The sequence below is a fragment of the Gymnoscopelus braueri genome, assembly GCF_963280865.1.
Source record: "Gymnoscopelus braueri genome assembly, chromosome: 23".
In the NCBI taxonomy this organism is placed as follows: Eukaryota; Metazoa; Chordata; class Actinopteri; order Myctophiformes; family Myctophidae; genus Gymnoscopelus; species Gymnoscopelus braueri.
Genome location: NC_137625.1, coordinates 5,750,420 through 5,894,598, shown reverse-complemented (window position 1 = coordinate 5,894,598; position 144,179 = coordinate 5,750,420). Strand labels below are relative to the sequence as shown.

Here is a 144,179-nt window from a genome sequence, read left to right as displayed (position 1 = left end):
TGCAATGTCACTATTGTTGTTCATGATGTATGTGATGCTACATATAATACTGCAACACAACTGACAATAAAAAAAAAAGCCTGGACACACTGTGGAATCAACATTTGACCTCATCCATCCATTAGGGTCTGTTCTTCTCACACCCCACCAGTGGTGGAAAAAGTACTCAAATTCTTTACTTAAGTAAAAGTACCAATACTGCAATATAAAAATACTGTGTTACAAGTAAAAGTCCAGAATTCAAAATTTACTTGAGTAAAAGTGCAAAAGTATTGGCATCAAAATGAACTTAAAGTATCAAAAGTGAAAGTACTAAATATTTGAAAATAGCAGATCTACAAGCTCACATGCGACGCGTTGTGAGCTTGTAGATCGGCTATTTTCAAATAGCAATGGGTATAAAATAGTTAATTTTGTGGTTAATGTGTGTTTTATAATATAATAATGTATATCTGCAAAGTAACTAGTAACTAAAGTTTTCAAATAATTGTAGTGGAGTAAAAGTACAATATTTGCCTCTGAGATGTAGTGGAGTAGAAGTAAAAGTATAGACAATTGAAAATACCCCAGTAAAGTAAAAGTACCTCAAAATTGTACTTAAGTACAGTACTTGAGTACATATACTTAGTTACTTTACACCACTGCACCCCACCCAGACCCTCTCATTATCTGAAGTGTTTCAGAGAACAGACGAGAGGGAAGCGCTGACAGCAGGTCAGTGTGTTGGTGTAGAAAGGAACTGGAGAAGAAAAGCCACTGTTGTTGTACTGGTGTCTGTGTTCCGGCCAGTGTCGTATGGACACAGCTACGTCCTACAGATGGCTCACTCCATACATTAAATATTAACCACTTAAACCCTGTATGGGTTGAGCAGAGTCCCTCAGGGCTCTATACTAGTGTCCTTGTTTTCTGTTACTGTGGGGAAAGCTTTCGCTGAAAATAGTCGATCTGCTATTTTCTTCAAAAGCTTTCCCCACAATACGGGTGCTGCTGGGGTTTAAGTGGTTAACTGCACTGTTTGCACACCCAGGCTAATGTTACTATTTTATATGTTGATATAAACTTAACTGGGGTTTAGCTCTGCCCTGTTCATGTTCATTTGAGTCCCAGTTCAGATGAATTTGGTATACTTTACTTTTGATCAGTGCATTGGATGCATACCAATACCGATGTTAAAAATGATAAATTGGCCAATAGCCAATCGATCTCACTATGTTTTAATGAGCACAAATTCAATTAACTCATTCAGTGCCAAGTAAATAAATAAATAATTGCCAATAAGCGATTTTTCATTTTTCTTACCTTTTCAAGTAGTCACAGAATATTTATCTCCAGTATGATCGATCCCCCCAACGTTGCTAAACACGGAGGCTTTCACTGTGCTTCCGCGGGAAAAAAACGACCCCTCGTTCGCTTGCTATAGGCCGTTGAAAATAGCACGTCTCGTCAAAAATGCAGGGAGAAAAAAAAGGAACTCAAGATACAGCCGTTTTCCCCAAATACGCCAACCAGGAAGTGGATGGAGCATTAAATCTTGTGATCACGTGATCTCCTAGATCTCTCTGTGACTGAGCCTGAAATGGCACTCTGGGCCTTGGAAAAAACAAGTCAATGGCACCGAATTAGTGAAGTAGACTTATGACAACACAGAAGTGTGTGTGTGGGGTGGAATCAATTAGCATAACGACTAAATTGGGGAGAAAAATGCAAAAGAAAACTTGACAGAAGCCATCGCACATCTGCCCAAAGTGTCCCACCCATCTGGCACTTCAGGAAGGATAAAACAAGCGTCCTAAGTCACTCAAAGGACTTGAATTGCTGATAGAGGCGGGTCTGTGTGGTAAATATTTCACTGAGGACACTGCTTTGGTTTCTCACACACACACGCACGCACGCACGCACGCACGCACGCACGCACGCACACACACACACACACACACACACACACACACACACACACACACACACACACACACACACACACACACACACACACACACACACACACACACACACACACACACACACACACACACACACACACACACACACACACACACACAGCTCCTGTTACATTGGATTAGATTACGTTCACTGAACAATTGACAGCACTGGTTTTAATCCAATGCACCACTGTGAGATAGATACTGGGATATGGGCTGTCTGATTGCGAACGCAGCGGAAGGAGGCGCGCCTCCGCGCAAGTGGAGCTTACTATGAAACCGTGCTAGGGTTGTGTCTCTGTGTCTCTGTGTGCACTGCCTGTGTGCACTGCCTGTGTGCAGCTCCTCTGAGATAAGTAAATGTCCAATTTAGACGTACCATACATCAAATGAAAGGTCTTTGAAAACTGAACACACCTGTCAAGGTTGCGTTTAAGCCCGCCCCTTCCCCCGGAAGCCACGCCCCGGAGAAGGCTCCTAAAAACTCCCCATTGAAACCCCATGTTAAATGAAAAGTGCCCGAATCGCTCCCAAACTTTTTCTACGTGGGGGTCTACGAACAAATACTTCGGGCTCGGATTTTGGCTCCGCCCCCCGGAAGTGGGTGAAACAGGCACTTCAAACACTTTGTTGAATTGTTCAAAAACATTCAATTTTTTTTTTTTGTGAATTTGTATTTTTCTAAGATGCTCCTTTTAACGCAGACTTTTTTTTAAATATTTTTTTTCATTATTTTTTTTCTTTTTTTGCGTTCGCTTACCGCGTTCGCGCGTCTTACTTGTGTACTGTATGTTGGTGTGTGTGTGTGTGTGTGTGTGTGTGTGTGTGTGTGTGTGTGTGTGTGTGTGTGTGTGTGTGTGTGTGTGTGTGTGTGCGTGTGTGTGTGTGTGTGTGTGCGTGCGTGAGTGAGAGAGCGAGCAATGTACAGTGTGTCTCATGAGTGTCTGCTTGCATGTGTGTGTGTGTGTGTGTGTGTGTGTGTGTGTGTGTGTGTGTGTGTGTGTGTGTGTGTGTGTGTGTGTGTGTGTGTGTGTGTGTGTGTGTGTGTGTGTGTGTGTGTGTGTGTGTGTGTGTGTGCGTGCGTGCGTGTGTGTGTGTGTGCCTGCATGCATGCACATTTGAACGTGTGTTTTTATGCTCGTATGTGTCGGTGGCTGTGTGTAGTGAATGCCAACACATTTTCACTCCAGGCCATAACAATAGCAATCTGGGAACCCATCGTCAAATAAAAAGGAAAAACAGCGCCCCCAGCGTTTTTCACTTTTGCATTTGACTCTGGGGGGAGTGATTAAATAGACCGACGATGACTGGAAACCGGCGTTTGGTCTGCCCTCAGCCCTCCACTTCCGGTGGTGCGCCTATGTTTTCATTCCCACTAACAATATTTCTCCATGGAACACTAACACCATTTCTCCCAAAGAACATGGATCGTTTTGGTTATAAGCCCACTTGTTTCTATGATGAAAGTTAAAATGTTACTAACTTTCCGTGGTTTTGTCGGCTCCGAGGACGCTATTGTTAAATACGATAATACTTTATTGTCAGTTTGCACTGAAATTTGTCTTGCGACCCAACAGCCATGTATGCAACATATAACAGTACACACATTTGACATGACACAAGAAAACAACAAAATACATACATAAAGACATGCAAAGACAAGAGCAATGTCCACCACTCAGCCTACCCCTGGCTTATAACTCCTGATTAAGCCTCAATGTCGTCTGATGGACAAAGGACCTCTTCAGTTTGACCTTATTGTATGTAGGAACACCGTATCTCCTTCCTGAAGGCAGCAACCTATATTCTCCATACAAAGCATGGCTAGTGTTTGAAGTGATATTCCTTGCCAACCTTATCATACTGTTATTATACGTAGATGTATAGAGCCTCTGAAGTGGTTGTCCAACAATCTTTGAACAAATGTTCACTTGCTGCAGCAGTTGTGATTTTAAAGCTACAGACAGACATCCATACCAGGTGGTACTACAGTACTGCAGAACACTCATAATAATAGAAGTGAAAAACCAAAGAAGAATCTGTCTACTAGCACCAAAAGATCTCAGACGGCGAAGGAAATAGACTCTTTGTTTTGTCTTCTTACCCACTGATTCAATCTGGTCTTTCCATGACAAAAGGTGGTCTATTACTACTCCTAGGTATGTATACGAACATACCTGGTTGATCTGTTCACTATGAATAGTAATGGGGGATCTGTGTATCTCTAGTGGAGCACCAAAAACAATCTCTTCTGTCTTTTTTTAGTTAATGATAAGAGCGTTGTTATCACTCCACTCCACCACCTTATTTACTCTGTGTTGGTGCAGTCCAGGATCACTGGAACTATCCAAAAGAGAAATCAAGACTGTATCATCAGAATACTTTAGAATGTATTGGTCTGGTTTGTCAGTGCGACATTCAGACAGACATTCCTTAGTACGACAGCTGTCAGTATAAAGGGTGAAAAGTACAGCTGAGCTTACACAACCCTGGGGAGCACCAACATTAGTAGTTAATGCTGAGGAGAGGGTTTTGTTCACTTTCACCCTCTGTACTATGTTCGTAAGGAAGGAAGCATACCAGTGAATTAAGTATGGATTCAGTTCCAACTGTACCATCTTTGACACCAGAATATCAGACTGTATTGTATTGAAGGCTGAAGAGAAGTCTAAGAAAGGCACCCTTGCATGATTCTTATTAGACTTATCTAGGTGTTTTGTAATGAAGTGGACCAGTGTGACAACCGCTTCCTCTGTACCGCAACCTTTCTTAGCAGAAGCAAACTGACAGGGGTCAAATTTGTCTTTAGTTATACTCACAAGATGTTGCAACAGTATTCTTTCCAGTGATTTCATGGTCACTGAAGTGAGAGCTATGGGTCTATAATCCTTATGTTCTTTTGGACATTGGATTTTGGGTAGTGGTTTTATGTGCGAGGTTTTCCAACACAGAGGAATTATGTGTGTGTCTACTGAGGTTTGAAATATTGGTTGCCACACAGGAGCCAACTCAGATGCAAAGTTTTTGAGGAGAAAAGCACTGCACTCGTCCGGCCTATTAGCTTTCCTTGTGTTAGTACACCGAAACACTCTCCTGACATCCTCTTCAGTGATGACAATTCTGTCTGAGGGGGCAGGTGTTACAGCCTTCAGTATTTCAGTGCACTTAGAGGAATCACCTAATGATTCGAATCTGGCATAGAAAGTATTTAGGTCATTGGCAAAGCCAAGTTCATTGTCTGTCACAATAGGTTTGGTTGGGGATGACATTCCTGTCATGGATTTCATAGTATCCCACGCCTTTTTGTGATTTTTGGCATTAAACGCATCCTCTAGAAATTAGTTTGGGTTTGTTTCCAGTGGGAAGCGAACGCACAGGTGTAAATCCCGCCCACTACATTTGATTTGGTAAAGCGCCGCCTGCTTCCTGATCTGAAGGCACGCCCACTTGTAGGCCAACGCTCACACGTTCTGAACAGGGCTCCCGACAGATTCAGTAGCGCAGCTCTGAATCTGTTCTTGAGAGATTATAACAATAGTGACAAGCATGGAAACATCTGACCAAGAGTCAAACCTTTGACTCTTCAGGATCCCCTGTCACGTCGCATGTTGAGATGAACCACATTTAAGGTTCCAGAGTCTAACAACATGGACCTCGCACCGGTCGGCGCGGGGCACTCGCTCGGCTGGCGCCTCGCTCGGGGCTAGCCTTGCGGCCGCTCAAGTCTGCTTCTGACGCTGCGTCGACCAATTGCGAGTTGGGAGTGAGGACGCACGTCTGCATTCCGTCGTCAGGCAGGAAGCGGGACTTGGGGGGCCGTTGAAAAGCGATGCAAAAGGCGTACGTTCGGCGTCAAACGTCAAGTGTGTGTGTGTGTGTGTGTGTGTGTGTGGTGTGTGTGTGTGTGTGTGTGTGTGTGTGCGTGCGTGCGTGCGTGCGTGCGTGCGTGCGTGCGTGCGTGCGTGCGTGCGTGCGTGCGTGCGTGCGTGCGTGTGTGTGTGTGTGTACCTCTGGGGGATGTAGAACATGTGTCGAGGTGAAGGCTTGTGCAGTGATCCGCCGTAGACGGGCCACAGTCCGCTCAGGATCCTGAACAGAGAGCTCTTCCCACAGCCGTTGGGCCCTGTGATCAGCAGATGCATGCCCTCGTCTACCTGCAACGCACACACAGCAGGCCTGGGATCAGTTTCACTCGCGTTTTATTCAACATTTCGATAGAGATGGACGGAATGGACTCAGAACCCTGAGCACACTGTGTGATCATGATTTTAACCACTTAAGCCATGTTAACCCATTGAGACCTGAAGCCGATTCTACACGTCTCCTAAATCTCAACAGTTTTCTGAAAAAAACGTATGTTTCTATATCAGTGGTGCTCAATCTTTTTCATGTCAAGGACCCCCAAAATGATATGTATTTGGCCGCGGACCCCCATCAAAATATGTTGTTCCAGGGACCCCCCAGAAGCAAAGATTTGAGTTAAAAATGTTCGCTTTAAAAATATATATATTCAAAGATTTGCACACATTTTCACAAATTTTCAAAAATAGCAGATCTACAAGCTTTGTAGCGCGGCACTCGGTGCCGCGCTATGAGCTTGTATATCTGCTATTTTTAAATAGCCCTAAGTGTAAAATAATGCTTTTTAAAAATGACAGTTCCAGGTCTTAATGGGTTAAGATACTTCGTGGTACTATGGTGTTGCATGGTGAAAAGAGCAGATCTACACGCTTGCAAGCAACAGCTCGTTCCGTGAGCTTGTAGATCTGCTATTTTGGGAACTGTGTGCCTATAATGAGAGTTTAACAACAAAAGAAAATCAACTTTATTAGGAAAAAAAACACTAAGAAAAGGCTAACACTAAGGAATAAAACCAATAAAAACTGTGGAATACTGAGACGGGGGGGGTGTGCAGTTAGCTGGGGAAAGACATATTGAAGAGGTGGGGTTTGAAAGCGGGTTCTGAAGGTTTGGAGGTTCTTTGGAGGCTTCTCTGAGCGTATTGGGGAGTGCATTCTACAGGGCTGGGGCATCAAAAGCAAACGCCCCGTCGCCCCAGGTACGGTACTGTGTCTTGGGGATCTCAAGGAGGTTGGCGTCACCAGACCCGAGGTCTGATGATAATCAGACGATATCAGCTGGAGGCACAGGGGCTGGTTGACACACCCAGGAGATGTGTGTGTGTGTGTGTGTGTGTGTGTGTGTGTGTGTGTGTGTGTGTGTGTGTGTGTGTGTGTGTGTGTGTGTGTGTGTGTGTGTGTGCGCGTTCGCGTGCGTGCGTGTGTGTGTGTGTGTGTGTTTCCTAATGAGCCCACACAAGACTATAGGCCTAAACACTGACAAACAGCAAAGCCCGCAGGACTCTAATGGTGATGCATGGCTCAGGGAATAGTCTGTGCGTGTGTGTGTTCCCCTCAGTGTGTTAAAAAGGCTGTCCACACCAAGCACTATACTGTAACCAGAACTATAACTATAGTTGTTCACCACTGGCACCATTATTAGTTGTGGCGTGGACTCTGCCATCCACTTGAGTTAGAACGATTTTTAAGCCGATATCTTTGTAATGTTATAGTTACTCTTAGGATTTTTAAATAGCAGACGTACAAGCTCACAGCGTGGCACTGCTATTTTTGAACATTTTAGAAAAATCTTTGAAAAGATTTTGACAGATTTTGATTTTTTTAACACAAATCTTCTCTTCAGGGCCAAATGCATATTATGTCGGGGGTCCTTGGCACGAAAAGGTTTGCGAACTACTGACTTTAAAGGCATTAAGACCCGGGTCTTAATGGGTTAATAGTGCTTGGTGTGGACAACCCTTTAACCATCTCTAACCTAACACTGCCGGTGATAAGTTGCATCGCTTTTTGTTGTGGTTAGTTAGGCTCAATTTGCTCGGGGCATAAGGCTCAGTTTTACTTTAACTAATAGATTTTAGTTAACCACTTATACAGCAACCGTATTGTGGAGAGCTTTCGCAGGACAATAGCAGATCGACAAGCTTGCCAATCGGCTATTTTCAGCAAAAGCTTTCCCCACCATAACGGAAGAGACACTAGCATAGAGCCCTGAAACCATATGGGGTTTAAGTGGTTAACCCGTTCAATCAAGGGACGCATCTGTGTCATTTTAGATTTCTTTGGCTATTCAAAAATAGCAGACCTACAAGCTCATAGCACGGCACCAATGCCACGCTACGAGCTTGAAGATCTGCAATTTTTTAGAAAAATCTTGTTTTTGTGCAAATCTTTCTTTGAATACATATATTTTTGGAAAAAAACTTTTTTAACTCAAATCTTTGCTTCTGGGGGTCCCTGGAACAACATACTTCGAGATTGGGGTCCGCGGCCAAATACATATCATTTTGAGGGTCCTTGACATGAAAAAGTTTTAGAACCACTGACATAGCAACATACTTTTTTTTGCTCATAGATATACTATGGGCTTGTATATCTGCTATTTTATTAACACATGGGGTGCCAGAGGTTTATTAAAATATTATACGTTGAGTGCCGGGATTTTTTACAATTTTTGAACCTTTTTCAAGTAGTCACAAAATATTTTCAGTGATCACCGTCCTCACGGTGATCCCCTCATTACACACATAGAGGTCTCGTACAATCGGGGGAAAAAAATTTAAACATTCGGTAATCCGTTCCATAGTTGCAGCCAGTTGAAAATAGTCAAAAATACATTGTAAAAAAAAAAAGTACACAGGAGCCGAGATACAGGCTTTTGAAGTCATAAGTTAACCAGGAAGTGGATTGGAGTCTAAATCTTCGGGGGGAAAAAAAAAATCTTATTTTTCCAAAAACGTATATACGTTTTTGGCACTCAGAGGGTGTATTTGCAAAAACGTATATATACGTTTTTGGCACCCAATGTGTTTAGCCAAAGAAATGTTCAAATGGCACAGATCCCGGTCTCAATAGATTAAGGGCGCGGCTACTTTCCGAAGTTCGAGGCAGCACACCACAAATTGTTGACAGCGGACAAACAGCAGATAGAGCAGTGCAGGCTCACCTTGAGGTTGAGGCAGGAGACCACCACGTCTCCATTAGGTGTAATGATGGGGACATTCTCACATACTATACCCTTATCCACGTCTATCACCTGACCTACAGACACACACAGAGAGGGAGAGAGAGAGAAAGTAAACAAACAGTACAGTAAAGCAGTGTTTCTCAAACTTTTTCATGTCATGGACCCCCAAATTGATATGTATTTGGCTGCGGACCCCCAACTCAAAAATGTTTTTGCCAGGGACCTCCAGAAGCTTTGATATGAGTAAAAAAAAGAATCGCTTTAGATATATTCAAAGATGTACAAAGATGTAAGCTCATAGCACGCCACGTAGTAACGCACTATGAGCTTGTAAATCTGCTATTTTTGAATTAGCTAAAGTAAGTATAAAATATGGATAGAGTGGTTAAAATTGTGATACTATATTAACTCATTTACCCCCCCCCCCCCCCGCAGACCCCACTTTGAGAACCAGTGCAGTAAAGATAAAGAACCATCCTGGTTACAGAAACAGGATGACATATTGGATCCTGACCAGCAACAGAGATGGTAAACATGGAACTGCTGGTGATTAACATTACACAACAAGGTCAAGTTTACTAAGTATTGACAGTTTAAGTGGTTAAATGTGTTAACGTGAATCCAACATACACTGATGACAGTAGGGGTGGGACGATATGGGTACCTCACGATACGATATATATCACGATATTAGGCCCACGATAACAATATATATCACGATATTTGACGATATCACAATATTCAATATATATTGCAAGAAATTTCACCAACGATATATCACGATATCTGAAAATATCGATATATCACGATATATTGCATGAATTTTCACCAACGATATATCACGATAGTCCTTGTATTCAATTCATGAACACATAAAATAGCACCAAACAGTTCAAAATCATCATTACACAAATACAGAGTAGGAAAAACAACGTATCACAAACAAAGAAAATTTATATCGATATTTTTCGGTAGTATATCGATAGGTTATCGCGGGAGAAAGTATCGCGATATATCGCGATATCGATATATCGTCCCACCCCTAGATGACAGTGCTGTCAAACGAGTCTATGATGCTATCTATGAAATCTATGAAAAAGTTTAATCTGCAACACAATGTTATACAATATGTAGTGGGGGCTCCTGCTTCATCTCTCTCAGCAAAGGGGTCCTGGGGCTAAAAATGTTGAAGAACCCTGGTGGAGAACATTGGTTTCCAAAGTGGGGTCTGGGGACCACCAGGGGTCCTGGAGGAGGGTAAATTAATGACTTAATATAGCATCAAAATAAGTTGTGATGCTATATTAAGTATCATATTAATTAACTATTTAAAAATATCTTCCATTTTGAAATGTTTTAACACAAACCAAATCATATCAGATATGATACTGTACATATTGTTTGTTTGTTAGTTTTTTTTGGGGGGGGGGGGGGTCCTTGACATTAAAAAGAGAACCACTGTATTGGTAGGGTCCACTCTGGCATCGACCATCAACTGTGCTGGTGGTGAGTTGGTGACACAGCTCTACTGGCGCTACCAGTTTAAAGATGCTAGCTAAATGTGTGTGTGTGCATGCGTGCGTGCGCGCGCGTGCGTGCGTGTGAATTGACCCGTCGCTCAGTGGTCCTTCTGACCGATCTACCCGTCACATCTTTTTTTCTGTTCTGGCCCCACAGTGGTGGAATGAACTTCCCACTGATGTCAGGACAGCAGAGTCACTGCCCATCTTTCACCGCAGGCTGAAAACCCACCTCTTCAGGAAACACTACCCTGACCCCTCCTCTTCGCCTTGCCTACTTGTTGTCAATTACTTGTACGAGCTCTTGTTTTATTGGATCTTGTTTATTTGATACACTTATTTGTTTTAGCTCTTGCTCATTTGATTTTCCTATTTGTCTGATCTGTTTAAGAAAGTAGGTAGCTGATATATTGCACTTTACCTTAGCGCTAGGTATACTCTTAGTTGCTTGTTTTAGAAGAGAATGCACTTAAGACTTCTGGTGATTAGTAGTTTTCTTGCCTACCTATGTTGAATGCACTTATTGTAAGTGGCTTTGGATAAAAGCGTCTGCTAAATGACTGTAATGTAATGTAATGTAATGTGTGTGTGTGTGTGTACCTCTTATCTCCAGCGGTCCGTCTATGTGCATGTCCAGTCTGCTCTTCTTGTCCCCAGCAGGGGTCGCTGTCACGGAGGAGCGCTTGTACATGCCCTTCTGCACCTCCGCAAACACCAAAAACATGTTGTGCACCCGCGCCGTGTAGCCAGCCAGCTCTGTGATCTGAGCGCACACACACGCACACACACACACACACACACACACACACACACACACACACACACACACACACACACACACACACACACACACACACACACACACACACACACACACACACACACACACACACACACACACACACACACACACACACACACACACACACACACAGAGGGTTCATTTCTCTGGACTAATTGAAAGTCGTATGCCTGTGACTGTCACTTGCTGAAAATAGCCGAACCACAAGAGCACAGAGCGTACAGTAGATCGGCTGTCCCAGTCTGTCTGACAACGTCGTACAAGAAAGTATAAAAATTAAGCATTACATCTGCAACGTGTCAAGGAGGGGAGTCTGTTCAATGTGGGTCATCAGAGCAATTAAAAATGTAATGATCATTTCGTCTCCGTCGGGTGGAAACCTCACACCTCATACATAAATTCAAAAATATAAAAAGTAGCAGATGGACAAGCTCAAAACGTGTCGCTTTGCTGCGCGTTTCCAGCTTGCGGATCTGCTACTTTTGATGCTTTTGTGTGACGCTGTAGTATGATCCAAAGAAATACACACAAAGTTAAAATGTGGAGATAAGCGGAGATAAGCAGCAAATGTACTGTCCATATTCAGTCTGTGACAGCTGTTCATCATTGCTCTGTTGCTCGGTTGTAAATGTAATTCATTACTGTTTTGCATTATTGTTTGGTTGATTACTGTTTTAATTGTTCAAGCACTTTGTGACATTGTTTACAAAAGTGCTATGAAAATAAAGTTGTATTATCCTACACATGAAACTCATTTCGGACAGTAGCCTACACATGAAACTCATTTAGCACAGTAGCCTACACATGAAACTCATTTAGCACAGTAGCCTACACATGAAACTCATTTAGCACATTATCCTACACATGAAACTCATTTCGGACAGTAGCCTACACATGAAACTCATTTAGCACAGTAGCCTACACATGAAACTCATTTAGCACATTATCCTACACATGAAACCAGGGCCGGATTTATAGGAGTTGAGGCCCGTGGGCTAGAGTAATTTTCGAGGCCCCCCTGGCGCGCATGCACGCGCACGCAGCGCGCATGCATGCTTGCCCCCTTTGCGCGCGCGCAAAGGGGGCAATGAAAAATGAGTGAATGAGGCAATGAAAAATTAGTGAATGATCATGAACCATGGACTATGAGCAGTGAGAAACACCACAACATATTGTTTGAATTGGTAGTAATTGAGGTGAGAACATGTTTATGAGGCTTCTCGTTGTTTCTGACAACTTGTAGATGATTAAACATGATGCACCAGGTCATTATGACCCGGGAACATTCCAGAACGTTCCTGACAGTTGAACAAAAACAGTGAAGGTATCTCCCTTTAAGGCCCATTCTACAAATGCCTTTTAAATCAGTAGTTCTCAAACTTTTTCTTGCCAAGGACCCCCAAATTGATATGTATTCTGCCGCAGCCACCCATCTGAAAATGTTTTGTGCCAGGGACCCCCCAGAAGAGAACATTTGTGTTAAGAAGTAAAAGTATCAATACTGCAATGTAGAAATACTCTGTTACAAGTAAAAGGCCTGTGTAGGACACATATTACATTAGACCCTGGTGTCTGGTAGGACACATATTACATTAGACCCTGGTGTCTGGTAGGACACATATTACATTAGACCCTGGTGTCTGGTAGTACACATACTGGTGGACAGGGAGCTCATAATAAGCCCTATTATCTCCCCTGGTCAAGAGGGGATTGCCTCTTAGGTGAGCAGTAGATCTCAGTGGTTCTCAAAGTGTTGGTCCTTAAGGTTAACGATTGAGTTCCATTCCATACCGGTTCCATTTCTACACTCTCAGAGTTATGGGGGTCCATCCATGGCCTAATCATGCATACAAAAATGAGGGGGGGGGGGGTTGTTAAAATTTGTTAAAATTTGTTAAAAAAAGTTTGAGAATCACTGCAGTAGATGTCTCTCTCGCCCAAGAGACCGGGGGTTCGAATACCGGGCAGGAACATGATTGTCACAAATTGCAGCTTTGACAAAGATTCAGAGACATACTGCAGGACATGTTCTTCTAAGAGGTCGTTGTGTCCTTAGGTTCACAAGTGGATCATCATCAGAGGCTTATAATCATGTAAAGAGACAAACCTTTCCTTGTCTAACAGCATGACTGCACTGCGCTGCGTTGTGGTTAAACTCCTAACAGCCTGTTGTGTGGCGCGCGTGCGCGTGTGTGTGTGTGTGTGTGTGTGTGTGTGTGTGTGTGTGTGTGTGTGTGTGTGTGTGTGTGTGTGTGTGTGTGTGTGTGTGTGTGTGTGTGTGTGTGTGTGTGTGTGTGTGTGTGATAAAGAAGTGCTTGGCGAGAGGATCAACAGATGGAGGATTATTCACAGCTATGCTTAGCCCTGGATATGCACACACGCGCACACACCCCCACACACAAACACACACACACACACTCTGCACACGCACACACACACAAACAGCAGTATCAAAGTGTGTATTAGGAGTAATACATACAGACGGGTGACAAATTAAAGGAAAAATCTGAAGAACCGAGTGAAGAAACATAAAGGTGTCTGCTTCCACACAGGTTTTGATATCAAACAGATTTTGATATCAAATCTTGTTTATCTCTAAATGAGCCCGATTTGGCTAAAGGTCACAGATAACAGAAGATAACTGTGTGAATAATTGATTTTCAACGTCCAGGCATCGCATGCCGTCTGCCCTCGCAACGAGAGCTCATATCAGTCGATCATTCGGAAGCAAGATAAAGTATTTTCAAACAAAAAGCCGACAACGCCGATATCATGGATCAAAGCTAAATAAAATCTCACGACTGAACATGTTTGTATGACCATGTCATGATGTGCGATTTGTGCGAACAGTATGAAAGGATCCCCCCACACTAGCACTGATTCCTAAACAATTAAACAATTAACATTAATATGTAAAATTATGATGTTTTAGTAATATTGTTCTACATACTGCAGGTGGAAAGAAAAAAACACAGATTGAGGCCTAAAGGCGGTTACACACCGGCGAATGTGCGAATATACGCAAAATTCGGACTCGTTCCGAATAATTAAAAGACGCTTTTTCGCTTCGCTTTTCCGCTTTTTCGCGCCATGTACGCTTGCATTGACTTTATAAGGTTTTTTTAAAAAGCGTATTATTCGCACGAAAAAATCGCCCCGGTGTGTAAGGACCTTTAACCTTTGCTTTTATATGAAATATCAGAGACTATGATTTTATGGAAGATGCTTCTGAACATATTGCTTGTTTGACCACTTCAAATGTTATCATTTTAATCACCGAAAATAGCCTGTCACGCATTGAGAGCTTGTAGATCGGCTATTTTCGCTGCGCAACATGCTTCCATAGAAGACAGGCTGGCTTCTATGGAATCCAAATGACGTGGCGACTGAGAACTTTAATCCATTCCAATACAGCAGAATAGTTGCATACAGAGTCAGACACCTCACCAGACTAACACAAGCTGGGACATGTTATAAGGCCACCGGACCGTTCACACAAACACAGCACAGATATGCACACACATGCGCTATAATCACACGCCATGTGATATATCAGCAGGTTTTTGAGGTGTGAGAGCAGATCGTACCGGTTAAGGAATGCGTTGCATGTCTTTTTAAAGTTGCCACAAACGTGCACATTGCCGAGGCCCTGCAACAAGCAGAGGCTTGCTGAAGTGCTTTACATCTATCACACGTGCAACAGTAAACATCCTCATCGATTGATGTCACTAAAGCCGGGCTAAAAACACAAACATAGAGCCCTGTTTACCTGTGGAGAGATTACAGATGTGTATGTATGCACCAACAATGTTGTCACAGCCATTTAGTACATTGATTCTCAAAGTGGGGTCCAGGGACCCCCAGGGGTCCTTGGGGGGTTCCAGGGGGTCCCCAGCTAAAGTAGTTAATACAGCATCACAATCATTTTAACCACTTTATCCATTTATTACGTTGGCTATTCAAAAATAGCAGAGCTCACATCTGCAATTTTTTTTAAACATTTTTGAAAAATCTTGAAAGGGTTTGAAAAATGTTGAATGATTTAAAAAATGTTTACACAAATCTTCTCTTCTGGGGGTCCCTGGCACGAAACATTTTCAGATGGGGGTCCGGCCAAATATATATATATATCAATGTGGGGGTCCTTGACACGAAAAAGTTTGAGAACTGCTGACATAGTATGTCTGTAACATTCAGCCCCAATGACCACACCATGTGGCACACATTGATATTACTCTCTAAAACCAGTGGTTTTTATTATAAATAAATAATAATAAATATAATAATAATAACAATAACAATAATCATAATAATTATTATTAATATTATTATTAATATTATTATTAATATTATTATTATTATTATTTTTCGCTTGCAGAGGCATTGTTTTCTGTCACCATCTCATTGAAAAACAATGAATATCCTGTGTTGCCGTCACCTGCATGCTAGTGTTGCCATGTGAATGTCCCATTAGTGGCGGTGTTATAAGAAGAAACTTACAGCCCAGCAACAACACTGAGAAACAGCTGAACCAAATGGCCCTTTCCTGCAAAATCCTCTTACAGAATCAATCCTAAGAGTGAATGAATGCATGAACTGGGTTGCACCGTTTTTCTGGATTAAAAAAGCAAAGAGGGAGAGTGTAGGGCCTCAACGAACAAAGCCATTCATTCCCCTGATGTGTGTCTTCACGGTCAAAGGCAGATTGTTGTGAACGTAAAACTATGAGCCAATGGCAGATTGTTGTGAACGTGACACTATATACTATATGAGCCGATGCAGGACGCCTGTGTGTGTGTGTGTGTGTGTGTGTGTGTGTGTGTGTGTGAATACAGCCAGACTGATGGCAGATTTCTGGGTCTGATGCTGATCCCGTTGTGAGCTTGTACAGCTGCTATTTTTATTTTAGTTAACTAAAATGTTTTTCCAATTCTAGTTTTAGTTATTTTGTTAGTTTTGCGACTTTGGGCGACTTTGGGCTTGTTTTTCTGTAAAGTTGCTTGTAAATTTTGGTAGATGCGGGTTGCGTTTTTTTGGGCTTGTTTCTGAAGTGTAGTTGCTTATTTCGGCTTGCTGTCTAATGTTTTCTAAACATTTTCATGTCAAGGACCCCCAAATGAATATGTATGTGTCCACGGACCCCACATATGAGAATGTTTTGTGACCCCTGTACCAGATTTGTGTTGTTAAAATGTTTTAAAAAATATTCAAAATGTGTCACTTTTTTCACAATTTCTTTTGAAAATAGCAGATCGACAAGCTAACAACGCATCGCGACGTGTTGTGAGCTTGTAGATCGGGAATTTTCAAATAGTAGTATATAGGTTTAAAGTGCTCATGTGGCCTATATAGTCGCTTCTTTTGGGCTTGTTTTCATAGACCTGGTGGCTTATTTCTCTCGCAAAATCTGGCAACACAGCATGCGTGAACAGACAGGAAGGAGCCTTCACCTCTTTGTAGGAGGACATGATCCTCTCGATGGCGTCGGCTCCCGAGGCCAAGAGGTTGCGGGCCGTGGTGAACGCCTCCGTCCTCTCGCTCACCATCGAGACCTGACCGTCTGCCGATTCTAGAGAGAGAGAGAGAGAGAGACAGACAGAGAGAGAGAGAGAGAGAGAGAGAGAGAGAGAGAGGGAGAGAGGAGGCATGTGTTAGAGAAAAGCGCCATCTAGTGGATTTTTTTTTCTTTTTTTTTTTTTTTTTTCTTTTTTTTTTAAGGGCCAAAAATGTTTTTAATTGTTTTTTGGCCAAGTCTACACCTGCAACCACACGTAACTTCCACTTTATTCTTCTTATTCCTCGTCTTTGTATTGGTATTGTTTGTGTTGGAGCGCCTCAGTGCGGCTGCAGAGTTCATGTGCAACCTCTTCCAGAGAGAGATAGAGACACTAGAAACTCTGCTGGAGACAAAACAAACTGTGTAGACTTGGCCCTTTGAAATAATATGTATTTTGGCCCCAAAAAAAAATATATATATTATTTTTTTTATTAGTCGACTGCCAGTCGACTATTGGCAATTAGTCGCCAATTAGAGTCGACTAAACAAATCCTTAGTCGGGGACAGGCCTAGCAGATACCCTGAATACACTTATACTGTATGTTGGTTTGTTACCGTTGAGTGAGAAAACAACGTTGCACATTAAGCTAATCATCTGGGGCCCCCCAAAATCATTTGGGGACCCCCCCCCCACTTTGAGAACCACTGAACTAACCCTCCATTTTGCACTTGTGTCCCGAGCCTGAATGCCTGCTTTATATTATTTCCATTCCTTGGACTGGTGGTTGTCAGGTACTGAGGACAACTTTGCATACCTTTGTGTATGTGAGAGAGCAGGATAAGATCAAAGAGACATGTTGTTGTGAGGTCATTGGTAAAGACAGGATTCAAATGTGTCATCAGCATAGCAAAGACAAGCTTCTTTTTATCCAAGCCGGAAGGCTATGTCTAACACACTGCACACACACACACACACACACACACACACACACACACACACACACACACACACACACACACACACACACACACACACACACACACACACACACACACACACACACACACACACACACACACACACACACACACACACACACACACACACACACACACACACACACACACACACACACATGCATGTTTTATTGTGTACAGGCTGGTGACACATTAAAGGAAAAAACAACATAAAGTGTCTTAGTCAGGCGCTGGGACACCACGAGCCTTCAATGCATTTAACCCATTAAGACCTGAGGCTGATTCTACAAATGTCTTCTAAATCAGCGGTTCTCGAAACTTTTTCGCGCCAAGGACCCCCAAAATGATATGTATTTGGGCGCGGACCCCCCCCCATCTGAAAATGTTTTGTGCCAGGGAACCCCAAGAAGAGAAGATTTGTGTTCAATCAAAAATATTCAAAATGTTTCAATAACTTTTTTCAGATGTACAAGCTCGCAGGTGACGCGCTGTGAGCTTGTATATCTGCTATTTTTGAATAGCCAACGTAGAAAATATGGAAAAAAATTGTTAAAATGATTGTGACGCTATCTTAACAAATTTAGCTGGGGAAACCCCTCAAGGACCCCTGGATGGGGGTGGTGGAGAGTGCTGACTAACACAGTGGTTCTCAAACTTTTTCATGTCAAGGACCCCCAAATTGACACTTAAAAAGCCTGCGGAATCCAATTGGAAAAGATATGCCAGGGACCCCCATAAGAGAAGATTTTTACGGCTATAGCTGTGATTCTGAACCATTTTAATTTCAAAGACATGGTTTGACATGCATTAGGCTACAGACCCCCATGCATTTCTATCTCTGGGACCCCAATTTATATTGTAAAATCAATATTAATGTAACTCTGACAGTATGCAAACCATTTGTATACTGTCACAGAGTTACAGACCCATAAGGGTCCATCTGGGTCCTAACTATCTATCATTTAGCTGGGGACCCCCTGGAACTCACTCAAAGACCCCTGGGGGTCCCCGGATCACACTTTGAGAACCAATGGTCTAAAAAGCCCAGTGCACACCAAAGATTTGCAATGCATTGAGTTGCGACGTGTAACCACTTGCAATCACTTGCATGCAACCACAATGCAACAGAGTCCACCAGACTGCGCCGACATGCAATGGGGCAATTCAAGAACGATGCAATTTTCTCTCTGCAACAACGTATTGCAATAGTTTCGTTGCATCGTAAAACATTTGTGTGGAACTGGGCTTAAAGGAGTAGTTCACCCCAAAAATTATTACACACCTCATGAAGCATTGAATTCATTAAGATTGTTTTGTTTTTGTCGCATTCCTAGGCCATTAATTTGATGACTAGCTGAAAGATGCTAATGTATCCGGTAGGAGACTCAAAGAGTCTCCTACTCAAAGAGTCTCCTACCGGAGAGACATCAAATTATTGGCTCAGGATTGCAACAAAAACAAAACCTTCTCCATGAATTCAATGCTTCATGGGGTGTGTAATTGATAGAAAATAAGTAATTTTTTGGGGTGAACTACTCCTTTAAAGGTGCGTTTACACAGGAGGCAAAGATATTTTTTCCATGCAGCGCGATTACATGCAAAGAAGACACGATTTTCATCAAGAAATAGAACATGCAGTTGCTCAATTGTGAGCGACTGCATTTCACACCTACAGCCGCTAGTTTAAAACTATGTTATTACTGTTTCCATACTAAGTGCAATGACTGTACAGTGACTGACAGCATGCGAATAGGCAAACACGCAAATGAACACATTAAGTCTCAGTGACAAAAGAAATAGAAAAATATCTTTGCCTCCTGTGTGAACACACTTGAACATAATTGTCGGTTCCCGAAACATGTAAACGTCGTTTTGAGCGCCAGCTCTATGATCACAAACCACTGATTAGATTACATCTATGTTATATAGAGAGAATATTCCTTCTGTTGTAGTGTAACAATGTCCTTGTTTAGTTAGCTCCTATAATAACCACATTTCTCCTTAGAGATAAATAAAGTATTTTGGGGGAAGTTGTGGTATGTTAACCCTTTAAGACCGGGGGACGCATCTGTGTAACCACTTTATCCATATTTTATACTTTTGGCTATTAAAAAATAGCAGATATACAAGCTCATAGCGCGGCACCGAGTGCCGCGCTATGAGCTTGTAGATCTGCTATTTTTTTTTAAATCGTGTTTTTTTTTTGTGCAAATCTTTGAATATATATCTATAAAGCAATTGTTTTTTACTCAAATATTTGCTTCTGGGGGTCCCTGGATTTTTTTAGATGGGGGTCCGCAGCCAAATACATATCGTTGTGGGGCTCCTTGACACTGACATTAATATTATAGCAACATAAGTGTTTCAGAAAACTGTTTTAAACTGATTTAGAAGACATTTGTAGAATCCCCAGAAGCAATAACATTTTAGCTAGAAATGCTCGCTTTAAATATATATATATTCAAAGATTTGCACAACATTTTTTCACGATTTAAAAAAAAAATAGCAGATCTCCAAGCTCATAGCGCGGCACTCGGTGCCGCGCTATGAGCTTGTAGATCTGCTATTTTTGAATAGCCCAACGAAATCTAAAAATGACACACAGATGCGTTCTCAGGTCTTAAAGAGTTAACTGGTGGCGTGTCACCTTGAGCAAGGCACCGGGGCCCCTAGCGGCTCAGAATATGAACATCACCTTATACCTTAGACCAGGGGTTTTCAACTGATTTTGACCCAGGGACCACCATCCTGACTAAGATCCACCTGGGGACCACCACTATTGTGCGTGGTGGGTCCATCATAGACCCACCCCACACAATAGTGGTGGGGGGTTCATGTACCGCAGGGAGCTGGAGAAAATAGCTATAATATCCATATAATATCTAATAAGATACAGTGATTTTGTTTGAATATGATGGAATATGATTAAAGTTGTACAATGCAGAATCACAAATAACGATTTTTTAGCAACCTCTGCTGGTCACTACCGTGACTGCATACAATTTCCGTAGTCCTCGATTACCCAGAATTCCATTCGTTTTCACCGGAAGCCGGAAGCGTTTCAAAAAGCGATCTTTTAATTGTTTTATACTATCTACGGATCGTTTCTCTTAGCCAGTGGAGCATTAGTTACCATGAGCTGTGCTTTCTTTTTCTGTTCTTTTTCGATCTTCCAATCCTACATTCTCTTGAAATCAGCGTGAGGTTCCTTTTTGTTATTAGCGCGGTAGTTCCTGGCCAAACAGGAAACCGTTGCGGTAGTTCCTGGCCGACGTCATGACGTCGGCCAGGACGTCGGCCACGACGTCATGACGTTGGCCAGGAACGTCATGACGTTGGCCAGGAACGTCATTTTCCCGGGAAAGTCCCCCCCGTCCACGTTCAATAGAAAATATATAAATAAAAGGCTTCCGGGGGTGAAATTCATGGAGTGGGTGTTGTGAAACTTTTGCCACTCACAAAAGATACAAATTTAACTTTAGTTTTGTTGAAAACGTTACCTAGTATTACTTTAAGGATTACTGTGATTATGGTAAGCTCACATTTCATACCACACACACACACACCATACAGTAAGAACTCCTGTAAGTTATTAAAAGTAAAACATAAAAATAATAATATGATTTTTTTTTAATGCATGGCCAGGGACCACCTGCAATACCCCCGTGGACCCCTGCCTTATACAACAAGACAGGGTCTAATAACGGTTATAAAACTGATAGAAAAAAGCGCACTATAGTACTATTTCCTTTTTTGAGTTCTGTTTCCCAAACCTCACGTCAGTAATACAGTCCTGAGCAGAGGGTCCAAATTAGGTTCTGAGAACCTTATCTGAAACCGTGCCGGAGCGTAATGGAAACAAGACCAACATCATGTGAGACACACGGCACAGTTCACTTAGTTCTTACTTAGTAATAAGTCTTACATCCCATTACATCCGGGAAAAAGCATCTCTGTCAAAAAAGCTCGCAGCCGTGACAAGCGCTGCAAGCTTGTTCATTTTCTTTAAAAAAATTTAAAGCGTTTGAAAAATGTTGAATCATTTAGAATTTTTTTATCACTAATCTTCTCTTCTGGGGGTCCCTGGCACAAAACATTTTCAGATGGGAGGGTCCGCGGCCAAATATATATCATTTCGGGGGTCCTTGGCAACGAAAAGGTTTGTGCACTACTGATTTAGAAGACATTTGTAGAATCGGCCTCAGGACTTAATGGGTTAAAGGAGAGATCCGGACATTTTAAGTGTTATCTTTGATGTGTCGCTAATCACTCACCATCATTGAAATGGACGTTGAATTCCAGAGAGTCCCCTGTCGTCCAGTCTGGCGACCCCCTCCGTGGCATAATGGGAGCCCGTGTAAGAGTGAAAATGCAAATGCAAAGTTCGTTTTTTCTCTACTACTGCTCATCGTGGAGTCTCATGATACTCAAACATGCACTGAATGTCGCGAACGAGCTACCGTTCGTGCAGAACGAGATGACGCTGGTCGTTTATTTCTTCCACAGACGCCAGGTTCTGTGAGAGAAACAAGCAACCAACGTCATCTCGTTCTGCACGAACGATAGCTCGTTCGCGACATTCAGTGCATGTTTGAGTATCATGAGACTCCACGATGAGCAGTAGTAGAGAAAAAACTAACTTTGCATCCGTTATAATAGACGATTTTCACTCTTCCGCGGGCTCCCATTATGCCAACGGAGGGGGTCGCCAGACTGGACGACAGGGGACTCTCTGGAATAACTCAACGTCCCTTTCAATGTTGGTGAGTGATTAGCGACACATCAAAGATAACACTTAAAATGTCCGGATCTCTCCTTTAAATGTGCCACAAGAAGGAAGGCAGCAAGATTCTGATTCTGATTCAGTGATTCTAAAGGAAATGAAAAGAGGATATAATATATATACTGTACCGTTGTCAGCGAAGCCGGTGGCTGTGATGATGGGCACGGCCACCATGACCAGGCCACTGCCACTCCACACGTACTTCATGAGGAACTGCTCTATCATGATGTACCACAGACGCTTGGACAGGATGAGGTTCATCTGCTCCGCCAGGGCACTGTAGCACTTCTGCAGCTGACGCATCTCCACCTGGTAGAGCACACACACACACACGCACGCACACACACGCACACACGCGCACGCACGCGCACACGCACACACACACATTTGAATTATTGTATTTGGATCTGCACAAAATAGGGATGCCACAATCTGACCTTGAGCCAATTCGAAATTCGGACAGCCCTGGCGAATATTTTTCGATTATTCGACGGTTATATTATTATGTTATATTATATTAACTTTTTTTTTTTTTTTTCATCAGGTCAGGCAGGCCACTAGGAGGCAGGCCACCGGGAATAGTCCCGGTCCTTCCGACGGCCAATCCGGCCCTGAGTGTGTGGCTGCAGCAGCACTCTGAGTCTGCACAGACAGTGACACAGACAGCGCAGCTGGCTTCCTCCACTTTACAGTAAAACAAACTGTGGCCATTTACAATTATTAAGACTATAATATTACTATTATTAGTATTAGCATATATTTTGATTGAAACTAAGGCATACAAAAGTAAAAAAATAAATAAATAAAAAAAAATAAAAAAATATATATATAATTAAAATCGAAATTTAAAAATCATTTTCGATTATGGAGACTGTAACGAATATTCGAAAATTCGAATAATCGGTGGCATCCCTAGCACAAAACCGCAATACATAATAGCTCCAAACACCTTCAGAGGAAGGTTACTTTACGGTCAAACCAGATACAACTGCTGCACATGCTTATTAACAAAAGAAAGAACACATTGATGGCATACGTACTACATACAGAAAGTGACAGATTATTATTAATATTATAATTATAATTATTTATTTTCTCCCCCCTAAGCAACTCAAGGATATATAAACAGTATATAGAAGGGGTCTTCAACAGGAGGGTCTGGGACCCCTAGGGGGTCCTCAGAGTTACTACAGGGGGGGGAGCCAAATCTTATTTTTTTTTACATTAACCACTTCAGCCCGAGCATCCCTATTCTGAGGGGGACATTGGGCGAGAACAGCAGATCTACAGTACAAGCTCGTGAGCTTGTAGATCTGCTATTTTCGGCAAAGAGGTTTGATGTAGAGGGCAGAAGAGCAGACCAAGTACAGAGCCAACGGTCAACTGTACTAAGTATGGAGGGTTTACGTGGTTTAATGTCTGAAAACACACATTACCATGAATCCAACATATTAATAAAGAAAAAGATAATGTGTAAACAAATGAACAAACAAACGCAAACCTTTAATTGTCACAACACTGATGACAGGGCTGGCAGACCAAGCTATCAATGAAATCTATGAAAGAGTTTAACCCATTAAGACCTGGAACTGTGTCATTTTTAGATTTGAGTTACAAAGCTTTATTTTACACTTTGGGCTATTCAAAAATAGCAGATCTACAAGCTCATAGCGCGGCACCGAGTGCCGCGCTACGAGCTTGTAGATCTGCTATTTTAGAAAAATCGTGAAAATGTGTGCAAATCTTTGAATATATATGTTTTTAAAGCGAATATTTTTAACTCAAATCTTTGCTTCTGGGGGGGTCCCTGGAACAACATATTTTGATGGGGGTCCGCGGCCAAATACATATAATGTTGGGGGTCCTTGACATGAAAAAGTTTGAGCACCGCTGATATAGAAACATACGTTTTTCAGAAAACTGTTGGGATTTAGGAGACATGTGGAATCGGCTTCAGGTCTTAAAGGGTTAATCTGCGACACAATTTTATACAATTTGTAGTGGGGGGGGGGGGGGGGGTCCCTGCTTCATGTCTCTCAGCTAAGGGGTCCTTGCTTGGCCTGAAAAACGCTGAAGACCCCTGGTACAGTTTAGCAAAGCATGGTTACATAACGTCTCTGTACTTCCCATGACGTTCACAGTTCACAAATGGAAACTGTTGCACTTGGACAGCTTCCAGTTCCTCTGCAGTAGATTGCCTGTGTTTGCACAGCAGTCTCTCCTCTAATGACATTATTAGTATTAAAAAGATGAAGAAAAACACGGCCCTGTAATGGTTTTAGTTTGTAGGGTTGTGGTACACTGTGTTGTGTTGGACTATCACAGGATTTAAAGGACTATACCAACCTTTTTTGACGTGTGTTTTTTTTATGTTTCGTTGTACGATGGTTAGGGGCTGTCACAATTATTACATAATCGCCTAATTGCAATTATTTGAGATAATCACAATTATTTTGCATAATCGTATCAATCGTTTTCATGTTGAAAAATGTTCATACATTTTTTTTTTTATCCAAAGATTCTACACGCTTACAACGTGTCACTTTGTGATGCTTTGGAAAGTATACAATTATTAAATATGTCAGTAATTTCTTTGTATATTTAAGTTATTTTCACATCTCTGCCTTGTGCAATTTTTTATTACGAAGCCTAATGGGCCAAACAGAAATGTAACGTTTATTCAAATGTTCCAATGTTCAACAATGCCAAAAACACAATGAAATCATTAATCGCAATTATTTGTATGACAATTAATAGTCAAGCCCAACTCCTGGTCATCCTATAGGAAGAACAGAACAGAACAGAACAGAACAGAACAGAACAGAACAGAACAGAACAGAACAGAACAGAACAGAGCAGAGCAGAACAGAACAGAGCAGAACAGAACAGAACAGAACACAGAACAGAACAGAACAGAGCAGAACAGAACAGAACAGAACAGAACAGAACAGAACAGAACAGAACAGAACACAGAACAGAACAGAACAGAACAGAACAGAACAGAGCAGAGCAGAACAGAGCAGAACAGAACAGAACAGAACAGAACAGAGCAGAACAGAACAGAACACAGAACAGAACAGAACAGAACAGAAAACAGAACAGAACAGAACACAGAACAGAACACAGAACAGAACAGAACAGAACAGAGCAGAACAGAACAGAACAGAACAGAACAGAACAGAACAGAACAGAACACAGAACAGAGAACAGAACAGAACAGAACAGAACAGAACAGAACAGAACACAGAACAGAACAGAACACAGAACAGAACAGAACACAGAACAGAACAGAACAGAACAGAGAACACAGAACACAGAACAGAACAGAACAGAACAGAACAGAACAGAACACAGAACAGAACACAGAACAGAACACAGAACAGAACAGAACAGAACAGAACAGAACAGAACAGAACAGAACAGAACAGAACACAGAACAGAACAGAACAGAACAGAACAGAACAGAACAGAACACAGAACAGAACAGAACAGAGCAGAACAGAACAGAACAGAACAGAACAGAACAGAACAGAACAGAACAGAACACAGAACAGAACAGAACAGAACAGAACACAGAACAGAACAGAACAGAACAGAACAGAACAGAACAGAACAGAACAGAACAGAACAGAACACAGAACAGAACAGAACACAGAACACAGAACAGAGCAGAACAGAACAGAACAGAGAACAGAACAGAACAGAACAGAACAGAACAGAACAGAACAGAACAGAACACAGAACACAGAACACAGAACAGAACAGAACAGAACAGTGGTGTATTGTAACACCAGTGTATAAATACCTTGTGTCCTCTGTAGAAGGCTATCTCCTCGGCGTTGGCGATGATCCGGGAGTGCACGTAGCGCAGGTAGCCCTTCCGGTGCGCCTCCTCCGCCACCAGCTTGCCGAAGCGGGGCGAGCAGGCGCGCAGCACCTTGGCCGTGGCGAACACCACCGCGCCCGCCAGCAGCGTGGGGCCCGTGGCGTTGGCGCCGCGCGAGCGCGCCGTCTGGATCAGCGTGTAGGAGGTGAGCAGCACGTCCAGGATGGGCTTGGTGAGGTTGGAGTAGAGGTGCGCCACGGACTGGGAGAACATCGTCACGTCCTCCGTGAGCGACTGGTCCGGGTTGGCCAGGCGGCCGTCCATGTTACTGACCTTTTGTTATTATTACACGGGGGGAGGGAGGGGGGGGGAGGGGACAAGTATTCAGAGTCAGCCTCTTAACCCATTAAAGGTATCATGACATTCATTTTCACTTTTTTTATTTTCAATGTTTTATTTGGGGTTTTATGACCTCAATTACACCCAAAAAACCTGAACTTTGAACATTCAGTGGATTTTCTGTGGTCTGGGGTTTTCTGAATAATTAGGCTGAAAAGTAATCTGAGCTTGGCCCTTCGACAGTGAGGTCACAGTCGATTAATCCCGCCCACTCTCCTCCTCGCCCCTCCCCTCCCCTATCCTTTCCTTTGGGGGGGGGCGGAGCAGAGGCGATGATTGACAGGCAAAATCCCTCACCAGCGACACCCGCAGGCAAAGATTTCTTTTTTCATTGCAGTTGAAAAGGCTTTAGAAATGTGAGAGAAAAACACCTGCCATTGATCACTGGAATGGAATTTTCACTTAAAACTTTTTGTACACTTTTGAAGGACCAGGACAAAGACTTTGAATGTGGTGTAAAAGTGAATGTCCTTAAACCTTTAAGACCTGGAACTGTGTCATTTTTAGATTTGAGCTAAAAAAAGCATTATTTTACACTTTGGGCTATTCAAAAATAGCAGATATACAAGCTCATAGCGCGGCACCGAGTGCCGCGCTATGAGCTTGTATATCTGCTATTTTTGAAAAATCGTGAAAATGTGTGCAAATCTTGGAATATATATATTTTTAAAGCGAACATTTTTTAACTCAAATCGTTGCTTCTGGGGGGTCCCTGGAACAAAATATTTTGATGGGGGTCCGCGGCCAAATATATATAGTTTTGGGGGTCCTTGACATGAAAAAGATTGAGCACCACTGATATAGTTTATAACGTTTTTCAGAAAACTGTTGAGATTTAGGAGACGTGTAGAATCGGCTTCAGGTCTCATATGCTCTATGCACAGCAGCAGAGAAGAGAAATTCGGCCTCTTCTTACTCCCTTCACAGGTTTTTTACCAATGATACTGATGAAGGCTCTGTTCCATTCTGGTCAAACAGAGTCAGGGTGCTGATAGTGTGCATGTTGGCTCACTGGAAACACTCTGCTACACCAGTGGGTCTCAAAGTGAGGTCCAGGGACCCTCATGGTTCCTTGAGGGGGTTCCAAATGGCCCCTTAACCCATTAAGACCTGGAACTGTGTCATTTTTAGATTTGAGCTAAAAAGCTTTATTTTACACTTTGGCTATTCAAAAATAGCAGATATACAAGCTCATAGCGCGGCACCGAGTGCCGCGCTACGAGCTTGTAGATCTGCTATTTTTGAAAAATCGTGAAAATGTGTGCAAATCTTTGAATATATATATTTTTAAAGCGAATATTTTTTACTCAAATTTTTGCTTCTGGGGGGTCCCTGGAACAAAATATTTTGATGGGGGTCCGCGGCCAAATACATACCATTTTGGGGGTCCTTGACATGAAAAGGTTTGAGCACCACTGATATAGAAACATACGTTTTTCAGAAAACTGTTGAGATTTAGGAGACATGTAGAATCGGCTTCAGGTCTTAAGGGTTAAAAGTAAAAGGTGTGTACTGAGAGTGTACAAATGGAACCAAATGTAAGGGGTTCATTTGGTTCCATTTGTAAAGTTATGTTCCATTTGTAGAGTCTCAGAGTTATGGGGGTCCTTGAAATGAAAAGGTTTGAGAACCACTGTGCTACATGAAATGGAACAAAGCCTTCGTTAGTGTCATTGATAACACCTGTGAAGGTGTTGTGCATAGAGCATGTTAGGGCTGGCCAAATACAGTATAACGATACTATTATAACGTTGCTGTCGGGCAATAGCCTCCTATCTCCATATTCTAAATTAACGCACTGCACTACAGCGTCACACGAAAGCATCGAAAGTAGCATATCTGGGGGCGTCCGCTGGCCTAGCGGTCCGGGCGCATACCACATACGCTGGTAATCCAGCTTGGCAGTGTGTCGCAGGTTCGATTTCCGATCCTGACGACCTTTGCTGTGTGTCACCCCCCCCCCATCTCTCTCCCCATTTCCTGTCAGCCTACTTTCCTATCAATAAAGGCAGAAAAAGCCCCCAAAAAAAGAATCTTTACAGGGTCCCCACACATTTTTAGCAATGAATTTCCAAAACTTTTCCAAAACCTTTCCAGAATATTTAGCCCAATTTCCAGGCCTATAAAACAATCATTCAGCGCAATAATGTGTCTCTTACTCCTATGTACAATGCCCAAAGATAGGCAGTGTAGCAAAAATAAAGCATAGAATATAAAATAGTACAATTTCATTCAACATTTCGTGCAAAATTAGGGCATAGTGACCCTGCGAGCGAAAATAGGAGGGGTGGACGACGACGTTGCACGGTTCGTTGTCGCTCGCGGTAGGTCAGGACGGTCTCATTCAAAAACATGTATTTTAATGAGATTTCATCGCCCGCTCGCTTCGCGTCACGTCGCATCACGTCGCATCGCTGGCAGTGCGGATGGGGTGTTACACAGCCCGTTCGGCGAAAAACTACTTATGTTACATATTTTGTGTAATGTTATACATGTTTATGAAAATGTTTGTATTAAAAAAAATCAAAAGCCAAAAACAATGCATAGCCAAATATTTTTCCAGGACCCTTGATAAATTCCAGGACCTTTGATCAATTCCAAACCTTTTCCAGTACTGGATTTTTTAAATTTTTATTTCAAAATATTTCCAGGAATTTCATGACCGTGGGGACCCTGTCTTTAAAAAAAAAAAAATAGCAGCTCTGGCAAGCTCTGCTCTGAGCTTGTAGGTCTGCTACTTGTGCTATTTGAATACAGAAAAGTAACAGATTTGGACATGAGGTTTCCACACAACATAGATGATATCTTGGTATGAGATTAAATGTAGCGGAGTACAACATGAATATTGTACAATATATTACCCACCGAATTGTAAACATCAGAGTCACCGTTTTAAAGTTGCATCAATCTGACATACTCCGGTAAAGTACAAGTACTTCAAATGCCTACTTAAATACTTGAGTAAATGTACTTAGGTAGGTACATTCCATGACTTATAATATTATGGGAGACAAGTAGCTCAAATTTGTATTTGAGTACACAGTACCTGAGTAAATGCACTTAGATAACTATAATACAGCAGGTGAGGTTGGTGATGGACATACTCAAGTAGTAGAACCTCCGAATGTGTACCTGTAAGTACAGTACTCGAGTAAATGTACTGTAACTCAGTGGTCCCCAAATAATTGTTTCGGTTGGCGGGTCCCCAGATGATTAGTTTAATAAGCAACATTGTTTTCTCACTCAACAGTAAACAAACCAACATACAGTAGGCTATAAGTGTACCACCGCCTACAGGGTATCTGCACATTTCTAAAGTGACAATTTAATGACTTTAATGACTACTACCTTTTAAATACGAAACTGGCCAAATTGTCAAATATTACGTAAGAAAGAGGCGAACATTGTGAAAAAAGTCGATCTACAAATGTGAGCTTTTAGTTCGGCTCTTTTCACAATCTGTGGAATCGAGTCAAACTTTAAATGTATTGCATACAATTCCAAGCGCTTGTCAGGGTGGGTCCCCACTCCCCAGTTCAAATGTGATCATTTTGGGGGGTCCGGGGGTCCCCAGTTCAAATATGATTATTTTGGGGGTTTCCTAGTTCAAATATGATTATTTTGGGGGGTCCCCAGTTGAATTATGATTTTCAACTGGAACCCTTGCTGTAATAACGTAATAGTTCATACCTTATAGTACGTGAGGTCGGTGAAGTAGGTGCGGTAGGCGTGGTCGACCAGCCGGGTCCTGAAGGCCAGGGCCAGCTTGCCCTCCAGGTAGCGGATGGCGCTGTTGACGAAGGTGGCCGGGATGGCGATGAGGAGCCACTTGACCAGCTGCAGCACGAAGCGGCGGGGCTTCTTCTCCACGATGGTCTTCACGATCTTGCCGTCCAGGCTGGCGACGTAGATGGACAGGAAGGTCCGGGAGACCAGCGCCACAGAGTGCAGCGACAGCAGGGCCAGCTCCTTGGACACCAGCGTGGGGAAGAGGATCTTCAGGAGGTCCAGGATCTGGTGGAAGAACTCGGCGTTCACCTCAAGAGACGTGGATCTCTTCTGCTGCTGGAGGTGGGGTTTGACGACCACCGGACCCGCTCCGTTCTTCTCCGCCTCCTCCTCCTCCTCCTCCGGACCTCTGGTTTGATTGATTGATTGATTGATATTAGACAGCAAATGCAAAACAGCACGTGTGTACAGTCAAACACTTGGTCTAAAACGGAGGTCTTCAACGTTTTTCAGGCCAAGGACCCCTTAGATGAGAGAGAGATGAAGCAGGGACCCCCACTATATATTGTATTCATGTTAAATTTGTGTTTTCAGACATTTAACGACTTATAGCTTGGTACTTGGTCTGCTCTTTTTCCCAGTACACCAAACCTCTTAGTTGAAAATAGCCGATCTACAAGCTGGCGTTGTGGGCTAGTAGATCTGCTATTTTCCGGCTATGTTCCCCTTTTTTCATTTCATTCTTTTTTTTAAAGGAAATTGTCACTTCCCCCCCCCCCCAAAGAAAATCATGTGAGGACCCCCCATGGTGGTCCCCAGCCCACAGGTTGAGAACCACCGTTCTAAGGGAGAGGTGATCATGTAATTACCTCCTGGTTCTCCTCCTACGGTGGATGTATCTGCGGATGACCGGGTACAGGGCTCTGGCGCCGGCGGCGGCGGCGGCCAGGACCACGGCTCTCTTGACCACGGTGGCGGTCCGGTCCCATCTCACCCCCCTGGCGAGGATAATACTGGACATGTTTTAAGATTAGATCTATAGTCTAGTCCTCTATGAGACCAACCGGATCCATTCCGAACCGAACCGGTCCCCCAACCAGAACATGCGTGATGTTATTGTTATAACGGCATTATTTAGGAAGCAAAGGAGGGGAAAAAAGAGGAGTTCCTGTGTGATGGTTGTTGAATGTGATGTGAAAGAAACCTCCGCCGCCGCTACATCCTCCTGCTGCTGTTTCCGTTGTGTTACGCGCAAACATGTTGTCCTATCGAATTGTTGTAACACTCGCGTCGCCCAGGCTTTCTGCAGGACGTGTGGCCCGGGAATCCCGGCCGGGTTCTATTTGGTTTTGCCCTTCTATAGCCCGCCTACTGTATCCGGTGATTTACACGTACCAACACATCGCGCCCACAAACTGTTTCCTTGTCCGATCTAGACCGGATATGCACACTGCAGTGGTGGAAAAAGTACTACAATTCTTTACTTAAGTAAAAGTACCAATACTGCAATATAAAAATACTCTGTTACAAGTAAAAGTCCAGAATTCAAAATTTACTTGAGTAAAAGTACAAAAGTATTGGCATCAAAATGTACTTAAAGTATCAAAAGTAAAAGTACTAAATATTTGAAAATAGCAGATCTACAAGCTCACAACGCGTCGCATCGCGACGCGTTGTGAGCTTGTAGATCGGCTATTTTCAAATAGCCTATGTACAGTATAAAATAGGGCTAAAGTGGTTAATGTATGTTTTATAATGTAATCATTTATATCGGCAAAGTAACTAGTAACTAAAGTTTTCAAATAATTGTAGTGGAGTAAAAGTACAATATTTGCCTCTGAGATGTAGTGGAGTAGAAGTAAAAGTACTGAAATTTGGAAATACTCCAGTAAAGTAAAAATACCTCAAAATTGTACTTAAGTACAGTACTTGAGTAAATGTACTTAGTTACTTTCCACCACTGCCCAGGCTTTCTGCAGGACGTGTGGGGAATCCCGGCCGGGTTCTATTTGGTTTGCTATTCGATATCCCTTCTATAGCCCGCCTACTGTATCCGGTGATTTACACGTACCAACACATCGCGCCCACAAACTGTTTCCTTGTCCGATCTAGACCGGATATGCACACTGTAAAGCACAGTTGATCCCAGTCAAAGCTCTTATCGAATTCTGACCCCAGAAGCAGGTCGCTGTTTTCCACTGGGTTAATGTTTGGAATACCAAAACGCAGTCGTGTAAAGTAACTAAGTACATTTACTTAAGTACTGTACTTAAGTACACTTTTGAGGTATTTGTACTTTACTTGAGTATTTCCAATTTTCAGTACTTTTACTTCTACTCCACTACATCTCAGAGGCAAATATTGTACTTTTACTCCACTACAATTATTTGAAAACTTGAGTTACTAGTTACTTTTCAGATATAAATTATGATATTATGAAACATACATTAACCTAACCGCATTAGCCCTGTTTTATACCTAGGCTATTTGAAAATAGCGGATCTACAAGCTCACAACGCGTCGCATCGCGACGCGTTGTGAGCTTGTAGATCGGCTATTTTCAAACATTTTGTACTTTTACTTTTGGTACTTTAAGTACATTTTGATGCCAATACTTTTGTACTTTTACTCAAGTAATTTTTGAATTCTGGCCTTTTACTTGTAACAGAGTATTTTTATATTGCAGTATTGGTACTTTTACTTAAGTAAAGAATTTGAGTACTTTTCCCACCACTGCCAAAACGCTCTTATTCCTAAACGTAACCTCAGTAAACTATATGCCTGCCATAAACCTAACCTTACTCCTAAACGTAACCTCAGTAAAACCATGCCATAAACCTAACCTTATTCCTAAACGTAACCTCAGTAAAACTATGCCTAAACCCAACCTTATTCCTAAACGTAACCTTAGTAAAACTATGCTGCATTGCTGCCTAACCCTAAACTTATTTCTAACCTTTCTAACAAAGTGTTTGACTGTAGGCTATTCGTGCTGTTTTTACAATTCTGTCTAATAAAAAATATTCAATTATCCTCACTTCCTCAGTACAACAAATACAAAAATACAAGAACCGCCACTGGGTTTGCGGAAAAAATGGGGGCAGTGTGTTTAGGGGTGAGTCTTCCAGTTACTGTTGTTTGTTGTTGAAAATGTTAACCTACTATGGTTTCTGAAATGAGTGTAAGCCTAAATAATAAAGACAAGTCACCCTGTTTGAAGTTGTTTGTTATTACACTGCAATTACTACTACTATTGTTATAATTATTATTATTAGTATTATTTATTGTCAAACCATCTCAACCTACCTCTCTTGTCTTATCCCCAAACCTTCTAACCTGGGCTGAAACTCTAATGTAGTCATTTCTAATCTTGTCCTTGTCACTCCTAATCATAGCATCCTCAATTCTGCCACCTCCAGCTCCGCCACCTTTGTCTTTTCGTCAGTGCCACCTTTTCCAAGCCGTAGGCCTACAGCATGGCTGGTCTCACTACCATCTTACACATCTTCCCTCTCACTCTTGCTGCTACCCTTCTGTCACAAATCACTCCAGACACTTTCTTCCATGAGACACAATTCAATTCAATTCAATTCAATTCAATTCAAAGGAGCTTTATTGGCATGAAAATAACATTTACATGCCAAAGCAAGTGTTAAAATATAATAAAAACAGTTTAAGAAAATGGGGAAAGTATATACAGTTGGAGGGGGTACAGCATTGTGTTAAACATGTGACATGTCACATTGTGTTGTTATGTATATGTTATAAACAAACAAATAGCAGCAGTCTTTTGCAGAGCATTTTGGGACTTTGAGGCACACACACGCCAAGTTTGGGGCCGAACAGTTATGCCCGGGATAAATTCCATTTGACAGACACACAGACAAACATAATTCCTTAAATTACAGAATAGATTAACCCTGAAACATGACCTGAAAACATGACTGTCATATCATGACAGATGAGCGTCATGTGAACCATGGCTAAATATCTATATAGGCCTACTATTTGTATTATTATTATTATTATTATTATATACACTGAGCCAGCTGACAAGGTTTATTATGTTTTTATTTACAAAAATGCTTATACTGTACATGACCATATCGTCTTTGTCGGGTGGAAACCTCATAATTCAAATTCAAAAATAGTAAAAGTAGCAGATCTACAAGTACAAGCTTGTGGATATGCTATTTTGATGCTTTTGTGTGACACTGTAGTATGATTAAGTAGGGCGTTAATTAAGAAAAACACAAAAAGTTAAATTATGGAGATAAGAGGTTACTGCCCGAGAGCAACGATATATTTATACATACCTCTCAAAAGGATAAAACACCAAAAAAAAAAACTTTTTTGTTTCCATTGTGGTCCTTTGAGTGAAAATGTGTGTAAAGTGAGTGCCATATGTTTTGGGGGGATTATAGCAGAGACATACAGAAACATATAAACAATAATGAATACATTCATGCAATTTCAACATACTAGAAAGTAAAATAGCAAAGAAAAATATGGTTTAATTCAAAAAAAAAAAATAGGATAGCTAATGTACCAGGCTGATGGCACAGTGAGATGTATTCGGTCACGTTTCAAAAGGCTAAATGAGACTTCAGCCTATTAGCCTACATTATCATTACTAAAAGCCCAATGACTACCTGTTTGATTTGTTTTCACGCTAAAAGCCAATTTGTCAAAACAGCGATCTCTGGAGTCACAGAATTCGGTAGGTTTTGAATTTCAGTGTAACGAGGTTTGTAGCTCTGTTTTTGTCCTTAGCAACGCCTCCGAAGGAAGACGATTGGCTGACTGATGCAAAGCGTTATTCTCTACCGTACTGTCACGTGACACATCATCACATCACACAAAAAGATTATGCATTATTACAAAGTTCACAATGTTATAATAGACAAACAACTAAATAAATACAATTAAATTGAATTTATTATTATGGTCATCTTTATTATTCTTTCAGTTTGGTAAAATATGTAAATATATTATTAAATAAAAACTAACTTCCTCGCATAGCCTACACCTGGGATCAATTCAGTTTGCAGTTTGCAATATATCCGGTCTAGAACGGATACGGAAATGGTGTGTTTGTCTGCATGTTCGTTGAAATGAATGGAAAACAAGTAGGCGGGCTCTAGACCGGATATAAGTAGCAGTACATCAAAAGATGAAATAGACTGATTAGCTTGATGACAGAAAGGCGCGGTGATTGGTGGATAGCGGATTTTGATGGAATTGAACCTGATGTTGGCAAAGTTTGTCTATTATAATGTGTAGCCTACAACTTTGTTATTTACTAGAGAATATTTTTTTCTTTTTTTAGACAGATTTTTTTCATTTGATGGTCATGTCTTCAAATGTTTGTTTGACAGTCATCTGAGAGTTAAGCCTTATTTCCATTGGATACTGCAATGTAGAAATACTCAGTTTCTAGTAAAAGTCCGGAATTCAACATTTACTTGAGTAAAAGTACAAAAGTATTGGTATCAATCTACTTAAAGTACCAAAAGTAGAAAGTACTCATCATGCAGAATTTCCCTTTTCAATAGTTTTTTGTATAATGTATAAAATGTTTTAAAAAAAACTTTTGAAAATAGCAGATCTACAAGCTCACAATGCATGCATGCATAGATCGGCTATTTTCACAATATTTATCTGTGGAACCGAGTCAAACTAAATGTAATGCCTCAACTCCTACTTCCAAGTGCTTATCGGGGTGGGAGGTCCCCAGTTCAAATATGATTATTTTGGGCTGTCCCCAGTTCAAATATGATTATTTTGGGGGGTCCCCAGTTTATGATTAAGTGTTAAGTGGTCGCCAGGCCCCCCTCCACTGTTGTGTGTTGATAGAACAATGGTCTGCTTTTGCATAAAGACCATCACATTAAAAGTCCTCAACCAGCCACATCCTCACACACGTAAAACCACAGAGCAATTAGGCATTCTAGATACTGCAGCTATGAGGAGTGAGCTGAGAAGAAGAAGGTTCCAAAGCAAACGTATTAGTTTCGTGGCGAGATCTAATTATCACCTTCATTCATCAATTACCTGGGCGACCAATGAGGGCGTCCTCATTGGGATCTGAAGACTTCTCAGCTGAAGACAGGAGAAGGGCTTTGTAGTAGTAAGAGGACATGAATCTAGGAAAGTGGATCACCATGACCGAGGCCTTTGAAAACTATGAGTGTAAGTGATGCATCCGTGGTGTTAATAATAGTTCTGGAATGGATTCTGTGTTATTGTGATGGTTTAGACTGGGAGCAATTCTTTGGCCTATATGTACAGTGCAAATGACCGGATACAGTAGCCTACACTGGGCGGGCTCTAGAACGGATCAGAGCACTGCTAACTAGAAACCTGGTGACGCGAGGTCATGTTTTTTTTTTTTAAATAAGAGACCCCTTAACAGACCGACGACGTCACACTGGCTCCAAACGTCATACTGGCTCCAAATGAAACCAATTTCTGTCAGGTCTAGCTAGGACACGCCTCACTAGCCAACACACAAAACAACAGGTTGAGAACTGATTGCATGAAACAATCACCTGTGCATCCAGTCTCAATGTTAGTAAACAAATAATTGGTCTATAACTGTAAACACAAGTAGACTGGCAATTACTTTATTCACTTAAGACCTACTTACTTTTAGAGATATTTTTCAACATCATGCAGGGAGGGTGAAAGTGGTTAAGTCAAGGCTACATTTCTTTAGTGTATTATTTTGGCGGTTGGCCCCAATATTGCAGTTTTACTGAAGTGAATGAGTCTGTGTTACTCTGTGAGCCGATCATGCAGGCGATGGATCTGGATAAGCGATGTGAGTGTCTCGATAATCATGATTTGTGTGCATGGGGATCTCATCTTAAAGAGGTGATACCATGGTTTTGCACTTTCTGTTTTCCATGTGTCTATGAGGTTGATAGAACTTCATTAAGCCCCCTGGTGGTGTTTTTATGGTGTTTTATGTCTTCTCTGACTATTTTGAGTGTCTACCTGGAGGCTGAAACCTTGAGGGTCAAACGCGCCAATAGAAAAACAGCCCTTTAGTGACATAGTAAAATATACCCTCCCCCTCATTATCATAACACAAGTAAGACGCGCGAACGCTGGAAGCGAACGCAGCTCGAAAATATTGTGTATTTACGGACTTGTAATCCGTGTTATTTCACTGTGATGGGGAGAGAACGTGTGTGTGTGTGTGTGTGTGTGTGTGTGTGTGTGTGTGTGTGTGTGTGGTGTTGCATTTAAATCAGAGCATTGTCTAAATTCCTGCACTCTGGCGCCCTCTACATAGGTAGTGCATGCACACAGACAGACACACAGACAGACAGACCCACAACCTGAGCAGGGTTACATAGTAAGCTCCACTTGGTCGGAGGCGCGGCGAATCCGCGTTCGCAACAACAGGTGTGGGCATGAGGAGGAGGAGGGACTAGGACAGGTGGGTGGTGCTAAGGTGGTGGAGGAGGTGCTAAGGTGAGAACCAGGTATACTTAATGAACTGGAGGCGTGTCCACATAAAAACATAATTTTAACTATTTCTGTACACTTTTTTGAAAAAAATCTTCCTCCTAGTATAACCATAATACCTGATGATTATGTTTTAAGGGGGGAAAAAATCACTGAAAATCACGGCACCCCGTCTTTAAACAAGCTCAGTGCTCAATGAGTCTTCCAGTTTAGTAGACCTTGTATTGTGAATTTGTACTTCCATGTACTGTTGTTCTCATGTCTTACTAAATAAAGTACATCAATCAATCAATCAATCTCAGGAAATCATAACAATGTCCAGGTAGGCGTGCACTAACTTCCCCCAGTTGTGGGTCACTGAAGGACCTAACTGCAGTGGAAGATACTACTGCCTTATGCATGATATTCAATTCTGAGTTCCAGCTAGTAACCATGGGTCATTTAATTTCCCCTATATTTTCCAACCAAGATTTGACAAAATGTACAAAAGTGTTTGTTCATTTAATTTGATCAAACCACAAGGAATGGGTTGTATAAGTCAATAGTTTTGCCAGATAAAACCAGTTAATTGGGATGTTCAGTCCCTTTTTGGTGAGTAGCCTACATTTAGGCTATATGTTTTTTATTTGTATCATTTTTTTGGCCATGAAGATTCAAGGTCTCATATGTTGAACCCAAGTGATTGAGGATGGTGATTTCGCCAGTCCATCTCCTCCTCCATCCTCAGAGATTGTAATTATTATTTGCCTCATCTTCCTGTCTCGAGAATTAGCTTCACAAAGGTGGGGTGAGACTTGTTGGTCTGCATTTGCGTCCCTTTTACACCTAGCCTGAGCCTCCTGACCGGCCATTTGTCTGACAAATGTGTTGGTTGAGTTACTACCCAACCCTGGTGGTATCATTGTATTGTATTTTATTTATTTATAAGGCCTTGTGTGGTAAACTTCCTTTATATCTATCCTCGCTTTTGGAACCAAAGGTTACTGGACATTCAACACGTTCACAAACACACATTAGATATACCAGTCCACGTAAGAGCAGTGAAAAAGGAAAGACACACTATGTAGTGTGTCTTGAGGACACACTACATAGTGACTGCACACGTTTCATGTGACTCTATGTTTATTTGCATCTGCGACATTGTAATGTGATTCAAATGTGTGTTATTGTTTCTCATTATATATGTATTTTATATGTTGTTATCAGGGCGTACTTGAAAAAGAGAGCTTGCTCTCAATGGGCTTCCCTGAATAGATAAAGGAAAAAGAAAGAAAGTATCAGAACATTTCTGCCTGTGTTTGAGACTAAGAGGTTTTGATTGAATACTTTATTAGCAGTTTGCCAAAAAAAAGCACAGGAAAGTACAGTTCAATACAAGGTCAGCTAAGAGGATTTAAAACCCAAGAAAGCCTATATGGCTTGTTTCCATTGGGGTCCTTTGTACTCAATTCATAGAGACATTTAATGACAGACAGATATACACTACTATGCAAAACATCATAAAACAGTTTGAAAACAGAAAAAACTAAAATATGTACAGTAAACAGTTCGAGGGGGGCCAGTTGTGGCCACATGTAGGTACTCTTTTAGAGCGGTTTTGAAGGAGAGTAGGGTTTTACTCTCTTTCACGGCTTTTGGTAGGGCATTCCACATTTTTATGGCATATAAATATATATTGCCTTGCAGAGGTTAAATTTAGACCCAAAGAGAATGGATTCAGTTTTTCCCAGGTGTAATGATAGTTTGTTATCAGCGAGCCAGGTGCAGATTCCACCGAGTTAAGAGCGAAGGCCCTAGTATGCTCCCCATCACTACCATCAGGTTGGATTGTACTTGCCTGTGCTTTATTCAATTAGTTTGGAGAAGAAGGAAGGGAAGTTCGCACATTGTATCTCAGCTCCCAGTAGAGAGAATTTATTAAACCTTTTGCTTAATAAATTCTCTCTACTGGGAGCTGATATACAGTGTGTGAACTTCCCTTCCTCCTTCTCCAATGTACGTATTTTTTTGGGGGATGTGCGTGCTTCCCTTTGGACTCTTATTCAATTAGTTTCACACTGCTTTCATACCCTCTGTCTGTCTGTCTTTCTCTCGTACTCTCACTCACAGACTCTTCTTGTGTCTCTTTCCCCTATAGGTGCTCCATCGTCATCATCAAAGGAGGAGGTGAAGGCAGCAGGACTCACAGGTCAGATAGACAAAAAAACTAAAAAGAAAAAAGAGGTCAGATTGATGAACGACTGTGACAGTATGAGCCTGTACACACTGTACCCCGCCGTCACCTCCACTACGCCCCCCATCACCAAAGACAGGAGGATCTCTAGTAGTGTTAGGAGACTGAAAGACTACAAGAGGAGAGGGCCTGCCATACTCTCCACCCCCACCTCTCCTCATGTGCTGTCCAACCCCAGATCAGGTAAGGAAATAACTCAATAGAATTTTTGATAGCAGATTTTGTATAATTAATCTGCATGGAATCTGAGTGTGCGAACCATCTCTCTCAATTTTGCAATTAAAGCCAGACCGATACCAGATGGGTCAGATCCGATATCGGAGAATCCTAGTAGACTACCGATGATGACTGCCAATGTTTTCGCAGATGATTTGTCAAAAAGTGAAAAATGTTCTAATCAGTTTGAAAAACTTGGCTTTGATTCAAGTTTCTATTTGAGAACATTTAACATGTATAAACAAATAACATTTTGATTAAAAAACAACAACACATGAACTATTTTGGTCCGATATATATCAAGATATTGGTCGGGCGCGATACGCGAATCTACGTGAGCTGTGAGCTTCATCACTGCAAGCATGCGGAAGAGATAAATCACAACAAAATAACATTGTCAGTCATGATGATGCATGTTTCATTTTGCAGTCCTGAAGAAAACAGTGAGTAAGGAGGAACTACAGCAGCCAGGGGGACCGTACATCAAGAAAACTTTCACAGTACGTACCCACAATATTTCACAACTATTAACTTACAATTCATCATGTGTAGCTCTGATCAAAAGATGCGCGCACACACACACACACACACACACACACACACACACACACACACACACACACACACACACACACACACACACACACACACACACACACACACACACACACACACACACACACACACACACACACACACACACACACACACACACACCAGTGGTGGAAAAAGTACTTAAATTCTTTACTTAAGTAAAAGTATCAATACTGCAATATAGAAATACTCTGTTACAAGTAAAAGTTCAGAATTCTAAATTTACTTGATTAAAAGTACAAAAGTATCGGCATCAAAATGTACTTAAAGTACCAAAAGTAAAAGTACTAAAATGTTTGAAAATAGCCGATCTACAAGCTCACAACGCGTCGCATCGCGACGCGTTGTGAGCTTGTAGATCGGCTATTTTCAAATAGCCTATGTTTAAAATAGGGCTAAAGTGGTTAATGTATGTTTCATAATATTATAATTTATATCTGAAAAGTAACGAGTAACTAAATCTTTCAAATAATTGTAGTGGAGTAAAAGTACAATATTTGCCTCAGAGATGTAGTGGAGTAGAAGTAAAAGTATTGGAAATTGGAAATACTCAAGTAAAGTACAAGTACCTCTAAATTGTACTTAGGTACAGTACTTAAGTAAATGTACTTAGTTACTTTCCACCACTGACACACACACACACACACACACACACGTCACATTGTCTGCTAGTACTGTTGTCACTGAAAAAAACCCGTTGTTTTGTTGTTTTGTTGTTTTGTCTTTGCACAGATCGACGGTGATGAGTTAGGCTGGGGCTTCGTGGTGAGAGGAAACGGACCGTGTCACATCCAGACCGTGGAGCCCGACGGGCCTGCTGCTGTTGCGGGGATGAAGGTAGGAATCATTAGCCTGGCAGATTCGTCTGGTCCCAGCCAGGCTAAGGAATCATGGCAAATGAAAGTTGAATGTTTTAATGCTATACTTTTTGGTAGCCATTATCCCGAAACATCCTGCTTTGTTGCTGCATTAGCATTGGTAGGACTTCACGTTATTTCTCTCGGTGGAAAAAGAGTGCCGCAAGTAAATGTAAAAAGCAGCACTAGTAAATGGCAATTAGCCTTCTTGACTTTGGAGTATCACTCTCAGAATGCAACGAAAGGTGGTTCAAACCATTAGATTTCACATCATTTGTGTTCCTCACTCTCTCTGTCCCAGGTGTGTCAGTTTGTGGTGTCGGTCAACAAACAGAACGTTCTGGACATGGACTACAAAACACTCAGTCTGCTCATCCTGAAGGGTCCCAGAACGTTTTCAATGGAGGTCATGGAGGAAAAGAAAGATTGAAGAGGGGCTGCCGTGGGTTGGACGGATACATGGATACTGGATGAATGGATGGTAGTTACAGTGGTAGCGTCCATATCGACTTAATATCACTGCGTAGATATCAGTCTGGAACTTCGGTGTGGAAGATTCATCTCCAAGGGGCGTTTTCTTTTTTTAAGCTGTGGCCGATTCGTTTGGTTTCCAGGCTAAGGTGTTGTTGGTCTTTGACCAATCACATGTCTTTGTCTGAAACTACCCATTGCCTTACTGTTCCATATCGGCTCTGCCACAACTTCTGTTTCAGGAGGTTGGAGTGTACAAGGGACAGAGTTTTTTTTTTTTTGGATCAGGATATATTTTTCCTGAGAAGCAACTGTTGTACAACTGTTTGTTGTAGGATGAAGATGTTGTGTGCAAATGGCTGCTCCTCTCCGCTGGACTGCGGGTCCAGCCCGTCTTCATAACTGACACCTAAGTAAAAACTTTTGAGGTATTTTTACTTTACTGGAGTATTTCCAGTTTTCGGTACTTTTATTATTTTTACTTTAACTTTTCTACTCTACTACATCTCACAGGCAAATATTATACTTTTACTCCACTACAATTATTTGAAAACTAGTTACTTTGTAGATTTTGATTATTATTACAAAACATACCACAGCAATTTCGGCATTTTGGCAATTTGAAAATAGCCGACTACAAGCTCACAATGCACGCATTGTGAGCTTGTAGATCCACTATTTTCAAAAGATATGTTATACATTTGAAAACTTGAAATTTCGGCATAATGAGTACTTTCTACTTTTTGTACTTTAAGTATATTTTGATACCAATACTTTTGTACTTTTACTCAAGTACATTTTTATTCTGGACTTTTACTTGTAACAGAGTATTTCTATATTGCATTATTGATACTTTTGCAAAAAATGGGAGTACTTTTTCCACCACTGCCTGTGAGATGTTGTCCTCTGGTGGAAGTGGTGGTCCGGATCCAGCTGCCCAGTCTCCCTATGCACTTGTCATCTCTCCTGTTGAACAAGTCTTCCCCCTGGTGGTCAACAATGACCTCTGAAAAGGCCATTAGATCATGTATATCCATGTAACGGACAGATTCCGTTGGTTCAGTGTGTTATGTATGTAAGCAGAGACTACATATAGATGTGCCTTTTATTTACACGGTTCATGTCGAGCTAGTGTTCTTTTGTGGGTTTACACCTACGAAGTATTTGTTTAGCAAATGTTACTTGTAAACATGGACATTTTCTGTAGAATGATTCTTTAGAGACCTGAAGCATTGGTCTGATTAATTGGAATCAGACCAGTGAATCATGATCATTCTAAGGAGTGCAATTTAATGACTTGTCACTTGAACAAGTGCTGCTAAAGGGAATAGTTGCTGTATTTTTCAACCAGTGTATAAAGAAATCTCTATTGCACTTTGCAGTCAATATAATTTATTTATTTTTTGTAAATGAAAACATCTGGGGGTAACTGAATCTCGTGCCAACAACATAGTTAAGGGCAAGCATTAGAAGAAGTATATTTATAATTATACTGTTGTTTTTTTATTCCTCAGCCCTCCATGTCCATAACATGACATTGCATCTTAGTTATCAGCTTAGAATGCCAAAGGTTTCACTTGAGTTCACATTATACAAATGTTTCCGTTTTTTTGTTTTCTAAAGCTGTCACTAGTGTTATTGTAAACATGTTTGTACAACCTCATGTTTAGACCTGGCAGGCAATGTGTTCATGTTTGAATCATGTCCAGTTATTTAGGGCATGTTGCTACACTGCTGATTCATGAAAATAAATAAAAAAGAAACACAATTCTGAACCTAATTCTTGAGGGGTTTTGTAAAGGAGATGGACTCCCAACTTCTGCTATAGTCCAGCATACAAGCTCAACTATTACACATTGTAAATGGCACCGCACTAGAAAGTAAACAATGGTTTCCAGTTCACAGCTGTTTATAAAGCACAGTGTGATGGCCTATTCAGTCTGCATACAGCCAGACTTAGTGTCTCAGTTGGTCATATCCGTTGTTTTGGAGACAAGGTTTAGCTTCACTCAAACACTCACAGAGATTATGGAATCACGGCATTAAATCTTGTGACTTGTTAGCTTACCAAGATCATTTTAGACACGACTCCTGCATTTTAATGCGTCAATACAATTTCAAGCGGACCGAATGAATGATAAAATGAATAAAACGCAGCCCTGCATTTAGGCTAAATACATTTTTTATTTTTAAAAACCATACACATTACTCGACAAGTTTCAAATGTAAATCCAATCACGATAACCATTTAAATTGCTCAAGATAAACAGACATGAAGTACTTATTATTTCCAAATGTTAAAAGATAAAAAAATAATAATCCATAGAACAGATGGAGAAACATTCATTCCCGTTACAGGAAGAAGCTACAGAACAAACTCCTTTTTTTCTCCGTTCCCATTTTTCCGTTTGTATTTGCAATATCAAGCTGCTTTTTTCATCTGTAAAACACAAGGAAAACACCCCCCCTCCCCGCTCCAAAATTTAAATAATAGACAAATATTATGAATGAAGTCATTCCATGTCAGTTTACTTCCCTTATACCAGTGGTTCTCAACGTTGAGTCAGGGGACCCCCAAGGGGTCCTTGAAGGGGTTCCAGGGGGTCCCCAGACATATAATTGATAATTGGGAACCAAATAGACCCTTACAGGTCTGTAACTCTCGAGTGTTCCGTTTGCACACTCTCAGAGCTAAATTAACACTGAGGATTTTTGCAGTGTAAATTCCGGGTTCCAGAGATTAAACATAAATAAATAAAAAAGGCCAAATGCATATCAAGTTTGGGGTCCTTGAAATTCAAGATGGTTGAGAATCACTGCCCTTAAAGCCCTTCCCTTCAGATGAGCACGTCAGGGTATTAACCAGAGCATCCCTGTACGGCTAACAAAATGCTTTGCAACCAATTAGGAAAAGAAATGTGTTGATATTTTGTTACTACAAACCTGCCTTTCAAACAATTTGCACCCTGAGAAGAAAATCACACACAAGTTTGTTTTTTGAACACTTAAACCCTGTACTTTGTTGACTGGCGTACGACAGGGCTCTGGGGGCTAGGGCCCCCCTCCTGTTTTCGCTCTACACTAAAATATCTTTGTCAAAAAAATAGCCAATCTACAAGATCGGCTATTTTCGACAAGCGATCGCCCCCAGAATAGGGACGCTAGGGTTCAAGTGCTTAAGTTGAATAGTGCCCCGAAACGACCGCCCACCCCTAGATAATAGACTTTGAGATAAATCTTCCAAAACTGTTCAGTAGGATGAAAGTTTGTCATAAAAATACAAAGGTACAATTGTGTGGTTTGTATCAAAATGTTTTCCCAAGGGACGTTATGAAATAAAAGTACCCTGTACAGATACCAGTGTGAGCCTAGACTTTTATTCTTGAAAAAAAAAAAGAAAAAAAAAAAAGCAGCGTGTCCAATCAAATCCTTTAGTGTTTTTTTTTTCCAGTACATCAGGTGTCAAAAATATTCTACAAACAAGTCATTTTATTTATTCATGATGGTGAAAGGAGTTTTATGGACAAAGATGAAGAAAAATACAAACTTTTTTTTTTAGTGGGTTTTCGATTTTTTTGAAATGTCAACAAAACCAGAACTCCAAGGAGAAAAATAGAAGTTTTCCCAAAAGAGAAATCTCAAAAAAGATTGAATGAAATGCTATGAAAATAATCCACTTGCTGTTTGACCATGACGACAGTTTTAACTACCTAAAAGACAAAAAGTTTGAAGTTAGAAGGTTCTCTCTTAATTAATAAATTTCCTTTCTTTAATTAAATAATTTTCTATGCCTGAGTAAACAAATGATAATAATATTGTACATTGGCAGGGACTGAAGTAAAAAGAAAAAAAAAGGAGTGACGTTTAATGCAATGAACTCCCTTTAACAAAGTGAACCTTTCAAACGTCACCCAATGAATGAACGAACAGATGGATGAATGAACTGATGAAAAAAAGAAGCCTGAACTCCTGAGAGCATCTTATGAACGTAGAACCCTGTTAAAACAATGTTGAATATTTAATAATGAAGTGTGAATGGACCGAGGTCCTGTCTTTTTCTCTTCTACACAAGCCTTAGTGTTTATCTGTTTGGCTAGAAGGTTCTATTTATCTACAAATATATAACAAATAAAACTTGCAGGCAAAAATAGTTTAAGTTTCAATAGAAACACCCCTTTTTTTTCCTGAAAATACAGCAGTATCTGAAATAAATCCTCTCATTCAATTTGTACTCTGTTCCGTTTTCTGCATCATACGTCAGGAAGCTCTTTTGCCTACAAACAGAAAAAAAAAGTATCTACAAACTTTGTAAACAGACCTGCTTTTTTCCAAAAACATAAATAATTCAAAATATTAACAGCCAATGGAGCAGAAATAAGTTTTTGAATGAGCATCAGGGCCAAAGAGATAAATATACAACACCATTCAGATAAAGAGAAGCTAAAAGTTTCTTCCAAAAAATTCTTACAGCCGATCTTCAAGCCACAAGGAAGGGCTCCCCCCTCCTCTATTAAAATAATAATAATATTAATAATATAATAATAACAAAAAAAACAGGTCACTTCCAATCTGAGTTTATAATCACCCCTCGCTGACCGAGAAAAATGAAAAAGTTATCAAGGAGGGGGGTTGGGGGGTGGGGGGAGGTGAGTCCTCCTGTTGCAGAGGGGGTTTTAAGAAGAAGAAGAAAAAAAAAACAAGCATCCACACCAAACCGTACATTCTTATGAATGTCTGCTGTTGTATTAGTCCAGTTCAGACTCCTCTCTCTCTCTCTCTCTCTCTCTCTTTCTCCACCCCTCCACTGTCTTTCTCTCTCCTCTCCTCTGTAGCCGTTGTGTCTTAACCCATTGATACCTGGAACGCATCTGTGTCACTTTAGATTTCTTTAGGCTATTCAAAAATAGCAGATATACAAGCTCATAGCGCGGCACCGAGTGCCGCGCTATGAACTTGTAGATCTGCTATTTTTGAAAAATCGAGGAAAAAAAAATTGGGTTTTTCTTTCAATTTTTTTTTTGGATTTAGAAGTCCTTTCTAGAATCTTCTCAGGTCTTAAAGGGTTAAGGTTGAGCCCCCCAGGGTCGGTGGGGTGCGGGGGGGGGGGGATCAGAGAGAGGTTTCCAGGCTGTGTAGGGGGCTCTCCGGAGCCGACGACGGGGTCAGGGTCTTGACCTCCGGGAGGAGGAGCAGGAGGAGGTGGTTCCCACCGTCCACGGCGTTATTGTTCTGATTGGGCGAGGGGTTCAGCAAGGGAGACGCGGCGGACTCGGCCTCGGGGGCGGGAGTAGGAGGGGGGGTGGCGGCGGCGGGTGGAGGAGGAGGGGGAGGAGGGGCTGCGTCGTCGTCGTCGGGGATCGGGGACGGGGGGGAGGTGGTGGGGGAGGGGGAGGGCGGGGTGGGCGTGGTGGGGGCGTCGCGCGGCGTGGAGGAGGAGTTGCGCTTGGTGGGGGCGTCGTCCTCGGCGTCGGTGTCGTCGATGAGCGGGATGCTGGGCTCGGAGTCCTCGATCCGGAACTCCGGGTGGCTCATGAAGTTGTGGATGGAGCTGCGAGACTCGGGCTTCTCCAGGCCCCCCTCGTAGAGGGAGATGGAGCTACGGAATGCGTTCACCACCCGGATCTGCATATGGGGGGGAGGGGGGGAGGAGGAAGAGCGGGAAAAGTAAAATTTGCATCGTTTTAATAACAGAACGCAACGTTTTAATATTATTATCAGTGGTGGAAAAAGTACTCAAATTCTTTACTTAAGTAAAAGTACCAATACTGCAATATTAAAATACTCTGTTACAAGTAAAAGTCCAGAATTCAAAATTTACTTGAGTAAAAGTACAAAAGTATTGGCATCAAAATGTACTTAAAGTATCAAAAGTAAAAGTACTAAATATTTGAAAATAGCAGATCTACAAGCTCACAACGCGTCGCGATGCGACGCGTTGTGAGCTTGTAGATCGGCTATTTTCAAATAGCCTATGTACAGTATAAAATAGGGCTAAAGTGGTTAATGTATGTTTTATAATGTAATCATTTATATCGGCAAAGTAACTAGTAACTAAAGTTTTCAAATAATTGTAGTGGAGTAAAAGTACAATATTTGCCTCTGAGATGTAGTGGAGTAGAAGTAAAAGTACTGAAATTTGGAAATACTCCAGTAAAGTAAAAATACCTCAAAATTGTACTTAAGTACAGTACTTGAGTAAATGTACTTAGTTACTTTCCACCACTGGTTTTAATATTATTATTATTATTGTTTTTTGCATTTTAAATAGCGAACACCACATACAAAAATGTAAGACTTTGGAGGGTTTTATTAGGGACGATAGTAGGTGAGTTTTAAGTGGGGACAGGGGTGGGGGGGGGGGACCCAAAAAAAAAAATCCACTTTTGTAAGGGGGGTTCAAACCGCTCAGAAGGACGTGCAAGTATGCAGTGGTGTCTAGTAGTAAAACTCCCAGTCAGTCCGGATGCTTGTTGCTGTTAAAATGTTCCACAGAGTCAGCGTTGGCCTTACCGTGGGGCTTAACACTCAAAAAACTCAATGGCACGATGGCGCAAAACCCCATCGAGAACCATCGACAAGTCCAAATGCAGTAGATACATTTTTTTGGGGAAGAAGTAATGTAGTAGTACAGAACAAATAAGGAAATAAATAAATAGATCAAAGGATTTGATAAAGGCCTGTTATTCAAAATGCAAAAGGAGGGAACTGAGACACTTGTGAGATGTTCGTTTAGATGAGAACAGATCCGAAAGAGTGGAGGACAGAGGCTAGACACAAAGGTTATTGTTGTTGGTCATGCTAAGAGAGAGAGAGAGACAGAGAGAGAGAGAGAGATAGAGAGGGAGGGAGAGACAGACAGAGAGACACACAGATAGATGGGGGCAGGGGAGGGAGGTAGTCAGTTATTGATTATGTTTGTGGAGATCAAAAAACAAGACGCTGCAGCAGCCAAGCAGAACCTCTACAAGCTGTGGAATACGTGTGTGTGGGGGAGGGGAAACGGCACAAAAAGAGGAAAAACCTCTCACAAACGACTAGAGACTCGAACCCATGCAGAGCGCCGAACTACCTTGTGTTCAACAGTAGTAAACCTTTGAGTATAGCCCATATCACATTTCACAGAATCTAAAGGAGGAATATTGTATGAAGTCAGTGGTGTTTTTCATCTCATTTTCTGCTCATTTTGGCAAACAGTTGGGTTGTTGGACATGTTCTGGTGACAAATGAGTAATTCCGATAGAAAAGTACTTCAATACAGGGCTGGGCAATATGGACAAAATCACAATATGTTTGACCAAGTACCTCTAAATCGATATTGATATAGATATCGATATAGTGACGTTAATAATACATTTTCTTAAAGAATTACAAAAATAGCAATCATTATGTTTAAAATTTTGGACAAGAATATTTGAAAGTATAAAATAAAGCTTAAGTGATTAAAACCAGGAAAAGACAGCACTTATGCCATAACATATCAAAAATCACCAGAATCAAATCATCATCGATATCGATACATTATTGATATATATACTGCCCAGCCCAACTTCCAGCACAATTGTATCATCCTTTCCAGTTCCTGAATAATAAACATCTCACCGTCGGAGCACCTGAAAGGAAATGGTTCAGGTTTAGTGTGAAGACAGCCTTTCCTCAGAAGACAACAGCTTTTAGGAGCAAAAACAGCCTATTAGAGCAGTGGTTCTCAAACTTTTTCGTGCCAAGGACCTCCAAAGTGGTATGTATTTGGCCACGGACCCCCCTCTGAAAAGGTTTTGTGCCAGGGACCCGCAGAAGAGAAGATTTGTGGTAACATTCTTCACAACGTTTTCCAAAATTTTTTAAACAATTGCAGATGAATATTGTATATCTGCTATTTTTGAATAGCCAACATATAATGAATTAAAGTGGTTAAAATGATTGTGATGCTACTGTATATTAACACATTTTGCTGGGGACCCCCTGCGGGTCCCTGGAACCAACTTTGAGAACCACTGTATAAGAGCATGATTGGTACATGAACAAAATGTAGCATTTTTGCCACAAGTTGTTTCTTGGACAATTTGCCACTTTTATTTTGCAGAGATAAGCAGCTTGAATCTGCTGTAAATGCATCACTCAAGATCGCTCTGCAAACGTTACACAATGATCACATTCAGGCAGAGGGTCATTTTTTATTCCTTCAAATGTTTGTAAGACATCCATTACACATTTAAAAAAACACAGTCGGTCAGATGGCATGTCTGTGAAGCTCTGAAAGAGAGCCCAGCAAGGGAAAAAGTAAAGAGGAAGCTCTTAGTCTAAGGGGGATCACCATAATATTCTGCACTGAATACAAGCGGACCATTCCAAAACCTATTTGCACCCTCACGCATGCACACATGCGCGCCCACACACACACACACACACACACACACACATACATCCATCGCAAGCAGACGGTTGTCAACCTTAGAATAGACTAAGGACTTCACAGCCAGAGCGCCCTCCTTCTTACAAACAGTTGGAGAATGTTCCACTTGGTAATGCCCCCCCCGTGTGTGAGAGACAGAAACAAGCAACAGCGAAGCGAGAGAGGGGAAAGGTCGTTATTATTGTAGCGCTGTGGGCGGACAGTACAAGACACCCACTGACATTTTGTCGGGTGTTTTTTTTGCGGTTGACATTTCTTTTTGTTTTGTACTTGTGTGACCATGGGCATATACTCAAAATATTTACCCGGCTATATACAGTAGGATCTAGAAAGCTGCGACACACATGAGACCCACGAGGGGGCACTAGAGGGGCAGAGCGCAGACTGAGGCAGCAACACACAAACCTGGTGACTTGTCAATTCAAAATGATCCCAATAATAATAATACACACCAGTCCCTCCAGTACCTAGGCCTGTCACAATTATTACATCATCGCCTAATCGCAATTATTTGAGATCATCGCAAGTGTTTTGCACTCGTTTCCATGTTGAAACATTTTCATTAATATAATTTGGTTTTTTTTATAGTGGAAATAGCAGCTTGTAGATAGTCTATTTCCACTATTAATATTTTTTGGAAAGTAATTTCTTTGCATATTTAGGTTATTTGTCATATCTGCCGTGTGCAACTTCAAAGCCTAAAAGCCAAACAGAACTATTATTTTTATTCATATGTTTCAGTGTACAACACCAAAAACACAATTAAATCACAATTATTTGTGCGACAATTAATCGTTACGTAAAATGTCATAATCGTGACAGCCCTAATTGCACCACCTTTCTATTATTGACCAAAGCAGAAGCAGAGAACAGAACAACATGATGAGACACAGATAGAGATCCTGGTTACAGTTCAAGTACATTGATAATACTGCGGCTGTTATCCAAGCAACATGGGAGATGGGATTTTTTGCTGTTTTTTTTTGTTGAAGAAAAAAATGGTGACATTAGGAGGAGTATGAGCAACGTGTCAACGTTACGCGAAGAAGACGAAGAGTGGAAGAGGAAGATGTTAGGAGGGACAGAACTGAGGTAAATAAAGGTCAATTTATGCTTTGAGAGACAAGTGTCGAATGAAGCGCCGCGCAACGGAAGTGACGTAAAAACAAAAATCGCGTGGACGGCATGAGACTAACATTTCAGTTACGTGGAATGGGTTACCTGCAAGCTAAAGTCAATAGGCTCTATGAACAGCAGCCATATTGGAAAGAAATTGGGCCTCTTCCTTACTTCCTTCACAAGTCTTACCAATTAAACTAATTAAGCCTCTGTTCCATTTAGTGTAGCACAGTGGTTCTCAAACTTCTTTAATTTCAAGGACCCCCCATAACTCACAAATAGAACAAATGTGTACAAATGGACCCACAAATGGACCCTCACAGGTTCATTTGGTTCCATTTGTACACTCTCAGACTCACACCCGTAAGGGGCCATTTGGAACCCCCTCAAGGAACCATGAGGGTACCTGGACCTCACTTTGAGACCCACTGGTGTGGCAGAGTGTTTCCAGTGAGCCAACATGCACAACATCAGCACCCTGACTCGGTTTGACCAGAATGGACCAGAGCCTTCATCAGTATCATTGGTAACACCTAAGGAAGTGAGGAATATTGGAATTTATTTCCAACACGGCAGCTGTGCATAGAGCGTATTATTTCAAGTCCTCCATTAAGAGCAGCTGGACCTATAACCATCAATTCATTGAGTTGTACATTGTCATTTATCGGTACCTGCATAACCGTAGAGTTATAATACGCTGGAATTTGTAAGAATGTTGCCGTCTTTCTTATTTCTTTATCGTCTCTCTGCTGGGGGTGGGGTTTACACACACATTTACAATCAAAGGACAATCAATCAATGGAAATAAGCTCTTGAGCTTTTTGTTGTTGTTGTGTTTTATCCTTTTTTTTAAAAATGTATTATGTTTTGTTGTGGCGAGTCGCCACAACAAAGCTTGAACATTCAAAACGCGGCGAGAAAACAGTGCTCGATACCGCTCAAAGCATAACTTGACCTTTGATCGTCACCGTGCACTAGAGGAGAACACACACTCACACCCCACAGTTGCAGAAGCAGTGTTGGTAGTAGGAGTAGTAGTAGTAGTGGTAGTAGTGGTAGTAGTAGTAGTAGTAAAGGCTACATGTGTAGGGCTAGAAACATTGGTTACATCGTGCTGCTGTTGGCTGGAGTTGGAGGCCTGCCGCCTCAGTGCTCCCTGAAAGGAAGTTCCACTCTGGAACGCACTCACAACATCCATCTGCAAAAAACCAGACAGCGTGACAGGAAGGAAGGAAGGAAGGAGGGAAACGCCCACACAAATAGACCAACCAAAGAGAGTAGGGGTGCAACAGGTAATCCATCTGATCCATTTAACCGATTAAAGAAAAAAACAAAAAAAATCCATTTCAATAAAATCATAGGTTTTGGGGGAAAAGTTTGGCATGGCTTTTCTTTCCTTTTTCAAAAATGTCCAAAAGTTTTCAAACATTCTGAAAATAGCCTCAAAACACGTCGTCAGCTTGTAGATCGTCTGTTTTCATACTGGCAAAGCATAAAACAAGGCTTAAGTGGTTAATCAGACTATAAAAACAGTTAAATTAGACATTTTTCGCATTGATCCGTTGACATAAAAAATATATTTGATTCGATTAAATAAATCAAAAAAGTAATCGATAGAATAATCACTAAGAATATAAACGATAGTTGCAGCCCTAATAGAAAGGAGAAGAAAAAAATAAAAGAAAAAGACAACAAAACATACACATACACACACACACACACACACACAGCCAGAGGAGAGAGAGAAATAAAGCAAAGGCAACAATAATCATAGGGGGAAAATATATATAATTTAAGAGATTGGGTTCAGGATAAAAGAGAGAGGGGGGGGGGGGTTTAAAGGCACTGATTGGAGGTGCTGTGACCTCTGACCTCACTTCCACCTTTTTTTCCCCTCTGCAGAATCCTTGTGTTCTTCCAATTGTACCCGTGTACCAACCTTAAGACACCCAGTAGCTGGCACCTCGTCATCGTTAAAAACCTTTCCAAATGTTCACTTTTATTTTACTTTGTTTTATTTTATTTTACTCAGACAGATTCAGATACGTGACAGAAAACTTGTTTGCAACAGATACCCGCTTCAGATTGAGAGCAAACAACAGAGAAAATTGGAGAAAAAAAGCTATTTTTTTTCGTTTTTAGTTCTTTCTCAAGGGACATGCCGAGAGAGAGAGACTGAAAGAGACTGAAAGAAAGAGAGAGAGACAGAGAGCAAACAATAGATGTTTATGCTGGAGGAGCATTAGCAAGTTAAAGTTTATGGCTTGGATTCCCTGGCTTGTGTTTGTTGCGGTTCTGCGGTGCTAATTGATGTGTTTGACGCAGTGCTGGTGTGGTGTTTGATGTGGTTCTGGGGTGGTGTTTGACGTGTCTGATGCGGTGCTGGGGTGGTGTTTGCTGCGTTTGATGCGGTGCTGGGGAGCGGTCTGGACAGCATTACCTGGGTCTGGATGCGGTTAAGACCTCGGAACCAGAGGATCTGCCCACGGCGAAGCTCTCGCTCGGCGTGGTCGATCTCCTCCATCTCCTCCATGTCTTCCAGCTCCTCGTCCGGGATCTCCGCCCTCTGGGTGCCGTGGCCCGCCGTCTTCAGGAACTTCAGACGACTGGTGGGGATGGACGAGATCACCTGGAGAGCAGAGGTGGATAAAGCACTCAAACCCGGCAAAGTCAAAGTATAGTGTATAGACACTCCTGGTCGAAATAGTCAAATAACATCTTCACCAGAGCAGTAGAATATTCCAATTAGATTATGTTATTTTTTTTTTGCTTTTCCTCCCAATTTAGACATTATGACAATTAATTCCTCCCCACACACATTTTGTGTGTTGTCACTGCTGTTGTATCCAGTGAGGAGCCCCAACCGGGAGGACGTAAAGGCTTCGATCTACGCCTCCCGCCCGACACTCCCCGCTGACAAGTAACAGGGTCCATTTATAGGTACCCACATCTAACTCTACTTTAACCCATTAATACCTGGAACGCATCTGTGTCACTTTTAGATTTCTTTAGGCTATTCAAAAATAGCAGATATACAAGCTCATAGCGCGGCACGAGTGCCGCGCTACGAGCTTGTAGATCTGCTATTTTTTTTTAAATCGTGAAAATTATTTTTTTACATTTTTTTCCGAAAAACTGTTAGGATTTAGAAAATGTTTAGAAGCGGCCTCAGGTCTTAATGGGTTAAGTTAGAGAACCACTCTGCTACACTAAATGGATTAGAGCCTTAATTAGTCAAATTGGTAACACCTGTGAAGGAAGTAAGGAAGAGGCCCAATTTCTTTCCAACATGGCTGCTGTGCACAGAGCCTATTAGAGCACTGAAGTCTGACGTAATTTACGCATCCTACATGGGTCGCGTTTTTTTTCTCCCCAGTCTGAATTCCCATAGACGCGTTTAATATCGTGTTAAATAAGAACTGTGTACCAAAAATAAACAAATGATCCCGGCGGTTTGACTAATATGGGTATGAAGCATCAACTGACGGTGAGAAAGCGCTAGGCCTGACCTCGACTAAGTCGACTAGTCAACTGGTTAGTCGCGGGGGGTCCGAGTCGACTGCGTGTCTCTTAGTCGACTCTAGTCCAAAAAAAAAAGAAGAATCTTTTTTTTTTTTTTTTTTATATATATTTTTTATGGCCAAAAATGTTTTTAATTGTTTTTTGGCCATGTCTACACCTGCAACCACACGTAACTTCCACTTTATTCTTCTTATTCCTCGTCTTTGTATTGGTATTGTTTGTGTTGGAGCGCCTCAGTGCGGCTGCAGAGTTCATGTGCAACCTCTTCCAGAGAGAGATAGAGACACTAGAAACTCTGCTGGAGACACAAAACAAACTGTGTAGACTTGGCCCTTTGAAATAAAATGTATTTTGGCCATTTTTTTTATTTTTTATTAGTCGACTGTCAGTCGACTATTGGCAATTAGTCGCCAATTAGATTCGACTAAACAAATCCTTAGTCGGGGACAGGCCTAGAAAGCGCTAATGTTACTTCCGCCGAATTTGTTAAATTTTCGCCAGAAACACTGTATCAAATATGAGTGACTGACTATCATAAACGATACAGAACCTCCTCCCTGACAATATCGCCGAGACAGTTTGTTTATTTTTGGACCACAATTCTTATATGAGACGATTCTAAGATGAACCGATGTTATTCTCCATATAGAAATGACTTCCACGACCCAGGGGATGATGAACGAGCGACGTCAGGACTTCTGTACTCTATTCCACAAAGCCAACTCCCTCCACACGGGGGCAGTGTTGCCACTTTAATCTAAAGCTGGTCTCTGGTTTCTCTCTTACCTCAATGGTTGTGACATTTTTTAAAGTTCTGGATTAGCATATTTCTTACAATCCTCCAAGGACAACCTCACCCCACCTTGCCACAACAATTTAGTTTGGAGGCATATTAGTCATTTCTATTTTATTTGATCAAAATAAACATTTAACATTGATCACGTTAAAGCCGGATTTATACTTAGTCGTGAGCGGTGAGCATAGCAGATTTACAAGCTCACAACGCGTAAAGTTGTAGAGGCCCTTAACAGTCAATATGTCATTTCAAACGTTTCCCCCATAACTAAGCACATAAGTTCAAAATTGATTCAATTTGGCTTATGAAAAATTATTTTAAGATACATTTAACAATTTTTACCCATTAAAACCGGGGAATGCATCCGATTCTTTGGCTATTCAAAAATAGCATATACAAGCTCATAGCTTCGTGCCGCGCTATGTCTGTAGATCTGCTATTTCTGAAAAATCTTAAAAATCAGTGCAAATCATTGAATATGTAATTTTTTAAAAAACATTTCTAACTCAAATCTTTGCTTCCGGGGGTCCCTGGAACAATATATTTTGAGACGGGGCTCCGCGGCCAAAATCATTTCGAGGGTCCATGACATGAAAAAGCTTGAGCACCACTGATATAGAAACATAAGTTTTTTTCAGAAAACCGTTAGGATTTAGAAGGCATTTGTAGAATCGGGTCTCAATGGGTTAAACGCTTACCTGGCCCCACAGTAGACTGCCGAACCCAAGGAACGTGCACCAAAGCCACTGGTCGACGGGCAGAGCCACACAGCTGAACGGTTTCCCTCCCCACTGTACGATGACGAACTGGAGGGGCAGAAAGACAGAAGGTGGAACAGTTAATACAACTCATTTAGCGTCAACCACTTTCAACATGCCCGTTCTTATCGTGGGCATGTCGTTATAGGCAAACGCGTACGTGGGATCGGCTATGTTCGCCCTTTGTCTTAAGCATCTCTAGGGCTTATGTGGTCAAGGAAATTACGCCGTTTTGCTTGAAAGATAGTGAAGATGATATTTCCAGGGGGTCCCCAGCTAAGTGTGTTAATATAGCATCACAATCATTTTAACGACTTTATCCATATTTTATATGTTGGCTATTGGGTGCCAGAGGTTTATTAAAATATTATACGTTGAGTGCCAGGATTTTTAACCATTTTCAAGTAGTCACAAAATATTTTCAGTGATCACCGTCCTCACGGTGATCCCCTCATTACACACATAGAGGTCTCGTACAATCGGGGGGAAAAAATTAAAAACATTCGGTAATCCGTTCCATAGTTGCAGCCAGTTGAAAATAGTTAAAATTACATTGTAAAAAAATAAAGTACACAGGAGCCGAGATACAGGCTTTTGAAGTCATAAGTTAACCAGGAAGTGGATTGGAGTCTAAATCTTCGAAAAATGATATCTCCTGGTGCTGTGAAGGACAGTATATATACGGTTTTGGCACTCAACAGGTGTATTTGAAAAGAAGTATATATACGGTTTTGGCACCCAATGTGTTAAACAGCGTGCTGCGAGCTTGTACATCTGCTATTTTGGAACATTTTAGAAAAAATCTTGAAAGTGAAAATTTAACACATATCCTCTCTTTTGGGGGTTCCTGGCACAAAACATTTTCAGATGGGGGGCCCACGGCCAAATACATATCAATTTGGGTGTCCTTGAAACCATTATTTTTTGAGAACCACTGCTTTAACCCATTAAGACCCGGAACGCATCTGTGTCACTTAAGCTTTCTTTGGCTATTCAAAAATAGCAGATATACAAGCTCATAGCGCGGCACCGAGTGCCGCGCTATGAGCTTGTAGATCTGCTATTTTTGAAAAATCGTGAAAAAAATATATTTTATATTTTTTTCAAAAAACTGTTAGGCTTTAGAAAACATTTTTTAATCGGCCTCAGGTCTTAATGGGTTAAGAAACCCACACATTGCCCACGTGGTTGCGTTTTGGACCCAGTGCTCATGATTTCGGGCGGTTGAAATGAAACGAGTTGCCCTTTTCAACGGCAATGAAGAGGCGGAACACAGAGCGTTCTAAAAGTACCACACAGCGGAGGAAACATTAAACGCCACTTTTATGGCGGCAGGGGCGGACGCGACCAGGGAGTCGACCCGGGCTTTGTGTGGTCTGAACCGACACATTACAAGCTGCTCTGTGAAAGGTCAGAGCGTGGTGGTGACCAGTGGTGGACGCTACAACACAGTACATTTACTTGAGTATTTGTATTTTTTTGGATACTAGAAAAAGTAGATTATGAATTAACTACTGAAGCCATATTTCGTCGTGAAAATAGCAGATCTACAAGCTTGTAGATCTGCTGTTTTCACGCTAATGTATTTATTTCTGGAAAATCTGTGAATTTTGGGGAATTTTTTTTATGTAATTTCTACTTTCGAATAGTAATATCGAATCGAATTAGTAATATTTGACCAGGAGTATCTCTACTTGAGTACTTTGTGTGTGTCGGCTGGCTTTTGAAAGGTCAGAGCAGCGTGGTGACACAGCTGCGGCCAACAGGCTGTTTCTTTGGAAACTACTAAAACTAGTGACGAAACCTGGTATTTTATCATTTACAATTTAGGCATTTAGCAGACACTCTTAATCCAGAGCGATTTATAAGTAAGCAAGGAAAACACGAGGTAATACATCAAATGCATAGAAATAGTCATCTAGGATCATAGGTAGACCAAGAACCTATAATCAGTCTGAACAGTATAATATAAAAAAATCTGTACATTTAAACTATACACTCTGGATGTCAAGTCAACAAATGAACCTGGCCTCTGTCTACATAACATGCATCTAAATGACATTTTAGCCTTTGCATAAGCCTGCAGGGTCGTCAAGGCTACGGCAAGTACTACGGGCCAAGGTGAAGTTTTCACTATTTTATCGAGTGTTCTCTTAATTTTTCAGATCAATTGAATAATCCGTTTATTTTTATTTATTTATTATACCGTCAACAAATTGAAGTGAAAAGTTTTAAATTAGGGGCACGGTGGCGCAGTCGGTAGCGCTGTCGCCTCACAGCTAGAAGGTCCTGGGTTCGATTCCCGCAGGGGACGCTGTGGGCGTGTTCTCTCCTCCACATCATCAGTGCCCATACCCTAGGTGGGGTTGGCATGTTCTCCCCGTGTCTCCTAGGGTAGGTACCCTCACAAAAACATGCAGTAATCCTGGTCGCTATACTGCCTCCCCCTGGTCAGCCGGGGCGCCTGATGGAGGGGAAGGGAACTGGTTGGAATAACATGTTCCTTCCACGCGCTACGTCCAACCAGGGAAACTCTCCCCTGTCAGGTGACAAGAAGGTCAGTTGGCTCTCATGCATTGAAGGAGGCATGAGCTCGGCCCTGGCCTCCCTAGGTTGGCAGAGGGAAGGTAGTGCCCAGGATTACATAGACAATTGGCACTGGGTGTAAAAAATAGGATTACAAAATCGTGGGATAAAAATTTAAGAAAAAGAAAAGTTTTAAATGTATTTCTTATAATAGACTAAATCGACTAAACACTGTTTTATACCCCAGTGTCACACAGAACGTTTATCTACAAGCTTAAAATAAAATAAAATATATATAATCAATTAGTTCTACTATGTGTTGTTCCCTTAACACATTAACCGCCAAGAACGTAGTCCTACGGTCCGTTAAATCCAACTGTTAAGCGCCGAGACCGTAGCCCTACGGTCCACGGTCTTTTCGCGCTAAACATTTCCGGGTTCACTTTCGGATTTTTTTTGATCCACTTCCGTTTCCGGTTTGATGACCGGAAACGGAATTATTTGGGATCCGGTTTTGACGATCACGCCCGCTCCCATTCTACAGACGAAACTGAAACTCAATTCTCTTCCTGTAGTTTTTTCTCCTCGCATTCCACTGTTTAACGTAATCCGCTCTAACTACAACATGGATGCCCCGTTTGACACGTGATTTTCACTGGGAGATACGTTGAGATGTCGCGGATGTAAACAGACCGTGTACAGCTCAATCTTAAGGATTTTTACAAGATCTATGGCGACATGAAAAAAACTAAAAAACAACAAAAACACCTTGGCACTGGTGAGTACATTATGAGATTAACCTCTGGCGGTCGATGTGTTAAGGCCAATTTATGTCGAGTGACACGTCGCACGCAAAATGACCATAAATGTGTCGCGGAGGACGTCCACGTTCCAACTTTAACATGGTGGTCCCCTGGCAAAACCTTTTCAGATGGGGGTCCGCGGCCAAATACCTATCAATTTGGGGGTCCTTGACATGAAAACGTTTGAGAACCGCTGGTATGAATGATAAAAAAAAGATCGCTCCAGGCATAAATTGTCCTTTACTTTCCCGCTGAGTTTGAGTTGTTTTTTGTACCTGGATGATGAAGGTGCCGAACACGATGGAACAGAAGATCATGTTGTTGAAGATGCCCTCGAAGACGTTCCTCTCGCCGTGGATCTTGCGGGCGTTGATCTCATTGAAGAGCTGCATCAGGACGAAGGTGTTGAAGACGATGGTGTAGTGTTCCGAGGGCGGGGCGTGGAGCGGCGCGTCCCGCCCACTGTCGATGTCGAAGATCCTCTCGCCTGCAGGGGTGGGGGGGGCGGGAGAAAACAGAGATGATTATTATTAACCCATTAAGACCTGGAACTGTGTCATTTTTAGATCTGAGCTAAAAAGCATTATTTTACACTTAAGGCTATTCAAAAATAGCAGATCTACAAGCTCATAGCGCGGCACCGAGTGCCGCGCTACGAGCTTGTAGATCTGCTATTTTTGAAAAATCGTGAAAATGTGTGCAAATCTTTGAATATATATATTTTTAAAGCAAACATTTTTAACTCAAATCTTTGCTTCTGGGGGTCCCTGGAACAACATATTTTGACTGGGGTCTGCGGCCAAATATATATAATTTTGGGGGTCCTTGACATGAAAAAGATTGAGCACCACTGATATAGAAACATACGTTTTTCAGAATACTGTTGAGATTTAGGAGACATGTAGAATCGGCTTCAGGTCTCAATGGGTTAAGACCTGAGGCAGGTTCTACAAATGCCTTCTAAACCAGTAGTAGTAGTTCTCACACTTTCGAGATTTTTCGAAAATGTTCAAAAATAGCAGATGTACAAGCTCGTATATATACATGCCATTTCTGAATAGCCTACGCAGAAATCTAAAATGACACAGATGCTTTCCCGGTTTTAATGGGTTATTATTATCGAATAAGCCAGTGGGTTCCCAAACTTTTCAGCTCAGGACATAAAACGTACAAAAATACAGTAGTAACCGACCGCTTAAGTCCTAAAATTGTGAAAATAGGCAATCTACACAGTCACATTACACTATATTAATTCTGAAATCCTTTTGAAAATGTTGAATTTTTCCATGTATTGAAATGTTCTTCTTTTTTTTTTACATCTATTGAAATGGTCATTTTATTTAAATGTTTTTGTGAAAAAGTATATTTACTCAAAATGGGTCCCAAACCATTGTTTACATTGTTTTGTTAACAATGGGATTGCGAGTTCCAATCCAAATAGAGTTTTTTACTCTGACACTAGTATAGTAATGAAAGGCAAACAATAAAAATAGAAAAACTAAAAACAAACGTTTATGTACAACAGTAGCAGTACACCAATGTTGCCAGTAGAGGGCAATGTGACTCCACACATAAATTGTTAGCTCACTGAGAGGGTGAGACCCTTTAGTTTCAACACACTTTCTATCTCTGCCATCCCCAACCTATGGTTTTACTGATAAGATAGCATTAACATAAAAATTATTATGTAAACTAATAATACTTTTTTTTTTCTGTAAAACCTTGAAATATTACTTTTCACACAGATAAATAGGAACTTAACGTATACTACGTTAGTTCCACTGATCCAAGCTGGAACACAATCAAATGATTGACCATTTAAATAAGCATGATCTATAACACGGCAGATATGGGCGTGTTAAATGGTCAAATGGGTGGGCTACGGACAAGAGGTTGGAAAATGTTTTAAATTAAATGACTACATGTACATTGTGCGTAATATGTGCATCAATAGGCCTAATACATCAGGTAATAAGAATGCACTGTTCATCAGAATGCTGCATATGCACCCAGTATCACACTTACTGTATAACAGGGATAGCGTTGCAATACTGTTATCTTTTGATTTAACCCATTCAGATATATTCAAAGATTTGCAAACATTTTCACAACTTTAAAAAATAAATCACACCCAGTGTGAAGTGAGCGGTGCTATTTATGAGTTATTAATTTCATCATGCATCTCGGTAGCCAATCACAGCACGTCCTGCGAAGTGACGTGCTTACATTTTTTTACATTATTATTAATTTCATCATGCGTCTCGCTAGCCAATCACAGCACGTCTACGAAGTTTGAAGTTAATTTCATCACGTGTCTCGCTAGCCAATCACAGCACCAATCCTGCAAAGCTTGGCCTATGGGCGTGTTTTCCACAGCATGGCGTCACAGCGAAAGACACATTTTCCACGACGGAAAGAAAAACTTTCGCCACGGATGCGTCCTAAACCCTCTTAGAGGAGCGGTTACACCGCTCAAAAAGAAATGGCGGATCTACAAGCTCATAGCGTGGCACAGTGCGCTTGTATATCTGCTATTTTTGAATAGCCAAAGTATAAAATAAAGGTTTAAGTGGTTACACAGATGCGTTCCCCGGTTTCAGTGGTGGAAAAAGTACTCAAATGTTTTACTTAAGTAAAAGTATCAATACTGCAATATAAAAATACTCTGTTACAAGTAAAAGTCCAGAATTAAAAATTTACTTGAGTAAAAGTACAAAAGTATTGGCATCAAAATGTACTTAAAGTACCAAAAGTAAAAGTACTAAATATTTGAAAATAGCAGATCTACAAGCTCACAACGCGTCGCATTGCGACGCGTTGTGAGCTTGTAGATCGGCTATTTTCAAATAGCCTCGGTATAAAATAGGGTTAAAGTGGTTAATGTGTGTTTCATAATATCATAATTTATATCTGAAAAGTAACTAGTAACTAAAGTTTTCAAATAAATGTAGTGGAGTAAAAGTACAATATTTGCCTCTGAGATGTAGTGGAGTAGAAGTAAAAGTATTGGAAATTGGAAATACTCAAGTAAAGTACAAATACCTCAAAATTGTACTTAAGTACAGTACTTAAGTAAATGTACTTAGTTACTTTCCACCACTGCCCGGTTTTAACGGGTTAACCATGCGGGGATCAGATATCAGCCAAAAATGTCAATAATCGTGCCATCCCTAGCATGACGTTCTTACCGGCAAAGAGCAGCGTGAAGATGACGATGAGCTGGTAGACGGCCTGTCCCAGGATGTTCTTCATCATGGTGCGGGAGATGAGGGGCTTGTTGCGGCCGTACGGCCGGCGGAGCAGCAGGGCCTCCGTGGGGGGCTCGGTGGCCAGGGCCAGCGACGCAAACGTGTCCATGATCAGGTTGACCCACAGCATCTGCACCGCTTTGAGCGGAGAGTCCTGGAGAAAGAGTTACAGAGTCCGGCATTAACCCTTTAAGACCTGGAACTGTGTCATTTTTAGATTTGAGCTAAAAAGCATTATTGTACACTTTGGGCTATTCAAAAATAGCAGATATACAAGCTCATAGCGCGGCACCGAGTGCCGCGCTATGAACTTGTAGATCTGCTATTTTTGAAAAATCGTGAAAATATTTGAATATAAATATTTTTAAAGCGAACATTTTTTACTCTATTCTTTGCTTCTGGGGGGTCCCTGGAACAACATATTTTGATGGGGGTCCGCGGCCAAATACATATAATTTTGGGGGTCCTTGACATGAAAAAGATTGAGCACCGCTGATATAGAAACATAGGTTTTTCAGAAAACTGTTGGGATTTAGGAGACATGTAGAATCGGCTTCAGGTCTCAATGGGTTAAAGGGATAGTTCACCCCCAAAATGACTTTTTTCTCCATCGATTAGTCAATTCATGGACATTTTTTTGTTTTTGTCTCATTCCTAAGCCAATAATTTGATGACCGGCAGCGGTTCCGGTTGGAGACACAAAGAGTCTCCTTTGTGTCTCCTACCGGAAACCGCTGCCTACCGGTCCACTGGTCATCAGCCATGTTGGCTTAGGAACGCGACAAAAAACAAAAAAAATATCCATGAATGCAAGTCTCCATGGGGTGACTAATCAATAGGAAAAAAATGCTGGTTTCCATTGTGGTCCTATGTTTTCAATTCATCAACATAGCATGACAAATTTACACAATACATGTCATCAACAAATACAAAACACTAAACGTACAAAAGGAGAAAAAAAGGCAGTGAATGACACCTCCTTTCTATGGGAATATGCATTTAGCTCCCCTTGTGGTTTCCTGATAAGATGGTTTTTCAGGCCAGTTTTGAAAGAAACCAGTGATTACACATCTTTTAATGGATGTTGTCAGGGCATTCCACATTTCGGTGGCAGAGCAGTAGAATGAGCATTTTCCCACGTTTGTTCTATTTTGGGTGATTATTGTGGCTGTGGGTGTCACTCACTTTGGAGGAGTAGTTAGTCAGGTATGAGGGTATTGAGGGCACTGTCCCTTTAAGTAAGGGGAAGTACTGTCGGATACAGTGATACAAATGTAAGAAATAACAATAAGAAGCACCATCACTAAAGAGCAACAGTATACTAAAGAATATGCGCCTATACAACTATGGTGCATCATGCAGAAAAACGACACCAGGTTACATTGTCCAAACACACTAAAGGGCAGGGATGTCACGGGCTCTCAGAAGGTGGGGGCGATGGACTATACCCCTTATTTTACACTTTGGCTATTCAAAAATAGCAGATATACAAGCTCATAGCGCGGCACCGAGTGCCGCGCTATGAGCTTGTAGATCTGCTATTTTTGAAAAAGCGTGAAAAACATTTGTAACTGTCAAATGTAAACAAATTCTGTATTTTCAAAATGTCGCGTTTTTTGGGCGGATTTTGTTAGTTTTTTTTGTGTTTTGGTTACTTTATTTCGGTTTTAGGGTGAAGGGTTAGGTTATTTAATTCTTATTTTTGCCTGATTTTACCGATTTATTATCAAAAAAAATATATATATATATTTTTTTTTTTTCAAAAAGTGGGGGGTATGAAATTACGGATCTGTGAGAGTGAGGGTGTCGCGTCGTACGCACAGTGAATGGCCGTGACGCCCCTGCTAAAGGGGGTCGGGTGTCAAACCGTGCAACCAGTACAATCAGTGCAATGCAAAGAAAAGTGGCAGTGAGTGTCCACCGTGCAATCAGTACAATAACTATACCCTGGGGCCTAAAAAGTGTCATTAGAGGTCAGAGTCCTTGGTGCATCTTTTATACTAAGTTACATGACAGTCGGAGAGAGCAGAGGAGGATGAGGAGGGCAGAGGAGGATGAGGAGCGAAGGATAGTGAAGGAGGTGGTCGACAGAGGAAATTAGGGGTGTGCCGATATATCGTCCCGCGATATATCGCGATACGTTTTCGTGACGATATGTATCGTTTTGAAAATATATAATATATGTATCGTTTTTTTTTTTACAATAATAATAATCAGGCATGCAAAAACAGCCCCGGGGTGAAAAGCATGACAACATGTTTTTTTTCCGGGTCAGGTGTCACACTATTGCCCTATTTGGATTCAAAAAGGCTATTGTAGCTGAAAAGCTACAAGTTCGCATGTCTGAATAATGCAAAAACAGAATTATTTGTTTGCATTTGCTTTTTTTCTCCCCCATATATTTTTCATAATAAAAAAGTGCGTATCGTATCGTATCGAAATCGTATCGAAGTTGTGAGCCAAATATCGTATCGTATCGTTTGGTGAAATTAGTGTATCGGCACACCCCTAGAGGAAATAGAACGTAACCCTCATCATCGTCCAGTTTTAACGTTGTTCACATCAGTTGTTCTCAAAGTGGGGTAAAATAGCCGATCTATAAGCTCTGCTATTTAAAAAATACGAATTTTGACTGTAAACTTTTTTTAAAACATTTTCAGAACATGAATGTTGTATGGTGGTGGTCTCTGGCACAAAATATTTTCAGACGGGGGTCTGCGGACAAATACATACATTAATTTGGGACCACACTTCAATATTTACAAGCGATCTTACAGAAAAACAACGTGTCTCGTTTGACATCTCTCTTCCATTGGCTTTACCGATTGATAAACAAGCACACCACGATAAAAAGATATATAGATGTCATCAATCAATCAAAATAGGACTTTTATTTCTAGTTTGTGGTATTGCTACGTTTACTTAACCCATTGAGACCTGGAACGCATCTGTGTCACTTCTTGATTTGAGCTAAAAAGCATTATTTTACAATTTGGCTATTCAAAAATAGCAGATCTACAAGCTCATAGCGCGGCACCGAGTGCCACGCTATGAGCTTGTAGATCTGCTATTTTTGAAAAATCTTGAAAATGTGTGCAAATCTTTGAATATATATTGTTTTGAAGCGAACATTTTGAACTCCAATCTTTGCTTCTGGGGGGTCCCTGGAACAAAATTTTGAGATGGGGGTCCGCAGGCCAAATACATATCATTTTGGGGGTCCTTGACATGAAAAAGTTTGAGAACCACTGATATAGAAACATACGTTTTTTTCAGAATACTATTGGGATTTAGAAGACATATGTAGAATCGGCTTCAGGTCTTAAAGGAGGAGTTCACCCAAAAAATTACTTATTTTCTATCAATTGCACACCCTATGAAGCCTTGAATCCATGGATTCTTTTTGGTTTTTGTCGCATTCCTAAGCTAATAATTTGATTCCCATCTCCTACCGGCTAATGTATCCGGTAGGAGACACAAAGTAGATTATTTGTGTCTCCTACCGGAAATACACACGGTCATCAAATTATTGTCTTAGGAATACCACAAAAACTAAAATAAATCCATGAAATCAAGGCTTCATGGGGTGTGTAATTGATAGAAAATAAGTCATTTTTTGGGTGAACTCCTCCTCCTTTAAAGGGTTAAGTTCCACCACTGAATGGTGGTAACATTCAGTGTTATGCAGAGGTGACGCTGTGAAGAGGCGTTTTTGCTCATCTGCACAACCCCCAATTTACAATAATGTCTTGGCTGGATGAACACTAATGTAGCCACTGTCAGGTTGACCAGAGGAACACTAATGTAGCCACTGTCGGGTTGACCAGAGGAACTCTAATGTAGACACTGTCAGGTTGACCAGAGGAACACTAATGTAGCCACTGTCAGGTTGACCAGAGGAACTCTAATGTAGACACTGTCAGGTTGACCAGAGGAACACTAATGTAGACACTGTCAGGTTGACCAGAGGAACACTAATGTAGACACTGTCAGGTTGACCAGAGGAACTCTAATGTAGACACTGTCAGGTTGACCAGAGGAACTCTAATGTAGACACTGTCAGGTTGACCAGAGGAACTCTAATGTAGACACTGTCAGGTTGACCAGAGGAACTCTAATGTAGACACTGTCAGGTTGACCAGAGGAACTCTAATGTAGACACTGTCAGGTTGACCAGAGGAACTCTAATGTAGACACTGTCAGGTTGACCAGAGGAACACTAATGTATCCACTGTCAGGTTGACCAGAGGAACACTAATGTAGACACTGTCAGGTTGACCAGAGGAACACTAATGTAGACACTGTCAGGTTGACCAGAGGAACACTAATGTAGACACTGTCAGGTTGACCAGAGGAACACTAATGTAGACACTGTCAGGTTGACCAGAGGAACACTAATGTAGCCACTGTCAGGTTGACCAGAGGAACACTAATGTAGACACTGTCAGGTTGACCAGAGGAACACTAATGTATCCACTGTCAGGTTGACCAGAGGAACACTAATGTAGCCACTGTCAGGTTGACCAGAGGAACACTAATGTAGACACTGTCAGGTTGACCAGAGGAACACTAATGTAGACACTGTCAGGTTGACCAGAGGAACACTAATGTAGACACTGTCAGGTTGACCAGAGGAACACTAATGTATCCACTGTCAGGTTGACCAGAGGGGTCAGCAACAGTCCTGGCTGCCAGTGGTGGAAAGTAACTAAGTATATTTCCTTAAGTACTTTTACTCCACTACAATGATTTGACAACTTTAGTTACTTGTTATTTTGTAGATTTAGATTATTATTACAAAACATACATCAACTACTTTATCCCTATATACATTTCGGCCATTTGAAAATAGCAGATCTACAAGCTCTGCTATTTAAAAAATAGATCTAATATTATTTTTTATTTTTTTATTGCTAACGCAATACTGTACCCTTCTCCAACTGCTGCACATACTTTCCCCATTTCTTTCAAATGTTTTTGACACTTGCTTTGGCAATGTCAACGTATGTTTTCTCTTGCCAATAAAGCTCCTATAAAGAGATTAGCCCATAGCCCCTTGGTTGCAGTCTTTGGAGTGGTCTCTGAATATTGGACCAGGGTCTCTTTCCAGAGATCTTTTAAGGTTTGGCAGCCATTTCTAGACTATTTCAATCTGGGATTTACGGCTAGGGACACTGAGGCATAGGACAGACGGACATCAGTATTTCTGTCCTTTAATGTACTGTGTGATTACACGTAGCCCTGTGGTGTTATGTCTGTATTATTGTTGTTACATTCACAAACAAACAACAACAATAAAAACATTTGAATAACTAGAGGTTTGGTACAAAATACATCATAATTTGGTGGTCCTTGACATGAAAAGGTTTGGAGAACGTCACTGGCTCAAAGCAAAGCCTCTGGCAAGTCAGCAGGGATGAAACACGACCACCAACGGCTCAAATGGGATCCGGGTAATTTCCAGAGGAAGCCGTCGTGACAAACCACACAACAAACTGTATGGTTTTGCCACAAGGTTTGAGTGAAGAGGATCTAACCCAGAGGTTCCAAAACCTTTGGCTCATGAGCCAAAAGAGAAATTAGACGTTTGCCCGGGACCCAAACTAATGAAAATAGCAGATCTACAAGCTCAAAGCTGCTATTTTCACTACTTCTTAAACTTTTAAACTTTTTTTAATACTTTTGAAAAATGTTGGAATTATTTTCAATTTATGAAAAGTTGTGATTTTTTTGTTTAAACTTTTGTTTTAAATAATCGATATAAAAGGGGGGGGGGGGGTATTTACTCGTGACCCATAAGAATTGGTCGATGACCCGGACATGGGTGCCGACCCCTGAGAAACAGTGGTCTAACCTGTGTGATGCAGGCTCCACTGAAGGCTACGATGACGGCCACCACGTTGACGGTGAGCTGAAACTGGAGGAACTTGGAGATGCTGTCGTAAACGTTCCTGCCCCACATGACGGCCTTGACGATGCTGGAGAAGTTGTCGTCGGTCAGGATGATGTCGGAGGCCTCTTTGGCCACGTCTGTGCCGGCGATGCCCTGCGGAGAAAAACAGGGTTATTATTATACAGCAGTGGTGGAAAAATTACTCAAATTCTTTACTTAAGTAAAAGTACCAATACTGCAATATAAAAATACTCTGTTACAAGTAAAAGTCCAGAATTCAAAATTTACTTGAGTAAAAGTACAAAAGTATTGGCATCAAAATGTACGGTACTTAAAGTAAAAAGTACTAAATATTTGAAAATAGCAGATCTACAAGCTCACAACGCGTCGCATCGCGACGCGTTGTGAGCTTGTAGATCGGCTTGTAGATCGGCTATTTTTTAAATAGCCTAGGTTTAAAATAGGTTTAAAGTGGTTAATGTATGTTTCATTATATCATAATTTATATCTGAAAAGTAACTAGTAACTAAAGTTTTCAAGTAAATGTAGTGGAGTAAAAGTACAATATTTGCCTCTGAGATGTAGTGGAGTAGAAGTAAAAGTATTGGAAATTGAATATACTCAAGGAAAGTACAAATACCTCAAAATTGTACTTAATTACAGTACTTAAGTAAATGTACTTAGTTACTTTCCACCACTGTTATACAGTTAACTTAAGACTACAGAAATAACGAATTGACAAAACATTTTAGTTAACCGAAATAAAAATATGACTCTTTGGCCATGTCGGTGCCAGCGATGCTCTGCGGAGTACACACGACCCACATATCCATTATTAGATATTAGGGCTAAAACTGGTATCCATATACAAAAGTAATTTGAAAAAATACGGCCCACTCACGCATTAGAAGGACAATATCAGTCACTAGAACCAATAACGAGTGTTTTCAATGAGTCTAACATGGTTAAAATGGAGTTTGGAGTTACAATGGGATTATATAGGAAGGGGGTGTGTCTCATAAAATTAGACATTAAATGTCTAAATACTGAATCAAGCAACTTAAAAACGGTCTGGGGTGCAGTGCACACAAAAGTCAGAGTAGAGGTTAAAATAACTCCAGAAGTGTTTTGAAGTGAAATACCCCTTTAAAGTCATTTGTGAGATTCTAGATCGGCTATTTTCGGAGTGTGACACCCACATGCAGACAAGCATAAATTACTTGTCTTAGTTCTACTGAATCTCTTCTCCACTAGTCCCTCCTTAACTCTTTAACTGCCAGAGTTATACACAATCTACCCCCTTCCCTGCCAGAGACAATACATTGCAAAAATAGGTAAAATGTGATTTTTTTCTCCGTTTATTTTTTAAAATTGAAGTGAATGGAGCAGAAAATCTTTGCAGCGCGTTATCTCCTGCTTCCTTTGTGATAAACGAAAAATTAAAATGACAAAAAAAATTCGTTTTTCTCGTCGATGGCGGGATGAGCCATGCAGAGAAAAACGAGAAATCTCGTCAAAGGCAGGTAAAGAGTTAACATTTAATACATTTTTTTGTTTGTTGTCAAAATTACGTTTTTATTTCGTTTTCGTCGGTGAAAAAAGGTTGTCGACAAAATTAACACTGTTCATCACAAAGGCGAGCGTGCAGTGAGAGCAGATAACCAACCATGGCGAAGCCCACGTCGGCTTTCTTCAGGGCGGGTCCGTCGTTCGTACCGTCGCCCGTCACCGCCACCACCTGCCTCTGTTCCAACACCGTGCTGTCGATGATACCTGGAGGAAGGTCGTGGGTCAAATTATCCATAAACACACACCGACGACATTTTAAATCGGGTAAACGGAAGAAATTGAACATGCACCTTTGACTAAAGTGTGCTTGTCTGTCGGAGAGGAACGAGCCAGTACTCGTAGCTTGGGCCAGATCTTGTCAATGCGCTCCTGTTCAATCTGAGAAAACATGACAAATGTTATTAGGACCTGACTCCATATCAATTTACTGTACAATTTACTGTCACCACTTCCAATTTCACCTGAAAATGTATGTTCTGTTTACTAAAGATCTGCAGAGATGGAGGAGCGCCCTGTTACTGAACAAACACGCAATGAGCAATGACTACTATCAGAATATATGGTCTTCCTCGGCCCTGAGGAAGACCATTCGCTGGTTGAAACATTGTACTAGTTAGTTTGCACATTAACCCATTAAGACCGGGAACGCATCCTTTTTTTTTTCTTTTTTTTTTAGCTAAAAAGCATTATTTTACACTTTGGGCTATTCAAAAACAGCAGATATACAAGCTCGTAGCACGGCACCGAGTGCCGCGCCACAAGCTTGTAGATCTGCTATTTTTGAAAAATTGTGAAAATGTGTGAATATATATCTTTGAATATATTATATGTATTATTTTAAAGCGAACATTTTTAACTCCAATCTTTGCTTCTGGGGGTCCCTGGAAAAAAACATTTTGAGATGGGGGGGGTCCACGGCAAAATACATATAATTTTGGGGTCCTTGACAATTATGAATTTGGATGGATTTAGAAGACATTTTGTAGAATCGGAACCTCAGGCCTTAATGGGTTAAAGATTACTCGGGAGCAGCAGCTGCCCTGTGTGGACAACTTTAATTCTAATGTACGTAAAAAAAAAAAAGGTCTCGCACATTGGACGTGCATAACAACTCCTTTATGAATCTTCCTGCTAACCCACCTCTCCTTTCTCGTTGCGTATCCTGCGGTTGAAGTCTTTACCCTCCAGACATATGAAGTCGTCGCCAGGCAGCAGGATGCCACATTTAATGGCGATGGCTCGGGCCGTGTTGATGTTGTCCCCGGTCACCATTCGCACCGTGATGCCAGCCCGCTGGCACATCTTGATGGCGTCCGGGACCTGGAGAGGTAAACGGAGCACTTTCAAACCAACTTTTCAACCAGGCGGCAAGGAGGCACCCGCTGGATTTGAGGCCAAAGAGGAAGTCATTATCGGCATGCAGTTCCAATTAACCCATTAACTGCCAGAGGTATTTTCATATTTTTTTAGCCAGTGCCAGAGTTTTTCATTGAAAAAAAAATGTACTCAGGAGCCGAGATACAGAATTTTTAAGTTTTAAGTTAACAAGGAAGTGGATAGGATAGTCTAGATCTTCGAAAAATCATATCTCCTTGGTCTTTGGGTCAAATTGGAAAAAGAAAAAAAAACGATTTTTTTTTTGTTTTAGTTCACGTAGATCTACGCGATTGGCACGTGGCGGCTTTAAATAGGTTCGCGTATATCTACGTGATTGGCAGTGAATCAGTTAATGCTGCTATTTCCCCTCTTGCTGGCTGCAGTGAGTGAGGTTTTGGTAGGACTTTATACTTGATTTTATTATCTTAGTAAACATTTTCATGAATACGTTATGTTTTCAAACGCTTTTTTTCCCCCCAATTATCATGATATGCGATTAGTAAATTATGGTCCCATTCATTTGAAAATGTATTATAAAGTAGGGTATGCTTCTGGGGCATCTACTGGCTCTATCCAGTGAAGACCCGCCCTCGCTGCGGTTGCAGCCAATAGCGGAAGTTTCCGGTTGGTTCTTCGGGACCGGAAATTCCAAGATGGTGGATTTGAATTGGCAGATAAAGTGGCTTCAAAACGGGTCAGTAGAAAAACAATGGGTCACGTGACGGTTCGCTTCGTCCATATTTTTTTTTTTTACAGTCTATGCTTTCAACCTGGCGTCCCCGTTTTGGCGCATGTAATTATAGTCAGCAATAAAATAAAATACAGCGCCACAAAGCATATCGCGATGTGCTATTTTTGCTATTCATCATGCAGTGAAGTATATAGGACTTAAAGGAGAATTTTGGACTAGGTTTTTCTTACTTTTTCTATGATGTTATGATATCTTAGGATGAATGGTACAGTAGAAAAATTTCATAACTCTATCCCGGGGCCGCCACAGCTTAAAACGTGCGTGGGTAGGCCTTGCGTTAGATCGCATATTTTAATAGCTTTTTACTCGTGCCAAAACTTACTTTTCAGGATTCAAATGAAAGAAACAGCCGCGTTTCCAGCTTGCGGATCTGCTACTTTTGATGCTGTTGTGTGACGCTGTGGTGTGATCAAGTAGGGCGTTAATTAAAAAAATAATTAAAAAACACTAAAAGTTAGAATATGGAAATAAGATGTTTCTGCCCGACAACAACGATAAAATATCTCATCTTATATCGTCACTGTAGGGGGCAAACCTTAAAGTGTCCAAAAGTATTAGTTCTTGTTAATACTTTTCACTGGTTAACTATTTATAAAACCGACGGACACACTTAAAAGCACTGTCACTTGAATTTGTTCAAAAGGTCCTTACACACCGGGGCGATTTTTTCGTGCGAATAATACGCTTTTTTAAAAAACCTTATAAAGTCAATGCAAGCGTACATGGCGCAAAAAAGCGGAAAAGCGAAGCGAAAAAGCGTCTTTTAATTATTCGGAACGAGTCCGAATTTTGCGTATATTCGCACATTCGCCGGTGTGTAACCGCCTTAACTCTTTCAGTGCCACAATACGTCAAATACGTCATGAGGCCTGACGCCCCGTGTGCCACACTACGTCAAATACGTCATGAATTTTTTTTTTTTTTAAAACGTTTTTTTTTTTGTTTTTGGAAAAACAGGTTCAGAACCCAAGATTATGATGATTTGAAGATTTGCTGCTCCATTCACTTCTTGTTTAACTTTTTACTGAAAAAGGCTGTATCTCGGCTCCTAAGCACTTTTTTTTTTACAATTAATTTTGGTTGTGGCACTCAGAACCAAAATTCCATAAATAAGCATGGCATTGAAAGAGTTAAGACTTAAGACGAATTCTAAAAATTTGAACTTTTTGTGTTTTTTTGTAAATTAACGCCCTTGATCACACTACAGCATCACACAAAAACATCAGCGGCGTGTTTTGAGCTTGTAGATCTGCTCCTTTTGAATTTGAATCCTGAACAGTTCTGGACATAATGACAGACAATATATTGACTTATATATCTATGATATGGTGTTAGGTTCAGGGTTACTGTTCCATGAGCAATCATTTCTGTGTCTTTGAGAAGCTTCTAAGTTGGGACTTGCGTACCGTAATTTAATCCCTGTGATGTCATTGGCCGTGGCATTGTCCTTGTTCTCTTGTGTTTACAGCAAAATAGCAAATCGTGACTTCAGTAAATATCAGTTAGCTTGATGTAACGGCAGCTATGGAGCGCACATAGCTGTAGATAAAGCATCATGTCGATCGGATTGTACCATAAATATTGATGTTTTCCATATGGCTATGGAACAGCAATATTTACAAGTGAAATCAACATCAAACGCATTTATTTTGGTTTCCTGCAATGAAACCAACGTACGGATTTGAGCTTTAACACGCGATGATTGAATGTAGATATTTAGTCATTAGCCTTTTGAATAAAATTCCATTTTAGTCATCTGAAATGGTTTAGTTTTAGTCTAGTTTTAGTTGACTAAATATCATAACATTTTGGCGTCGTAAATGCCTGATTTATATACTTAGCTGCATGCCAAAAATAGCCGATCTACAAGCTCACAACGAGTCGCAGAAATTGTAGATCGGCTATTTTTGGAGCGTGGCCAAGCATTAAAATGGCTCCTAACATTTTCGTCCAGCTTTTTATTTGTTGACGAAATTGTCAATATATTATTTAGTCATAGTTTTAGAAGGTTAGTCCACAAACATTTTTAGTTGTCATAGTTTTATTGGACAAAATTAACACAGGATCAGAGTGATCTAAAAGTCACAGGAAGAACGAGATTCTTCGTGTGTGCCTGTTCACCGCTAGCCACTCACCTCCGGTCGGACCGGGTCCTCGATGCCGACCACACAGACGCAGGTGAGTCCGGACAGGATGTCGTTCTCGTTGTCCCAGTCGGGCTCGCCCTCCGAGGCGGGGAAGTCGCGGTACGCCATGCAGATGGTCCTCAGGCCCTCCGACGCCATGGGCTCGATCACCTTCTTCACCATGTCGTCCCGGTCGCGAGGCCGGAACACCTTGCACTCCCCGCTGGCCGTCAGGATCTTGTAGCACCTGGGAGGGAGGGAGGGAGACGGAGCAGCCACAGGAGGAGGGAGGGAGACGGAGCAGCCACAGGAGGAGGGAGGGAGACGGAGCAGCCACAGGAGGGAGGGAGGGAGACGGAGCAGCCACAGGAGGGAGGGAGGGAGACGGAGCAGCCACAGGAGGAGGGAGGGAGACGGAGCAGCCACAGGAGGAGGGAGGGAGACGGAGCAGCCACAGGAGGAGGGAGGGAGACGGAGCAGCCACAGGAGGGAGGGAGGGAGACGGAGCAGCCACAGGAGGGAGGGAGGGAGACGGAGCAGCCACAGGAGGAGGGAGGGAGACGGAGCAGCCACAGGAGGAGGGAGGGAGACGGAGCAGCCACAGGAGGAGGGAGGGAGACGGAGCAGCCACAGGAGGGAGGGAGACGGAGCAGCCACAGGAGGAGGGAGGGAGACGGAGCAGCCACAGGAGGGAGGGAGACGGAGCAGCCACAGGAGGAGGGAGGGAGACGGAGCAGCCACAGGAGGAGGAAACACAGTCAGAAATAAGGCTTTTCACAAGGGGAGTAGGCCTGTCATAATTACTATATATTGTAACAGCATGACCGCAATTATTATTGTTTATTTTTTTGCTTACTCGTCTGAATCGTTAATCAATATCTCCCCAGTGCAGTCCTCATAGGATTACACTGTGAGAGTTTATACATTTTTTTTTATATAGTTCTGTCGATAGTGTAAAGATTATTCATCAAATATTGGAATATTGGCTCACAAAAAAATGTATTCAAGGCTTCATGGGTGAGTAATTTAAAGGTATTTTTTGTCAAGTCAAGGAGCCCCAAATTGATATATATTTGGCCGCGAACCCCCCCATCTGAAAATGTGTGTGCCTGTGCCAGGGTGTTAAAAAAAAAGTCAAATAATTTGGTCTCTAGTCAGATGATAGAAGGTGAATAACAAAGAGACAGCCTGGTCTCTGTGTGGGTTAAGAGGCTTACTGAGAGTTGTTACTGGATCATTTTCTCAGCGCTCGTTTTTTTTATTTTATGCAAAGTTAAGGGGCTTGGGTGGGACGCACTTCAACCGCTGCTTAGCTTCTTAAGCCGCTTCCACGCGTCATTTGCTGTGAAGCCTCGACGACCACAACAATTACCGACAGCTTAGCAGCTTGACTGTCCCCATATGACTACTATTTGTTTTATATATGTTACAGTATGATTGGAGAACCAGTACGATTGAAGAAAGCGCGCTCGTTTTTACCACCCACCCAGCACTAGAGGGAGCCACAAGCCAGGCTTGTGCACAAACATATATGGCCACACACAGTCACACACACACACACACACACACACACACACACACACACACGCGCGCACGCGCTCATGCTTTTTTTGGTTTATTGAAAGCAGGACTGTTTAGATACTTTTATTGTGTTCTGGCTTTTGTTTTACTTTCTCCCTGACACACACACACACACACACACACACACACACACAGTGATCCATGAAAAGAACTATTCTGTCCCTATCGGTTTACAAATCAAACGGCGCTGAGTCGACTAGTGGAGCATCGGCCGGTCACCGCGGGCACTCGCGCCTGGAGGCGCGAGGGCGCGCTTCCTCGGCCTCAAGCTCCACTAAGTCGGCGCGCCGTGCGTGTGAACGCGTGTTCAGCGTTCAATTGGCCCGAACACGGGCCAATTGTGTTCATGTAGAGCATTGGTTCTCAAAGTGGGGTCCGGGGACCCCCAGGGGTACTTGAGGGTGTTCCAGGGGGGTACCCAGAAAAATGTGTAAATATAGCATCAGAATAATTATGACCTTTTATACTTTGGCTATTAAAAAATAGCAGATCTACAAGCTCATAGCGCGGCACCGAGCGCTGTAGATCTGCTATTTTTGAAAAATTTGTGCAAATCTTTGAATATATATATTTTTTAAAGCAAACATTTGTAACTCAAATCTTTGCTTCTGGGGGTGGTCCCTGGAACAAAATATTTTTAGATGGGGGTCCGCGGCCAAATACATATCATTTTGGGGGTCCTTGACATGTAGACGCTTGACAAAGCCGGAAGCACTGCGGTGGATTCGAGCGCACAAAACTCCGTGGTGGTGGGCAGGCACTTTACCGTTGCACCACTCTGAGCACCTGAGCGACCTAACCCACATGAGGTTTGAACAGAAACCACTTCAGTAGGTGTGATGGTTTGAACAGAAAGCACTTCAGTAGGTGTGATGTGGTGTTTCAGTAGGTGTGATGATGTGATGTGGTGTTTCCTCACTTCTTCAGCAGGATCTCGGAGGCTCCCTTGCTGAACATGCGGAAGCCGCCGTCGGCGTTCTTCAGCACGGTGCTCATGGACTTGCGACATGAGTTGAAGGTGTACACCTTGTACAGCTTCTCCTCGGGGATCTCGTTGCGGATGGCCTGGTGGCAGAAGTGGTGGTTTACAACAGTTAATCCAACTAATTCATTTAGGCGATTATAAGAAAATAATTGGCCTTATAAATACGTTTCATAAGTACGTTAAATAAGTTTTCTGAACACACACACACACACACACACACACACACACACACACACACACACACACACACACACACACACACACACACACACACACACACACACACAGTGTGCTGCTTTAATTGATTTACTTGTTGATATGAAATAGACTAAAAAAGCCCGATTCTCGATGACTCCATTACTCAAAAAAAGGAATCGACAGAACGAACGCTAAGAAAATAATGGATGGTCTCAGCCCTACCTGGTAGTCTCGCTTCAGGTTGGTGGCGAAGCCCAGCAAGGCACACTCGGTCTTGTTGCCCACCTGCCGCGGCAGGCCGCCTTCCTTCTCTGGAGACTGTGGGGTAGGAAGGAAGTAGGAACAAAGGGAACAATAGTAGGAAAGGGAACAAACAGAGAGAGACATAAAAAATGCAAAGTCAAAGGTTTGCAGAAGTGAGATGGTTTCTAGGTTCGCTCAACATTGTAGAGAGATCTGGCACATTACGGTACGTCGGCGACATCGGTACCGGCAATTATGTAGTCCAGTGGTTCTCAAAATGGGGTACGGGGACCCCCAGGGGTCCTTGGAGGGGTTCCAGGGGGTCCCCAGCAAAATGTGTTACCTTGGCCGTTTGAAAATAGCAGATGTACAAGCTCACAGCGAAGAATCGTGAAAGAATCATTTATTTTATTGGAATCATTTTGAATGTTTTAACACAAATCTTTTCTTCTGGGGGGGTCCCTGGCACAAAACATTTTCAGATGGGGGTCCGCGGCCAAATGCATCATCATTGTGGGGGTCCTTGAAACTAAAAAGTATGAGAACTACTGATGCAGTCGATGTGTTCCGTACTTTGAACCTGGAGTACCTAGTTTTGTGTCATTATGGATGAATGTTTTCTAAAGTAGCAGACTGACTATTTTTTTTAAATCTTTGAATAGGTCTTAACCCAGTTAGACCTGAGGCCAATTCTAAAAATGCCTTCTAAATCTATGAATAAACTGAATGCTATATATTGGTGGGTATAGATTGTACAGCACATTTCTCACGATCCTCTGTGAATGGACTATTCTTTTCCACCCAGACACTACTGGGGATAGATTGTACAATTTGGACAAAGTTTTATGCCTAAATACCTACCATAATCTTAGTAGTGTGTAGGCCAGTGTTTTTCTAACACCTACGTAAGTGTCTGTGACACTTGTCCTTTTAACTTCAATCGTTTCTTTAGTTTGAAGTTAATTTATTATTATTTTGCTTATTTTTGGGATACCTTTATTTTGACACTTCCTGTGTATTTTGGGCTACCTTTTATTTTGGACACTTCCTGTTACTTGACCGGCCTTATCTGAGGCGTGCTAGCGTTACTCACAGGACTAGGGGTGTGCCGATACGTTATTAGGCTCGCAACTTCGATACGATTTTGATACGATACGATACGCACTGTTTTATTATGAAAATATATGGGGGAGGAAAAAAAGCAAATGCAAACAAATAATTCTGTTTTTGCATTATTCAGACATGCAAACTTGTAGCTTTTCAGCTACAATAGCCGTTTTGAATCCAAATAGGGCAATAGTGTGACACCTGACCCGAAAAAAACAACATGTTGTCACCCTTTTCACCCCGGGGCTGTTTGCATGCCTGATTATTATTACTGTGTAAAAAAAAAAGAAGAAAAAAAAAAAGATATTTTTTCCCCCCAAAACGATACATATCGTCACAAAATCGTATCGCGATATATCGCGGGACGATATATCGGCACACCCCTACACAGGACAGATCCATTCAGAGACCGTCAGAGCAGAGTGACAGTAGAGAGAGGCACGGCCGCTCACCAACGTAAATGTTTTGTTTGCTTGCTTTAACGTTCTGTGGCCTATTTGTAACCTGTAACCCCAGTGGTGAGCTGTGGATTTTTTAACTAAGGGGGCTATATTTTATGACGTCACGTGCACGTGCACGCGCGCGCGCAGGCATGTGCACATAGCAACATGCCTGCATATCCAACATAGCAACATTATTTTCCTTTTTTTATATAAAAGCCCTTTACATATATTCACCCACACATAAGTACTTAAAATAATCAATCAACTTGTCTTTACTTGAATAACTTTTTTTTAAAGACTTACATTGCTTTTAAAAAACAAGATTTTTTTTTTAAAACAAGTAAAAAAAAAAAAAAATACCCTTTTGCCACTCACCAAAACAAAGACGGTTTTATGGAGTTGAAAGCCTACTTTACTAAATGGGAACACTGTGAGTCCCCACCTCACGTCTAAAATAAACTTTTTGGCCAGAAAAGAAAATATTTCACCGGAATTAAAACCTGTTTTTCGTTACTCCACAGTGCCCTCTACAGATCTGGTCAATGGAATTTTCCTATTAGACCAGATTCTTCCTTCCGGTGAAATATTTTCTTTTCTGGCCAAAAAGTGTATTTTAGACGTGAGGTGGGGGCTCACAGTGTTCCCACTTAGTAGAATAGGCTTTCAACTCCATTAAACCGTCTTTGTTTTGGTGAGTACCAAAAGTGTATTTTTTATTTTTACTACAGACGAGAGGCTGCGCTACCGCGGTGCGAGGGGAAGAATCGAAAGTACCATAACGTTAAGGAGAACTCCTTCTAACGCTATGGACCAGAGCTAGACAGGGATAAGTTTGTGAGTGTCTGGCAGGCTACTAGCTCTTGCCCTCTGCTAAGCGATTAACCCTTTCACACTCCATGGCTTAATGTTATGCAAAGCAGCCAGGTTGAGGCCATTGTTAAAGGTGTTAAAGACGGCTCGCCCCCATAGAGGTATAATATAGCTCGCCCCTGACGGTGCGTTGTTGTGTTAATGATTGACGGCTCGCGGGCGGCTGACGGTGAGTGCTCGCGCGTGCATGTGGAGCTCGTGCATGTGGAGCACGCGCGAGCCCCCAGCCTGGGAACTAAGGGGTCGACGACCCCCCGTAGCACCCCCTTCAGCTCAACCCTGTGTAACCCTGTATTCTGCACTTTAAATGCGCAGTTGGAGTACGGTTGTTTATATATTGTTCACAGTGCCTGTTGTTGTGACGTTTGGGGCAACTATGATCGTTTGAGTTACCTGAAGCCAAGGTGGTTTTGTATGCAGCCCGTAGATAGCACCCTTTGGATAGCGGAGCGAGGTACAGGAGTGTTCCTTTGTTTGTTTGTTTGGATTTTCTTTCCGATTAAATTTGGGATCTATTAATTGTTTGTCTGGTATTTTGAACTGGTTACGGTACATTCTCGTTTGGTATTTGCATTAATTCACTGAATTATATCAACTATAAATTAACAATTTTATTGTTGAATTGTACTTTGAAAGTGATACTTTGAAATGCACCGATTTTATTGTTGAGTGAAACTATGAAATGATTTAATACGATTGTGGGGGTGTGCCGATACACTAATTTCACCAAACGATACGATACGATATTTGGCTCACAACTTCGATACGATTTCGATACGATACGCACTTTTTTATTATGAAAAATATATGGGGGAGAAAAAAAGCAAATGCAAACAAATAATTCTGTTTTTGCATTATTCAGATATGCGAACTTGTAGCTTTTCAGCTACAATAGCCGTTTTGAATCCAAATAGGGCAATAGTGTGACACCTGACCCGAAAAAAAATCAACATGTTGCCACCCTTTTCACCTCGGGGCTGTTTGCATGCCTGATTATTATTTTTTTTCTCAAAACGATACATATCGTCACGAAAACGTATCGCGATATATCGCGGGACGATATATCGGCACACCCCTAGTTACATTATTTATTTCTATTTTTATAGTTTTCACGGTGTTTGAACAAAGCTTCATTCTGTGTTGAAGAGAAAATAAATACACCCGTTGAAACCATCCACCTTCGTCATCATTCAAATCCAAGGGCCGCTACACCTGCCACAACCTTAGTAGTGTAGGCCAGTGTTTTTGTAACACCTACCATGATCTTTGTAGTGTAAACCAGTGTTTTTGTAACACCTACCATGATCTTTGTAGTGTAGGCCAGTGTTTTTGTAACACCTACCATGATCTTTGTAGTGTAGGCCAGTGTTTTTGTAACACCTACCATGATCTTTGTAGTGTAGGCTAGTGTTTTTTGTAACACCTACCATGATCTTTGTAGTGTAGGCGCAGTTGACCGCCATGCCCAGGACCAGGATGTCTAAGATGCCGGTGGGGATCTCCCGCGGTTCCGGGATCTTCCTGTAGTGTTTGTCGGCGAGGAAGCACTGCACCACGGCCATGCGGTTCTGGGTGAGCGTGCCCGTCTTGTCGGAGCAGATGGCCGTGGCGTTGCCCATGGTTTCACAGGCGTCCAGGTGACGCACCAGATTGTTGTCCTTCATCATTTTCTGCGGGAAGTAGGAGAGGAGTTGGGGCCTTGAAATGCTTCATTCATTTTCAATTCTAATGTCATCATTGGAAATCTGAAGTTTTTTTATTTTTGTACAGAAGAACTTTTTGTACAATCCCTTCTCTACCCTCTTTTGTGACTCGTATGATGATTTTGTATAAACAAGGCAACTGATCATTTTAACCCATTAAGACCTGGAACGCATCTGTGTCACTTTAGATTTCTTTGGCTATTCAAAAATAGCAGATAGACAAGCTCATAGCGCGGCACCGAGTGCCGCGCTACGAGCTTGTAGATCTGCTATTTTTGAAAAATCGTGAAAATTATTTTTTTATATTTTTGTCCTGAAAAATTTTTAGGATTTAGATTTTTTTTTACGCGGCCTCAGGTCTTAATGCTGGGGGAAAAAAAACGTTTACAATTTAGGAAATTGTAACAGCTAAATCCATCCTGCCCCCAAACATTCAGAAATCATCCAGTAAATAAGGTTTTGTGATGTCAGGAATGGAAGAAGTCCACCCCTGGTTAAACTAACCCAAGCCTCCCCATAAACAAACGCAACCATACCTATATCATCCATTATACATTTAATGACACTGTCAACACTAGAGTGGCTTCCAGAGCATTGCCAAGTATAACTGGTTCTGAATGCGAGGCATTTTACAATGTACATTTATAGGCCAATAGTGTACTAAGTACAGTCAATACAGTATATGCACAACTAGCAGCTTCATCATTCACTCATGTTGCGGAGAACTTCTGAAACAATAATAATAAGTCATCAAAAATAGCTGACAAAACCAATGGTCTGGGGCATAATTACAGGTGGTCCATAAGTAATTTCCATATCATTATTTTAAAAGAAAAATCAACTGACACGGACTAGTATGCGAATATCTTTAAGTTGTCCCATATCTATCCCACTTTAACCCATTAAGACCTGGAACTGTGTCATTTTTGTATTTGAGCTAAAAAGCATTATTTTACACTTTGGGCTATTCAAAAATAGCAGATATACAAGCCGCGCTACGAGCTTGTAGATCTGCTATTTTTGAAAAATCTTGAAAATGTGTGCAAATCTGTGAATATATATATATTTTTAAAGCGAATATTTTTAACTCAAATATTTGCTTCTGGGGGGGTCCCTGGAACAAAATATTTTGATGGGGGTCCGCGGCCAAATACATATAATTGTGGGGTCTTTTGAACACCACTGATATAGAAACATACGTTTTTAAGAATACTGTTGAGATTTAGGAGACATGTAGAATCGGCTTCAGGTCTTAACACATCCACTGCCAAGGGCTAATCTCATAATGTACTCACCAGTGCCAAGGTGTTTTTGTTGTTTTTTTGTTTTTTTCATGTCGCCATAGATCTTGTTAAAATCCTTAAGATTGAGCGCTACACGGTCTGTTTACATCCGCGAGATCTCCCTGTATCTCCCAGTGAAAACCACGTGTCAAACGGGGCATCCATGTTTGAGTTAGAGCGGATTACGTTAAACAGTGAAATGCGAGGAGAAAAAACTACAGGAAGAGAATTGAGTTTCAGTTTCGTCTGTAGAATGGGAGCGGGCGTGATCGTCAAAACCGGATCCCAAATAATTCTATTTCCTGTCATCAAACCGGAAACGGAAGTGGATCAAAAAAATTCCGAAAGTGCACCCGGACCGCGCATGCGCGAAAAGACCGCAGCTACGGTCTCGGCGCTTAACAGTTGGATTTAACGGCCCGTAGGACTACGGTCTTGGCGGTTAATGTGTTAATGGGTTAAATAGCATACATTACATCGGGGGGGGGGGGTTCCAGGCGGTCCCCAGCCATTGATTGATAGTTAGGAACCAAATGGACCGTTGTGTGTCTGTAGCCCTGACAGCGTACAAATGGGTTAAATTAACACTGATGATACTACAGTGTAGATAGGGGGTCCCAGAGATAAAAATTGTATCAAATGGGGGGTCCCGTGGCCTCACGCATATCAAACTGGGGGGGTCCTTGAAGTTAAAATGGCTGAGAATCACTGCTATAGTTGTAAAAGTACTCTCTTATGGGGGTCCCTGCTGTATTTTCAAATGGGGGTCTGCGGGCTAATGCGTGTCAATGTGGGGGGTCCTTAACTCTCTCAGTGCCAGACCCTGAGTTATCCCGAGTTTTCGGGTTATACCCTCAGTGCCAGAACGAGAAATCCAGAGTTAAAAAAAAAAAAAAAAAATTATCATTATCTGAAGATTTGCAGCTCCATCCACTCTTTGTTTAACCTATAACTGAAAAAGGCTGTATCTTGCTTCCTAAGCACTTTTTTTTTCTTTGAAAAAAAAAAAAAAAATCTGGCAAAGTTCGCAATATTTTTTTTTTTATTGGCACTGAGAGAGTTAACAATGGAAAAAGCTTTGAGAACCACTACATTCCACCACTTTGTGTTTGAAGGCAACAGCAATGAGCTCCTCGACACGGACACAATCCTCCGTTAGCCACCAGGCCCAGTAGAGAGGGTGACGGCCTAGCTAACGCGGTAGCAGCTTAGCCTGCTAGCGTTAATAGGCTAAAGCGTAAGCTGGTTAGCGGTGATAAGCCCAGTTTGGATCAAAGATTCACCACAAGACAAAAGCCATTAGAGGGACGCTGCGGTGGATAACAGAAGTGGCTGAACAATGGCCTCAGAGGAGGTGAAACTATGTTCAATTGCTGACCACTTAGAACCAAATATACTTAAGTTGACCGGGGTCCCCCAACAGGGCTCTATGCTAGACCCTCTAGTAATTCGCCGAACACTAAATCTCTTCCACGGAAAATGGCAGCATATACAAGCTCACAAGCCGTGAGCTTGTAGATCTGCTATTTTAACTCATATAGTGCCAATGACGTCTTTTGACGGCCGTTTTCAGTGTGCCATTAGTGCCAATGACGTCTTTTGACGTCACCTAAATTATTTTATTTTTTTCAAAATTATTTTTTTTATTATTTTATTTATTTTGGTAATTTTTTTTTCTTTTTAATCTCAAAGGAACTAGGAGAAAACGATTTTCAAAAAGTTAATTCTCCATCCACTTCAATGTTAAAATGTAAACGGAGAATTTTTTTTCTCCGTTTGACCCAAAATGCCTTTGGCATATGGATCAACAAGCTTGAAATAAGCCTGGCAGTGAATGAGTTAATGGATGAAGAAAAAGTATCATCTACATGGGGAAAGAAATGTTTTTTTTTAATGTTTACAATCTCACACTTATGTAAAAGGGGGTGAAACTGCCAGTGTGGCAGCGATGTGCCATTGTGGCTATGTGCCAGCTACAGTATGTGCCATTGTGAATCCTTGGCTATAGTGCTGCACGATTCTTGCTCAAATGTGAATCACGATTTTCCTCCATAAGAATTGAGATCACGATTCTCACACGATTCTCATGTAAATATACAAATATTATGGAAAAAAAAAGAAATGTATTGGAAAAAAAATCGACATAATTTGAAGTCGAGATTGCATAGGTGTCTGAATCGAGATCACGATCTTTTTTCGATTAATTGTGCAGCACTACTTGGCTATGTTCACACTGGCAGAACCAAATCAGATTTTTGGCCTATCCAGACTGAAATCAGATATTTCTTTTATCTTAAAAAAAAAAAAAAAAAGCACTTCACTATTCAGATTTGAACCACATTCTTAGGTGGTTTGAAATGCAAAATAAAGGTATATGATGTACGTGATGACCTGGTCGTTCTAAGTCCATACAGTGGAGGGTTACAGCAGCTATTGAAAGTTTGCTCAAATTATGGCATTGATCGTGACATAATTTATAATGCAAAAAAAGAGTAGTGTCATGATAGTGAGAAGCCACGAGGACAAGAAATCGGCCTTCCCAGCCTTTCACCTATGTGACAGTCGTCAATCTGTGTGCCAGGAAATCAAGTACCTTGGCTTGGACACATTTTTACTGACAATCTCCATGATGATAGATATATCTCGAGGCAGTGCCGCATACTTTATGCCCAGGCCAATATGCTGCTTCGCAGGTTCAGTATGTGTTCAGATCCTGTCAAGTGTGCACTTTTTAAAGCATTCTGCAATCCCATGGTGCACAATACAAGAAGGGTGGCATGCGGAGGCTTAAGGTGACCTACAATGATGCCCTGAGGATACTACTTAAGGTCCCTAGATGGCATAGTGCCAGTCACTTGTTTGTTAACATGTGGAATCCACACTTGTGAGGCTCTCTTAACACATTGAGTGCCAAAAACGGTCCGGGCCGTTTTTCATAATCCAAACGAGGTGGAGGAAAAATATATATATATTTTTTACAAAATTTTTTTTTCCCCCTTCACAGCACCAGGAGATATCATTTTTCGAAGATTTAGACTTTAATCCACTTCCTGGTTAACTTATGACTTCAAAAGCCTGTATCTCGGCTCTTGTGTACTTATTTTTTTTTACTATGTATTTTTGACTATTTTTGACTATTTTCAACTGGCTGCAACTATGGAACGGATTACCGAATGTTTAAAAAAAAAATCCCCCGATTGTACGAGACCTCTATGTGTGTAATGAGGGGATCACCGTGAGGACGGTGATCACTGAAAATATTTTGTGACTACTTGAAAAAGGTTCAAAAATGGTTAAAAATCCACTTTACCCTGTTTTTAAAAACCCCTGGCACTCAATGTGTTAAGACACTCTATGTATGGATTCATGTCTCGCCTGGATGAGTCCCGGAACAGTATTATGGAGGATATAGTCAATCCTAGGATTACTCGTCCAGGCTGCGTAAACACTGGAGAGTCAGCCTCTATGTATGATTTTATGTTTTTTTTTTTGGTAATGTATTGTTGTTTATTTGTATGATTATGATATTTGTATGTACTCTATGGACCCCCCGTGTGTCTGGAATAAAGTTTGAATTTAACTCTTTAAGACCTGAGAACGCATCTGTGTGTCATTTTTAGATTTCGTTGGGCTATTCAAAAATAGCAGATATACAAGCTCATAGCGCGGCACCGAGTGCCGCGCTATGAGCTTGGAGATCTGCTATTTTTTGTAGCCAAAAGTATAAAATATGGATAAAGTGGTTACACAGATGCGTCCCCCGGTCTTAAAGGGTTAATTGAATCCTGTAAAGTAACAGTTTTGGACATATGCGGTTCCCACCCGACAGAGACAATTTGGTAGATGGATGGGGCCAGTGGTGGAAAAAGTACTACAATTCTTTACTTAAGTAAAAGTACCAATACTGCAATATAAAAATACTCTGTTACAAGTAAAAGTCCAGAATTAAAAATGTACTCGAGTAAAAGAACAAAAGTATTGGCATCAAAATGTACTTAAAGTACCAAAAGTAAAAGTACTAAATATTTGAAAATAGCAGATCTACAAGCTCACAACGCGTCGCGATGCGACGCGTTGTGAGCTTGTAGATCTGCTATTTTCAAATAGCCTAGGTATAAAATAGGGCTAAAGTGGTTAATGTATGTTTCATTATATCATAGTTTATATCTGAAAAGTAACTAGTAACTAAAGTTTTCAAATAATTGTAGTGGAGTAAAAGTACAATATTTGCCTCTGAGATGTAGTGGAGTAGAAGTAAAAGTATTGGAAATTGGAAATACTCAAGTAAAGTACAAATACCTCAAAATTGTACTTAAGTACAGTACTTAAAGGGATACTTCACTTTCGGCGGGGGGAAACATTTAAAAAATATATTAAAAATAAATGAAAAAAGTAATGGAAAATTCATGGCCCCCTCATGCATTAGAGTGTCCTACTAATGTGTGAGGGGGCCTTTATTTTGCCATAACTTCTTTCATTTTTTTTTAATATATATTTTTAATGTTTATTTTATGTGAAAGTGAAGTATCCCTTTAAGTAAATGTACTTAGTTACTTTCCACCACTGGATGGGGCTCTAGTACGGCCAAACTAAACCGTGGATGATGTTTACCTTGACAGAGTAAGCCAGGGAGATGGTGACGGCCAGGGGCAGCCCCTCTGGTACGGCCACCACCAGCACGGTCACGCCGATGATGAAGAACTTGACGAAGAACTGGACGTAGATGGGCGTGCACTCCTTCACCCAGGGCAGGTCCTGGATCCAGAAGGTGTCTATGGCGAAGCGCACCACCAGGATGATGACGACGATGGCCGACATGATCAGACCTGGGTGGGTGGGTGGGTGGGTGGGTGGGTGGGTGCGGGTGGGAGGAGAAGGCGAGAGAGACTGGGGTCAGAATCCAGTGTCACGCGATTGGTCACATAATTGGAATTGCGATTATCATTAACCGTTAACTGCTTAACTGCCAAAGACGTTTATAAACGTCTTTGGGCATTCAGCTATTGCCTGCCAAAGACGTTTAAAAACGTCCTGAAAAAAAAAAAAAATAAAAAAAAAACTTTTTTCAAAAAAAGAAAATTTCTAAAAAGATTCTCTAATTATTTAGTATTGACACTCTTTCGATATTCCAAACGAATAAGGAGATAACAATTTCCAAAGATTTGCTGCTCCGTCCACTTCAATGTTAAAATTCAAACGGACAAACAATTCACATTGTTTTTTGGTTTGAAACTACTGGTTTTGAGCTATTTTCAAACATCAAACAACACATGACAACAAGGTCATAATGACCTCGTTGACATTTGTGAAACCACACCTGAATCTCATCTGTGATTAGAAATTATCTGGGATCAATCATACTGGAGAAAAATATTCTGTGGCTATGCGAAAAGGTACCAAAATCGCTCAAAACCCTGGCAGAGGCTACAGACTTTTTGAAAAAACTCTGGCAGTCAATGTGTTAACCACATCGACCCTGGGCAGCCCTATTCTGGGCAAATTTTCAAAACTTAAAAAAAATAAACAATAATAATAAGTTATTGCAGTTAGCTAACAAAACCAGTGGTCCTGGGCATAATTACAGGTGGTCCATGTGAAAATGGTTTAAAATGTTATACTAAAGAACATATTTATAAAGTTGTTTACTACAATTTCCGTAATTTCAGAAGATTACAAAAATAATTTAAAAAAAATAACTGAATTTCATAACATTTAAAAAAAAATATCAAAATAAAAAAAAACGTTTAAGAAGTGGTGAAAATGGCCGATCTACAAGCTCACAACCAGTCGCATCGCAACGCGTTGTGAGCTTGTAGATTGGCTACTTTTGCTAGTGGGGGTCCCCGGGAGACATTTTCTCTTTTGGGCCTGGAGCCAAAAGGTTTGGGAACAGTGGTCTGTCTGACACGCACCTGTTTTGCCGATCTGGACGGCCAGTTTGGTCAGCTTGCCCTGGAGCACAGACTTCTCCTTCTTGTTCATGTTCTTCTTCTCGCCCGCGTCGGCCCCTTCATCGCTGTTCAGGGGCTGCATCTCCATGGCAGCACCGTCCTGGGCTTTGGCTGGAAGAGAAGAGGAGGAACAGGTGGCATTGTTACAGCTAATCAAACTACTTGATTTAAATCAACTGTAAAAAAAAAAAAGTGATTTTATTGGAAACCTCTTAACCTCTACAGAAAAGAAAAACGGCTCGTTTACTTCCGGTTTGGAGAAAAAAAACTAAAACGCTTTTTTTCTCTACTTTCTGTTGCTGTGGAGGAAGACCCTCATTCAACTGCCCATATATATGGAATGGACGATCGTGGCCGCTCGATTCGATTTTTTGTGCAAGTGTATGAGACCCCGCTGCGTCTTTTACCGCGATCGGCGGGTCGATCGCTGTGAAGAATAAATATTCTACGATTTTTCAAAGGTGAGTGAAAACACAAACACAAATCGCTGGCATGACATTACTGACTAATACAGTATTCAATCAATCAATCAAAAATGGACAGTTTCAGCCCTACACTGACTGAACCGAGTGCCTGTGAGTCAAAGAACACACTAAGAAAAGTACAGGACAGGACATAGTGTCAGCTTGTAGCTTGAAATTATTTTTTTAAATCTTGAAAGTGTTTGAAAAATGTTGAATCATTTTTGAATTTCTTTACACAAATCTTCTATTCTTGGGGGGGGGGGGGTCCCTCCCTGGCACAAAACATTTTCAGATGGGGGTTCGCGGGGGCCGTGTATGTATGATTTTGGGGATCGTTGGCACGAAAAAGTTTGAGAACTACTGATTTAGAAGGCATTCGTAGAATGGGCCTTAGGTCTTAACTCATTCAGTGCTTAGGAGCCGAGATACAGCCTTTTTCAGTAAGAAGTTAAACAAGAAGTGAATGGAGCAGCAAATCTTCAAATCATCATATCTTGGGTTCTGAACATTTTCGTAATTTTTTTCATGACGTCTTAGACGTCACGTGGCGCTCAGGGCGTTACATGGCCATGACGTCTTAGACGCCATGTGGCACTGAATGAGTTAATGGGTTAAATAAACCTCACATACTCAAGTCGGCAGCAACACACGGTTGCATCATAACGTCGGCGGCAGCAAGCGTCTATTTCTAGTTGAGATGTAAATGTTGTCTGATGCACTCCCCCCGACAGGCGCTGAGAACTTAAGCTTTGCTTTTGGCATTCAGATAAACCGAGCTCTACAAATACTGCACGTTTTGTGCCATGTTTTTTTTTAACCCATTCAACCCGGGAAACGCGTCTGCGTCTGTGTTTAGCTAGAGCCATTATGTTATACTTTGGCTATTCAAAAATAGCAGATCTACAAGCTCATAGCGCGGCACCGAGTGCCGCGCTATGAGCTTGTAGATCTGCTATTTTTGAAAAATCATGAACATTTGTGCAAATCTTTGAATATATATATATTTTTTAAAGCAAACATTTGTAACTCGAATCTTTGCTTCTGGGGGTCCGTGGAACAAAATATTTTGAGATGGGGGGGGGGGGGGGGTCGTGACCAAATACATTCAGTCATTGTGGGGGGTCCCTTGACTTGAAAACGTTTGAGGACCACTGATATTATAGCAACACAGGGTTTTCAGAAAACTGTTAGGATTTAGAAGACATTTGTCGATGCGTTTGCGGATTGACTGGGTTAACAGTCGCTTAGCAACAAGACCCATAACCAGCAACTTCCTCCCAAGCATCTGCCCGAGCCCTCCTCCTCCTCCTCCTCCTCCTCCTCCTCCTAGCCTGGCCCGTGGCGTATGGACGACTAAATCCCGTCTCGAAACAAAATCAGAGTTAAATTATTCCACATTGCACATTCAGGTAGAGGCCGTGTAAGTTTGCACAAGTTGTGATTAGGTCTCTCTCTGCAAACAGGACGCTGCAGATAGAGAACAGGTTTGATTGGGTTTTAGCCCAAAGCCATCTCTCTGCACACAGCCCCCCGTACGAGGACTTGAGCTGGCAAGTCCCAGCAGGTCGCTCCAGAATGCTGAGCATGCTATACCCTCTGCTGGAAGACTAAACAACCGAGTGGTTCTCCAACGTATTCACGTCCAGGACCCCCCAACGTTATATGTATTTGTTCACCGACCCGACATCTCAAAATAATTTGTTCCATGGACCCCCAGAAGCAAAGGTTCGAGTTAAAAAGGTTCGCTTTAAAAGAATATATACAGTATACAAAGATTTGCACAAATTGTCACGATTAAAAAAAAAAAAAAAAGCAGATCTACAAGCTTGTAGCGCGGCACGAAGTGACGCAATATGAGCTTGTAGATCTGCTATTTTTGAATAGCCAAAGTATAAAATATGTCAAGGACCGCCGAATTGATATGTATTTGGCCGCGGACCCCCATATCTGAAGATGTTTTGTGCCAGGGATGCCCTGAAGAGAGGATTTATGTACTAAAAAAATTGCTGAAAATACAACCTCACAACGTGATGTGAGCTTGTAAATCGGCTATTTTTTCCGGTAGCCGGTCTACAAATCAGGCATTACGACGCCATCAAGGCACGCCAAGATAGATTGTAGTCGACTACATCAACTGTAGATTTAGTGGACTAAAATATTATGAGATATCTAGTCAACTAAAACATTTCAGATAACTAAAAAAATATGACTAAATCGAAATTTTAAGTCAAAATTAACACTGCACTACAACAGTGGTTCTCAAACTTTTTCACGTCAAGGAGGACGCCCCAACGCGTCACGATGCAACGCGTTGTGGGCTTGTAGATCCGCTATTCTCACAATTTGTATATGCCAAGTTGTACGACAAGGTGTAGTACAGGGTTAAGAGGTTAATCCATTCACTGCCACTGACGTAAAAAACGTAATTTCTCCCGTTTACCAATCCTGCCACTGACGTAAAAAACGTATTTTTTTTTTTTCCAATTTTTTTTTTCTTTTTTTTTTGTCTTTATTTATTTTTTCAAATTTGACCCAAGGACCAAGGAGATATGATTGTTTAAAGATCTAGACTCCCATCCACTTCCTTGTTAACTTAAAACTTAAAAATTCTGTATCTCGGCTCCTGAGTACTTATTTTTTTCTATGAAAAATCTCTGGCAGTGGGCAAACGCGGCCAGCAATAATTGTGGCAGTGAATGACTTAAGACACATCTGAGTCATTTTAAGATTTCTTTGGCTATTCACTCATGGCGCTGCACAGAGTGCCACGCTATGAGCTTGTAGATCTGCAATTTTTTGGGAAAAATCGTGGAGAATTTGTGCAAATCTTTGAATATATATATATATATGTTTTAAAGTGAACATTTTTAACTCCGATCTGTGCTTCTGGGGGTGCCTGGAACAACATACGAGATGGGGGTCCGCGGCCAAATACATATCATTGGCACTTGACATGGCACAGTTGGACCACCACTGATATTGTAGCAACATACTGTTAGGATTTAGAAAACATTTTTAGATAGCTCAAGCTCATAGAGATTGGTTCTCAAAGTGGGGTCCTGGGGGGGGGGGTTCCAGGGGGTCCCCAGCTAAATGTATTAATGCAGCATCACAGTCATTTTAACCACTTTATCCATTTATACGTTGGCTATTAAAAACATAGCAGTACATCTGCTATTTTTGAAAAAATATGTTTTAACACAAATCTTCTCTTCTGGGGGGTCCCTGGCACAAAACGTTTTCAGATGGGGGGGTCCTTGGCACAAAAAGGTTTGAGAACTACTGCGCTTTAGTATTTACCAAATGCACCATTTACCATTTATTTGGGGTATTTTTTTTGTGCGGGACAGGACAGGAGGAACGGCCTGTTCTCACACTCAGGTTAAAGGATATACCGTTCCATTACCGTTGGAATCACCAGTGTGATTTACTGCTGTCTCTGAATCATTCAGACTGGGGAACATCATTAGAACATGGATTAATTCATTAATAAGAAGCAGACGCTGTAACCCCAGGAACGCGGCGTACTGAGGCTTTAATCTCCGTCCTCACCAGCACTATGATCAACATAACTGTGGATTCAAACAGCACCTGCTGCTGCTCAGAGCTGGATGAGCAGAGGAGAAACCCAGAGAATAAAGAACACACAGGAGGAGCACACACACTGCACGCCACCAGGGAGGAGCAGGAGCTAGCTGCTAGCATGATGCACACACACACACACACAGTTGCTCATGCTATCCACGGTATATATACACGTGACCATGGATTAATTATAGCGCGGCTATGAGCTTGTAGATCTGCAATTTTTTTTTAAATCGTGAATTGTTTTGCAAATCTTTTAAGATTGACTGCCGGAGTTTATTCATAATTTATTCACCCACTGCCAGGGTTTTTAATAATTTTTTTATAGAAAAAATGTGAATTATTTGTCCGTTTATTTTTTAACATTGAAGTGAATGGATTTTTTATTTTTTATTTTTTTATATCTCCTGTAATTCAACGGTATTCCTCCCAGCGTATTCCTCGAGTCCCGGCGGCCGCGACCCGCGACCGGCGTCGGCGCAACCACACTATGCAATTTCCCAGAATTGCGACGCGTCTAGTTATAATAGGTCCCCAAGTATTAGCATATATGCCTGTATATCTTTTTATTATTGTCATTCTATAACATTTTTCTTGCTTAACCCATTAAGACCATCTGTGTCACTTTTTAGATTTCTTTGGCTGTTCAAAAAATAGCAGATCTACAAGCTCGTAGCGCGGCACTCGAGCTTGTAGATGTAGACAATTTTTTGGGAAAATGTGTGCAAATCTTTGAATATGCATGTTTTTTAAAGCGAACCTTTTTAGCTCAAATCTTTGCTTCTGGGGGATTCTACAAATGTCTTCTAAATCCTAACAGTTTTTTTTATTATTATTATCATCATGTTGCTATAATATCAGTGGTTCTCAAACTTTTTTCACGTCAAGTACCACCTCAAATGTTATTCCAGGGACCCCCCAGAAGCAAAGATTTGAGTTAAACATGTTCGCTTTAAAGAACTATATATATATATATAGTTCTTTAAAGCGAACATGTTTGTGTGCAAATCTTTGAATATATTCAAAGATTTGCACACATTTTCATGATTTTTCAAAACAAATTGCAGATCCACAAGCTCATAGCGCGGAACTCGGTGCCACGCTATGAGCTTGTATATCTGCTATTTTTGAATAGCCAAAGTATAAAATAATGGTCAAAGTGGTTCTTCTTCCGTTATATGTAGCACAATCTGCGGGACAAGTCCCAACATCTTGCTGCTTGTACCTGGCAGTGACAAATACAACTTCTTGAATCTTGACTCACACAACACACACACACACAGACACAGCATGAGGTAGTGAATCACGTGGCAACGTGTATTTAAATACGTCAACTTGTTCCCTTTCCCTTTAACTACAGAAGCTCTTTACAAAGTCATCCTGGGACACTTTAACCAACTTCCAGCGCTGTTAAATGGCAGAAGGAAACGCTATTAACCCACGGCCAAGAGATCAAGGTAAAACGCTAAGCCCAGAGGTAATTAAGCATGCCTTTGTCTGTGTGTGTGTGTGTGTGTGTGTGTGTGTGTGTGTGTGTGTGTGTGTGTGTGTGTGCGTGTGCGTGTGTGTGTAACTATACTTTTGAGGACTAAATGTCCCCACGAGTATAGTAGAATATGAGAAATAGACATTATGAGGACCATTTTCCTGGGTAAAAAATAATAAATAGCCAATCTGCAAGCTCGCAACGCGTTGTGAGCTTGTAGATCTGCTATTTTTCAACTCTAGGCTTACTGTTAAAAACCCAAGAAATTTGAAGAATGGCGTTCTTACAATCGTCGCCCCTAAAATGTCCTCACAATAATAGTAAGTAATACAAACCTGTGTGTGTGTGTGTGTGTGTGTGTGTGTGTGTGTGTGTGTGTGTGTGTGTGTGTGCGTGTGTGTGTGTGTGTGTGTGTGCAACCACACGTGCACTGAAGATAAAACTCACCTTTCTTGCGGTTTTCCACAGATCCGTCCTGTTTCTTGTCTGTGAAGAACACATGATGTGGAGAGAAACACAGTCAGTAACTGAAGTCGTCATTTGTGGTCTACAGCAGTGGTTCTTGTAAAAGTAAAGTATAGTGGTTCTAAGTACAAAGTATATAGGTTAAAGAGGTTAAAAGGTAGGGTAAGTGATATTTATTTTGTTAAATTAAGTGTTAAATCGTTCTAAATTCTGATAGTACTCATTGGTGTATAGTGTTTGTTCAGTAACAGGAGTCTCTCAACCAATCAGCAGAGAGAACTGACACAGGATACAGAAGTGGAATTGTAAGTGGTGACACAAAGGAATGAGCAGACACAATTGGAACTGGAACGCTATACAATTTAACCCATTGATACCTGGAACGCTGTCTTTGGCTATTCAAAAATAGCAGATATACAAGCTCATAGCGCGGCACCGAGTGCCGCGCTATGAGCTTGTAGATCTGCTATTTTTGAAAAATCGTGAAAAAAATATTTTTAGATTTTTTTTTCCAAAAGCTGTTAGGATTTAGATTTTTTTTAAAGAATCGCCTCAGGTCTTAAAGGGTTAAGCAGATACATGGAACAATGCGTCACGATGTGACACATTATGAGCTTGTAGTTCAGTAATTTTCACTATTATTGACATATTGTATATATATATTTTTTTTTTTTTGTATTATTATTATTATTTTGGAAAATGTCTTAAGTTCACTACAGCAATGCATTGATATTAAAAATAAAATGCACCTTGTAATTTCTACTTTTGAATACTATTTTTCTTAAAGCGTGTACTTTTAAAGCAAGTACTCCAGCACTTTAACTCAAGTACAAATTTGACAGAGCATCTTTTCACTCGTAAGTGGCGTAACATTTGACCGGCAGCATCTATACTTGGGGTTGAGCACTGTGTGTCCACCATTCACTGAACGAGTGATGAACTTACTCTTCTTCTGTTTCTTCTTCTCTTCCTTCTTCTTCCTCTTCTCCTCCTCCTCCTCGTCGTCGTCGTCCTCGGCGGTCCCCAGCAAGGTGAAGATGATTCCGCTCTGAGAGTTGACGCCCACGGCGGTGACCACCATTTTCCCTGAGCCCTCCATAACGTGAGTGCCTGCAGACAGGGGACGGGATCGGGTTTGAGTTCGGTGGTTCTCAAAACGTTTTCATTTAATAATAATAATAATAAACTTTATTTGTATAGCACCTTTCATGACATGAAATGCAGCTCAAAGTGCTTTACAGAGCAAGAGTACAATTACAGTTAGAACCAATTTAACAATAAAGCAAACAAAGATAAAATAAAATAAAATAAAAGCAAAGGCATAAAACAACATTAAAATAGGCAATACAGTGAGGAATTAAAAATCAACCAAAGAATCAGCTAAAAGCAAGAGTGAAGTAATAGGTCTTGAGCTGTGCTTTAAAGCTATCGACAGAGGCTGCCTGTCTTAAGTGTAATGGGAGTTTATTCCACACTGTCGGTCCGTAAAAGCAGAATGCTGCTTCACCGTATTTTTTATATGTCATTGTAGGCACCTCGAGCAGGTCAGCACTTGAAGACCTGAGGGCCCGGTTTGGAACATATCTCTCTAGGCAGTCAGAGAGGTAGGAAGGTGCCAGACCATTTAGAGCTTTATAAACTATTAAAATAATTTTAAAATCAATCCTAAAAACAACCGGGAGCCAGTGTAGTGAAGCTAGAACTGGAGTGATATGTTCTCTCATCCTAGTTTTAGTTAAAATTCTTATTATTTACAGCAACTATTCAAGAAACACTTTACAATTCACAATTACAATTTAGGCATTTGGGCAGATGCTCTTAACACATTGACTGCCAATCGCGTAGATCTACGCGAAGTGGTGTTTTCTTTTTTTTTTTTAAGTGCACTTTCAGAAATTTTCGATCCACTTCCGTTTCCGGTAGCACCACCGGAAACGGAATTAACCGGGTTCCGTTTTTTTTCCGATCGTATCCGCTTCCTGTCTAGGACGAGACCTAAAAGTCGATTATCTCGGTTGTTGTTTTTCTCCTCGCTGATCACTGTTTAGCGTTCACCGCTGTAGCTTCAAGATGGTGGATCGCAAAGCGAAGCGGTCTTCACTGCTCGTCTCACACAGATCCCCTTGTGTGTTTAGAACCAAATGAACGCGCACTTTTAAACGGATTTAGCGAGGTCTGTGGCGACATGAAAAAAACAAAAAAAACAACAATAAAAACGCTGGCACTGGTGAGTACATTATGATATTAACCTCTGGCATGGAATGTGTTAATCCATTAAGGCCGGGAACGCATCTGTGTCACTTTTGATTTCTTTGGCTATTCAAAAGTGTTGAATATAATATATATTTTTAAAGGGAATTTTGTTTTACTCAAATATTTGCTTCAGGAGGTCCCTATTACAAAATATTGGGAGTCCTTGACATGAAAAAGTTTGAGAACCACTGATATAGAAAAATACGTTTAAAAAAAAAAAAACTATAGACATTTTGTAGAATCCCCAGAAGCAAAGATTTGAGTTAAAAATGTTCGCTTTGAAAATTATAGATATTCAAAAGATTTGCACAAACTTTCAAGATTTTTTTCAAAAATGGAAGATCTACAAGCTCGTAGCACGGTATTCTGTGCCGCGCTACGAGCTTGTAGATCTGCTATTTTTGAATAGCCCAAAGAAATCTTAAAATGACAGCGATGCGTTCCCGGTCTTAACTGATTCACTGCCAATCACGTAGATCTACGCGAACCTATTTAAAGCCGCCACGTGCCAATCGCGTAGATCTACGTGAACTTAAAAAAAAAAAAAAAAATATATATATATATATATATATATATATATATATATATATTTATTTATTTTTCCAATTTGACCCAAAGACTAAGGAGATATGATTTTTCGAAGATCTAGACTCCTATCTACTTCCTTGTTAACTTAAAACTTAAAAATTATGTATCTCGGCTCCTGAGTACTTTTTTTTTTTCAATGAAAAATCTCTGGCACTGGCTAAAAAAAATATGAAAATACCTCTGGCAGTTAATGGGTTAATGGGTTAATCCAGAGTGACTTACAGTAAGTAAGGTAAACACGCATAAAAATAGTAATCTAGGATCATAGGTAAACCAAAAACCAAGAAACACTTTGCAAGTGAAAGTGGCTAAGCGTGTGTGGGTTTCATTAAATGTTGTGAGCTTGTGACTCAATAATAATTACACTCCATTGGACCACAGTTATTATATACCGTATTTTCCGCACTATAAGGCGCACCGTCAGTGCGCCTTATAGTGCGGATGTGCCTTATAATCCGATGCGCCTTATATATGTATCAATATTGGTTCCCTTGGTTTCCGCACTATAAGCCGCACCGTCAGTGCGCCTTATAGTACGGATGCGCCTTATAATGCGGTGCGCCCTATATATGAAAATAATACATTTATTGAAGGTGCGCCTTATACTCAGATGCGCCTTATAGTGCGGAAAATACGGTACATATTTTTTCCACTTTCTGACAGTGAAATGGGCATACAAGGTTGAGGTGTCCACCCGACCGCAATAAACATATAGAATATTGGCCGATATATAACGAATAAAGCTGCGTTATGAGCGGCGAGTGCCGCGCTATGAGCTTGGAGATCTGCTATTTTTTTTAAATCGTGAAAAAATTTGTGCAAATCTTTGAATATATATATATTTAAAGCGAGCATTTCTAGCTAAAATGTTATTGCTTCTGGGGATTCTACAAATGTCTTCTAAATCAGTTTAAAACAGTTTTCTGAAACACTTATGTTGCTATAATATTAATGTCAGTGTCAAGGAGCCCCACAACGATATGTATTTGGCTGCGGACCCCCATCTCAAAAAAAAATAATCCAGGGACCCCCAGAAGCAAATATTTGAGTAAAAAACAATTGCTTTATAGATATATATTCAAAGATTTGCAAAAAAAAAACACGATTAAAAAAAAAATAGCAGATCTACAAGCTCATAGCGCGGCACTCGGTGCCGCGCTATGAGCTTGTATATCTGCTATTTTTTAATAGCCAAAAGTATAAAATATGGATAAAGTGGTTACACAGATGCGTCCCCCGGTCTTAAAGGGTTAAAATGGAAACCAGTATGGGATCTGTGCCAAACATCCCCATCGGCGTGGAGGAGCCGTGGAAGTGACAGCTGGTCGAGGAGGTGAGAGACTGAAGGAAGATACAGGGAGGTCAGGAAGACTCCCAGGTCTGCCTTAATGAGAGGATGCTGTTCTTTCCTCCCTCCATCCTTCAGGGAGGAAAGGATGAGGAGGGAGTGGAGGAGGATGGTGAGAGCTCAGGGACATGATACAGCAATACTGCTGCCATGACACACACACACAAGTACACACGCAAATGCAGACAGACACAGGTACACACACACAGATGTATGCATGCACGCACAAACACACAGACGCATACACACAGAGATACAGAGTGATGTCTCCCTGTTGGAGGTGTGCCAGCAGAAAGCTAGGGAGGTGAAACAAACAAAGCTCTCCTCTCCTCCCCTCTCCTCTCCTCTCCCCTCCTCCCAGGTCCTCTGAGAGAGGGGAGCAGTGGAGGAGAGGAAATCCGTTTGATCAAAGGATCAATTGGCTTTCATAAAAACAGGATTGGAGACAAAACAAGCAGGAACGCTCCCCACACACACACACACACACACACACACACACACAAAGGTTTCTATACTATGATTGTGGGGACATCAACATTTTAGGACATTGAGTTTATGAACGCCATTTAAAGAAAATGTAGAGACTAAAGACGAAAAATATTCACTGGCACACATAAATCACATAAATCATGTTTAACTCTAATTCCCACCCCTAAACCTGACCTATAAGATTTTTTCAACCATACGACAACCATTTGTTCTTGTGAACACGACGTTGTCTATTTATCATATTCTACTATACTTGTAGGGACGTCTGGTCCTCACAAGTATAGTAGCTATAAGATGAGGCCAGATAAGACGAGGCCAGATAAACCTTTATTGATCCCCGCAGGAGGACAACTCAGGCGTCATAGCAACAGCAGAGAGGATGAAACACAGCGGAGGTATACGGGTAATAAGAGGAAAGAGTCAAGAAACAAAATGAGTATACAATGAAAATCAAAATACTGAGCCCTAGATATCTGCGGAGTGTGCAGTGAATACTGTATATAAAGTTTTAGTCATATGTTAGTCAACTGAAATGTTCTTAGTCGACTAAATCTACAGTTGATTGAGTCGACAACACGTTATTTTGGCGGGCTGTGATGACGTCGTAGTGGACGATTTATACTTAGCCGTTTCAACATGCTTGTAGATCGGCTATTTTCGGAGCGCGACACCTGCGCGCAACCACGCTTAAAATGTCTTGTCTTAGTTCTGCAGGATCTCTTCTCCGCTAGTTCCTCCCTGACATTTTAGTCTAGTTTATATTTGTTGAGAACATTGTCAGTACATTTAGTCATAGTTTGTCATCATAGCTTAGTTTTTGTTTAGTTTTCTCCAGTGAAAAAAGGTGTCCGAAGAACATTTTTCATCATAGCTTTAGTCGACGAAATGAACGCCGACTCAACACGAGAATATACCGCATGTCCAGTCTGTCAACAAAGAACAATGTTCTTAACTACAGTAGCAAAACGTCGCCAAAAAATTGCCGATCCACCAACTATGCATTGTGAGCTTGTCAATCGGCTATTTTCCTTAGTAAAATAGGGCTTAAGCGGTTAATTAAGACTGATCGGTTTGGTCGATTATATAAAAACTCAATTAGAATTTTGTTTCCTGTTGATCCATTGATACATGTAAGAAACATTTTTAAACAAAACACGGCTTCTCGATCATTCGCTTAATCGAAACAGGAACCGATAGAATAATATTTTTCTAAATCAATAGTTGCAGCTGTAGAGAGATAGAGAGACAGAGATACAGACAAAGAGAGACAGAGAGTGAGAGTGAGACACACACAGTGAGAGAGAGAAAGAGAGAGCGATGAATATAGATTAAGGCGTCTAGTTAGAGGCGTACATGATGTCAGAATGCACAGCATCTGGGGAACGTTGTGAGAGGTGGAAATTAATTACGTTGCCAGGTTAGCAACGACAACCACGACGGTTTCAATACATTTCTGGAGGGATAGAAACTTCATCATTGTGACGATGAAACAAAATAATTGTGACTATCTAAAAATAATTAACGATTAGGCGATTATGCAACATTTCTGACAGGCCTAGCTATGATAACAACAATATATCTATTGACAACAACAATACTGTTAACTATGATGACTCACCCGACAGCAGCATGGGGTCTTTCTCCTGGGTCTTCTTGACGTGGTCCGACTCCCCCGTGAGAGAGCTCTCGTCTATCTTTAGATCGTTCCCTTGGATGAGGACGCCGTCGGTAGGTAGGAGGTCACCTGGAAAAACACCATGTCATCTTCATCTCCATTTGTTAACCACTTAAACCCTCTAGACATGGACTTTTTTTTCACTCTGCACCAAATCTCTTAACCAAAGATTGTTGAGCGACAAGCTCGTGTCGTATTGCGACTTGTTGTGAGCTTGTAGATCTGCATTTTTTTTGGGCTAATATTCCCTCCAGAATATGGATGCTGGTGTTCAAGTGGCTAAGCCTCATATCAAAAGTAGCTAGATTGACAAGATTTTTTTTTTAAAGGGCAAAATCAATTCAGTAATTTGAAAACCTTTTTCTGCCTATAATAACACGTGCAAAACAAGGACGCCAGGTTGAAAGTGGTTAGCTAATTAAACCCTAGCGTCCGTATTCGGGGGGAAAACTTTAACAGAAAATAGCACATCTCTACAAGCATGCAGATCGTTAATTTTCTAAGAACACATTTAATGTAGAGCGAAAACAGAAAACACGCTGGTATAGATCCTAGAGGGACTCGAGCTCAACCAAAGTACAGGGTTTACGTGGTTAAAGCGACAGAGTGCACCTTTTCACCGCCGCCGCTCACCATATTTAACTTGTGCAACGTCGCCGACCACAATCTCGGCGACGGGGATCTGGATGACTTGTCCGCCGCGGACGACGGTGAACTTCTGCTCCTGCTCGATGCGGTTCTGGAGGCCGCGGAACTGCTTCTCTTTGCTCCAGTCGTTGAAGGCCGTCACCAGCACCACACACACCACCGACAGGAGGATGGCGGCGCCCTCGATCCAGCCCGCATCCGATTCGCCTTCGTCCTCCACGCCGCCGGCTGCCTTTCCACAGTCTGCAGGAAAAAGCAAAGTTAAAAAAGGCGTTGGGGCCATATTCACACACACCACCATTTTAGAGTTGTTCCGATACGAATACCGGTATCGGAAAAGCTGCCGATACTGCCTAAAATGCTGGCATCGGTATCGGAGAGTATGCCAGTCTATGCTATTCCGATATCACGTCATTTATCACGTGATGATTTCATTCACAGTAATGTTTTGAATGCTTCCGTTGATGATGCACAACTGTTTTATACTATTACTGTCGCAAGTGTAGTGCAAAGAGAGGGGTCACTCTCCCCTGCCAGCTTCCCACTCGTGAAACACGGCCAATTGTGTTCAATGGAGGCAACCGCACGCTGGGCAAGACCTAGCCGGCTGGGTGTCTAAACGGAAGTACCGGAATTTGGCGGAAGTAACGCACGCAAAACGACAGCAGATCACAACATCAATGACAAAAAGACATAATAACAGGTGGTTTGCTTACTTTCTCTTTCGGCATCTGGAGGTTTATAAAAAGAAAGGCCTAATGAAACTATGGCTGCCACCTCGAGGATAATCAGCGTTACGTCTTGAAGCGCTTCCCACACTAACTGGAGAAACGTTTTTGGCTTCTTTGGAGGTATTAGATTCTCCCCATACACCGTTTTCCGCTTCTCGATGTCTGCGGGCTGCCCGCTTAGACCTGGGGGGGGGAAGCAGAGAGGGACAGAGCAACATTTATTAATCACGTTTTGGCATTCTTCTGGCTTCATCCTGGGATCTTAATGGGTTAACTGCAAATTACACCCTTGATCTCAGATACTTATTAAACACTTGAGAGTGCTGTCGGGATGGCAGTCGTGTGTGTAGGCCATTGGTTCTCAAAGTGGGGTCCGGGGACCCCCAGCGGGGATCCTTGGAGGGGGTTCCGGGGGGTCCCCAGCAAAAGTAGTTAATATAGCATCACACTCATTTTAACCACTTTATCCATCTATACGCTGGCTATTGATAAACAGCAGATGTACAAGCTCGCAGCGTGTCACTTTGTGATGCACTGCGAGCTTGTACATCTGCTATTTTTGAAAAATATCAAAACATTTTGGACAATTGTGATTTTTTTTCTTCTCTTCTTGGGGTCCCTGCCTGGCACAACACATTTTCAGCCAAATACATATCTATTTGGGGCCCGGGTCCTTGACTTTTAAGTTTGAGATCCACTGGTCTAGAAGTGTGAAGGGTGTGGGGGGTGAGGGAGGGGGTGTGTGTGTGTGGGGTGGGGGGAGGTGTGTGGACATGTTTCATAAAATGGCCTCCAACCATAAAAAGGTCAGCGAGCCCGTCACTGTGCTCCTAGAACAAACATCCCCAAAGCTCATCAGCATTTCAGCTTGTGAGCAGGGCAACAATAACCATATAACATTACCATTAGCTCTAGAGCAGGGGTCTTCAACAGGGGGTCCGGGACCCCTAGGGGGTCCTCAGAGCTACTATAGGGGGTCCGCCAAATCTTTGTGTGATATGATTTAGTTTTTTTTTACATTAACCACTTGAACCCTAGAATTAGAGGGGAATATTAGCCGAAAATAGCAGATCTACAAGCTCTCAACGCCTCGCGCTGCGAGGCGTTGAGAGCTTGTAGATCGGCTATTTTTGGCAAAGAGGCTTATAGGTGTAGAGGGAGAAAAAGAGCAGACTAAGTACAAAAAAACTTTAATCTGAAACGCATTACCATTAGCTCTAGAGACTGGCAGGTTTAATTATGCCACTCCAGAGGAAGAGAGATGCCGTCCGTTTTGTGAACTTTTTTGTTTGTTTTATTGCCCTAAATATGATGATATAAGAGAGGCATTTATTCGTAAAAAAATGTCTTCTATTTGTGTTTGATTTCCTTGAGTTTGAATTCGGATTATGAAAAACTTTGAGATGTGTTTCAGGAAAGGAGCTTCATGTTTCTGGCAAATCATTCTGTCAAAGCTTGGGAGAGGAGACAGAACACTGTATGATTCTGAGCTGTAATGGAATGTGTTTATGTGACTGCAAACACGCTGCGCTCGTAAAGTGCCGTCTTATAAACCCCACTTTGTGTGCAGGACATGAAAATAAAAAAATCAATCAATCAATCATAATACTTCACACACGACCACTGTAGACAGAGGCGGACATTTCTGACCTCCTAATAATAAAGATTTATACTCGGCTGCGCATTTGTGTTGTTGCTCACCGAATATATAAAAATACATATAAAAGACTTGCTTGTAGATCGGCTATTTATGATGCGCCGACACCAAATGTCTTTGCTGAAAATAACCGATCGACAACGAGCTCGTAGATCCGTTGTTTTCACCCAGCAATAGCCTCCAGAATAGAGAGGCTGGGGGTTCATGTGGTTAAAGAGGATATGTGCCGATAAAGGTTTGACGATTACAGGTAATGTTCACGGGAAGAGGTGGCCAATCATATGGGAGACGCAGCGTCACATTTAGACTCCATTATACCATCATTCACACATTCCTGCCTGGGGACCCGCTCATCCATGTGGACACAGAGAGAGAGAGAGAGAGAGAGAGAGACAGAGAGAGAGAGAGAGAGAGAGAGAGAGAGAGAGAGAGAGAGAGATAAAGAGAGAGAGGGAGAGAGAGAAGCGAGACAGAGAGCACATTCTGCAATGGCTCATTCAAATGCCTCTGCATTCAAGGCAGTACATTCAAACGTGCCTTCACACATTTGACGATGCGCAACAGCTTTTCATTCCTATTCATGCCAATGGACCGCGTGTGTGTGTGTGTGTGTGTGTGTGTGTGTGTGTGTGTGTGTGTGTGTGTGTGTGTGTGTGTGTGTGTGTGTGTGTGTGTGTGTGTGTGTGTGTGTGTGTGTGCAGAGGCAAGCGGCAAAAGGGACACGGACCAGAAATGGGGGCCAGGGGAGGAGAGTGCACGTGTGAAACTGCTGTGGACAGGCGCGTCGCGCACGTGTGTGTGTGGGGGGGGGGGGGGGGAGGCGACTACTGGAGGCTGGAGAGAGCTTGTACTCAATGGCAGGGGGGGGGGGGGCAGTTTTGTCTTTACTACATTCAACCTGGTGTCGCTGTTTTGGGCAATGGATGATGGGGGCGAAAATATATATGGTTGCTGTAGGGGAGAAACCTCTTATGTCCATATCTCCAACTCTTTGTGTACAGCGTCACACATACAAGTATCAAAAGTAGCAGATCAGCAAGCTAGCTTTTTTAAATAGTAATGTATAAAATAATGTCTTCACTTACAAGCCAATGTATTTAGTGCAGAACCGTGTTTAACTGACCTGCATGCATCAGGTACACCTGGCAGGTCAGTTGGACCCAAACGGTGTTTTACTAACGCCCTACTAACTTGATCATACTACAGCGTCACACAAAAAGCATCAAAAGTGGCAGATCTGCAAAGCTCATTCGCACCGCATTTTGAACTTGCTTTTGCATTTGAATCCTGAAAAGTAACAGTTTTGGGACGTTTACACCCGACAGACCGTTTGCTTGTGAGTGAAGACACAAAGTGTGCCCCTCGTACGCACCTGCCCTGGTAATTAAAGTGTGCAGAGACCTTTTTCAATAAAAAAACGTAAAAAGATCTAGGCGGCTATAACATTATCAACCCATTTAGACCTGGAACGCATCTCTGTGTCACTTCAGGTTTCTTTGGCTATTCAAAAATAGCAGATATACAAGCTCATAGCGCGGCACCGAGTGCCGCGCTATGAGCTTGTAGATCTGCTATTTTTGAAAAATCGTGAAAAAAAAAATATATATCCCAAAAACTGTTAGGATTTAGTTTTTTTTGAAGAATCGCCTCAGGTCCTAAAGGGTTAAAATAAATAATAATAATTAAGTGGTTAATTTGGGGAAATGGAACAGGGAATGGCTGAAGACACACACACACACACACACAGAGCCTGCGGATAGTGGTGAGTAGGGCCAATGACGATGGTAAAATCACATGTGGGTAAATCCGTGTGCGTGTGTGGAGGTCAGGTGAGAGCAGAGACAGAGAGAAAAGAGACATGTCCCGCCCTCACCTGCTGGGAAGACCATTATCTAGCCCCCCCCCCCCCCCCCCCCACCACCACCCTACCCCTCGTCTCTGTGCTGAGAGAAGCTGTCAAGCGACCAGAGCCGATGGCGGAGGTCACGGAAACCAATTGGCAATTACAGGGAGATGGGAGACCGAGGGGGGGAACCGCGCTTTCACGTGTCAACACACCGAGAAAAGACCATTACCACGGCTCTAGAGATATGCTGATTGACAACACAACGTTTTACGGTCTTCTAATCTTAACCCCATTAAGACCTGAGGCCGGTTCTACAAATGTCTTCTAAATCCTATAACAGTTTTCGGAAAAAACTATATCAGCGGTGGTTCAAAACTTTTCATGTCAAGGACCCCCAAAATTTGGCCACTGACCCCACCATCTCAAAATATTCTTCTCCAGGGACCCCCAAGAAGCAAAGATTTGAGTAAAAAAATGTTGCTTTAAAAAATAGATATAGTATATTCAAAGATTTGCACACATTTTCAAGAAAACAAATAAATAGCAAATCTACAAGCTTATAGCGCTCCACGAAGTGACGTGCTATAAGCTTGTATATCTGCTATTTTTGACCAATGTGCTGTGCTAAATATATATATATATATATATATATATATATATATATATATATATATATATATATATATATATATATATATATATCTTAAATCTAAAATGACATGCTTTCCTTGATTGAATGGGTTCAACTACACAGTGCCAATTTATTTAAGGCAGCGCTTATCACATTCCTCACCGAGGATGTTTTGGAAGATTGGAACACAACAACAACGCTGGCAGAAACCAGCCTAATTTTAAAATACATAAATAAATACATTTCCGGTACAGGGCAGGGAGGGGGCATACATACACTCACGACTACAAGTAGTGGTTAGAAGTTGTCACACTCACAACATATTATTTTGGTGGAATTATTGTGGAAGAATATACCAGTGAAAGATTAAGAAAATAAACATTCACAATATGACAACAATACTACTTGAACCCTATTCTGAGGCAAACATTTGGCGAAATTAGCTCAGCGTTGTGAGCTGAGTATAGATCATCTAATTTGGGATGAGATTTGATGTAGAATACTAGTGAACCCAATATAGACCCCTGGGGAACTCCCCAGGGGTTTCAGTGGCTAAGAGGCGGAGAGAATTGGGTCAATTTGAAGGTAACCCGAAACCGAAACTCGTTTCTGGGGCTTCCTGCCTGTAGGTAGCTACTGTACTAGCTAGTGGTTCAATATGGACGTTTGAGGAGTGTGGCTTTGTGGTCAAGAGGTGTTTTACGTGACATTATCGTAGAATGTTGTGGGAGTCGGTCGATTTCAGACCCACTCACATTTCCTTTGATATATTAGGTTCCTGGACAAGCCTGCTTTGGTTGGGGTTTCTGGCCAGATCAACAACACGTCAACATCACATCATTACCGCTCTGGGGACCTCAGAGACTTATGTGTTATAGCCTAGATCAGGGGTCTTCAACAGGGGGTCCTCAGAGTCACTACAGGGGGGCCGCCGAATGTTTGTGTGATAGGCACTGTTTTTTACATTAACCACTTGAACCCTAGCATCACTTTTCTGGGGGAACATTAGCAGAAAATAGCCGAAAATAGCTCACCACGCCTCGCAGGCTATTTTCAGCAAAGAGGTTTGGAGGTGTGGTGGGAAAAATAGAGCAGACCAAGTACAAGCTTTCTGAGTATTAACTGAAAATACACATTGGTTAACTGAAAATACACATTAACCCATTGAGACCTGAAGCCGATTCTACATGTCTCCTCAATCTCAACAGTTTTCTGAAAAACGTATGTGTCTATATCAGTGGTGCTCAATCTTTTTCATGTCAAGGACCCCCAAAATGATATGCATTTGGCCGCGGACCCCCATCAAAATATTTTGTTCAGAAGCAAAGATTTGAGTTAAAAACGGTTCGCTTTAAAAAATATATATATTCAAAGATTTGCACACATTTTCACGATTTTTCAAAAATAGCAGATCTACAAGCTCGTAGCGCGGCACTCGGTGCCGCGCTATGAGCTTGTATATCTGCTATTTTTGAATAGCCCAAAGTGTAAAATAATGATTTTTTTATCTCAAATCTAAAAATGACACAGTTCCAGGTCTTAATGGGTTAACGTAAATCCAACACAATGCAACACTAGTCTATGAAGAAATCTATGCAACCAATGAAAAAGTTTAATTTCATACAATGTATAAATGTAGTGGGGGTCTTCTCTCTCTCGTTGAAGACCCCCCTGGCCTGGATATCTGCACACTGGGACAGGAGTCGTTGGTTTATATATTGTAGGTAGGTCCCCTGCAATGGAGGGTCGGTCACCATCTGTCTATGTTTAATTTACATTATACAATCTGGAATTTTATATTTCAGTTCTTACATAAGTGAGTGATAAGTGATAGATCGTTGCTATAGATTATTTGTTAAGAAACAATGGTCTCCACGTTTCTCCAGCTCTTTAGTAAATACAAAAACACATTTTAAAGGTGGGATACCAATTTCAACCAATCAGGGGAAGAGAAACCCATCAAAGGTAATTTTATCAGCTTCAATTCTATCCAGTAGCAATTTTGTCTGCTCGTTTATTTTATTTCATCACTTCCAATTTCACTCGTTTATTGTGTATCCTGTATGAGTTCTCTCTCCCGATTGGATGAAATGGGTATCCCGACCTGAAAGTAAACATTTCTGTTGACAGAAGAGCTGGAGAGACCCCTGTTACCGAACAAACACTATGAAATATAGTGCTATTTAACCCTTATTTTAACGAAAGAATATCACTTACAGTAACTTTTGAGCTCTATTTCACAGTGGCGGTGCTGCATGGTGAAAACAACCGATCTACAAGCTCACAACACATCGCAAGCTTGTAGTTCAATGCAAGAGGTATTGTTACACGTCTTGCTTAAGGGAATATTTCACCCAAATAATTACTCAATAACTCACCTCATGAAGCCTTGAATTCATGGAGATTTCTTTGAAGCTAATTGAAGTTAATAAGAGACCAATCGTATTTAAAACATTCTCTTTGAACTCAGTAGGCCTCTCAGTTATTGATTATTCTGTGAGAGTTGTTTTGGAGTTTATATTATATACTAGTTTTGAATTTGTCTCCTACCGCAGCAGACACTGCAAATATTGAAGTATTGGCTCAGGAATGCGACAAAAACTAAATGATCTCCATGAATTCAAGTGTGTAATTGATAGGAAAAAAATGTATTTTTGGGGGTGAAATATTCCTTTAACTAACACTGGGTATGTCAGTGGTGTATTTATTTACTCGGATGGAAGCAACAGGTCGTGTTGTCTCTCCACTCTATTTCTGACCATCCTTAAACCACCAGGCTTTCTCAGCTGTGTCCTATTGCTTTCCTGTCCTTGAAGATCAGTTTACCTGTCACCAATTCCCTTTCTCCAACGAATAGCTACAGCCAGAGAAGTGACGGTAGCACCTTTACCAATCATTGTAAGAACAAAAAATGTAATAATACAAATATTAATAATAACACAATGGGGAGAATATCTTAGACAATCGATTTTTTGTGAATGGAGCAACTACTGAAGATATCTTGCAGATATTTGGAGTTACCGTAACCGTAAATGAGCTTCATGCATGTCATAGGTAAAACATTTTCAAAAATAACAAAAATAGCCAATCTACAAGCTCATAATTTGCTCATATACTTGGTCCCCTCCTCTTTTCACCCTGCACAAAATCTCTTCGCGGGAAAATAGCAGATCTACAAGCTCACAACGCAGAATAGGGACACTACTAGGCCAGAGGTTCTCAAACTTTTTCATGTCAATGAACTCCAAATTGATATGTATCTGAAAATGTTTTGTGCCAGGGACCCCCCAGAAGAGAAGATTTATGTTCAATATTGTAAAAAATAAAATAAATTCAAAGCATGTCAAAGATAGCAAAATAGATTAGAAAATGTGGCACTTTTTGAACCAAACATATTGGTCAAAAACATCGGTAATTGGTGCTCTTGTACTCTCTGAAATTCGATTGGCACCGGGGAAAAAAACAAAAATCTGGTTCAGTCGGGCTCTAGCCTATCCTCTTGTTTGTCCTCTAACGACGGACAACGGATGGTCTCTCTCTGTCACTTTTCTTTTATCACGCTAATGCAAAAGGGAAAATAAGATGGAAAATGTAATGGGGTATTAGCTGTCAACGTCTTTTCATTAGAGGCGTAGAGAGGATGAAAGCACATGGTGAGAGATGACCGGGGGAGCAGAGAGAGAGAGAGAGAGAGAGAGAGAGGGAGAAGGCAGAGCCACGCAGGTTTGGTTTGATGGCACTGTGTTCCGACGGTGAGTCACCATCGGTACACGACTCACCACCACCCCCACTTTATAAAAAAAATAAAAAAAAGTTGTTTTTTAACCCATTAAGATCGGGAACGCATCCGTGTAATTATTTTGATTTGAGCAAAAAAAAAAAAAAGACTCATTATTTTACACTTTGGCTATTCAAAAATAGCAGATATACAAGCTCATACCGTGGCACCAAGTGCCGCACTACTGCTATTTTTTTTTTCTATTGTGAAAGTGTGCGCAAATCTGTGAATATATATCTTTTAAACATTTTTGACTCAAATCTTTGCTTCTGGGGAGTCCCTGTTAAGGCTGCAACAACTAATCGATTAATCGATAAAAAATTTATTATTAAATTAATCGAATCGAATTACGAATTTGATAATCGATAAAAAAAAATTCGTTTTTTTAATCAAATCAAGGAGTCAGAAGAAGATAAAAGGTACCATAAGGTGGCTTTTATTTATTTTGATATGTATTTTATGGGTAGTAGCTTAATCAGCAGCTGAGCAAAATTGTATAACATGTACTTTTTAATGAATTATTCATCTGTATTGTCTTTATTGTTAGATAGAACATGCTAAAACAACCTAAAATCAAAATTATAAGGTAATTGCTAAATAAGTGCGATAATCCGATTAATCGTTAAAATAATCGACAGATTCATCGATTATGGAATTAATCGTTAGTTGCAGCCTTAGTCCCTGTAACCAAATATCTTGAAATGGGGGGGGGGGGTCCGTGGCCAAATACACATAATTTTGGGAGGTCCTTGACAATTATGAAAACCTTTGAGAACCACTGATATAGCAGCATATTATGTTTTTTTTCAGAAGACCGTTGGGATTTAGAAGATCTCTGTAGAATGGGCTTCAGGTCTTAATGGGTTAATACCGGACTTTAATAATGCCACTTAAATGCATGGGCTCAGCGTTGGGAGAGAAAAGCATTGGGCTTTTCGTGAGTTATCTCCAATTTGCAGCTACATTTTATTATTTCACGGTGGAGAGTGACGGGGGGGGGGGGGGGGGGAGAAGGGGGGGGAGCGACGGAAAAGAGAATGTGAGATGACAGGCGGTCGGAGCGCGTGAGTCATCCTGGAGGGCCGCGTGACGCTGCCAGGATGCTTTAGTCTCAGCCCTGCCCGAGCCACCCGGTAAACGTCCCGATGCAAAGCAATGGTGTTCCAACACAACAGTGTTGCTTTTTAGCCACTTAAAACCCATTAAGACCTGAAGCCGATTCTACACGTCTCCTACATCTCAACAGTTTTCTGAAAAAAACGTATGTTTCTATATCAGTGGTGCTTCAATCTTTGTCATGTCAAGGACCCCCAAAATGTTATGTATTTGGCCGCGGACCCCCATCAAAATATCTTGTTCCAGGGACCCCCCAGAAGCAAATATTTGAGTTAAAAATGTTCGCTTTAAAAATATATATATTCAAAGATTTGCAAACATTTTCACGATTTTTCAAAAATAGCAGATATACAAGCTCATAGCGCGGCACCGAGTGCCGCGCTATGAGCTTGTATATCTGCTATTTTTGAATAGCCCAAAGTGTAAAATAATGCTTTTTTGCTCAAATCTAAAAATGACACAGTTCCAGGTCTTAATGGGTTAACCACATTAAAACCAGGAACGCATCTGTGTAACCACTTAAACCATTATGTCATGCTTTGGGCTATTCAAAAATAGCAGATATACAAGCTTGTAGTATATCTGCTATTTTTGAGAAATCGTGACATTTTGAGCAAAGCTTATAAATATATATATTTTTTCAAAGCAAACATTTTTTTAACTCAAATCTTTGCTTCTGGTCCCTGCAACAAAACATTTTCAGATGGGGGTCCACGGCCAAATACATATAATTTTTCGAGGTTCTTGACATGAAAAAGTTCGAGCACCACCGATATAGCAACATAGTTTTTTTTTCAGAAAACTGTTAGGATTTAGAAGACATTTTTGTAGAATCGGAACCTCAGGCATAACCACATGCATTGATTCTCAAAGTGGGGTCCTTGGGGGGGGGGGGGGGGGGGGGGAGTAGTTAATATAGCATCACAATCATTTTAACCACTTTATCCATTTATACGTTGGCTATTCAAAGATAGCTTGTGAGCTTGTATGTCCTTTGTACAAGCTTACAACTGTTTGAGAACTACTGGGGTGCATTGTCAGAAAAGTCAAATAACGGGCGATATCTCAGAAAAAAGTTTTTGGACATACAAGGTTTCCCACCAGACGGCTACGATATGCATCTGTCGGGCTCTAGAATAAAATAAAAAAACATTTTCATTTGCTTAGTTTTTGGCCTTTCAACTAGTTATTCTCTAAATAAAGTCGTTTCTTTTATTTGGTCCATTTTGTAAAGCGACTTTGAGTACCAAGAAAAGCGCTACAGTATATAGATAGGAAGTATTATAGAATAAGCTATAGCCCTCGCGGCTCTCTCTACCCTCAAATCATTTTAGCACCGTCCCGTCGAGTCCCTCTGGAGTCAAGTGGCTAATCATTAACCGTTTAATTTGGACGCCTTGTCCCCGGCTGACCTGTCAGAGAGGAGGACTGTCACTTCAGCCACCGGCGCCGGGGGTCAAGGTAAGCCCTGTGTGTGTGTGTGCGTGTGTGTGTGTGTGTGTACTGGTGGGACTCGCACCACCAGACATTTGCATGGATTAAAGCAAAAACTAAAACTCTCACGACTGAAAAGTCCCCAATCTGTGATTTGTTGGAACCCCCCCACACACACACACACACACTAGCGCTCTTGTTTCCTAAACAATTATCACAATATGTAAAAATATGATGTTTAGGTCAGTAGCTCTCAAACCTTTTCATGTCAAGGACCCCCAAATTGACACATATTAGCCCCCATTTGAAAGGGTTTTGTGCCAGGGACCCTCATAAGAAGATTTGTGTTTTTTTTTTAAATCACAATTATTTAAAGTTTTTCCAAAATAGCAGATGTACAAGCTCTTTGAATAGCCATTCAGCCGTATAAATGGATAAAGTGGTTAAAATGATTGTGATGCTACATTAACTACTTTTAGACCACCCCCCCTCCCCCCATGAATGTAGACACCAGTGTCTTGTGTTGAGGTTCTGAATTCTTAACTCCCCTGGGTCCTCATCTTTAAAACCAATCCAGTGACTTTGATTGGTCCAGGGCCGAGCATGGATCAGATTGTAAATACCATCATTTATTTATTTCACTGCTAATTAATCTACATTTTAAAATCATCCTTGACCCTTAACCCATTGAGACCTGAAGCCGATTCTACATGTCTCCTAAATCTCAACAGTTTTCTGAAAAAACGAATGTTTCTATATCAGTGGTGCTCAATCTTTTTCATGTCAAGGACCCCCAAAATTAAATGTATTTGGCCGCGGACACCCATCAAAATATTTTGTTCCAGGGACCCCCCAGAAGCAAAGATTTGAGTTAAAAAATGTTCGCTTTAGAAATATATACATTCAAAGATTTGCAAACATTTTCACGATTTTTTTCAAAAATAGCAGATCTACAAGCTCATAGCGCGGCACTCGGTGCCGCGCTATGAGCTTGTAGATCTGCTATTTTTGAATAGCCCAAAGTGTAAAATAATGCTTTTTAGCTCAAATAAAAAAATGACACAGATGCAGGTCTCAATGGGTTAAATTCAATTAATTATTTCAATGGACTAAAATCTTGTTTCATTTGATGGCTTTCCTGCCCTGGCATTTGGCCTTTGTGCCCTAAAAAAAACTATTTACAACACCAAAGGCCAAGTGGCCTCGACCCTAAAATGACGAAATTCAAGGCCTGATAACACCGGATTTATACTTCTTTGCATGACATGTGTATTGCACTGAAAACAGCAGATCTACAAGCTCTTGTAGATCTTGTACATGAGCGTGTAGATCTGCTATTTTCAGTTGTGGCGCGACACCGACACGCATCCAAGCTAAATTAGTTAATATAGCGTCACATCATTTTAACCACTTTAACCATTATTTTATACTTTGGCTATTCAAAAAATAGCAGATATACAAGCTCAGCTTGTAGATCAGCTATTTTTGAGCAAATCTTTGTGCAAATCGTATTCATATATCATTTAAAAAGCGAACGTTTTTAACTCAAATCTTTGCTTCTGCAGGTCCCTGGCACAAAACATTTTCAGATGGGGGTCCGCGGCCAAATATATATCAATTTGGGGGTCCTTGACATGAAAAAGTTTGAGAACCACTGCTTAAGAGAAAGCCCAGAGAAGGACATGTTGACCGTATGGAATCCAAATGACTGACATGGGTCGTGGCAACTGAGAACTTGAATCCATACAGCACAGCCGCCTTTCTCCTTTCGCTTGCCTTCAAAGACAGCTCACAGACTCGACATCCTGCCCCCGGAAAATTAAGAGAGATCCTTGACTAGACGACGAGCAATTTCAAAACAATCCCCGCTTCCTCACGATCGATCAACAAGACGAGAGAGAGAGGCTGTTGATTTGAAATATCTTTTTTCCCTGTCAGAGTGAAGGCAATGTTCTCTCTCTCTCTGTGTGGAACCAGCCATGTGACAAGAGGGCAAAAACATCCCCAATGAACTGTTCTGAAAACACAATCCGTTTTTACAATCCGTTTACTCAACCCATTGAGAGCTGAGGCCGAGTCTAAAAGTTCTCTGAACAACTCAATGTTACGATTGGTGCTCAGACTTTTTAACGTCAAGGACACCCAAAATGATATGTATTTACCTGCGGACCCCCATCTCAAAATATTTAATTAGTCACAAAATCACACGATTTTTCAAAAGATATCAGATACAAGCTCAAATAGCGGCACGAAGTGACGTGTTATGAGCTTGTATATCTGCTATTTTTAATAGCCAAAGTATAACAATGGTTAAAATGATAGTGATTCTATTAACTACTTTTTCTGGGCACCCCCCTGGACCCCCCCCACTTTGAGAACCAATGTGCTATATATCTATCTATATATATATATATATATATATATATATATATATATATATATATATTTTAGGGCATTCACAACTAATGATTTTTACTAGTTGACTTATTTGACCAAGTAGTAGTCAAGTCTTTTTTTTTTTTAGGGGGGGAGGCATATATATATATATATATATATATATATATATATATATATATATATATATATATATATATACACACACACATACACATACATATAGCTCAAATCTAAAATGACACAGATGCTTTCCCAGATTGAATGGGTTAACCTCAATGCTGTGTCTTTATACATAGATGTGATTTGTTTTGTATGTTCTCTTGTGACATGCTTATTTAATGTTGATTTTTTTTCTCTCTCTCTCACGCTCTGTCTCTCTCTCCCTGCTTTCCCTCTCTCTCTCCCTGCCCCTCCTCCTTTTTCTCCCTTTTTGGAAAACAAAACGATGGATGGAGCTTACACACTTTAAACCTGTAAACCAGGGATAGGACAATAAAGTTGATTCTGATTCTGAGAAGCGACGATTGTCCCTAACCCTGCAATCATGGGTTTAAAACAATGGTTCTCAAAGTGGGGTCCAGGGAGAAAAATGTTAATACAGCATCACAATAATTGTAACCACTTTATCCATTTATATGATGGCTATTTAGATTTTTTTTTTTTTTTAATATCAAAAAATGTGGAAACTTTTCAATATAATAATGAATTTTAAATCTTCTCTTCTGGGGGTCCCTGGCACCAAACATTTTCAGATGGGGGTCCGAGGCCAAATATATATCAATTTGGGGGTTCTTGACTTGTTTGAGAACCACTTTCTTAGACCACCAATTACTGATGTTTTGACCGTCAAAAGGTGCAAAGTTTCCAAATCAATTTGAAAGGATCGCATTAATTTCGATTTGAGAACATTTAACTTACGTATAAGCAAACATATATATATATATATTTTCAACTCGGTCTGTGTCTCAGGGGAGGGCTGTGGGCACTTCAGAAACCTGCCTACCAGTGACATCATCATTAGAACATTTTTTCAAACAAGACTTAAAATGTTTTATTTAGATTTGTATTAACGTGAGAACAATGGCTTCTATTATAGCAGGCTAACTTTCCAGGAATAGAAATCCTGCAGTTTATATTAGCTTGGATTCACAATCGATGATGTCACTGGTAGGCGGGTTTCCGAACTGTCCACGGCCCTCCTCTGAGACACAAGACGGGGTTGGAAAAGAATGGTGCAATATTATAACGAGCCTTAGTGAGGACCAATTATATGAACATAAGGTTGAAAATGGGTGAAGTTGTCCTTTAAGCCCTATTAAAAATTGCTCACCGCAACGTGATGTGTTGATTTTGTTGTGTGTTCAGTTTTGTTTTTGATATTTGAAAACACATTTGTTTGTCTATAATTACATTCAAGTAAGTGGTTAGAAATCGGGGCACATGGGGCAGCATATTATATGCCGTACCGATGTTGTTGTTGTAAAAAAAAAAGTCAAATAATGGCCGATATATCGGTCGGGCTGTTAGAGGGTCGACTGAATCACAGGCAAAACTGCGGAAGTGCCCCAGCCAGCCCTACATGATTGATTGGATGAATCAATAAGCTGGAACCTAAATATTTGACTAAACTGAAATGGCAATCAAACGGGGAATATGTGCACGAGGGGAATTATGGCGACATGGTCGATAACATTGACGAACACAAACAGTGGCATTGCCCCTTTTTTTTTTAACCCATTTAGACCCGGAAGAAGCATCCGTGTCATTTTTTTTTATTTGAGCTAAAAAGCATTATTTTACACTTTGGCACAAAATACACAAAATAAAAATAGCAGATCTACAAGTTCATAGCGCGGCACCGAGTGACGCGCTATGAACTTACGTAAATCTGCTGTTTTTGAGAAATCGTGAAAATGTGTGCACATCTTTGAACATATATTTTTTCAAGCGAACATTTGTAACTCAAATCTTTGCTTCTGGGGGTCCCTACCTGGAACTAAATATTTAGAGATGGGGGTCCGTGGCCAAATACATATACATTTTGGGGTCCTTGACATGAAAAAGGTTTGAGAACCACTGCTTTTTAAGAAGAAGACATTCTAAAAAACAGACATTTTGTAGAATCGGCCTCAGGTCTTAATTGGTTAAAAGATGGGAGGAAGACAGGGGAAATACAATTTCAGCTTCATGCAGCTGATGGCTGCTCTGATGGTCATTTGGGCACACGGGGGAGGGGGATGTCTAAAGGATCTCAAACTTTTACATTTCAAGGACTCCCCTTTACAGTGTATAAAATGGAACCAAAAGGACCCTAACGGGTCCAGTTGAGGGGGGGGGGGGGGGGCAAACCAGCGACCCCAGACATTCCCCAGACAGTCTCTCCGCCCACTCAGCTATGGCTTCCCCCCAGATGCAGAGGAGATAAGAGCATTGAGATTACAGATAAGAAGGGAGGGAGGGGCGCGAAAAATGTTGCTGTGGTTGCGCTGAAAATAGCTGAGGTTATCACCACTGCGAGGAACATTTAGCCAACATTTACTCTAACCCAAATACGCTAGCCTGGCTCCACCCCCTGAATCGTTTGCCAAAGGGTCTTTGAAAAAAAAACTTTGGCCACGCCCCCATCTCAGAAATTGGCTGCATTGAGAGGGCTTTCAGACTGAATAATGGAGTGAAACGAAATGAAAATTCAGGCTGGGTGTCAGGCTACAAATACGCTATTCTTCAATGTTGAATTAGAGCAATGTTGAATTAGAGCTAGATGGATAATATCGGCCATCGTTTCACTTTTTTGACGACACCGGTATCAGCAATTATGCAGCCCATGTGTCACTAATTTTTAACAACTTTGTTAAAGATGTTTGTCATGTTACTGATTTTTTCTCAAAAATAGCAGATCTACAAGCTCACAATGCGTTCTTTTTATCAATGAAAAAGTTAGTTGTTTTTAGTTTTTGTTTGTTTGCTTTGCTTATAAGTCCAATGTTCTAAAATCAAATCTACGTTTTTATTCAGTTTAAAGTATATTTTGCCAAAGTTTTCACTTTGACAAAATATGAATCAAAACATCAGTAATTTGCAATCTAGTGACTCGGACCCAAACATCCGCCATCGGTCAGGCTTCAGCCTGATCAAACAACAGAGGTGGGGGGGGAACGAACTTGGAAATGGTTGGGGGATTAGCAGAGGATTGGCTTAAGGGGTTAGAGCAATGACCGACCACCTAATTAGAAATCCCTTTTCGATTGTCGAGCTCCGGTAATCTTAAAAGACAGCTTAATTTCCCAGACCAGTGGCGAATGAGCCGGCCGAAAGCGCCAAGTGTTGAAAACTTGGGTGGCTGCGTACCAAGTGGAAAGCCCCCCCCCCCCCCCCCCACTGAGAGGGGAAACAAGCCTCTAGCTTAGCTTATCTATGCTATGCACATGCTAACAACTAGGCTGGGCTGGAGGCAGTATGACTTCGTAAAAAAAACAGCAAGTTGCAGGCAGCTGCCCTAAAGGCTTCACACTTTCCTTTTTACAGACATGTTAACAAAAGATAAAAGTTTAGCCTAGGTACTTTTATAATGAATTGTGTGGTTCTTAAATACTGCTGTAAACTGACTACAAAATGTAAAAATCATGCATCCCTAAAAATCATGCATCCCTCATTCTGAACTACTAAATGTAGTAGCAAAGTAAGCAATAAGTTATTCATTGGAAAGCAGTTAAACCTGCTTGAAATATACCGTTCCTTTAACCCATTAAGACCTGGAACTGTGTCATTTTTAGATTTGAGCTAAAAAGCATTATTTTACACTTTGGGCTATTCAAAAATAGCAGATCTACAAGCTCATAGCGCGGCACCGAGTGCCGCGCTACGAGCTTGTAGATCTGCTATTTTTGAAAATTCGTGAAAATGTGTGCAAATCTTTGAATATATCTTTTTTTAAAGCAAACATTTTTAACTCAAATCTTTGCTTCTGGGGGGGTCCCTGGAACAAAATATTTTGATGGGGGTCCGCGGCCAAATACATATCATTTTGGGGGTCCTTGACATGAAAAAGATTGAGTACCACTGATATAGAAACAAACGTTTTTCAGAAAACTGTTGAGATTTAGGAGACATGTAGAATCGGCTTCAGGTCTCAATGGGTTAACCTTTCACTGAATTACAAAACTACTACTACTGTAACAAAAGGCCAATACATTTTATTCAATCAACCTTCCAGATTGACCAAACATTTGTCAGATGTGCTGCTGGTAGGGCTGGCCTAGCCCCCCACACTTTGTTGTAAAACCGTCATGGGGGAGAAAGAAAATATGCAAGAGAGGACAAGCACTGTACAGCCACAAATCTGAGACATCCGATCTCATTCATGCTCCAAATATGAGAGGACCGTGTTTGCCATTTCAACCACTTGACACTGACACTAACGCGTGCATGTTTTAGACAACACTCTTTTCAACCGAGCTTGCAAAATCATATTCAGCAAATTTCTCTACGACACCGGCGCAGAGATTGGTCTAAAACGATTGCCATTTAGGTTTGAGGTCAAGGGGTTAACCAAAGTTTTTTGCATTCTTGCTTGAACGCATGATGCTTTTGGCTTGTTTTATTTATGGTTGATTGTTGTCGCATTCCATTTGATTGTTGCGAACGTTTCACACGCTACTCGGAGAGACACGTTGAACTCACACAGCTCTGTCGCTGCTGCTACGCTGGATGTGTGTGTGTGTGTGTGTGTGTGTGTGTGTGTGTGTGTGTGTGTGTGTGTGTGTGTGTGTGTGCGGAGCTGTTTTAATCTGGGATCAACTCCCCCAAAGTTCAATCAAGGTCACACAGGCGATTAGGCAGAAAGAGTGAAAGAGACTAACGCGCAAAAAGAGAAATAAATAATACTATAATGTATAACAATACTAGCCACTAATAACTGCTAACCAGAAGGAGAGATAAAGAGAGAGGGGGATGTTGGACGACACCACTGTCTGTAGCCGAGGTGCTGACGGGACGCTTTGCTTTTTCCAACCCACTTGGCCGAGTGCCATCTGTTTGGTGACAAGGAAAAGGTGTCAACACATATAGAGCACAAGGTGTTAAGAGAAGGGGTGCAGAGTTGGTCACAAAGCGTCGTCACAACCAGGCCCGGCGCCACGGGGGTGCCTGAGGGGGCCTGAGGGGGCCTGGCACCCTCAGTTTCAAATTGTGCCCCCTCAGTTTATTTTGGAAAAAATAAATAAATGAAAATTTATTTTTTTATAATTATTTTTTTTATAAAAAAAAAAAAAATCTGTAAAATCAGGCAAAAATAAGAATTAAATAACATAAGCCTAACCTAACCCTAAAACCGAAATAAAGTATTTTTTCGCACAGGTCTCGCAGCATGCATGCGCGCTGCGCACGCGGCGCGACTGGTGTGCACCCTCAACAATTTTCAACTGCACCCTCAGTCATTTCATCCTGGCGCCGGGCCTGGTCACAACACTTTGTTTTGCTATGCACTATCTACAGCAGGGGTCTTCAACATGGGGGTACGGGACCCCTAGGGGGTCCTCAGAGTTACTACAGGGGGGGGCGCCAAATCGTTGTGACTGTGAAAGTCAAACTTTTTTGGTTTTGTTTTAACATTAACCACCATCTACAAGCTCACATCTGCTATTTTCTTTACATTTTTTAGATAAATATCGAAAATGTTTGAAAAGGTTTGAATAATTTTGAATTTTCAGATGGGGGGGGGGGGGGGGGGGGGGGGTTTCCTTGGCAGGGAAAGGTTTGAGAACCACTGATCTACGTCATCTACCGTCACCATAACGCTGGACAACAGAAATAACAACATGGTTCATCTTCTATGATCACAACGAGCATCATATCTCCGTTTGCACCCACCCCAACCAACACCGCTGCCAACATTAACCCATTAAGACCTGGAACTGTGTCATTTTTAGATTTGAGCTAAAAAGCATTATTTTACACTTTGGGCTATTCAAAAATAGCAGATATACAAGCTCGTAGCGCGGCAGCTTGTAGATCTGCTATTTTTGAAAAATCATGAAAATGTGTGCAAATCTTGGAATATATATATTTTTAAAGCGAACATTTTTAACTCAAATCGTTGCTTCTGGGGGGTCCCTGGAACAAAATATTTTGATGGGGGTCCGCGGCCAAATACATAACATTTTGGGGGTCCCGGACATGAAAAAGATTGAGCACAGAAACATACGTTTTTCAGAAAACTGTTGAGATTTAGGAGACATGTAGAATCGGCTTCAGGTCTCAATGGGTTAAGTGAACACGCCGCAGCACACGACTCTATTCCACAGATGAGCTCATCGCGTCGTCGTCTTCGACCCGGCCCTCTTGTTGGAGTCGTTATTACCAGCCAGCTTTTTACACCCTTCCTGATTTGTCCACACATGTGGGAACGTTGACCTGCCTGCCTGCAAGCCTGGTTCTGTGCCCAGGCAGACAGCTGGTCTGTCTGCAGCCTACACACACACACATTTTTATTACTATACTTGCAAGGACATCAACATTTTGGACGTGATTTTCATGAATGCCATTTTAAAACATTTTGGCCATTTTATTTTCACCTTAAGCCTAAAACCGTAAAAATAGCCAATCTACAAGTTCACAAACGCGTCACACTGCGACACATTGTTGTGAGCTTGTAGATCGGCTATTTTCCGGTTTGTGACATGGCCCGATGGCCGCACAGCTAAGTATGAAAGAGGGAAAACTCTAATACTAACACCTAAACCTGACCTCTAAATGTCTAATCCTAACCCCAATTTGAATCTTTTTCTAATTATAAATTTCAAAAAAATCTTTTACACATTAACCTCCAAGAACGGTCCTACGGTCCGTTAAATCCAACTGTTAAGCGCCGAGACCGTAGCCCTACGGGCTGCGGTCTTTTCGCGCATGCGCGGTCCGGGTGCACTTTCGGATTTTTTTTGATCCACTTCCGTTTCCGGTTTTATGACAGGAAATAGAATTATTTGGGATCCGGTTTTGACGATCACGCCCGCTCCCATTCTACAGACGAAACTGAAACTCAATTCTCTTCCTGTAGTTTTTTCTCCTCGCATTTCACTGTTTAACGTAATCCGCTCTAACTCAAACATGGATGCCCCGTTTGACACGCGATCTTCACTGGGAGATACAGGGAGATCTCGCGGATGTAAACAGACCGTGTAGAGCTCAATCTTAAGGATTTTAACAAGATCTATGGCGACATGAAAAAAACAAAAAAACAACAAAAACACCTTGGCACTGGTGAGTACATTATGAGATTAACCTCTGGCGGTCGATGTGTTAACCATAAAAACAACCTTTTTTTTCTAGTGAGGACCAAGAGGAAATGGGTCCTCACAACGTCTATTTCTCATATTCTACTATAATTTACGTTTGGTCCTCACAAGTATAGTAATACAAACACGCACACACACACACTCGCACATACACAGAGGTGAAAAGGGAGAGAGCGATGGGGGGTGGGCGGGGGGGGGGGGGGTGAATGCGAGGGGACATATCCACAGGCCCCAGAAATAGAGCAGGACTGGGCCAGGGTCAGCGCCAGCTTGCCTCGCCACCTGTCTGGCATATGAGCTTTCCAAGGCGGTGAAGTCAAGGTAAGGTGGGATGACAGTCAGGCACCCAATGACAGGTCGACCTAAACTATGTGTTTCTAGGACCCCACGTCTGCATCCCAACACTTGGATTAGAAGAAAAGAAAGGAGGGAGGAAAAAAAACATCTGACTGCTGAAATGTTTCGTTAGGTCCCCAAGTCCATAACTGTGTCATTTTTAGATTTGAGCTAAAAAGCATTATTTTACACTTTGGGCTATTCAAAAATAGCAGATCTACAAGCTCATAGCGCGGCACCGAGTGCCGCGCTACGAGCTTGTAGATCTGCTATTTTTGAAAAATCATGAAAATGTGTGCAAATCTTTGAATATATATATTTTTAAAGCGAACATTTTTAACTCAAATCGTTGCTTCTGGGGGGTCCCTGGAACAAAATATTTTGATGGGGGTCCGCGGCCAAATACATATCATTTTGGGGGTCCTGGACATGAAAAAGATTGAGCACCACTGATATAGAAACATACGTTTTTCAGAAAACTGTTGAGATTTAGGAGACATGTAGAATCGGCTTCAGGTCTCAATGGGTTAAGTGAAACAGCGTAAAAGAAAGGAAGGAGACCACCCCCCCCCCCCCCCCCCCCCCGTGAACACAACACACTAGCGCTCTGTTTCGTAGACAATTAGCACAATATGTAAAACACTGTTCTAAACCAATTGTTGCTGCTGTTCTACATACAGCCAACCCAGTTGGAAGAAATAGCAGATTGAGGCTTTAAATACATTGCTTTTATGAAATATCCGAAACCATTATGGGGCTTTTATGGAAAATGCCTCTGAACGTAAGTTTGACCAAGTCAACATTTTCTTTAATCTTACAATAACTTTAATATCTATTATTACTGTAGGGGCCTGACTTCACCAGCCCGCATGGGTTTTGGGATACATGCCTGATTTAATATTTGGTTACAAGCCAGTGTTGCACCCCCCCCCCCCCAAAAAAAAAGCTGATCTACACGCTGCCTTGTGAGCTACTATTTCATAAATCATCCTTTTAGGAAAAGCCAGGAGTTAGCCAAGAGAGAGAGACATGGAATCCAAATGACTGAAATCAGTCTGATTGAGAACTTTAATCCAGTGTACCATGGGGGTGGGGGGGGTTCCAGGGGGTCCCCAGCAATAATTTTAACCACTTTATCCATATGTTATATGTTGGGTATTCAACAAAAAATTTAACACTCTTTAAAAAAAATCTTCAAAGTATTATTATTTTTTAACACAAATCTTCTCTTCTTGGGGTCCCTGGCACAAAACATTTTCAGATGGGGGCCCGCAGCCAATATATATATATGAATTTGGGGGTCCTTGACATGGAAATGTCAAGCACTGCTTTAATCCATCCCAACAGCACCCAGTAGGATCAAAGCCACCAGTAAAAACACCAGTGCTCCCCACTGAAATGAAACAGCAAGTTGTTCTAGAGTGAATGAAGCCTTGCAGAGAGAGAAGAGTGTGTAGACTGTGTACTCTACCATCTGTGGGGGACGTTTTCAACCGGTTGCAGAGTCCGCGAACATCCCCGTAAGACTCCCCGATTCTGCTCAGGCCCTCGGGTCCTCTCAGCTCCATGAGATCGCGCAGGTCCTTGAGCGTCACGCCAAAGTCCGCCGCGTGGTTGCCCTCCATGGTGGAGTTCTTCACGCCGCTGTACGAGTTGTTCGCCATTTTTTTCCCCCCTCGCCGTTGCCGTCCGCTTCGTCACCGCTCTGCTGGGCGCAGCGACTGACGCCGCTTCGTGTAAAAAAAAAAAAATACGGTGGTGGTGGGGAAGAAAACGGCGTCCTGGGAATAAAAAATAAAAAAACTTAAATCCGAGAGAGAGCGACCGCCGCGGTGGAGGTAGTTCCCATAAATGGCTTCCGATGGCGGGGAGGCCTTCAGACGCAGGCGGACGCCAGGTAGCGGGACTGAGATAGATCAAAGAAAGCCATTTCCTCCTCTCAGACAGACAGGACCAATTCCTTATTCTTTCATGTTGACTTGAGGATCATCCACGGAGCCAGGGAACGAACGCCGCCGCGTATGCACACACACACGCACGCACGCGCACACACACACACACACTCACAGACACACTGTCGCGCACACGCGGCCGAGGATCTGAAAGACAAAGGGAAACAGAAGGGAGACGAAATTAGTGTCTGCAACCACAGAAACACGTTTTATTGCATGTATAAACACATGTTAACCTTAAGGCAACAGATAAGGGACAACTTCTGATATTTACATTCGACCATACGCTGTAGACCAAGTGGTTCTCAAACTTTTTTGTGCCAAGGATCCCCAAATGAATATGTATTTGGCCGCCAGGAACCCCACTTTAGCAGGGGACCCCCTGGAACTCCCCAAAGGACCGCTTTGAGAACCACTGTTGTAGACAATATATATATACAGGGTTCCCACACATTTTTACCAATGAATTTCCAAAGACTTTTCCAGAATATTTAACCCAATTTCCAGGCCTGTATAACATTATTATATATAACATTCAGCGCAATAATGAGTCTCTTACTCTTATGTGCAATGCCCAAAGACAGGCAGTGTAGCAAAAATAAACGACTAAACTAAAAACTATAAAATTGACTAACAACGCATCACGCTGCAGCACGTTGTGAGCTTGTAGATCTGTTATTTTTGTCACGTCCGGTATACATTAGGCTGCAATCACACAGCCCGTTCGGGGAAAAAAAACATATTTTGTGTAATGTTATAGACGTTTTGGAAAAATAATGCCAAAAACAATGCATAGCCAAATATTTTTCCAGGACCCTTGATAAATTCCAGGACCCTAGACAAATTCCATATCTTTTCCAGGACTGGAAAAAGATTTTTCGAATTTCAAAATATTTCCAGGAATTTCATGACCGTGGGGACCCTGTATATATATATATATATATATATACATACACACGATCATAGGGAAATTATTTAAAATGAGATGTTGAAAAGGCAGCTGTACAGGCAGCAAATAGAAATGCACATTAATGACGTTAAGTTGATAGTCGTACATAGTGTATTGACTGTGCTTGGTGTAACATTGGCCTTTACAAACATGTACACTGTGTGAATGTCTAGCTAGTTACACATGTCTAGTCGACTACACCAATCTAATACCAGTCTAATACATTCTCCTCGCCAAAAATAGCCGATCTACAAGCTCACAACGTGTCACGTTGCGGCCATCGTGTTGTTGTGAGCTGGTAGATCGGCTATTTTTGGCTAATATGGATGCTGGGGGGTTCAAGTGGTTAAATGTTAACAGTGTGATAATTAATCTTGGCGATCTAGTGAACAAGTGGTAGTGGTGTATGTCAGACAGACTGCATCCCTTTCTAAAAACAGTACAGATGAACCCCGGGGTGAGGGGGGGGGGGGGGCGAGGGGCTACGAGGGCTACATGATACACTACAACTCTGGAGGGCAAAAAATGTCTCCTCTTCTTTTGACGAGCAGCGTGGGAAAATGACCAACTCTTGGATGTTTGTAACTGAGGAACAGGCAGACAGCTGAACTTAAACCTACATCTGGTCTGGAGTCTGGACTATACTCATGGTTTAAAGCAAAATAAAATCTCAAGAGACCATCATGGTTTTATGGAAGATGCTTCCGAACATATTGCTAGTTCGAACACTTCAAACACTCAAATTAGTAAGCCGATTCTACATGTCTCCTAAATCTCAAAAGTATTCTGAAAAACTTATGTTTCTATATCAGTGGTGCTCAATCATTTTCATGTCAAGGACCCCCAAAACTATATGTATTTGGCCGCGGACCGCCATCAAAATATGTTGTTCCAGGGACCCCCAGAGGCAAAGATTTGAGTAAAAAATGCTTTAAAAATATATATATTCAAAGATTTGCACACGTTTTCACGATTTTTCAAAAATAGCAGATCTACAAGCTCGTAGCGCGGCACTCGGTGCCGCGCTATGAGCTTGTAGATCTGCTATTTTTGAATAGCCCAAAGTGTAAAATAATGCTTTTTAGCTCAAATCTAAAAATGACACAGTTCCAGGTCTTAAGGGGTTATGACTGAAAATACTAGCCTACCTACAAGCTCTCTGAGAACTTGTAGATCGGCTATTTTCGCTGCGCAACAACATGCTTCCATAGAAGAGACAATGAATGAAATCCACTCATCCAGCGACTGAGAACTCTAATCCACGTCTATACTTGGAATTTGTGAATGACCTTGTTGTGAATCCCATGCCACTTCACCCGTCGTCACACAGAGGCGTAGCGGAGCGGGGGGGGGGACAGAAATGCACTCAGGAATGAACGGCATGAACCCTAAAGCTAGCATCCCTATTCTCCAGAAGAACATTCCTTTACAAAGTAGAGCCACAAGCTCACAATGCGTCCCGTTAACTTGCGCCACGTTGTAAGCTTATAGATCAATTTTTTTTTAGTGAAGAGGGTTGGGGGAAATGCAGGGGTCCTAGCGTAGCGCCCTGGGTCACCCCGGTCAACTAAGTATATAGGGTTTAACCCATTAAGACCTGGAACGCATCTGTGTCATTTTTAGATTTGAGCTAAAAAAGCATTATTTTACACTTTGACTATTCAAAAATAGCAGATATACAAGCTCATATCTGCTATTTTTGAGAAATCGTGAAAATGTGTGCAAATCTTTGAATATATATATATTTTTAATCAAACATTTGTAACTCAAATCTTTGCTTCTGGGGGTTCCTGGAACAAAATATTTTGAGATGGGGGTCCGCGGCCAAATACATATACATTTTGGGGTCGTTGACATGAAAAGGTTTGAGCACCACTGATATAGAAACAGAATACTGTTGGGATTTAGGAGACATTTGTAGAATCGGCTTCAGGTCTTAATGGGTTAAAGGGCAAGACCACTTTGGTAGAGGTTTGGGTTGTGTAGTTACCTTGCCATGATGTAACTCCAAAGGTGGGCAAGAAATAAAAAATAATTGCTCCATTGATTAGGAATTGATAATTCAAAATATGCTCCTCAATGACTTACATTGTACGGTAAAACTGCTCTCAAAGTCACTCTTTTAGCACAAAAACGAACGCAAACAAAGTTGATTCAGACAATATAGAACATCACCAAACCCAGTACTATTTTTTTTTTAAATAAAAATGTCAACTTCCTGTTGATTTTGCCATTTTTAATAAGTAGAAAACCTGGACTGGATCGGCGGATCCGGATCCAGATCTTCAAATAGTAAAATCAACAGGAAGTTGACATTTTTATTAAAAAAACAAACAGTACTGGGTTTGGTGATGCTCTATATTGTCTGAATCAGCTTTGTTTGGGTTCATTTATGTGCTAAAAGAGTGACTTTGAGAGCTGTTTTACCGTACAATGTAAGTCAATGAGGAGCATATTTTGAATTATCAATTTCTAATCAATGGAGCAATTATTTTTGATTTCTTGCCCATCTTTGGAGTTACATCATGGCAAGGTAACTACACAACCCAAACCTCTACCAAAGTGGTCTTACCCTTTAAGTGAAACGTGACTAGTGCAATACCCGTGTTCAGCGGGTACTACTATGATGTCAATACCCTTTGACGGAGTACTTGGTGACACCAAGAAGTACCCGTTATTCATAGCCAGGCGACGCCTGCCGTCATTCACACTGCGTCATTCACGGAGCGACGGACGTCATTTCTCTTTACATAATGACTTAGCATTGTAATAGTGTGGCACACAGCGTGCCAGGGGGAACCGCTGATCCAACCCGCTTCACACTCCCTCAGCGGCATCAGCGATACACTACACACGCTGAATATGAAGCCGATCAGTCGGGCGGTTATCAAGATACACACTCACGGAGAATTGTGTAACTTATAAATAGATGTATGAGGGATTTTCAGCACTAGACTTTGCCACATACACACACACACACACACACACACACACGCGGAAATTGTAATAACATCCAAGAGGACTATGTTTCTATAGCCTATTGTGATCCGTTCTTTTGTCTGAGGATATTGCAATGTGGCTTTTCAAAAGCATGACATACCAGTGGACTGGAAAGGCTTGTAACATTATTACCCACACACTACCTGCATATTGAGTGAGGGAATCTCAATAAAAAGCAGGAAAAGCAATCATTCTATGTATGAAGGCAGCCGTCTGCTTCTTTTAGCATGGATTAGAACGCAATATATATCACACAGACTCATTCAGCCGCAGCACATTAACCCATTGAGACCTGGAACGCATCTGTGTCACTTTAGATTTCTTTGGCTATTCAAAAATAGCAGATCTACAAGCTCATAGCGCGGCACCGAGTGCCGCGCTACGAGCTTGCAGATCTGCTATTTTTGAAAAATCGCGAAAAAATATTTTTTTCAAAAAACTGTTAGGATTTAGATTTTTTTTTAAAGAATCGCCTCAGGTCTTAATGGGTTAATGCCAACATCTCGTATTAGGTTAGCTTCGAGATGCTCCGAGGAGGGTCATTATGACTTACTGACTTAACATTCCAACTGCCAGTCATAATACTACAGTAGCTCAGTCCGGATAATAGTGGTTCATTCCTGCACTATAGCAGCGGTTCTCAAAGTGGGGTCCGGGGGAACCCCTGCGGTCGCCAGCTAAATGAGCTAATATAATATAGCATCAGAATCAGTTGAACCACTTTTAACGATGCGACGCATTGTGAGCTTGTAGATCTGCTATTTTCAAAAGATTTTTATACATTTTAAACTTATAAAACGGGATATTCTGCACAATGAGTACTTCTACTTTTGGTACTTTAAGTACATTTTTATACCAATATACTTTTGTACTTTTACTCAAGTACATTTTGAATTCCGGACTTTTACTTGTAACAGAGTATTTCTACATTGCAGTATTGATACTTTTACTTAAAGTAAAACATGCGAGTACTTTTACCACCCCTGCTAGTGAGTGCACACACAGTAGTTCCACTCGTACCGTTAAGCCTAACATGGTGGTGAGCTGGGGCCAGCTGACTGATTACCTCAGGAAAAGCCTCCCGTTTAATCTAATTAAGACTTTATCTGAGGCATCAGGGGGGATCCGCGGTGCTCTGCACAGAGGAGAGTCCATTCTAATAAGAGCTTTAATCAGCCTAACATGATAAGACTGATTCATTCAACAGTGGGGAGGTCAGAGTAGCGTTTGCCACCCTGCTTTCAAGGGTCGGAGAAAATTGAGTAAGGGGCGCAAACAGTTAATAATGAACTATTGATTTGATAAATTATAAAAAAAAGAATAAGCAACTTAGGCGATAAATTTCAATATTTTCGCATCGATGAACCCATTAAGACCTGAAGCCGATTCTATACGTCTCCTAAATCTCAACAGTTTTCTGAAAAACGTATGTTTCTATATCAGTGGTGCTCAAACTTTTTCATGTCAAGGACCCCCAAAATTATATGTATTTGGCCGCGGACCCCATCAAAATATTTTGTTCCAGGGACCCCCAGAAACAAAGATTTGAGTTAAAAATGTTCGCTTTAAAAATATATATATTTCAAAGATTTGCACACATTTTCACGATTTTTCAAAAATAGCAGATATACAAGCTCATAGCGCGGCACTCGGTGCCGCGCTATGAGCTTGTATATCTGCTATTTTTGAATAGCCCAAAGTGTAAAATAATGCTTTTTTGCTCAAATCTAAAAATGACACAGTTCCAGGTCTTAATGGGTTAAACCCACTTAAACCCTATAGCCAACCGGAGACCCCCATACTAGGCCCCCCTCCCGTTTTCCCCTCTACACCAAATACCTTTGGCGAAAATAGCCGATCTACAAGCTCACGACGCGTCACGTTGAGAAGCGCTGTCGCGAGATTGTGTTAATCGGCTATTTTCTCTCAACTTTTTGCCCCAGAAGAGGGAGGGAATGCTAGGGTTCTTATTAGGAAGAGAACTAGCGCAGAGACGGGGAGGTTTCTGCTGGAGCGTCTGGTTGTGGCTACCAGCTGGGCAGTCCGTTTGACTCAGTCTGCATTGGTGTCTGTCTGGCTAGAACAACACCATGAATTAAGAACACCATTCATCTCGTCTCCTGCACCAAAATATGTATTTTAATTGTTTCTGCCACCGAAATAACACCCCAAAACTTAGGCCTGTCACAATTATACATTATTTGAGCTAATCGCATTTATTTCATCTGTGTAAAACTGAAGGATGAATCTACCCGGTCATTGAGGAGCAATGATTGGTTGTGGTTGTGGAGGATATGTTTTGGCCTAAGTATATTTAATTACTGGTACCTACCTGTCATTGTCAGTCATTTTGATGTGTATATTTCAGTAATAGGCTTTGTATATTTATTCATCATATCTGCCCTGTGCAATTTTTGTTTTACAAAGACTAAAGATTTAATACGTTCCAATGTTCAGTGCCAAAACGCAATTAAATCATTAAAGCACAATTATCTGTACGCCCATTAATCATCAACTAAAAACCGTGACACCCCTAACCCCGAACATCAAATACGTCTCACTGCACTGTGACTTTTAACCTCAACAGATGCAACACGAGGGGGGGAAAACAAAACAACGCAGTCATTTATACACTACCTCCAGCTAGACTTAATGAACGCTCACAGCCTTATTCCGTCGAGATTCCTGGAAACTATTCTGTCACATGCTGAAACTGTATTTTGGAGGCCATCTGCCACGGAAAAAGCGACAGGATTTATTATTCATTACACTACATAATTGCAGGGTTGGGTGCATTTCTGAGGTGGCAGGGGTGGCAGGGAAAGCCAATTGAGAAAGGGGGGGAAATACCTCTTGCGCTGGCCACAAGTTTAGGGTGAGGCCTTTAACGCATGCCGAGGTCTCCACCAACAAGACATTTCACATGGTGTTTTCTTATGGTAATCGGATGTGTGAAAGAAAAAGTGAAACTTTTACTGAAGCCGAAATGGAACTTGTACTCGAGTGAATTCAGAGGAGTGAATTTGTCACATCATGCTCTTCTGAATGCCTTGTTGCTAAGTGGCCCCTCTAAGACAGTGATTCTCAAACATGTATTTGGCCTAGGACCGCTATTTGAAAAGGTTTTATGCCAGGGACACACATAAGAGAATATTTGCCAACATTTTTCAAAAAATAACAGACCTATAAGCTCACTGATGCTTTGTGAGCTTGTAGATATAGCTATTTTCGAAATGCCGAAAACTTTAATAGGGCTCAAGTGTTCCCCCCTGGAACCCCCTGAAAGACCCCTGCCCAGGGGTCTGCGGACCCGACTTTGAGAACCATTGCTCTAGTGTAACACCTGCCATATTTGAGTTGTCCTGAATTCTACACAGGCAAAGTATAGGTTACACTTAAAGCAAAGAAAGCAGGTTCCTGTCCCCCCCCCCCCCCCACTGCCACACACACACACACACACACACGCCCACCCTCACCCCACCCCCATGAGCGGCGTCGCCAAGATGAAGGTGTAGTGCCAACATTTGCTCTGCGGTGACAGTTTCGGGTTGCGGAACAGGTCACATGTCACAACAAGTGGAAAATCATTGTGATTGGATCTCCGAGCCAACAGCTGGCGTCGGTACGGGTCGAACAATGACAGAGAGGGGGTTGTGTTTAACTCTTTGCATACAGCAGCAACTGTTAACAACGCAGATGTATGGATGGCGGGGGGGGGGGGGGGGGGTTACCAAAAAATACAAGGGACTAGTACCAATATGAGACATTTTCTGTCACAGCCGGAGAACACAGACAGACAGAACCAGACAAAACAAGGGCTGTGGGAAAACGGAAGAGAGAGAGAGAGCAGTTTACGAAGACAACAAAAGGTAGACATCTTAGCTAGTCCTTCCCTATGTCTCAGTTATGTCCCCAATCTAGGAAACCCTCTGGCACTTTGTGTGCTGCTATGTGCCAACAACTCCATGGAAGTCAAGGATAGCGATTCCAGGGATCCCTCTACATTGGAGCTGCCGGAGGTGTGTGTGTGTGTGTGTGTGTGTGTGTGTGTGTGTGTGTGTGTGTGTGTGTGTGTGTGTGTGTGTGTGTGTGGGGGGGGGTATTATTTTTAGCTTCCCCTAGACTTGCCCCCTCCCCCTCAAACACTGGCCGCCTCTGAAGTGGGTCAGACCGTGTAAATGTGGAGAGGGTACATGCAGAGAGGCACCCAGGACTCCTTGTGCAAGTCTGGCATGTAGCTCTGAGAGGGGACTACTTCACACCAGAGGCTGGGAACCTCTCCATAGCTCTCTCAGCCACTGTCACCCTGCCAATTCATACGGACGGGACGCATAGCACATACAGCAGCAGTCAGAGCAGAGGTGTCACCCTCCTCGGCACACTTCCTTTCCCCCCCCCTCTGAGGGTTCGTGACTAATTTCTAGAAAGACGTGGCGGCGCATCTGAAGAAAAGATTACAATGCCGGTTTTTGAGTACCACGGAGTGACATTAAGTGAAACTTTATCAAGCATTAACAATGCTCTGATATTCAGCTGCTATAATAATCAGTAGCAGAGCCTGACCGATATCAGTCTGACAAATATATATCTGTCATTATTTTGACTTTTCTCAGTATCAGCAATTCTGCAAATGTGCACCTTTTTTTACATGTCATTATAGACGAAAATGTAAATAATAATAAACACGTCAACACAAATCACCAAATGAACACCATGCCACATAGAGTGCCACAATATAACCTCATTCATCTTGTTCCAAAATTGAAATTACGACATAAACAAGTCATATTTCCTGTGTGCCCAAATGCAACTTGGGAAACCAACCTACAGTAGCATGCTTGAGCGAATTTTCAAACCGTGCCGATTTTTATGTATTATTCAAATTTGGCTGGTTGGTTATAACCCATTATTCTGTGGTGTGGCAAACTGAAAATACATATTACTACATATTATTACCGCTTCACAGGGACTTAAGTATCAAGAACAAGTTAAATGTTCCTAAATACAAACTTTTAATGAAATGCAACTTTAATTTAGCAATCTTTGAGAAAATATCGGTCAAACATTGTGATCGGCATCAGACCCAGAAGCCTGTGTCTAGTCAGTAGGACTACTGCAGGTAGGTATTCTAGAATAAACGGCCTCTGATCCAACCACTTTGAAGCTGAGAAGCCCTGTGGGTTCTTTTGTCATCCGTAACACTCCGCACAGTGTGTCCTGGGTTTTGCTGGCCTGCCAGCCATTTGCTGTGACCTTGCTGTGCCCCCGGCCGCTACTATTCCAATACCATCGTGACCGTATGGAGCACCGTTTCCCAAATAGTGGGTCGGGACCCATGTTTGGGTCGCGGATATTTTTTTATGGGTCTCGAGTAAATATCCCCTTTTTTTGTTTACTACATAAAATAATTGTGTGTATATATATATACACAATTATATACTGAACATACTGTAAGCCTTGGCACATGTTTAGCAATTGAAAGAGACCACCGTGATTGACCAATCAGATTAGAGTATTCAACAAAGCTCTGTCCGTAATAAGGATACATAGAAAGTTTGTTAGGCTTTCAGACAGGGAAAACTGCAGTTAGGACAAATCTGATCCACTACTACTAGAAGCCCCATTGTGCTTTTAGATGGGTAGTGTCTGAACACAAATTACTTTTAAATGGTTTTGTTGGCCTGCCGATATTTAAAAAATGACAACACTCACATGATTGGCTGGATCACAAAATAAAGACATAAGAAATATCCATTCCAGACTCAGAGAACTAACTTCCATTAACCGCTTAAGCCCTAATTAGAGAATGTATCCTATAATTTAAAAGAAAATGCAATTCCTTTTACAATTCTTTGCCTATGATGACGTGCCCAACATAGGGACGCACAGTTGGAAGTGGTTAAGAATGACTAGCCTTGCTGGCTCGGCTGAGCTAAAGGACAACTTGATTGTTTGTCATAAGTACTCAGTGGTGAAAACCAAGAATGAATGTCTTAACAACAACAACAAAAAAATTGCTCAGTTAAGCCAGAGAAAATTAAAACTCTTATTAACCTCACTAATCACTTAGCCACAGACAATATTACACCCAACTATGTGTCGCACATGCATATGCCTACCAAGCTCTGCTGTAATGACAGCAGTGTGTTCCTGAAACAGCAAATTAACCGTTCTGCTCTTGGATCTTAGCTGCCATTTTGGGTTCAATGGGCTAAATTGGGGAGTGAGGCATGGCTCAGACCTGCTCCTCAAACCACTGAGTGAAATAACCTTTGCCTTACAGTGCAAAGACAGAAATCACACGTAACACACCAATGTCAGTTAATAGCACCATCATTACAATGCGCTTGATAGTACAGCAGCAGACTATATTTAGCCTTCAATGATAGTTTACATGGCTTGAATGTCACCTTAGATTAATAGCCCACAATGGCTGCTTGCTCCTTACATAAACAATACTTCTGCTACAAAAGGAGCTCACTCGGTTACAGCTGAGCATTGACTGAGGGTTGCATGGGCTGATTAGGAGTTATTCTTATCTAATAAGATGTATAATAAGAGAACTATCAACTTTAATACGTTATGTCACTCACAAATGTCTGATACAAGGGCATAGCCTACATTTAATTGATTGAGGAGTGGAGCGTGAAAGTGAAATGAATGGACCTATTAAGCATCTGGGAGGGGACTGTATGATGAGTCAGGAAGAGTTGACAAGCTTTTCCCTGCCTGTTAAGAGCATGCATTACACTGTACAGATTATAGTCCAGTCAAAATGTAGACGCCATGGGAAGGAACTTTTTTTTTTTAGTAGGCAATAATTTGTTACCCCTTTTTCTCCCAGTTTAGTCATTCATCTGTGTCTGGAGACTCCCGTCCAGGACAGGACTTCAGACGCGCCTACATGCAGGAGACTTGGCTCAGATCTGAAGTTTTGAAATGAACCCATTTGATTTGGCGTCAGGGACCCGTTGCGACCGATTGCCCTTGCTGACCTTCACCCCGAGTAGGGTTCTAACTTCTAACCCACAACCTTCCGCATGAAAGGTGTATGCTCTAACCACTACACTAGGGCAGCCCTAGTTTAGTCATTATGCCAATTAACCCATTAATACCTGGAACGCATCTGTGTCACTTTAGATTTCTTTGGCTATTCAAAAATAGTAGATCTACAAGCTCATAGCGCGGCACCGAGTGCCGCGCTACGAGCTTGCAGATCTGCTATTTTTGAAAAATCGCGAAAAAATATTTTTTATATTTTTTTCAAAAAACTGTTAGGATTTAGATTTTTTTTTTAAAGAATCGCCTCAGGTCTTAATGGGTTAATTCCTGGCCACACATTTGTGTTGCCACTGGTGTGGTACGCAACTGGCCCACATGCCACTGCTAGTGAGGAGCCACCACCGGGAGGACATGGTGCCTCCGTCCTACTCCTCCTACCGTTTCAGCATTCCCACGGTGACAGGTGTCACCTGACCCCAGTCCGTAGGAGTACGTACAGCGACAAAAATCCCCCTCCCCGCCCGGCTTCCCTCCCCCAAAAACGTCCCAATTGTGTTCGTATACAAGCTCGGCCAGAATCGGATGCGCCACGGTGGATTTGAACCCCTAGACTCCACGGTGAAGTACTTTACCCCGGCGCCAGCCAAGCACCCTATATAATATTAGTTTAATAGAAAACAAGTACTCTTAAGCAAGTGTAATGAGGCTTAAATGCGTCGCACTACAGCTGAAACCCTAGTACTATTCTCTTAAGGGTGGCGTTGTCTTCCAATTTAATTAGGACAAGAGCTAACCAGCTGAACCACACTAACCACATAGGTCAGAATATCTTGCTTCTCAAGACATTTCCATAACAATTTACAAGAAGACCAAAAGGACAAGTTATCAGCTTCATTACGAGCCAGAGAACTACAAGCTATGCAGATCAACAAGCTACGCTAATAGCTTGTAGATCTGCCATTTTCGCAATCGTTTAGTCAATTCTTTGCCCTAAAGGCCCAAAATAGAGACGCCAGGTTTAGAGTGGCTGAAAAAGCGAGTGCATCTCTCTGTTAATTTCATCTAGATTGAATGGAAACGGTTCAAAACGGTTAAGCAAAATAAATGCAATTAAGCTCCAAAAAAAAAATATCAGGAGATTATGCAATAACTGTGACAGGGCCTACATGAAGCTCAAACATTTACCTACTGTAAGTCTCAGGAAAGGGCATTTCTGTCAGCTGCTAACCTGGTTGAGTGACAGCGACAGTTTGGGTTCAAAGGCCTCGGATGCAGCCATAGATTGTGTTACTGTTGGGTTTGAGTGAATCATTAAACACACTAAATGTAGCAAACAACACAGTCCATCCAAAATCAGTGAGAATTGCCTAAACTTAAAGAAGAATTCTCAAAAAAGCTTTTTAAGAATTGTGATCAAATTCTAGCAGACAAACAAATAACACTGTATAAGAGCCACATTTCAAAATTAGAGTTAATGTGAATGCGTCATCATGTATCGATAATTGTTAATTGCTTATCAGTTATTACTACATGATTGTAGTGTAGTAACAACGTGATCAATAAATAATCAGGATTGATTGATAGTGACCGTTTGTGTCTCTGATCGACACAGCAAGCAGCAGTTTAACCCACACCATGTACATCCAAATTACTGTTCTTCAACGCAGTAGACTGAAACTATCGGACAAGAGACGCATTTTATTAAAGTGACAGGACAGCATTAATTATCTCAAAGCTCATAAGTGATTACAGAGCAACAAGGCAGCCTGGCAGTGCAACAAGCTGGGTGCCATTTAATTGGATAAGGAGGATGATCCCTTCGGTGCTCGGTGACTGCACTCACGCCAACATGGAGGCTTTGCAGGTAATAACGTTAGTGAAAGAGAGGAGCGATGTAATGGACCGTCTAGCCCTATCACTTTGGATCGATAGCACATGGTTTGCTTGTTTAGGAAAATGTAATAATACTATGTGGGGGGAAATTGGAGTGGAACGTATCAGCATTGCGCCACTATAGAGTGTACTTTCCATGTTGCAGTACCGTTGTCCACTTTACCAACATCGCAGCAAGAACTGCTGTAGGAACATCAGCTGTAAACTTGCCTGTTATAACAGATTAGTCAAGTAGTTGCTTTGATAAGGCAGACCGCATTACTAAACAGCTGGCCTCAGAGAGATATAATACAAAGTTTACTGGCTTAAGAGACTTGACATTATCTTAACAGATTTTCTTGTCAACTGAATAGATTCATGGCAGGGAGATTTCGCTATCAACAAAGCCCCAGGCTATTAACTTATGAGCAAGTAATGTTCAATGTCTGTATTGTATACGAGCTAGTAACATTCAATAATATACAAGCTAGTAGGCGTAGCTTTCACTGACTGTATAGGCTAGTAACATTTTCCAGAGATTACTTTTTTAGATGTTTGCTATGATTTGTAATTGAATATTTTGAGTCAAACGCTGGCTACATGTCTTAGGTTAGGACTAAAGACGAAGATCGCACAATGAAGCCATTCTGCACTTTGTGCAAACATTGCATTCCCATTAAGTGACCTTTATTAAAGTGCTACTCCTGACGGGCATCTGTTTTGGGGGATTTGGCAACACTTGTTGTGACTGCTGGTCGTATCAAGTGCATTTTCATAATCCAGATGGCGGGGTTCCATCGGAAACTAAGCATGTGTAAGATCAAGTGTTATACTCCCACACAAACCACTATATGGATATACTGGATATACTGCTACCGACGGTCTACTACCAGCTGGTTTAATGACTGAAGAACCATTCAATTCAAATCCTTCTTCAATCATTGAAAAATGATTGACGAATTCAACCAACTGCTGTAATATTACAAAGGTTAATCTACATTGAGTTATATTGCGCATGTATCGTGCCTCACGACGTCAGGCCTTGGTGACGCTGCTTCTTCGAGACAAGCGTCACTCGCTAGCCAGTGACCCAACCATTCTGCATTCCACCGTGCACGAATATCTACGTCATCTTCTCCTGTGTGTGCATACATAAAACTTTTATATTTGCCAGGAATGGGTGACGTCACAAGCAGCACCAATGGAAACTAGTACGATCGCTTACGGAACCGATTACACTGAATGGCTGTTGGTACACAAAAGTCTTCAGGAAGGACAGGAAGTGGTTTTCATTACATTTCACGCGGAATGGTGCTCGAGAGGTATGAAAACTGACTGACATGTCTGACCATCATACTGATTGACGTGTCTGTCCATCATATTAGGTATGTGAAAACAGGTTGAAGTATGTTATATAAAATACATGTACAATGTATTAAATGGTTAAACAATTTAACACCAAAGTATTGAAGCAATGTTACATGTACTTCAGCTCATTACATTCATTGCTCACAATTGGATTGAGATTGTTGAGGCTATTATGTGACCTGGTATTTTCTGTCAGCATTCATTCATTTGGGGGTCTCGGAAGTTCCCCCAACTCCCCCCCTGCCTTCATGCACATGGAGGGACATTTAGGCTCCACCACAGGAGGGTGTCACTTGACAAAAAACAGAAGATAAGATCTGCAAGCTCAGAGAGGTCTGCTCTTTCTGGCAAGCAAGCAACACCATTGTACTACAGGGTATAATTAGGCTTTAACTGAGCTAATTGACGAGAGTGGCATGGGTTTCAACAGATAACGTCAGTCCCCCTGGTGCTGGGTGACATTGAACTTCATTTTTAACACATTCAACCTCCAACGAGTGCCCCGTCCACTGTCTGTCTGTACAATATCACCGATATATCTGTATTAGCATTCACCAACGACCCAGTCTGTGCAACAACAAATTGCCATCTTCAGAACCAACTGTCAAGTCCGACAACTTCTTACTGGCAGACTACTGGTCCTGGTACTTGGCACTGGTGCCAGTATAATGGTCAATGTATATCTGATAACACAGCGAAGAGACGAGGCTCCCAGGGGCCCCGTCCGTCTGTCCGTCTTCTCACCTCCAGGATTTACAACAAGATGCCCCCCAAAATCAATGTCAGTCTATACGGGGGTCTGTCCTATGTCTGTCTGTCTGTCTGTCTGTCTGTCTGTCTAACCACTTCAACCCCTGTATTACTCACTAGGTGACCAGGGGGTCCCCCATGGCCATGCAGGGCTCAATAGGCTACTAGACCCTGTAGTATTTCCCTCTACACACCAAACCCACTTCGCCCACCCCCCCCCCAAAAAAAAATAGCCAACCTCCTGAAAGCTCACGATGCGTCGCCGACCCACTATGATCTTGTAGAGCTGCAATTTTTCGCCAAATGTTCGCCCCCCCCCCCCCCCCTCCCCCCCCCTCCTCTACCAGAAGAGGAGGACGGACGGCGCTGCCTGGGGGTCCAGACCAGGTCCAGTCAAGTGGGGGTGTTTTTTTTTTCTTTTTTACTTGAAGCTAACGCGGTTAGCTTTTGCTAACTAACCGACCGACCGACCAGACCGACCAAACCGACCGACGACCCCCGACGAGGAACACATGCAAACCGCTCAACTCTTCTCTCTCTTCTCCCCCAAAACAACCGTCGTGTCGCCAAAAAACCGTCGGGGCTCAAACCAACCACTCAACACTCTGAAGAAAATGCACAGATAAAAGACATGGTTCACAAAAAAAAAAAAATACTTACTCCGTTTCTCTGAAATAATAAACCAAAAAACCCCAGGGGATTCTCCTTCTTTCCTTCCTTCCTTTTCCTTTCTTTCTTTCCTTCTTTAGGTCTCTCTCCTTTCTTTCCACTCTTTCTCTCCCCTCTCTCTCTCTCTCTCTCTCTCGCTCCCCCTCGGTCTCTCTCTCCTCTCCAGTAAGGACTAGTCTCTCTGCCCCGATGTGAGGTGAAAAGAGGCCCCGCCCAGTTGCGCTGTCACAACACCGCGAGGGGACCATGTGACGCGCCGCCGTCAGGGAGGATGGGCCGCCGAGCCGCATAGGGTGCCTTTTGCCACATTGCGAGACAGCAGCAGGGCATCATTGCAGAAGCAGTGGTGGGAAAAAGTACTCGCATTCTTTACTTAAAGTACAAGTATCGATACGGCAATGTAGAAATACTCTGTTACAAGTGACAATCCGGGATTCAAAATGTACTCGAGTAAAAGTATAAAAGTATTGGTATCAAAATGTACTTAATGTACCAAAAGTGGGAAAGTACTCGTTATGCAGAATGCCCCATTTCACAAGTTTTCAAATGTATAAAATGTATACAAATCTTTTGAAAATAGCAGATCTACAAGCTCACAATGCGTCGCATCGCATTGTAGTTATTAGTTAATGTATGGTTAATATATGTTTTGGAATAATAATCAAAATCTACAAAATAACTAGTAAAGTTGTGAAATAATTGTAGTGGAGTAAAAGTACAATATTTGCCTCTGAGATTTAGTGGAGTAGAAGTAAAAGTATTGGAAATTGGAAATACTTAAGTAAAGTACAAATACCTCAACATTGTACTTAAGTAAATGTACTTAGTTACTTTCCCACCACTGTGCATAAGCTTAGCGTCCGTTTTTACAGCACCTTGTAATATTTGTGTCCTTGTATTGTATCTCTTATGTGGACATAAATAAATGATTTAAATGTGTGTGTGTGTGTGTGTGTGTGTGTGTGTGTGTGTGTGTGTGTGTGTGTGTGTGTGTGTGTGTGTGTGTGTGTGTGTGTGTGTGTCCTCACTTGCTACAAGTGACAAAGTCACAAATTGACACGGAACCAACCAGTAGATTATCAACACAGTATTAGGGTGCTAGGCTGGGTCAATCTCAAAGACACTACACTACACTTAATAGACTTGTGGCCCGTGGGGGGTGCACCGAGATTCTAATTGGCCCAGTCAAATATGTATTCCACCCTACGCCACTGGCATCATGTCCTACAACCAGGGCTGGCAACAGGCGCGTATCGTCATTGGGGCCAACGAGGCCATGGCCCGGTCTGTAAACCCAGCTTGTCCCTGTGCAGGGGCAAGATCCGCCAGGGGAAAAAAACTAAAAATTATCAGCCCCTCACCCTATTTTGTTGTAGCCGACCACAGAAAGTCGCCTTTGTTTTCAAATGGGGCTCATTTGCATTCGGCCGAATTGTTAATGAGTGGCCATTAAAAACCAGTTTCGCCGCCAAACCGGTTCTGGCCCGGTCAACGTTAGAATCCACCAAACGCCACTGGCTGGCAACCTTCCTGGATTCTGCAGGAGTCTCCTTGATTTCAACCACATCTCATCAAATCAATTTCTGTAGGCCTACATTTCGCTTTTTAATGGATGAAATTTCAAAATGTACCCATCATTTTCGAATGCTTGTAAGGCAAGCCTGATAAAAGTATCAAATACAATACATACATAATGTATTTATGTATACAATATATACACACACACACACACACACACACACACACACACACACAGTACACACACACACACACACACACACACACACACACACACACACACACACACACACACACACACACACACACACACACACACACACACAGTACACACAGTACACACACACACACACACACACACACACACACACACACACACACACACACACACACACACACACACACACAAAGTACACACACACAAAGTACACACACACACACACACACACACACACACACACACACACACACACACACACACACACACACAGTACACATGTACTGCACACATTTCTTAAAACACCTCACCCTAGATCTGATATCTATAGGGTATATTGTCACTCGCTGAGTCTATTTTGAATATCCAAGATTGCATGCTATTGACAATATTATGTAGCATAATATTGTCATTATCATTATCATCATTATCAGTATCATTATTATTATCATTATTATTATTATTATTATTATTATTATATAGTGCATCATCAGGGCCCCACTGTATAGTTTAAAAAGTGCCTCGCGGTGGAAGGTCGAAGGCAAAAGCTACCGCACGCCAACGGACCCTGGTGTAGATCCCCATTGGCTCAGCCAGCATATCAGTCGCCTGTGGAAACGGTTACGTCATGACCCTCTCTCTCTCTCTCTCTCTCTCTCTCTCTCTCTCTCTCTCTCTCTCTCTCTCTCTCTCTCTCTCTCTCTCGTACTCTCCCTCTTTTGCCCCGTCGCACTTTATAATAAGGGGTTTATTCAGAGACCAACCTCTCCCCCTCTCATATGATACAGGCCGCTAATAAAGGCACCTCAGTCGGTTGACGGTGCATCATTTCGTTGCACTGTGTGTGTGTGTGTGTGTGTGTGTGTGTGTGTGTGTGTGTGTGTGTGTGTGTGTGTGTGTGTGTGTGTGTGTGTGTGTGTGTGTGTGTGTGTGTGGAATATGAAGTCCACCCTACACAACACTAGTCTTCCCTCGGCGCCTAATCAAACCTGACGTCACTCTTTCCATGACGTAGCGCTTCTCTCTCTCT

The 144,179-nt window shown here is 41.5% G+C and overlaps 2 protein-coding genes across 4 annotated transcripts in view; both read right to left on the bottom strand.

Annotated features, from left to right (window-relative positions):
* Positions 1-31,742, bottom strand: part of LOC308079815 (ATP-binding cassette sub-family D member 2-like) — a 36,208-nt gene extending 4,466 nt beyond the window's left edge. Inside the window, exons 1-8 of the mRNA XM_080421420.1 lie at positions 31,391-31,742; positions 30,483-30,930; positions 26,373-26,726; positions 22,696-22,876; positions 16,760-16,878; positions 11,108-11,270; positions 8,967-9,061; positions 5,952-6,097 (exon numbers count right to left, since the gene is read on the bottom strand). Of these exons, the coding sequence (XP_080277546.1) occupies positions 5,952-6,097; positions 8,967-9,061; positions 11,108-11,270; positions 16,760-16,878; positions 22,696-22,876; positions 26,373-26,726; positions 30,483-30,930; positions 31,391-31,542 (1,658 nt within the window). The 5' untranslated portion in view covers positions 31,543-31,742. The remainder of the gene's footprint in view (positions 1-5,951; positions 6,098-8,966; positions 9,062-11,107; positions 11,271-16,759; positions 16,879-22,695; positions 22,877-26,372; positions 26,727-30,482; positions 30,931-31,390) is intronic.
* Positions 31,743-47,437: 15,695 nt separating this feature from the next.
* On the bottom strand, positions 47,438-141,564 carry LOC308079814 (plasma membrane calcium-transporting ATPase 1-like). Of its 3 annotated transcripts, XM_080421417.1 has the most exons (23): positions 141,406-141,564; positions 125,324-125,951; positions 103,351-103,548; positions 102,620-102,877; positions 101,930-102,055; positions 96,579-96,743; positions 95,616-95,654; positions 89,595-89,744; positions 88,294-88,508; positions 82,124-82,366; positions 78,256-78,351; positions 77,770-77,915; positions 75,279-75,516; positions 72,156-72,335; positions 71,306-71,393; positions 71,113-71,219; positions 69,408-69,599; positions 63,494-63,707; positions 60,581-60,792; positions 56,917-57,024; positions 54,341-54,529; positions 53,009-53,098; positions 47,438-47,990 (listed from the first exon to the last, which is right to left on the bottom strand). In XM_080421417.1, exons 2-23 carry the CDS (start codon positions 125,514-125,516, stop codon positions 47,478-47,480), a joined length of 3,960 nt encoding a protein of 1,319 aa, XP_080277543.1. In that variant the 5' UTR covers positions 125,517-125,951; positions 141,406-141,564; the 3' UTR covers positions 47,438-47,477. The 3 variants fall into 3 exon arrangements, with proteins under 3 accessions (XP_080277543.1, XP_080277544.1, XP_080277545.1); XM_080421418.1 differs by lacking the exon at positions 53,009-53,098; XM_080421419.1 differs by lacking the exons at positions 47,438-47,990; positions 53,009-53,098 and adding an exon at positions 49,471-49,493.
* Between the last annotated feature and the right edge of the window lie 2,615 nt (positions 141,565-144,179).

Excerpts from the sequence above, each read along its gene's own strand:
- LOC308079814 (XM_080421417.1), bottom strand. The coding sequence starts at position 125,516 with ATGGCGAACAACTCGTACAGCGGCGTGAAGAACTCCACCATGGAGGGC. Across the intron at positions 60,793-63,493 it reads CTTCACGCTGCTCTTTGCCG|GCGAGAGGATCTTCGACATC; the intron begins GTAAGAACGTCA and ends CCACCCCTGCAG. Across the intron at positions 54,530-56,916 it reads GCAGTCTACTGTGGGGCCAG|GTGATCTCGTCCATCCCCAC; the intron begins GTAAGCGTTTAA and ends TCTGCTCTCCAG.